We start from the raw sequence: 111,816 nt of genomic DNA on the forward strand, positions 1-111,816 counted from the left end.
AAGGAGAGTACTTGTTTTCTGGTGTTTCTTTAGTTGTTCCTATATAGGGAAATAGATTCTAGCCACATGCTGAGTAGATATTAAGGCAGTGAAAGAACTCTGGCAAAAGGATTGATATGTTATTATACTTCATATTCTATTACTACAGTTATTTCTGCTAAGTTAACAATTCTGTAGAAGTTAGGATTTTCTAATGACTGCAAACATTCTGCCTTAATGTCAATGTCTGTCTGTTCTCTTTAAAACTGAAGGTTTGTTTCAGTGCCTAAAAAGAAGCTAAATGTCTGAGGCATCCATCTCTAATAAAAGAAAAGTTACAGGTAACTCCAAATGCAGGTCACAAAGTCTGTGATAACTGAAATGGACCCAAACACTTGAAAAATTTACACTGTTCACATTCAGGAAAGCTTTAATTTGGGGAATCAAATGTTTTAGTACAAAGATGATATTTATGGGTCTTTACTAGTGCAGGTAAACCCAAGAGCTGTAATTAATTGCATGGGATTGCATTAGGAATAAGGTGTACTTGACGGTACAGATGTTGCACTGCCATTTACTGAGTACAGGGCAGCACTCTTCAGAGGTGGTCAGTCATCAGCAGTACTTCTGCACCAAACACAATATATACCTCAAAGTTTGAAATTATTATTTGTTCTGTTTGTGGGAGGGACAGAACCTTCACCACACTGATAATTTAAAATTACTCTTTTGATAAGAAAAAAACATACCTACAGTTCATTTATGCTTAGTTATCTTTTGGGAATGCAAAATAAGTATAAGGGTGTAGGGGGTTAAACTTTAATTCATAAGGAATTGACACGCTATTAGTTGCCATATGTATCCATCTGTTTGTCTTGTTATTTTTTAGCTCATCTTGCTAATTGGGTCCTTTGCCCTCCCCTAGATCTATTCCCTGGGCATGCACAGAGCAAGCAGTTAATTTTATGTGGCATTTCCATGAAAAGCATTTGAAAAAGTGATTTTAAGGTAGTTATATTTTTCATAGAGGAATATAAATAAGCATGTTAATTTTAATGTTTACTAAGCATGGAAGTGGGATTATAAATCTGCCTTTGTTTGTGACATTTATTTTCTTAATAAGCCATTTAAAAATTTATATAGGCCAAAATGTTTTCTGTTAATTATGTTGATTTTTTTAAGTATAAATGGGTGTATAGCACTAGTGCTATAAATAAGTATGAATTACATTGATGAATTTCCACATCATTCTCCTAGAGAAGCTGGTGGCTCATGGCTTGGATGGGCATACACTTCACAGAATCACAGAATCACAAGGTTGGAAAAGACCTTTGAAGATCATCAAGTCCAACCATTCCCGTCCTAAGCTAAACCATATCCCTAAGTACCTCAGGAGTAGTTTTCCTCTCAGTCCTCTCATTAGCTGGCTGGTCCCCTTGTAGTAGGGCTTCGTATCTATTGCTCAGAGGAACTTGGGGAGGAAGGACAGGCATGGAAGGCACTCTCCTACTACCCTTGCCACGTACCTGCTTCCATTAGTCCCTTGCATTTAGACTGTCCTGCCTGGGGGAGTATACAGGGTCACTCTGGTCCTGGACGCTATATGCTGGGTACTCACACTTCTGTGGCTGGGAGGACAGAACCTGGCTCCTCCGGTCTATCTCCATTTCAGCCTCCCTGATGCTCATGAGCCTGTCTAGTTTATCTTTGAGCACATCTACCTCTTCTTGTAGGTATGCTGCTCGGCTGAGGAGATCCCTTATCAGCTCACACAGCACACAGCCATGGTCAGAGCTATCTCCTGCTGCAAGCATGTTGTGACATTCCCTGCACCCCAAGACCAAGAGCATTGCTGGGGGTGCGGCCAAGAGCGCTTCCGAGTCCGAATGTAAAAGAGAGGATGGCATCGAGGGAGATGCTGTGCTCTCGGGTTACGAAAGTGCGGAAGACTGTGTGGCAGAGGAAGAGGATTACAGCGGGGAAGAAAGTGCCAATGTGGAACTGAAGCAGGATAGTAACGATTCCTGTGAGTCAGTGGCGAAAGCAGAGAAAGGGGATGAGCAACCTGACCCTATAGGTGCCATAACGGGTGAGAGGCAAAGCGGGGACGGGCTGGAGAGCACTGAACCTGTGGAGAATAAAGTTGGGAAAAAAGCTCCCAAGCACCTGGACGATGATGAGGATCGGCAGAACCTGGTTTACATCCCATGTGAGGGGCACTTCTTTGAGCACGACCTCCGCAGGCAGATGCAGGAGGAGGAGGTCAGGCCAAAGGGTTGTCAGCAGAAGCTGTGGAAGGACGAGGGCCGCCGGGAGCATGACACATTCCAGGAGGACGAGCAGGCCCCCAAGACCAGGCAGGAGCTGATCATGCTCTGTGGCTATGACATCAGGTCAGCTCACAACCCTGATGACATCAAGCCAAGGAGGATGCGCAGATCAAGATTTGGGAGTCCCCTTCAGCAAAACCCAAACCAGTCCAACGAAAGGCTCAGTAAGCCCCTGAGGCACCAAGCAGCACACACCACCACGACTCCTCTGCAAACCTTCACGAACAGGAACTCGATGGGTACGGGCAGGATGCCCCCACCCAAGGATGGGGGGCTACAAAGCAACCCGTCTGGGCTACCAAGCTTCAGAAGCAAATGCCCAGCAACTTCCTCGGAACAGCGAGCCAGCCAAACTGAAGAGCAGCTAGAGAGCAAAGCTCACTCCTGGAGTGATGAATTTTGGGAATCCTGGCTACCCCTCCCCCCAGGAGCTCTACTCCCTCCACCCCTTCCTCACCTCATCCTTTCCCTGTACTTGGTGCCGGTGAGGCTGCATCTGGAGTGCTGTGTTCAGTTTTGGGCCCCTCACTACAAGGACATCGAGATGCTTGAGCGTGTTCGGAGAAGGGCTAAAAATCTGGTGAAGGGTTTAGAAAATAAATGTTGTGAGGAGTGGCTGAGGGAGCTGGGATTGTTTAGTCTGGAGGAAAGGAGACTGAGTAGAGACATCATCGCTCTCTACAGCTACCTACAAGGTGAGGTGAGGGTCAGTCTCATTTCCCTAGCAGCTAGTGACAGGACAAGGAGAAATGGTCTGAAGTAGTGTCAGGGGAAGTTTAGGTTAGATAATTAGGAAAAATTTCTTTACTGAATGGGTTTTCAGATATTGGAACAGACTACCCAGGGAGGTGGTTGAATCACCATCCCTGGAGGTGTTTAAAAGAAGAGTAGACATTGTACTTGGTGACATGGTCTAGTGTTGAACCTAGTAGGGCTGGATAGATGGTTGGACTCAATGATCTTGAAGGTCTTTTCTAACCGAAACCATTCCGTGATTCTGTGATTTCCTCTATATTTTTTGGTAAACCATAAAATAATTACCTAGTGCAAATTATCTTTACTAGTATAAAAAGATTTAAAATGGTGCTGTTTGAGAATGTATATAACATATGCAAATCATTGTTCCAAATGTGTATGACTGCTTGACAAGAAAGCAAACTAAGTTATAGGCTTATTTTAAGAATATGCCATAAATAAAAATAATAATACAAAACAAACCTCCTTGATGTAATCCATTAAACCATGCTAATATATTTGGTGTATCTTTTTGAAATTTGTCTTGCCAGAAATGGACCAAACAGATCATTAAATGGATTGCAGTTACATGAAAATTTAAATTCATGCTTATGTTTGCCAATGCTCCCACTGCAGTCTAGGAAGTATAAAAACAGAGTCTCTCTGCAAGAATCTCCCTTCCCTTGGTTGGAAGGGAACAACAGCTTTTGTCACTGTGAGTAATTTGGAGTAACAGTTCAACAAATAAACTGTCTACTTAGTTTTGAAATTATTTAATGCATCTGTGAATGTTAAAACTGTTTAAATTTTAGCCACATGATCCAGGGTGTTTTGTCTGGCCTAGAGTGGAAAGTACCAATGGGCAATATGGATAGACTTGTGTTATTTAGAAAAGTCTATCATAATACTTGATATTTTAGAGGGCATTCACATAAATTAGAAGTTTTCTGTATTACATTCTTTTTATTGAAGTAAAGGGAACATAGCCTAACTAATCATAAATTGATTGTATATTTCTTTAAATTTCTTATCACAATGTATAATGCTTAGTATGGACCATTTCATATATATTTCTGTATCCCAATTCGTGCCTGTTTAAAATATATAGATGTAATATATAGAACCTTATTTGCTTTTTCTATTCTCAACCATAGTTTGAGAATTGACCAAGTATCTACCCAGGACTGCCTGCATACTTATATCAGATTATTTGAAATGAGTGAAGAAACACCATCACCTCCACCAATTTCATTAACAAAATACAGCAGCTGGCACTTGCCAGAGTGTCACTGAATGTCAATGAGAGGTATTTTATGTCTATTCTCTTTTAGTGAAAGACAAGGGAAGGATAGAAGATCCTTGCAATATATTAGGATATAAATTGCTATTTGAGCAAAGAGATAAAATTAAATGGAGAAGGAATCTCTTTTTATCTGTTGGCCTCCCCTGTGGAGGTTACTTTGTATGATTGAATGGATGTGCTAATTTCCTGTGCTGTCTTGGAGAATGTGTAACTAGAAAATTTTCCATGTGTATGTACAGATTTGTTGCTCACAGAGGTAGTCTTCCAAATCTTAAAGGCCCTTCTCCTTAACCTGTAACTTCCATTTTAAGCATCAAGAACAGAAGTGGTATCTGCCTATAGCAGAGTGGCTACCAGAGCAGCAGCTTCAGAGCGCTCCATTGTTCAGGGTTTGTCTCCTGTGGCAGTGAGTTTGCCTCTGTTAGCTGATCTCAAAATAAGGTCAAACTCGCCTACAGTACTTTAGCATTTACTCTGGTCTCTCAATGTATGGTTTTCACATGAAGTATCATTATAATCTACCTCAAGGATTGAACAACTTCCTCAGCAACTGTCCAAACACATTTTACTTGACTCCTTCCAAACAGTTTCTGAATATTTATCCTGAAGGTGAGTCATTGTCTTCACTTTTTCAGTCAGTTGGCTATCCATGTTACTCCAGGAAGACTATTCCTCTGTGCTGCTGGATGCTGAATATCACAAGCACAACAGCTTCTGACTTCCCAGACTTCTGCTAATGACATATTCAGGGACTCCATTGTGAAAATTGGTATGGCTGGAGGCAACTCCTCTTCTGGCCCCAGGTGTCAAAAGTGCCATTCTCTCCTTGATTCAGTCTTAAAATTTTAAGGAGAACACAAGTATCCAAAAATATTACTTCTCTTCCTGTACCATTCTCTGGACAAAATCTGAATATAATATTGGCCAGAACTTTTTTTCTTGAACTATTTCAGTAGTCTAAAAAAACACCATCTTTTTTCTTTGCTCTGTTCTGTGACAACTAGTAGAGACTTGTGGGGGAATATTCAGACATATCTATATATATTGTCACATGCACCCAGGTATGTATAGGGATATATGTCTGGGTTTAAATAAAGTTTCATTCATTTTTATTTTGTTCTTCTTTTGTGACTACTATATAGGAGGCAGAAAAGGAGTATTAAACTGTATAAGAAATAAGAACTGCTAGCTATTGATAGTTAACCAATATATCCTTAATTCTGCAAAAAGTTTAAAATCCAGGCACATCGAGTACAGTTCATCAGGAAACAGGAATACCTTAAGTGTCTACTAGAGTTTGAGAATATAAAATTTAAGTGGTCTGGCATTGATGTTTTTGCCAAGCCAAAAATCACATTTGGAGGATCGTATGAGGGAGGTAAAATCAGTTAATTATAAAGTCTAACAGCCATAATTCAAGAAAAGATCCCCAGAGATATGTGCACAATCTGAAGAGTTTGGCACTGACTACTCATGTTACTGGTTGTCCGTCAAGGCCTCTTCCTATCAGTATCAGGAGATGTCAAGGATGTCTCCTTAGAATCATAGAATCATAGACTGGCATGGGTTGGAAGGGACCCCAAGGATCATAGAGCTCCAACCCCCCTGCCACAGGCAGGGACACCAACCTCCAGGCTTGGATCTACCCAAGGTTGCCCAGGGCCCCATCCAACCTGGCCTTGAACACTTCCAGGGACGGGACATCCACCACCTCTCTGGGCAGCCTGTTCCAGCACCTCACCACTCTCTCTGTAAAAAAACTTCCCCCTAAGATCTAATCTAAACCTTCCTTCCTTTAGTTTTAATCCATTCCCCCTTGTCCTGCCATTGTCTACCCTGTTAAAAAGTTGATTGACCTCCTGTTTGTATGTTCCCTTCAGGTACTGGAAGGCTGCAATGAGGTCCCCCCGCAGCTTTCTCTTCTCCAGGCTGAACAAGCCCAGCTCCCCCAGCCTCTCTTTGTAGGGGAGGTGCTCTAGCCCTCTGATCATCTTTGTGGCTCCACTGAACCCTCTCCAACAGTTCTACATCTTTCTTGTATTGCAGGGACAATTCCCCTCCCTGTCCCTGCTGGCCACCCCTCTTCTGATGGAGCCCAGGATACCATTGGCCTTGCGAGCTACAAGAGCCACTGCTGGCTCATGTGAAGTTTCTCATCTACCAGAATCCCCAGGTTCTTCTCAGGAGGGCTACTCTCAAGGAGCTCCTCTCCCAGTCTGTATCTATATCTGGGGTTCTTCCGGCCCAAGTGCAACACCTTACACTTCCCTTAGAAAGGGAAGATGGTGAGGCACTGGCACAGGTTGCCCAGAGAAGCTGTGGTTGCGCCATCATGGGAAGTGTTCACATGGATGGGGCTTTGGCATTCTAGTCTAGTGAAGGGTGTCCCAGCCCATGGCAGGGGGTTGGAACTGGATGATTTTTGAGAACTCTTCCAACCCAAACCAGTCTGTGATTCTCAGAAACAATACAGGTATGCAAATAATTATACTGTGAATCTGTAGGGTTGACTTTGGACTGTTCAGAAAGCTGCTCGATAAGATTCCATGGGAGGTATGGTTGGACTTCATGATCTTCAGAGGTCTTTTCCAACCTTGTGATTCTGTGAATAAGAGGTTACATTCTGTTTCTTACAGTAGCTGATCAGGACAACACACTTCTATGCTGATTTTGGTGCTTTTCTCTCATGTATTAAAAACACCATAACAGAGTAAGTCAGAGGCTGTCAGACACCGTAGGAAATGGTCACTGAATTTCTGGAAATTGTTTCCTGATGAGGGGCTGATCTGTGACTTGGCCTAATGTTTGGTACTACAACTGTCAGGTGATGGACTGGGTGTTTGACTGCACAGCTAAAAATGAAGCAGTGTGCCTAGGTGGTGTAGTTATCCAGACAGTAAATGAGATGATCATATGAAGTAGGACGTAGGTCTTCTTGCTTCAGCTGATGCAAAGGCAGTTAAATGTGAGGAGTAAAGTAAATAACAGGGAAAAGGACTTTTAACCATAATTTCTGTTACTTTGCCTAGTAATTCTAAAACTGTACTGAATCACATGTTCACTAAAGGAGAAACTTAGGCATTTGTTGATGGTGGTTATTACTAAAATCAAACTAAGTTTCTCCTGTTCTGCACAAGAGCAGCTGAGTAGAGCCTACTTTGTTTTGTTGCCCATTTCTGTACTTGGCTTTTGTTTATATAGCCTGCCAGAATGGGATGCCCAGGTACAATAAACACTGCTCCAGTTAGCACTTCAGAATTTGTTAGGCATGCTTTCATCATTTTTTAAAAAGTTAATTCAGCTATTTATTTTCCAAGTATGATCTAACTTTCATAGAATCATAGAATTGTAGGGGTTGGAAGGGACCTCAAGAGATCATCGGGTCCAACCCCCCTGCCAAAGCAGGCTCCCTAGGACAAGCAGGCTCCCTAGGACAAGCAGGCTCCTTTGCTTAATAAGGTAGGGTTTCAGATTCTTAAATGCTGCCAAAATTATCAATATATATCTGTCAATTTTAAGCCAACAGTTTTGCTATGATTACTCTACTTGCTGTGGTTGGCCACAGCTCAGTCTTGTGGATAAACCTCCAAAATACTAGATAATTATACCATTCCCATACCTAATTTACACACTTCAATCAAACAGGAAATACCTTATGGTCTATTCCCTGGTTGATTTTAGCTGCATCTATATTAAAAGAGCTACACTTACAATTTACTTGCTTATGCCAGATGGCAAGTTGCTAATTAAATACACTTCTTATGTGCCTAATTTTTCTGTTTGCATTTTGGCAAAGCTAAAATCTCCGAAGTTCCAACAGATTATTGGGTTATATTATTAACATTAATAATTGTTATTTTTACAGTCTTAATAGTGAATTGTAGCTCAAAAAAAGATCCGAAGGATTAAGGGCTGTGACTTAACCTATGGTACTAAAGCTCTACAAGTATACAAGTTCAGATCTTCAAACCAGATTCTTAAAACTTGTTTGCTGTACTCTTCTACTCTTGCTCTTTAAAAGCTGCTTGACTTTGTTCCACAGAAGGTTGGAGCACAGATTGCTACTTTATTATGTTGGTGTTTGTCCTTTTTCAGCTACCTTTCCATTGGCCTTCTTTTGTCTTCCTAGAACATCATAAGGGGCAAAACCTCCTGAGGATCTCAGCTAAATGCTGACCTTCCATTGTCTGCCTGATGAAGAGAATCATCATGATCCAGAAAAGTGACTCTGGATTAAATACATTAGTCTGGCATTCTTAACTGTGGTCCATGTACAGAGTCTCCATGGAGTAATCTCAGTAAAGCATCAGTTAAATTATATTTTTAATGTAACTGCCTTTTGTTAACCAAAGACTGCCTAGGCCTTCAAGGTGATGAATTCTTCCTGTGAACTCTTTTGCTGGGTTGACTCTGTACCTGTATGCTATGCATCTAAACTCACCTTAGCACTTCAGGAGTAAGGGACTACGACACAGTTCCAAAGTGAAACATGGAAATGCTTCAAAGTACTGTATACTTCTGGTTTGCAAAATAATAGCTAATATATACATTGTTTCAGCTGCTTTACTTCATAGCACTAAAAATGCTTTTTATCGCAACTTTTGTCACCCACCCCCCTCCCCATTTTTCGTACTATAATGCCAAGGCTTGTTTTCCTGACATCGTTTTAGTGAGTCATAGACTGTAGTATGATTTTGAGTGCAAAATTAAGAGTAATCTTCTTCGGAACAGTTCTACAATGGCAACTTGTAAAATGGAAAATCATTATCCAGTGTTTTGTAGCATAGTTTTAAAGGAAAAGTAAAATGCTTTGGGAACGTGGCTTTATCTTGTCAACCAAAAAACCCACAAGAGATAATCAGTATTGGATAAAAGCTTTTCCTACACTGTCTGCAAGAAATCATTTCATTCATCAACAGTGGAAATATGTCTGATTTCAAAGAACACATGATTTAGTTAAGTGTGGTATGTTCTGTGTAACCCATTGAAGAAAAGTGAATTATTTTGTCCTTTAGCTAATTACCTAAATTGGGAGCTTTTTGTTCTTCTTATTTGCTGTGTTTCATTAGTAAGAATGATCGAATCAGGTAAGAACTCGTGAAGACAGAGGAAGTTGTTCATTACTTAAGAACATTGAAAAATACTTCAGAAAAGATTATTTGGGAAAGCACAAGTTTACCGAGGAGTAAAAAGGCTGAGACGAACACAGGAAAGGTCTAGGAGCCTGCAGCTCCAGAGGAAAGATCAAGAGGAGAAATTGTTTCAAAGGCCACAGAACTGCAAGGCATATTTCACAGGTGATGAAATGGAAACCTCCGTGATTCTGGAGGAAACTTCAGAGTTTTCTGCAACTCATAAAATTACAGGGGGGGCAGACATCAGGGATGAAAGCAAGGATTCTATTTGATCAAAGAGAAATGGGCAGGAAACTACTCGTTTAAAAGCTTTATTCTGTTTATATTCTGTCTTACCTGGCTGATTCCTGGTTCTCTATTTTAAAAAAAAATGAAAAAGAAAGAAAAAAAAAGTTACATTTTTGTAATGTAATTGAGGCTAAAAACTTCTGGTTTACTTTGAGGAGCTCACTGTAAGAAAAGTGAGTTTTAAGCAAATCCACTTCAGATGTCTGTTTTATGTATGTAAGTATAAAGACAAATTGTTTAGCAATAGATCATGTAAACCCATGTAACTTTTTTATACTGCTGAAGCCTTCATTATTCCTGTTTGTCTTTTATACTGAATATTCATCAGAACATGTGAACACAATCAATCATGTAAAATGAAAATATTTAAAACTTCTTTTTGTCTAGATTATTGCTAAATACAATTTAGGATAGAGATTCAATATATGCTTGTTTTGCTAATTGATTTATACCAAGATCCTCATTTCTTTTGGAGCAAGATGTAGTTCAGCAAATGACCATATTATACATATTACCTAAAACATATTTTGGGTTTACTCCTCCTTCAGTTTTATTAATTTTCTGGTTTGTTCTGTTATCTTTTAAATTTTTGTTCCTTTTTTTGATGTACGTAGGAGATTTTGAAAGCTGAATGTATGGAACAAAAAAAGTTAAAGAAGATGTCCTTAGGACTCATAGCACATTATTAAGAATGTATTAATTTAATTTATACTAGCTAAACAGCCAGTCTTACTCATCCTCTTTCTTTGAGCATAGTTGCTGGTCTCTGGTAAAACCATCTCACAATAACTTTTTCCAGTTTAACAGGGAAGAAGCAATGTATTAACATTGTCTTTTTTCTCTTAAGTATTTTACTGGTGTTCTATCTTTCTATCATTGTTATTAATGACTGCAGCTTTAAGAAATTAAATGAATGCAGGTTCCTTCTATGTAAATAAGTCAATAGTCAGTTGCTCCATGTATAAAATAGCAATCTACTACAATAATTTTCTGGGCATTGAATCTACCAGGGAATAAGCTCTAGGACTATGTTTCCTATTACAGTGGCAGGTCCAGAGCACTGTAATTATCATATTTCCACTTCTAAAACTTTTTGAAGAGGAAACATTTTTCTTCAGTGCATTGACTCTCTGTCTTCCTGTCTTTCTGTCTTTCCCTTATCATACTTCCTAACCTAACTGAAGAAGTAGTTACTGAATCACAGGATTTAAATAATTTAAATTTTTAGATGCTTTTATGTGCTTCAAATGCAGATAAAATACACCTGCTTTATTATGTCAGAATTAAATATACATTATGTTACTGAGAAATAACATTTATTCATAAAAGAAAATGGGGGGAGGTTTTTATATCTCTTGATCAGCTATGCTTGTAATATATCTGTGAGTAGGGAAGGATACAAGAAAAATGAAAGAAATAGGAGGAAAGCAACACAGAGAGGTAAACTCATCATATTCTTTAGGGGATGTATCTATACAAGCCTTTATTCAATATGATAACATGGGTACAGATGCAAAGCTTCCAAGACCTATCCTACTAGTTCTCTGTTTTGTACAGCCACCTATGCTAGGTGATAGCCATGTATTTCACTTGAATTCTTCTGAGTTCAAATATCCCAAGGCAGAAGACTCAACTATCCTGCTCTGGACATTTAGTGGAGTCGGGGGTTTTACTTCTGTTCTTAATAAAGGGCAAGGGATGTAAAAGGAAATGTTATGACCCAAAACATGAAACGTGGTTCTCTGTTGATTGTCAGCATTGTTGACATCTGTTGTAGAAGTAATTTGACATCCTGTACAGAATACAACTGTAAATAGACTATTCTGCCTGTGACAAAGTGCTTGCAGGTGGAGCTGTGAGTAGCTGCACCGTGAATCATACCCTAAAATAAAAATCTCAATGTACAAAATAAAGAACCTATTAAAAAATATTTTACTCAACTCTCCTGTCTAGTATATAGTAGAATTTCATATAAACCAAAGTACACATTTCTCGTTTTCTTCCTGAGAAAGAGTTAATAATTAACTTCCTCAAGCCAACAGCAGTCGAATTTCATACTTGAATGCTTGAATTGTACCAACTATGTAACAGGACAAAATAGTTGGAAATCTGCTTGAACATTTAACGTTTGGAGGGTTGTTGTCTCCATAGTATTAGCTTAGGCAACATCTTTGAGCTTTAAGATACTGCTATAGCAAGCTCTCTTCATTGTGTCTTCCAGTCTGCATGCAAGCCAGAGACTCCAGTTTAGTCATTGGGTCCTCAGCTAGACTCTTTGAAAAAGGTCTACAAACCAGAGCTTGCTTGATTTGTCCCATATTACATCTGTTCCAGTTCACGTCTGAGGCTCACCTTCGCACAGCGTAGAGCAGCGAGCACGAAGCACACATGCAGCTTTCATGGGTTGCCTCACTACTTAACCACTTTAAAGGTTCATATGGAATGAACCCCCCAGAAACGAAATAGTTTTTAATTCAACTGTGTGAAGTTGCAATCCAAGAACAAATTCCCATTTAATTCCCCCTCCACCCTCCCCAAAAAACAAACCAAAATCAACCAGCTCTCTGTAACAGATTGAATCTCTTTTATATGAAATCAATTTGTGTGTAAGTTACTTTGAAAAGAGGGAGTAGAGCGGGTGGACAGGAGGTGGAAAAGGTTCATGTTTCTGCGGGCATTGGCCATACTGGGGTGGAGTCCAGGTGAGAGAATGTGGCAGAAAAAAGGAATAGAGAAGGAGGAGTGTGACAGCAAATTGCTGGGAGGTAACAGCTGAAGCAGAGATTGCAATACTGCTGAGATGATCGGGCAATAGACCCTTAGCCAGCTGTTTGTGCTCACAAATGGAAAGAATTCCTAGAAACCAGACAAAAGGACCTCCTGTGCACTGACACTCTGGGCAGTTAGAAAAGTCCTTTTATTTTTACCTTATCTTGCGTAGTCATTTTCACATTTTTATGTTTTAATGTTTTCTTGTTCATATTCTAATAAAACAAAAATGTTCTGAGATTCAATGCTGGTTTGAACCTCCTTGTAAGTATCATTGTAATGAAAAGTCAAGGCAGCTTTCCCTTCAAACCTTGAACATTCAGGGGTCCTGCACTTATATTCCAAAAGATTCCTATTGGAGTATTTTCCAACTTGTTTAAGTAATTATTTAAAACAATTACATTTTTATAGCTCTGTTAGGCACAATAGTAACTTTCAAAATGTTCCTTTCTATTTATATGTGAAAGATTAATTCCTACTTTGGCTCCCTCTTTTGCTCAGGTTTAGAAGATGACATCCTTTTCTGAATAGTCATCATGGCCCTATTCTTAGGAAAGGGCAAGGTCTCAATCTGCCAATAAATGATTTGCTGTCCTATCCTTAAAAAAGCACATCAAAAATAGCCAACTTAAAATGCTTTGGAGGGAAACACTAAGAAGTTGTTTCCAACAGTTCTTTTTTCATTAGAGCCTCTAACAGCAGTTGGAAGTCAGAACTGGAAAAAATCCTTTTTGAAAAGGTGATTTTTCTGTTGCATCATTATTCAAGCTCACAGTTGACTAACATGCACAAGAATGAGAATTGAGAAGAAAGAAATTGAGAGGAAAGGAAGCCATCCAGAGGGATCTTGACAGGCTGGAAAGGCGGGCCCAGGTGAACCTAATGAGGTTCAACACTGCCAAGTGTCGGGTGTTACACTTGGGCCAGAAGAATCCCAGACATAGATACAGACTGGGGGAAGAACTCCTGGAGAGTAGCCATCCAAGAAGGACTTGGGGATTCTGGTGGATGAGAAACTTAACATGAGCCAGCAGTGAGCTCTTGCAGCTTGCAAGGCCAATGGTATCTTGGGCTCCATCAGCAGAAGGGTGGCCAGCAGGGACAGGGAGGGGATTGTCCCTCTCTACTCTGCCCTTGTGAGGCCCCATCTGGAGTCCTGTGTCCAGGAAGGATGTAGAGCTGTTGGAGAGGGTTCAGAGGAGCCACAAAGATGATCAGAGGGCTGGATCACCTCCCCTACGAAGAGAGGCTGGGGGAGCTGGGCTTATTCAGCATGGAGAAGAGAAGGCTGCGAGGGGAACTCATTGCAGCCTTCCAGTCCCTGAAAAGAGTGTATAAACAGGAGAGGATCAACTTTTTAACAGGGTAGACAGTGGCAGGGGGAATGGATTAAAACTAAGGGACGGATATTAGGGGGAAGTTCTTTACACAGAGAGTGGCAAGGTGCAGGAACAGGCTGCCCAGAGAGGTGGTGGATGTCCCGTCCCTGGAAGTGTTCAAGGTCAGGCTGGATGGGGCCCTGGGCAACCTTGTATAGATCCAGGCTGGAGGTTGGTGTCCCTGCCTGTGTCAGGGGGGGTTGGAACTCTATGGTCCTTGGGGTCCCTTCCAACCCATGCCATTCTATGATTCTATGACTTGGACATTTCCCCACAGATCTTGGAATTCCAATTTTTGTATTTTATGACCAATAACAAAATTATCCTCCACTTGAATTGCTTGAGAATTTGGTTTGGTTTTTGCATTCAGTATAAGAGAGAAATGCCCTATGTGATTTGGGGGGAATTTTGCATTTGGTAAATCTAATAGGTATCTATTTTTACATAAATTTTACTTTTTTCAAAGTGCTATTATATCATTAACGTAAATGGCTTTTGCTGTAATAGTTGACCTTTCTGAAACTTTATCAGGGTATCCTTTAATAACTCATAGGGCAAACATTCTGTTGCATACAGAGTTTCACATCCATAGAACCTAATTTTAGCTATATTTACTGTTTGCCACATAATTACAGTTGATCAGCTGTGGAAGACTTGTATTCTTAGTTAAGTTCTTTTGAAGTTAACTCCTACTCTCCTGCAATGAAATTTTGGGGATACAAGATATATTGGCGGGAGGGAGGGCATACAGGACTTCTTTCCTTTTTTTCTCTCTTTTTTTTTCCTTCTGTTTTTTTTTATAGGGGAGAGTCTGACTGACTAATCTTAGGCCACAAGGAAAAAGATACTGCAGATGAATTAAGAGCATGATTTCAGTACTAGTCAGATAGTCTTCTGACTGCACAGATGATCTATTTCCCGACTACAGTACATAAGACTCTATGGACATATTCCCATTTCTTCCAATAATCAAAAAATATGGAACATGGAGAATAAAATTTTACAATTTAATAATTGGTCATCTCTTCTCCCTGGGATCCAGTGACAGGACACATGGCAATGGTGCAAAGCTGCAGCACGGGAGGTTCAGACTGGACATTAGGAAGCATTTCTTTACTGAGAGGGTGGTCCAACACTGGAACAGGCTTCCCAGAGAGGTTGTTGATGCCGCGAGTGCGTCAGTGTTTAAGAGGCATTTGGACAATGCCCTTTAAAAGGTGCTTTAACTTTTAGTCAGCCCTGGTGTGGTCAGGCTGTTGGACTAGGTGATCACTGTAAGTGTCCTCCAACTAAAATAGTTTTATTCTATGTTATGCTATGCTTTGCTATCTGTGGCTTTACTATTATTGTTGTTGCTGTTGTTGGTTTTGTTATTGTTATTCTTATTTAGGACTTTACTTCTAAGGTGAACTTTGTTTTCCACAGAGGCTAGAATATTCTCCCTTTTCCCTACATGCCCTTCGATTAATAAATCCTTATCACACTCTTTAAACATGTCACTGACTTGAAAAATACTTAATTAAGTTGGAAAAGTTGATATAGATAGAACCAAATGGCTTCTATGTCTGTTTTAGTTAGATGAATTAGTTAAACTGATACATGATAATCATAGTCTTCTCCACCACTGTGTTGTCTTGTAGTTTAAGGGACAAGCAGGTGTTCTTGAAATCTTGTCAGTATACACAGAATGTTTTAAAAATTTTACTTTTTTGTTCTAAAAGAATGTGACATCTTTTAATGGCAGAATATTCAACCATGATTTGTCTATCATTTTTGGTTGCTTTTTCATGGCATAATTTTGCAAATACTCCTAGTTAGTCAACTTCCAGGACTAAGTTGTCAGTCATTGGCTTTCAAAGTCCAATTGTAAAGAAGGTTGGCAGTTTTTGATGAGGAACAGGACATCAGTGTTCTTGAACTATGAAGATAATTACTGGATTAAGAGAAAGAGTTTTTATACAAAGGCAGTAAAACCCCACAATAGAAGTTGTGGTTCATTGTACTCGTGTTCTAATGCTAAATAGAATTTTAACATTTCAACAGCAATCTTTTTAATTATTGTTCACATAGATTTTGGACTAATATTTATTTCTCATTTACTGTAGTCTGTGCTGTCATCAACATTAGTAGTCCAAACAGGCATTGGGTGTTGAATTTGTGTTCTACAATTTTAATCTCAGAGGATTTTGGTCCATCTCTTGTGAGCTTTTGTTAGTTAAAGTCATCAGGAAGGCAATTCTGGAATGTATCTTGTTCTTTCCCTGTTCTCATGAAAATTTTTCCTTTCTCTTTCCTTTCCATTTAAATAGGAAGACAGCTGCCTTCAGATGATACAGAATTCACTGACAGTTGCTCTTGCTTCAGTCCTACTTCATGAGAACTTCAAAAGATACTAACTGAGGTATATAGTTATTCGTTTCATTTTTAGAATTTCCAGTTTACAGATATGAGGTAGAAGATCAGACAAAAGACATCATGAATCTAGACCAATAAGAGTTGTATTATGTGAAAAATTATCTAAAAGTTCTGTCCATAAAGAGACCTACTGGGTGACACAATGTCATCTTTTTCTATGGTTGGGCACCATGTTAATCACCCTTTTTATAAATAGAGAAATCAAATAATTGCAAATATGCTAAAAGGAAACATTCAAATGCAATTAAAATGTTGCCTTGGTGGGTATTCTATTGTGTTTTATCCAATCCTCCAAGAATGGACAAATTAGTTTTCAGGAAATCCCTGGACATGAATACCCCATCACTTAAATAATAACTAAATAATGAACCCTCCAAAACTATCTGGTATTTATAAGTTTCTTCCCCTAATACTTACAGATAATTTCAATTAAAGAAAAGCTGTGGTGTTAACACAATACACAAATGTTTTCATCCCAGTTTTATCTTCTATAATTCCATGAGATTAAATACAAAAGCTGTTTTAAAGGTATTGATAAATATTCTGTTATGAAAAGTATTTGTCTTTTTTGTCAGTTACCAGTGAATTAATTCCTTTGTATAGAAATGAACTTCTCTATTTATATATGTAAACAGAATCTGATAAAGGATTAATGGCCACAGAATTCATAAAGGGGAAAAACTGTCTTGTAAGCCTGTGATCAGTTGGATTTATGTCACTCCTAAATTTATGATCTGCAGCTGTTAAATGTCTGCTAGGAGCTTCATCTTCTGAGGCATGATAACAGTGTGAGTACATGGCTAGAAACACTGGGCTTTGAGAAATGGAATTGTCCAGACATATGGATGATGATTGCAGTGCTTCACATAGCACAAAAATTTTATTCTGTAAATCTTACAAAGACATGCTTTAATGCTTTTTTAATTACAGACAGCTATGAGCACAGATTCTAAAATATCCTAAGTAGGTTGAACAGAAAGTCTATTGGACAGTGTTTTTATTGTCAGACTAATGTAAGCAGCACTGGGTTGGAATTCTTGTTCCTTTATTTGAGAACTCCAGGCTTAAAGGGCCTCAAGGCTTAAATGCCACTATATATAGTTTTTATAATATTGTCTTAAAAGACACAATATATACAACTTTTTATTTTGTATCTCTCGGTATCTATATGCATCTTCTTTCAATACCAAGAATGGCTTCACTTTTTTGAAAGGCTGGTAATTTTCAGTGTAGTTACTTTATAAAATTCATATGTGCTATTATAGGTATATTATATGTATTTCTGTTTCTTCAAAGAGACTTTATATACCAGCCAGTATAGATTATAGCTAGAATAATGTTAGCACTAAAATTTCAGAAAAACTGCCATTAAAATTCAGTTGGATGTTACATATATATTCAGAAAAGAAAGCAGAATATTCTTTGTGTTTCTGATTTTGCACTGAGTGCTCTCAGCAGCTATGTTGATAGTTTTTACATGCAGATTCTATGAAGTTCTGCATTTTCCCAGATTTTAATAAGGCAGTTGGTGTTATGTGTCAGGTTGGGCCATTTCAGTGTGCATTGTGGATTGATTATGTCTTATGGTGGGGCAGTGTCTGCCTCATTTCTGGAGTCAGTACACAACCATCTTAGCAGCAGAATTAGCCGCTTATGTCACAGATTAAAATTAGCTGTGTCTGTATGCCAAAGCAACAGGATGGAATGCAAAACACAGCCAAACATGTGAACGAATTTTCTTCCAGTGGTATTTGGCCAGGCCTAAAATATCTTCCACTCCAGATTTGAAAGTAGTGGAAAAGTTAGACAGTTCTCTCTTGGGAAGAGACTGATTGTAGTTTATTCAGAAGTCCACATTGTTTCGGATCTCAAAAGTAAGTAAAAAGTTTTGAAAATTTCTTTTTATTTTTGTATTTAAATATTAGCAAATTAGTAACTGAATTGTTTTTTTCTTTGTTCTCTACTTACTGCATGGATAAACTGAGCTCCTCCCCCATCTGATTTTCTGTGCAACATTTCAGGCTGATTCTATCCTTATGTAAGAATCATGTTGATTTTTATGTGATTTATTTTAGGACCTAAATGTAGGTGTTCATTTCTATATACAATTTTTATTTTAGATTCTGATATTTTAATTACACCTGGTTTTTACATTTTAATACAGTATTAAGTTGCATAGTTTAAGGTTGCACTTCCATAATATTAAGAAACTAACTTTTAGTACTTTAAAATCTTTTCAATATTGTATTACTGTACTTATATAAATATCTGCTTTGCAGTAGTAAACATCTGATATTTGTAGTTCTAATTTTTTCTGAGTTTATCTATCACGTACTGAAAGTTAGATTTAATCCAGAATGGATCTGTGCTTCTGCTAAACACTTCTCTTTGGTTTGACAGTGTGATGATAAACTTCCATCTGAAGAACTGTTACTAAAATCGGTTCTAACTTGTGTGAAGAGTGCTTGAATTAATATGTGTCCAGCTATGTTTATTCAGAAGTCCTTTTCCAAGTTTGTAATCGACTTTAAATATATTTTTTTTGGATAATCTTGTGAAAGAAAATGACTAACTAGGTATCAGTGGGTTACTGATTCATAATAAAATTATTTATTGGATGATGCTTGGACTCTGTTCTCCAACAGGTGCTCACACTGAATATTTAATCATGCATCAGAATGAGCACATAAATTACTGGAAAAGGATATTACCAAAGTGTAAGAATGTGATTTGACATATACACCAGTCAACTAGGCTTCCTATATGGTTGGTTTTATCATATCTGTCTTAAATCTCCTCTTACTTCAAGAGAAGATGAATCATATCCTAAAATCTCTAGATTGTCTGTGAGGGGGCCTAGGTAAGTATGACCAATGTCATCTGTGTTTGATGAGATAAATACAGGTCTGCATTGCTACAACCAAATGAGTAATCTATGAGTGAACTATAGTAACTATTATAACTTCATGCCATAGAGTTCTGAAAGTCTGCAGAGTTAAGATTTTGGAAGTTTTGGTTGTGATACAAAGTCACAACTAATGCCACTTTAGCTGAGATGAATATCTGTTTATCTTCTAAACAAATGTGATATTCATATATTAGATACAGACTTCCTTTCCATTCTGTAATGAAGAGTGAATTGTCCTAGAATATCACCAAAGGGTAAGAACTACTGCATGGAGTTAATTTAAAAACAAAAGAATTGAAATTAAGCCCAGCATTAGAGTGAAACATTTAAAATCTCTTCTCTCAACCTTTATACTTTTATAATAACATGCAACTTTTTCCTCATTGAAAAATCACTGGTTAAAAGCAGGTTGTATTTTAGGTTTTATTCATAATCATAAGGCTTTAGTAACAGTTTGAAGCTTTGTTTTTAGTGTAATAGTTTTGGCATTATACAGATATGTGTGGCTATACCTAGTGTTGAGAATATTCACACAGCTATGCATATTTTAAGCTAAGAGATAAAAAATTGGAGGAAAAGTTGAAAGAAATGGACATAGTGTATCATACAAACCCAAGCCTCAGTCAAAAGACACAGAAAAGTTGGGTGTATAAAGATCCTCTTGGTTGAATAGCTTTGTGAGATTTATTCCTTCCTGTGAAAAGTAATGCCTTTCACATGAGATACAAATCCCAAGTCCTGACCTCTTAGAGTTTTTAATTATTTTCATGACTCTGAATTAAGTAAGCTGGATTGCCTATGGACTTATTTCTCAAAGTTGGTTGTCTTAGATGTTTAATGAGCAGTGACTGAAGGGTTTCTGTAACAGAGACATTTATGAAGTCTTTCTCTCATACAAGTTTGTGATACCTAATAAGGTCACCTTGCCCATTGCAGTTTCTCAATGGAGACATAAATAGGGTTTGTTTTTCTCTCTTCTGTCTCATTTTTGGAAAGTTTGGAGGAATTAAGTATTTCAGAGATCTTTATTTGCCTGTTGAATTTCGTTGAATTTGGCCAAGTGCCTCAAAAGTTATTGTGGAGGGAGAGAAATGAATAGGAGACAGAGATGGTTTAGACAGTGACATAGGGTATGATTGCATTTTTATTTATTAAACCAGGCTAAAAGCATCGTGGCAGTTTGGATAACAGGTTAATTGAATATCCTGGTCAAATTTTCAGCTTGGGTAACAATATTCTCACTATTTAATTCATCTGTAACTTTGGCTACCTAGGCCAGTCTTCTCATTAAATTGTTCTGTGTATCTGCCAAAAGCTGTTAAACAGCTGCTGCTTTTCATGGCCTGATTGGTTATGTTTCTGTGGTTGATGAAGTACTACTTCTGTTAAGAATGTGAAAAGAAATATGGGCTGAAGTACCTCAGTATTTTTTAAAAATGGGGTATAGTGAAAGCTAAGTTTGTATATTGCTGGTACTAGCTATAAACCACCCCGTTTTCACTAAGACACGATATGTTTCTGTGTGTGCTTATCTATATCCTGAAGGTTTTCTCTAAGACTCATGTACATATGTATTTTCAATAATGAGATGTAGAGGTGGAATCATAGAATCATAGAATGGTTTGGGTTGAAAGGAACCTCAAAGATGATCTAGTTCCAGACCCCTGCCGTGGGCAGGGACACCCTCCACTAGACCAGGTTGCCCAAAGCCCCATCCAACCTGGCCTTGAACACTGCCAGGGAGGGAGGGGGCATCTACAACTTCTCTGGGCAACCTGTTCCAGTGCCTTGCCACACACAGTGAAAAATTCCTATTATCTACATTTCCTTTCTTTGAGTTTGAACCCATTACCTCTTGTCCTATTACTAGATGCCCTTGCAAAAAGTCCCTTCCCAGCTTTTCTGTAGGCCCCTTAGGAAGGCTGCTATAAGATCTGCCTGGAGCCTTCTCTTCTTCAGGCTGAACAATCCCAAATATCTCAGCTTGTCTTCACAGGAGAGGTGCTCCAGTCCTCTGAGTATATCTGTGGCCCTCTTCTGGACTTGCTCCAACATGTTGGGCACCCCAGCACTAGACACAGTCTTACCACAGTGTAGTAGTGGGGGAGAATCACCTCCCTTGACCTGCTAGTCATGCTGGTTCTGATGCAGCCCAGGACATGGTTGGCTTTCTGGGCCCAAGTATGCATTGCTGACTTATGTTGCGTTTCTTATCCACCAAAATCCCCAAGTCCTTCTCCTCAGGGAGAGCTGTTCTCAATATCTTGTCCTCCCAGCATGTAGTTGTGCCTGGGATTGCTCAGCCCCATGTGCAGGACCTTGCACTTGGCCTTGTTGAACTTCTTGTGGTTCACATAGCCCCACCTCTCAAGCCTGTCAAGGTCCCTCTGAATGGCATCACTTCCCTCAGGTATGTTGACCATACCACACAGCTTGATGTCATTGCTAAACTTGCATTGAGGGTATGCTCAATCTCACTGTTCATGTTGCTGATAAAGGTGTGCTGGTCCTAATACCACCCTCTAAGGACACCCATTGTCACTGGTCTACACTTGGATATCAAGCCATTGACTGCAAGTCTTCAAGTGCAACTATCTAGCTAATGGCTGCAGAGGTCTATTGCAGAGTAACTTTTCAATGGATTCTCAGTTTGTTCAGAAAAATTTTCCTGAGTATTCCCTTTATTATGTTTACCAGCTGGTCTTGGTTATACTCCCCTGGTTGTATGACTAGCTGATCCAGTCTGCAAAGTTTGAGATTTTATGTCTGCTTTCAACATGAGAAGTGCATCATGTTTACCAAACAGGCTATGTCATGGGAGATAGCAAGGTTTGACCTGAGTGCCAAAAAAGAGAGAGAGAACATGGTAAACATTCCCAAAGTCAGCATGGGTGAGGCAAACAAGGCTGCATCAGATTTGGTTCCCTTGAGGTTGCTGAAACAGTACCCTGATAAGCTTTATAACTTCGTATTACACCACCAGACTTGTAGCATATATTCTGGTTCTAACAAAAAGACACTTACATTTGAGGGCTAAAGAGGTGAAAGTTTACTCAGAGAGCACTCTGCCAAGTTTTATGTGGTATGGATGGATGTAGTATAGAGTTTTATGGAGATAGACCCAGACTTTCTGTAGGATGGGTGGCAAGACCAGGATAGGAAATGGTAGTCCTATGCTGCCCATGCCATTTTTCAGATTACTTTTCTAGTCTCAAGTGCTCACATAGACCTGATGCAGAAAAACCTTGTTTACTTTTTCAGTCCTACTCTTTATTTTACCCACAAATATATTCTTCCCTGTTACATTCTACTTTTAGCTTGGGTGTGCTGTAGTAGGTATTTTCCATTTAATGAAAGTACTGAAGAAGGCTTCTGAAAACTGTTATCTTGCTTAAACATAGAACTGCATTCTGAAATAGTATATTTCATTCTGCATGATTTCATGAGTCATTTAATAATTACATTCAGTGCATGTGTGAAGATAATGCTTTCAAGTAGAAATGCCGTTCTTATATTCATGAACTTGTATAAGACTTTATTAATGTATTGTCATAACAAAGAAGAAACAGTTTGTAAGCTATATTTGATGAAAATACTGTTTGTGTTTTTCTGAGTACACACATTATTTTTGAATTGTATATGTCATTGAAATTCTGTCAGTAATGATTTTCACCATCTGTGAAAAGGAGGTTTTTTACATTTAGATTCGTATATTGTATTAATTTTGCTTTTAGTTAAACATCTATTGAACTGACTGTTGTGATTCACACTTGGTAATTTATTTTAAATTATTTTAGTCATGTTTATGGAAGACAAAGCCATGGCTCCTTAGCCATATTGAAAGCATCTGAAATGCTATTTAAATTAAGAATATTAAAATGACCGTCTTCCCGTGTTAGAAATCCTCATGTATCTAGTAACATATGACTTGTAACACTGGAAAAAATTCAAAGCTAGTATTCAAAAAATAGGAATAATCTTCAATTTGGGGGGTTTTAGTAAGCGAAGCATATAAATGGATAGAATATAAAATAATGAAAACAAAGGCAGCAGAAAGTAAATTTATTCTCTCTTCCTTTGCTTTATTAGAAGATTCCATCTTTTGCTACCTTTACCTCCTCTTTGTTACTTTCTTCAGTTTTCCCTGGAGACTTTCTCCCCACATTTTACAATATCTCTCATGTTGTTTCTTGAGTGTACCCACTGCTAAACATTTTTCTCTTATCCCCAAGAGTCAACTCACAGTAGTTAATTTACTATACTTAAGTTACACTGTGGAGATTTCTTCTTTGTTACATGACTAACTTCCCATTTTGCTAACTCACAGCTAAAAAGAAAGTTTACAATCCATTATGCCTGTCCAGAAATAGATTTCAACATTGTGATAGATGATTTCATATTTCATCTGAATTTTATCCACCTTTTTCTTTCGGATTGAAATAATAGATTTTCAAAGCTACGAAGGCTTTTTACTTCTGTACAGAGTTCTCCTTATATGGAACTAAAGCCTTTCTGATGCAGGATTACCTTCCAGAAATGTGTGTAAGGTTGTTCTTTAACTGCCAATTAAGGAATCCAAATATGTCCTAGGCAGAGTTTAGTTGCCCAGACAGTAGAGAACAGTCCAAACCACCTGCAAACTTCCACTGAGTGAACCTGAAGAAGCTAAGCTTTAGAGTCATTTATCTTTCTTTTGCTATTAGAAACCTGCATTGACCTTCCTAGAATTTGAGTTTAGGAAAACCCAATTTGCAGCTCTCTCTTCCTGGAGAAATGCTTATATTACCACTGTCTGGGATCAGTGAAATGTTTGTTTATTGTTAGGGCAATTATCAGAGTTCTTCAATAAAAATGTAAATGCTTTTCTGCCTGCCTCTAACTGACCATGCAGCTTATCTTCCAAACATCAGATGAGGATGTTTTTAAACATACATGGGACCTGTTGTTCATGCTGTTGTGGAACTTCCTTTTCCAAGTAAAGGCTTTGTTAGATTGTAAAGAACATTTCAGGATTAGTGATCCCTACACAGTGAAATAAGTTTTTATCTTGAAACAGGGGTCTAATCCAGTCAACAGTGCAGACAGTAAAGTATCTGAGCACATGCAAAAGCTACAAATAATTTTTATTAACTACATTTCAGAACCAGTTACTTCATCATGAGCTGCAGTTTTCTTCAGACCTACAAGGAACAGTTTAGGGAGTTGGTCTTAGCACCTTTAATTTTTTTTTTTTCACAAACTATGGTTAAAATTTCGAAGCTCTGGAGCTAGTTTGTTGCTCATTATTTATGGTCAAAAAAGCAAATAATACTGCAGTGGATAGACAGGTAGCAAATAGTATACTGGTAATGTTATTAGACTTTCCTGTTAAAATATTCCTCTTTTGTTTTTAAATGATCTGGTTTGGTTCTTTGGTAAGATCTCAGGCTACAAAAACTGACTGACATGTCAGGCACTGTTGTCTATATTTGATGAGTAAACAAGTTCTAATTTGAGTTTAAAACAGCAAGTAATATATGAGCTCTATGAATGTCTTTTCTTGCATATGCCTAAAGAATGACTTTAGAAACTATAGACGTCGCTCCTGGAGAATGTAGTTTGCTTGTTATTTGATACAAATAAGATTTTTTTTTCCAGTTTCCCAAATTATGATCTTTAAAATGAAGAAATATGCCAAAAATAACTTTTACTTTTCAGATTACAGTATGTGATTTACATCAGTAAATCAACTTCAATTGAAAGGTAAGAATTCTAATAACTACTTATTACCATTTTGAATTAAATACATTCTTTGAAAAAATCTACTTTGAGATACACAGACTATATATATTAGGTTGAATGAGAGAATTTGCTATTAGTTTACTTTTAAATGCATACCTACTTAACATACTTGGGAGTTATGTTTGTGCTTCATTTGTTTTTGCAGCTAATTAAAGATAAGCTATGTGTTTCCTCGTGGTTTTAATCCAAGAAGTGGCATACAGATCAAAACCAGTATTTATACATCTTGGTAGGTTTTTTGTCTTCTTGCAGTGCATTATTGCTTCGTCACGGTTGCTGAAGAAGCTTAGAGTCGGTTGCTGTCTAAACAGTTGAAGTCAACATCACCAAAAAAGGATTCTGTAGTACAGTCTTGTGATGATTTCCTTATGCGTCTAATACACACTAAATAATCCGGTTCTCCCCTGCGTAAGTAAAAACGAGCAATAAAGCTGGTATGACCAGGACTGCAAGGCAACAGAAACACATCAGTTTGTGTTAATTGACATTTAAAATTCATCAGAAAAGGGCAGAAGTTTAAAATATATCGTGAGATGCTTCGTATACAGGGAAGCATTTTGCTTCCCTTGCTGCTGAAAAAGAAAGTGAATTTTGAATTTTTAGTTTCATTTCATGTGAGTTTTCAATAAAGGTGAAATTGTCACTTTCTAAATGCAAGGTCAAATTGTTGTACTTTCATATTTTTTGAAACATATATGTGATCAATGACTTGAATTAAGCAGAGAAAATATGAGGATTAATTTTCAGCTATAGCCTCTCTGTCTAGTTCTATTCCATGTTTCCTTGGTGTATTTTCACTTCATTGTTCAAAAAAAGCTTCACAGAATAGCAGTATAACTCCAATTACCATGTGAAATCTTTCAGCAAGGCTAAATAAACAGCTTTTCAAGGTCCTCAGCCAACTTAGGAAAGCACTGCAGAAAGGAGTTAAGTTATCTGTTTTGTAATTGTGCTGAAGTCTACTGTATGAACTGGAAGTTTGCCTCTGAAGAGATAACAGCATGCTACCTGAAAATAGCGCTTTCGTAAAAGCTGCAGCAATGCCAGGAAAAAGAGAAAAGGTTATGCCAATGCATACATCTTTATGTGTTTAAGTAGAGCTGTTTCTTTTTGCTGTCATAGAAAGTACCTCTTCCCAGTACTGAGGACATGAAACACTTTTCCCGAGAACAACACTGAGGATAATGTTAAAAGCTCTGTCCAAGTAGGATTTGCACTAGGAACAGTATTTCTACAAGATACATTTAGGCCTTGCTGGTAATCATCTTTGTTTGATATAATGGATCCGCTATCACAGACCCAGAAAATAAAAAAGATATGGGTTTTTTAAAAGTTTTTTCAAATAGAAAAATATTTAATGGCTTTTTTTAGAATTTTTTTTTTAAGTATCTAAAATTTTTCTCTGTCTGGTAGACATCTACACAAGATTATGACAGAGATTCTTTCATGATTTGTCTCCATCAGGATTGTTTTCATTTCCTTCACACTTATAAAGAACTCCAAGCCTTTCAGTGTGTTTCACAACCCCAGTGAAGATTATTACCCCTGAGTTAGCTTTGCAATTGTGGCACATATGTCACACTTCCCCTAAGTGTATACATAACCAGAAAAAACATGACAAATGACCCCCCAAAAATTAAAAGTTTATGCCTACCAGTATTTTGACACTCCTGGTGTCATCTCCAGTGAAGGGAAATTGAATGCCAGAAAACCAAATCTCAGATGCATTTAATGGTCCTTAAATTAAATTTTGTACACAGAAAACTAATCTTCAATGCAACTCAAAGTGACAAAACACCAGATCCTATCTGCAGAGTGTGACTTCATTATGTGTTTACTTCACCAAAGTAAACGTTTGTGGTTCCTGTTCTTAAGGTAGTGTACATTGATAATAAAGGAGGAATTTAAAGTAATTGAGAGCATCCGAGCAATAAAGTAATGGAGAGCAGCAATTTAAAAATCAATACAAACAGCATGGGATGCATCCATTTTGTCAACTACTCAAATAAACTTCTTCTCTTAATGTCTGCAATACCTAGAGACATAGAAATGACTCTAAAGTAGCCAGAACTCTGTTTATATCAGCCAGGGTAGGAGTATTACTGCTGACCTCCTGATATAATAAAAGTTTGAATGTGATCACTTAAGGGGAGTTCTTAGATGTTCTTTCCAAATAGGCAGTATGCTAAATAAATGCACTTGAAATAAATAAACTGTATACCTTGTAGGGTGAAAGTTGTGTATTTTGTGTATTTTCTTTGAACTATTCATCAAGATTTCTTATTACTTAAAATAGTGACATTGGTTTTATTAACCTTTTTATGAAGGAATATTATTTAAATTCAGGTTAGTGTGACTTTACCATGTTTATCTAGAGAAGACAGGACTTTTTTACTATCAGAAATACTTGGTGCAATGGTGCATACTACTAACAACTTAGCTCCTTCGAAGTACTTTAAATTGCAGTCAAAAAGACATAGCAAATTCTGGGGGTTTTCTACAAATGAGTAAACTGAAATTTTGTCAGCAAAGTTGGGGGGATTTTGTGCAATTAAACATAAACCAGATCACATGTTCTTCCTGAAAATATGTTCTTGCCATACAAAATTATCAATATTTTATATTAGCAAAGTAATCTAAGTTTCAACTTAGGTTCACCTTCTTTCCAACACAGAATAAGATAGTTCATTATGCATGTCAAATATATGAAAATTACTCAGTGTGTACATTTCAAGTTAAAAATCCACACCAGACTTCTGCTCAGCTTCAGAGTTAACTGTGTAAGGATGAAGGTGCTGAAAGTAAGCTGAAAACATCCCAGAAAACATTTATGAGTATTATATTGGAAGGACAGATTGGATATATGCTCTCTATAAAAAAAAGTTTCAGAGAGGACAAAAGTAACTCAGCATGGCAAATCAAAAGATTAAGAAAAAATAATTAGAAGCAATAAGTTTTACTTCCCAAATCTGAAGCTGTGTGCAAATGAATAAAATAGAAAAGGTCATGAATTCTGGCACCTTAAATCTACACATGATACTGCTGGGCAAAAACGTTTAAGGAACAATGAACATTATAAGTGATGATAAATCTTCCTTCAAACATGACAATGAGCAAAACCTGCCAGGTAGTTTGTATGGTAAATGGATGATCAGAGTCTTAAAACAGTGGTCAGAGAAGCAAAGGATATAAGAAGTATGCAAAATTAATTATTTGTGTTTCTGTCATTTGTGAAAGAAACTGGAGCCCTTTCAGGGGTAATTATTAAAGGATCTATTTCAGAATAAAAGGGGTATAGAAAAAGCTTATCCGCAGGGCAAATGTAGAGAAAATATATAGTAATATTCAAAATAAGGAGATATCCACTAAAGACCTTGGAAAGAACTCAAGAATAAAATAAGTGAACTATTAATGGTGATAAAAGGCCAGCTCTAAAGTCTACAGAATCCTAGATTAATTTAGATTGGAAGGAACCTCTGGAAATCATCCAGTCCATCCTCCAGCTGTACTTCATCTGGGAGTCTGTAGCAGATTCTTAGCAGAATGTAACTTGTCCATAGATCTGGACATATAAACAGGGAACATATAAGCAGGAGGGGAATCAACTTTTTCAAAGGGTAGATAATGGCAGGACAAGGGGGAATGGATTGAAGCTAAAGGAGGGAAGGTTTAGATTAGATTTTAGGGGGAAGTTTTTACAGAGAGAGTGGCAAGGGGCTGGAACAGGCTGCCCAGAGAGGTGGTGAATGCTTCATCCCTGGAGGTGTTCAAGGCCAGGTTGGATGGGGCCCTGGGCAACCTTGTGCAGATCCAGGCCTGAGGCTGGTGTCCCTGCCTGTGGCAGGGGAGGTTGGAGCTCTATGGTTCTTGGGGTCCCTTCCAACCCAGACTTTTATAAGGAAAGGCAAAGAGTCTTCTCCATCATGCTGTCCCCTGGATGCTTCTTAGCTGCCGCCCATGCATGCACTTCTATAAGGCTAGAGAAACCCTCTTGTGATGCACCTTCCTCACTAAGTTATCAAATTACCCAAATTGGTCAGGTGGGTCCCATCTCAGTAGTTCTTACTCCTTAAAAAAGCTCCTATGTAACATAAAAGATGTGATCATAAAAGTTGAACTGTCTGTTGGAATGCCATGTCTGGACTGCTTCACGATCAGAGGTAGCGAGGACCAGCCCTTCATGTCTTGTGACTATAACATCCAAGAATTCCTGTGTTGGATTACTCCAGGGTATCACCAGTTAGCTTTGGTAAGCATGAAGTTATTATTGGTTGATCAGGAGGCAGAAAGTCTGCTTTGCAGTACTTCCTAAATGATTTTAGATGTACCCAGCCATCCATACCTGAATCACTGTCTTGGCAGTGACTTTTTTTTTTCTTCAGAAATTTCAAAAAGAAAATCCAAAAGGAGTTAACAACAGTATTCCCCATTGAGGAGGTTGGGGAAATTTTTGTATGTGCCTCTTCTTTCTGGAGGATGACTCTGAAGAAATGTCCCAAATGAAAACGTCAGTAGAAGATATTTTGGGACAAATTAATAAAATTAATAATTATTCTGTCACCAGGACCAGATGGTATGCACTCATTTTCATAAGGAAAAAAGTTCTTTGTGTGCTTTTCTGGTAAAAGAAGCAAGATAGCATCAAACATGGCTTTACCTTAATTTTTTGCCCCATGAGCTAACAATATATTTAGGTATTGCTAACTGCATGATTCTAGTTTTGCTTCAACAGTGTATTCCCATCACCTATTCTTCCAACAGCTGGCGTATGGTGTACAACAGTGATGAGAAACACAAATAAATCTTCAAATATTATGCAATTGCTGTTAATTGTTCTATGAAAACAAAGGGAATTTTAGCATTTTCAGAGTAGGTAAAATACCCCCAGGCAGAATAGCTGTCTTGATATTTGAACAAATAAAACAGCAGTAGTGTCACTGTAAGCCAAAATGTGACCTTCATTCTGTTATATTCTATTATATAAATGGTTATAAAGGGATTTTAAAGGAACAGTCTTTTAAGAATAAGTAAAATGTAAAGTAAGCAGAGACCATCAGATGTTTGCAAGCAGACTTCTGAAGGTACTGTCGACATCTTCCTTGCCCATTGTAATGCAATATGAAACAGTTAAGGAATAAAGTCAATGTCTTAAAAATACATATTTCCTGTAGTTGTCTCAGAAGTGCTGTAATTTTTCTGGACTGGCCAATGATATTGTAAATCCAAATGAAAGAGCTTTTCCCTGGTGGATGTAGAAATTTTAATATGTACTTGAGGATACAAGACTGTAGAGCAGTCTGGAAATAAATAGCAGACTCACATGTCCTTATTTTTTGTCTGGCACTTTCTTCCAAGTCTGAATGTATTGCTTTTGCAGGTATAACAGTTTGTAGTGTAAAAACATGGTATCAAGAGTAAGAATTTTTATTTCATTAAATGTCTCAAATGTCAAATTGCTTGCCAGGTTTCCAACAAACCAAAAATGTATATTTCAAGAGCAAAAGTATGTTTTACCTTTGATAGAATTTTCAAATCATTTACAATTTGGTGTATTCCCTGTAGCAGGGAAGATGGAAAAATGAGAGCATATTCCAGAATTTTATCAGTTAGAATGAATCTTTTGTGTCCACATGCAAATTTAATTAAAAACATAAACTGTGGTTATATTCTATAGCCTGATGGAGCTACCACATGTTGCAAAACTGTTCGCCGCTTCTGGACTGTGACAAGTTTCTAACACTTTTCTATTTCCAATGAGGAATCATTCCCTTTTATAAAAGCAAGAAAATTTTTCTGAGAAGGAGGTTTGAAACTGCTCAGATGGCATTCTTATTCACCACACAGGGATTTTATAATCTTGGTAATCTCCTCAAAAGAAAGGTAGTGAAATGTCTATTACATTTAATCTATATAAGAATATTATTGTTGCTTGCTATTTTAGAACTCGTTATTACTCTGCTCAATATATTTAATTTAGACCATGTAAATGGTATCACAAGCTCTTATTAACATAAACTAATGGAGGAGAAATAGTTTGCTTAAGTGGGAAATGAGGATAATGGGGTAATGTTCATTTGAACAGAGCTGAATGGTTTGGGTATTTTTTTTTCTTTTTCCTTGCATCTGTATAACTCATTCTCATCCCCAGCCAAATGGAGTGTGCTTTTGGGACCCCTCCTCTATGCTCTCCCCAGGCCATGCCTGGCGGAGTGCTAGGTGTATAGGCCAAGTTGATACAGGATGCACACTGTCAGTCAAAGAGCACAAGTGTTCACAGCACAGGCCTTGACCCTGCGTAGTTTACTATTCTGTGTGAAATGTAGGAAATTTTTTAGCATAAAAAATGGCCTGGGTCAGCAAATTGAGGCCACTGTGTACCAGAAAAAGTATTCATTTGGTGACTCTCTAAAAATGTGTCCAAATGTAACTATTTTTTGAATCCTAAAAATCAGTTTGTCACCACTGAGAAATGTTTCAGCCAGTTTTAGAAGTTTCTGCTCATACTTAAGTTTCTGGTAACATTTCCCCAGACAAGGTTAATGTATCATGACTACTGAATGGCTCACAGAATCCCAGAACTTCAGCGGTTGGAAGGGGCCTCTGGACATCACAGAATCACAGAATTGTAGGCGTTAGGAAGGGACCTCAAGAGATCATCGGGTCCAACCCCCCTGCCAAAGCAGCTCCCCAGCTCATATTGCACAGACAGGTGTCCAGACGGGGCTGGAATATCTCCAGAGGTGACTCCACAACCCCCCTGGACAGCTTGTCCCAGGGCTCTGTCACCCTCACTATGAAAAAGTTCTTCCCCATGTTGGTGTGGAACTTCCTGTGCTCCAACTTGGAGACATTGCCCCTTGTCCTGACTCCACAGGCCATAGAAAGAGGAAATGGCCATTTCCCCCCATGTTCCACACTTGAGATATTTATAAACATTAATAAGATCCCCTCTCAGTCTTCTTTTCTCAAGGCTGAACAGCCCCGTTCATTCAGCCTTTCCTCATGGGGAGATGCTCCTTTAATCATCTTCATAGCCCTTTGCTGGACTCTTCCCAGGAGATCCCTGTCTTTTTTATACCAGGGAGCCCAGAACTGGATGCAATACTCCAAGTGGGGCCTGAGCAGGGCATAGTAGAGGGGGAGGATCACCTCCTTTCGACCTGCTGGTAACGCTCCTTTTGATGCACCCCAGGAACCCATTGGCCCTCTTAGCCAGATCGTCTAGTCCAACCCTCTGACAGAGCAGGATCACCTCGAGCAGGTTGGATCCAGGCAGGTTTTGAATGTTTCCAGAGAAGGGGACTCCACAACCTCTCTGGGCAGCCAGTCCCAGTGCTCAGTCACTCTCAAGTGAAGAAGTCTTTCCTCATATTCAGATGGACCTTCCTGTACTCCAGTTTGTGCCCATTGCCTAGTCTTGTTGCTGGGCACCACTGAAAAGAGTCTGTCTTCATGCTTATAAATAATAAGAGGATAAATATTTATTTTAAATCACTGATTTTTATATAACACTTCATCAGTTTACAAGAGTTTGTAATGATACAGCTGTATGTATTTCCCTTTTCATTACAAACATGTTCTAGTTCCTATTTCATGATGAAATCTTTTTTTCCTCTATTGCCATGAATGTTAAACAGTAAAAAAAAATTTTCATTGACCTTTAATCCCTATAATTAAACATTCAGAATACTTTCAAAGTGTTCATACGTACTGAAACTAAGCAACTTGTCATATCAAGTTGTACTGACAGCTACTCGTAAAATAATATGCATTTCAGTATACAGCATTATTTTTCTAAATCTTGGTTGTACTAAATATCTAATTTGATTTTCCTGATTAGCTTCTGATTTCAAGTGATCCTTGTCTGATTTAATTCTTTTTCTTCTTTTTAAATAATTTTAAATTGGCTATCTGGGATCATAGATCATAACATGATAATTTATGTACTGCAGATGGTAACTGTCAGTCTTGCTGGAGAACAAAACAGTTGTTTGATTTTACATATCCAAAGTTAGACAAAATTCTATAATCAGATGTTTTGTTCAGAATTTTGTTCATTATGTTACTTGCAAACTATCTTAAGAATTCAATGCCAGACTTTTCCAGCAAATGACTATAATAAGGACTGGATAGAAAGACCTTATCTGCATCCAATGTAATGTGCATGTCTGCTCTGAATAAGGGAATCATTTAGCTGTCACTGAATAAAAGAACTAAAATCCTAGTGAACAAAAACTACCTCTGGCAGATTACAGTAAAAGTTCTGTAAATTTGCCAGCCATCTTCTCTGCATTTCTTTCCTTGGAGTGTCAGATAATACCTAGATTGCATTGTAAAGCTATATTACTTGCAAAGAATGACAACCTGAAGGGAAACCTTCCCATTTCACCTGAAGAAAAGCCTTTTGATACCCAGAAGGATCAAATGATCAGAATAGGAGAAGATGCTCTATTCAGCTCTCAGAATCATTTGTAGAGACAATCATGTTATAATTTATAGATGAAAACTTATTAGATCCTAAAGTCATCCCTATATGTTTAATTTTGGTTTCTCCTTAGCGAGAAAGTCCATTACACAGTGGACTAAATGCACACTGGTGTTATTTTCCACAAAGACGGGATTTTGATTAAATTTTAAGGTGAGGAACGGTGTTTCTTCTAGCCTTTTTTTTAAGGACAGGGTAGCTCTCAGCATTCCTTGCCTAAAATTGTTCCTTTCTCCCACGTGTCTCAAGATGGGTGCTGCAGAGCTCGAGCTAGTAATTTAAAGACTTGTCAGTATGAACACAGCCAGTTAAATGGTTCCTCTTAACGTTGGGGTTGGGTTTAACTATGGTGTTAAGCATTCTTCCAGTCCATTTAGTTTTCTTTCATTGTTTTTGTTTTGTAACTTCCATGTCAAAATACATTGTTTACTGATCAAGAATTTATTATTGTGGAATTTTTTAAGAGCCTAGGGTGTATTATTTCTCATTCAGGAATACATTTGAAGTTTTAATTACATTAGTACTACCAAGAAAGATTTCTTTAAACAGTAGCATTTTCTGCATTCATATTTAATTCTGATTTACCCTCATTGTTATTTCCACTTGTACATAAAAAAAAAAAGAATGAAAAAGGAACAGATAATCATCCCCTTATGAATCATTCTTGGATTTGGAAGGCACTGCTAAGACACAATTCTATACAACTCTTATCAGTTATAATAATAAATATATCTGAATCGCTGTGGTTAACTTTCAGCCCTCTATTTGTAGAGCAGGTATTCCTGAGGTAGTGACTAAGGGAATGTCTTCACTGTGCTTCAGGCATCTCTTCTCAGCATGAGCAATGGAAGTTGCCTTTTTATCCTACAAGCTGTGTCACACCATCCTCACACCACCTTTCCTTCTTCTTCAGCAGAAAGCTTCATTCTTTACTTCTTGACTTGTTCATCATTATGAGTAGGGGAGGGAAGAAAATGCACCAAGTCAGGGAGAGAAGGAAAGTTACTGCAGTAGAATTACCAGTCTTTATGTGCTCATCATTATCAACATTTGCATAACTTCTGAACCTAGTGTATGTAACTATCTTAGACTAGAAGATCTGAAAGCAGTAACAAGGTTTGGAGTTCAATGGAATTCATATTTTTGGTTGAGCTATTGCTGGATCCTGAGCTAAGGAGCTTTTAAGGATCTGGGCATGACTATTACCCTGCATTTGACTCACGTTGTCTCAATAGACTACACTAGGATCCCTTTGGTTTCTCCCAAATATTTTAAGACAAGAATTCTTAATTTCAGTTTTCTAAAATTTGCTCCACTGGTGAAATCTAGATTGACCTTTTTTCAGGAAGGTGAACTATGAGCAGTATTTCCCTAAAATATTATTAAAAGGCATCATGGAATATCAGACCAGTTGCAAATATCAGACAAGTGGCAAAAGAGCATAAACCCCTGGAATCTGCACAAGTAGAGAATTCCACCCTGGGAGGCAGTGCCAGTGTGTAGCATGTTTTGTAGTTGGGGAGTGAGCAAGTGCAGATCCCTGGTTTTCTCCTCCTTCATCTATGAGGAAGTGAAAGTTGTACTAAGGAATACTGCAAGGCTTAACAGCTATTACAGGTACCAGAGCCCCACTGTACAGCTTCTGCATGCTTAAATGTTACTGAGCAGTGGAATGATTTAATCTCATCCCAGCTCAATTTGAAAGAAAATAGAAGAACCTTAAAATAGCCCCTTATTAGGAGTGGACAGAGAAAGATAAGGATGTCAGGGAAGTTCTTCATCTGTTATATTGGCTGATTAATTTTTTTTTTCTAGCTTCTACAAAGGCAACTACTAGTGGGAGTATTCAAAGAAACAAGTTGCATCTCCACAAAAAGGCAACTGTGGCAAGAATATAATGAACTATGATAGTTAAGTTAAGCAGCACCTTAGGATAGAGAACAAACTTCTGTAGTACAGTCTTGAAGTTGAGGGGTGGCCGGGAGGAAGGGGGGAAGGGAAGGAAAGAAAATTTTAGAAGAGTGAAGGTCACTTTGAAGAACATTTAAGTTGATGTACTAAACTGGAAATGACCGTTTTCTCATCTGTATATATATTGGTAACATTTAAATAGAATTGAACTGTCTGCAGGTCCAGGGCATGTAATGGATTTTTATGCTGGAAGCAGAAGTTCTCATTAAGCATGGAATCTTCGTCAAGTGAACAGGGATAAAATAACCTGCTATGACTGCAACAGAACCACATTTTAAACTCTGCTGCATACCTAGCTGCCTAATTAATCTTTTTATCTTCCTTTCTTACTAAATCCAGCTACTGCAGCTGGATTTCACATCTGCAACAGCCATGTATCTAGAGTGTAAACAATGATGGAAGAAAGCAGCACATTTCAGCACCAGTAACTCCAGCAATGTATCCAAGGCAGGGGAAGCTGTATCAGAAGTAGTTACACTTGCTGTTCAGCAAGTAACTTGAATTTAAGTTGACTCATATTAGTCATGATTTATACCTAGTATCGTTATTTAGGAAACTTTATTTGGATGATAGGTAAAGGAAGGCAACAACATTTTGTGGAACATTTTTAATTCAGTCAACTAGACCAAAGAGAGGGTGCAAAGCTTCAATGTTGGATTTGAGGGAACCACTAAAGCTATCGATTGTCTAGAAAACTAGCAAAGAGGTTCTGAAGGCAAATCTTAGGCTGAGGTAAGGGTAACTGAAGACCAGGACCATGTGGAAAGAGCACAAGTAAGGAAGGGGGCTCAAATTCATTCAAGCAGGGTGTATTTTTGATAGGAATGACATCTTCAACAGAAATAGAACCAGTCAGCTGACACTTTAAAAAATATTAGAGCCTTTTAAACTTAAGGTTGAGGGAAAGCTTATTAGCACAGAGGAGTACTTTTGGAACAAATGAAGAGGGGAGTCATAAAAAATACACATTCCCAGCTACAGGATAAAAAAGAATCTTGCAGTAGGATATGATGAATAAAGTCTCCTTTAAACTGGAGGTAGAGGATGAAAATAAGGAAAAGATATACACAGTTCTGTAGTCTCAAGATATCAAATTAAAATGCTTAGCCCTAAGGAAGCTAAGAAACTAAATTAACCTGGATAGTCATGTTTTTCACCATGATAACAGACGATAAACAGTCAGTGGATAAAACCAAGTTAAGAGCATACAGGAAAGACAGAATAGGACATGCAAGTGGTACCATTTGTTAAGAGAAGAGTATTGTAAAGACAAATTGATAAAGCAGTTATATCAACAACTCAGCAGTTTAGAGATACTAAAGTTACTGAAAGCTTTTTTCCAACAAGCAACAAATTCTGATGTCAAAGTTAACCCTCCTTTGAGCCGGGAAAAGGACTAGCAGATCTCTAGACATCCCTTCCAACTTTCATGCTTTGTGATTCTGTTCTGAGAAAGCTATTACATGATAGATCAAAGGCTACCTCTTATGACCTCATGAACAACTGAATGAAGTAACACAGATATACCATCATTCCATAACAAACTCCTGTCTTCTATTACACTGTAGAGGACAAAAAATCAGATTAAGCAGTCTCCTTCTACTTTGTCTATTTATATTAGTTGAAAGGCTTAGCTAAGAGTTGAAATGACTTAATTTCAGTAATTTAGTTCATACCTAACTTAATTATAAGTACTTTGTTAAACGTGCGATTAAAGAAAAAGAGGGATCTAGCAGAATGAATCTATTCTGGCTTCTACTTCATGTGTACAGGATTTTCAAGTCCAGAGAAAGAGAGAGAGAAACCTCACAGCCAGAAGGGGCTGAAATAATTTCTGTTCTGATATTGATTTTAATACATTTCTACTGTTCCTTTGGTGGACTTGCAGTTCTTTGTCTAAACACTTAAATGGCCTTGACACCATTATTTTTAGGTGAAAGCAAAGGCTGTACTTACTGCTCTTTTCTCTCTTCTGACAGACTTCTGAAATCTGTAACAGTAATGAGACCTCCATGAGCTCTAGCCAGTGACCTTGTGGACAACATACTCATCTAGACGTGGGTGTCTCACCCACATCACTATCCAATCACTTCTACATTACTTACTTCTTACAGACTTCTTGTCTGCCAAGACAGAGTAACATAGATGCTGGAAATCTCAGGAAAGTAAATAATTGTGAGATTTAAGTTTAGGGTTTTTCCACGTTACAATACTCAAGGTTGCTCAAGTAAACTTAGCTGTAATGGTGACTGAATTTCAGAGAAGGTTCCTTTTTTTTTTTTTTTTAAAGCATTTGCAGGCATTTTAAAAGAAATACGTGGGATTTCTCATACCAGAAACTAGCTACTTCTTAAAAGTAAGGTGTGCAAAGATTAAAAATAATTTATAAAAAAAGTCTGTCTAACATTTTTGCTTTGCCTTTTGATTCTAAGTATCATGAAAATCACTTTTTTTCTGCTCTGATTAATGTTTTGAGAATTTGTTAAAGGAGAAAACATAAATCAAGATGAAAGATTGAAAACAAAGTGATTACCTTTCATCTGCTACGGTGGTATTTAAAATCTGCAAAGATAATAATTTTGATTGTGTCATAGTTATTAAGTAAATTTACAGTGCAGAGTATTCAAACAGTTAACTAGGCCATATGAATTTCTTTGCCAGTTTCCACAAATTACACTGCAGGAATCCATCTCTTTCTAGTTGATGAAACTACTTTACAATACAAACTGTATCATACTATATAATACAAAATTTCAGCAAAGCAAGGTTGGACAAGATTAAATACAGTATGTTGGAACAACTGAGAGTTGAAAGGAATTAGATAGTTTTCATCTAATCATGGGAGGTTGTTTTCCCTGTCTTTCTGATTTTGTCTTCAAAGCTCTTCCATATGGATTCCAAAAGTTTCCCTTCTTTTCTAACTTTTTACTTTGAACAATGGGTTTGCCTCAACCGTTTTTTCCTCTGTCAAGAAAATCTTCCAGCTGCACCTATTTCCTGCTTCTGCCCTCCACAAAGACAAAAGTGTGCATGCCTGAATGCCACAAAAGTGTGAAGTCTTAATGAACTTCTGATGTTCATACTATATAATAATATCCATCTAGCTCAATACGTTATATAAGAACAACATTACTGAACGTAATGTTCCATGAAGATACTATATGCAGATCGTAACAGTAGTTCTCACTTGCCTGAGTTGGCAAGTTATTTTATTTCAGTTTACAGTTTGTTTATAATGGAACAATAATTCAGTTTAAATTATGAAAATGGTCTTTCTGCTGAATTGTTTTAGTTTAGTACCATCACATCTTTCATCCCCACGCATGCTGTGAATTTTCTTGCATGCAAATGAGTATATTTCATGCGAAGACAGGGGAGTAGAAGTGATGTAGAAGAGTAGTGAGGAGTAGACGTCTGGAATTCCCTTTCAAAAGAACATGTATAATATGAGCAGCAGTGGTGCAAGTTTCTTTATGAAACCTCACCAACTCACCTTAACTTGGACTTGAAAAGGTTCTGAGTACTAAGCTGTCTGTGTCTACTGAAAATGCCAGCACATTTGGCAACAGTTTAAAAATATAAAAAGCTAATAATTTTATAATTAATACTGGAATTATAGTTGGTTATTAGTATAAACCTACTAAGTATTTTTATACTTAAATCGTGCTTTCTAATAGTTTATCATTAGTTGCTTTATGACAACATGAAAAAGTACTTAATGCAGTTCTGAACTGTGCATTAAGCAGAATTTTATTTACACTCAAGAAAATAGCATAGCTATTTCTGAACAAAACAAGTTAAAACATATTTTTACAATTTAAATAAACTGAGATTTAATTGAAATAATATTCTATCTTCAGTAATTCCTACAGATAAATAATCCCTGAAAGTAATATGATTTACAAGCTTCTATTCAGGCTTGCTTTCCCAAGCAGGCTTACTGATCAACTTGTAAATTCCTTCTTCAAAACACAGCTGTCTTAACTGAATATTCCAGAGCTATCAGAATAGCTTTTTGAACTTAATCTAACCTACATCTAACAATAATGTTATTGTTGGACAGTTTTTTTAATATCTAGGTACCAATATAAAAATCCCCTGGACTTCTGAGTCATGTAAATCACAGAGGTCAGTCTCCAGGTCTTACATGGAAAAAGGTGAAATAGATCCAAAGAAGTGTTCTGTTGTGGTTTTGTATTTTTAGAGTCAGCTTTAGTAACACAATGTAAAGAGCACATAGCTCCACTTCTATGTATATTCCTGTAGGCATGAGTTTGATGCCTTGCATGCAACACTTGAAAGTAACCACTGAACACATGAGGAAAATCTCACATGGTCAGAGTATCTGCAGTATACAAGTAATCACAAAACTTTTGGCAGCTAATTAGCATTCGGTATCTGATTTACATCAGAAAATGGACAGGTTCCCAGTAGGACAGATGATGTCAACTGGAAAAATGCATTTAAATTGCAAACTACCATGATGAAGCTTGATCTTGTGAATTATGGCCAAGTTAAAAAAAAAAAAAACGTAAGGAATATGTCAGTAGTTGACCTTAATCCTATTGGACTTCTGCTTGTGCAGGACCTTGAGTAGGAGCAACAAGAAATTCCACTTCAAAATAAGCAGATTTTTTTTTTTAAGTATTATTGTACTGCTGACATGAAGAAAAATAATATGTGTTTTCATGGCCCACTTTAATGACGTCAGAATTTTAATTCTGAAACTAAATTGCCATTTTATCTGCACTATAGTTTGCCAGGACTGTTCTTAACTCTTTGTAGCCTGTCAGCATGTGCTGCCTCCTTGGAAAAGGATGTAAAGATAACAGTTCCTGAAGCCACTGTTTATTGTGCAAATCTTAATTCTTCTCTTGGTGTCTGTTTAGTACAGACTAATTTCAAATCATGGATGTATACATATAGCTTATTATATGGTAAATTGATTCTTCCAGTAGAAACAGTCCAACAGAAAATTTTCCTCAAGGATTTCCCTGTAATTACTTGCTGGTGGGCCACTAATGCAAGTTAAAAACATAAAATATTATATTAAGTATAAAAAAGTATCCTTTTCAAAGCAGGACGATGTCTAAACCAGCATTACCCACGCGCTGGGACCAAAGCAATTTTTAGGGCAGTATTAATAGTGCTCAAAAACAAGAAAACCATTTTCTGTCAGTAAATAATAATTTGTGCAGGGAACAATGCTGCACTGGGTGATGTTCCCTGTGGAATTTATGAAGGTCTGGAAACAATGACAAAATTCATAGCCTTTTTAGTGAAATGCATAATGGATTTTGACTTCGCCTCATTAAACATCAGTGTGTAATACATTATGTAGAAAACCCTCGACTCACACAATAAACATTTTACAACAGGTTAAAAGTGGAACAGAAGAGAACAGGAATCAAAGGAATCTTATTTTGTTAAATTTCACTCTTCTGGAAATCATTCTGGTTGGGGTTAATTTACCAAGTGCTTATGTCTAAAACATGTAGGTTTGTACATACAGAAAAGTCATCCCAGGATTTCTTTATTTCTTTTTTTTTTATGGAGGGAAGTTAAGCACATCTAAGGTGCAGCTCATTGCATTCAAATATACATCTGAAGTCAGATAATTCCCAGCAGTGGTAGGCTTACCTGTACTGATCATGAAGGGACTCCAGGTTGACTGACTTAGATAGAAGGCTAAATTGTTAATTTCTAACATTGTGAGATGAATCCCAACCTCAAAGACAACTGTGATGAGGCTGACATAAAAACACGAAGATCTGATAATTCATTTACTCTTTAGTTTCTACTGCAAAATTTACCTTGAAGATGTAGTGGACAGACACACAGACAAGGCTTAGATGCCACAACTAGAGAGTTGTTGTGAAATGCTCAGCTAACTGCATGAGACGGTGCAGTTTCTCAAGAAAGGTCCATTTTCCCACATCCTATTGAAATAACCTTATAAGTATTCCTGGAAGTGGATGTTATTTGTCTCCTAAAAAAAAAGGCAAGCTATCTTGTGAAGGGGTCTTCTGTTACAGAAATTTCTGTAGCTGTCATCTATCTTGTTTCTTATGTGTTATACCAGCACTTGAGAAATCTGTGTAATGAAGGAAGGAAAAATGGCAAAGATACTCTAAGTTAGGGCATTAGATAGTTCTACTGTACCTGAGCAGGAGCTGCACGGCTCATGTCCCGAATTATATCAGTTGGTGTCACCAGATACTGCATCTTACGTGGTAAGTTATTGTGTTCAGGAGAAATTTTTGTGGAAGCATGGGTAGAAGTTTTTCTAAGCATCTCATGAAGACATTTTATGTATGAATGTCCCAATTTGTTTTACTTGGCAGAGCATGGTGAAGCAGGTTCAAGATAAAGTTCTGTGTAAGTAATAAGGGTTGTTTTACAATGATGAACAGGAAAACAGCAAAAAATAGTAGCAACTCATATATAAACAGTATCTTGTATCCAGTACTGGGTGCTTGAGGAATTCAGAGAACTGAAAAATACAATCTGATATCTTTAAACAAACGCAGTTCATGTGGTGAATATTAAGTACCACTATATAAATCTACAATGATTTGCAGTAATGTGTAAGCTAACTTGTTCCAAAATCTATGATTCTTCACTAATAAATCATTATACTATATTCAGTGTTTTTGGCAGATGAAAAAAATTATATACGTAGTATCAGGAGCAACTGAGTCTGAGAGCAACAAATTAATTAGAATATTATCCCATAATAGCTGTAGCACAGTTTCATTATGAACTGCCAATGGTCAAGTGTCTTTTTTAATAAAAATAACAAATTCATTTTTTTAATAGAAGTGCAGAAGTAAGATGAATACTGCATATATGCAGAGAGCAAATGCATTAACTTCTGTTCAGTTGTAAACTTACATTCCAGTCTCTGTCTTCTGCTTCAGTAGGAAGCTAAAGGAAAAAAAGGTGACTTCTTACTAAAGACGAGGGTTATAGCAAGCCTGTAACAGCCATGGGATGGCTTGCAGGAGACTTGAAAAGAGCTCTTTTAACAGTTCAGGAGCTGGGCAAGGATGTAATTTAATCACATTTTGAAAGCTGTGTGTTCAGAGCCCGCACAACTGGTGATCTCTGTGCTGTAAAGGTGAAAGTTCATGAATATCCTCATGTGTTCTAGTGAGGTATCTTTAAGTTCAAAGAATGCCTGTTTAAGAACTATAATATAAAGTGAAGTTGTTTAAACCTAGAAAGTAATACTTTTATTGCTCATACATCTTTAAATATGAACATCTGATAAACTGAGGCATATTTGTTTAAATTTCATTATTAAGAACCATTTAATTTCTTTATATACAGATTCTGAAGTGTAATGTTTTGGCATTCCAGTGATATAAAGTTAAGTTTTGCAACACAAAGAATGCATTTAATGACTGGATTGAGGAAAGACACTGTAGAAGTGTTTTTTAAACCAGTGCTCACAAGGTACTGTTACCACTTGTAAATATTTTTACAGAAAATGTTGTCCTGTGGGCTACAAATTATGATATGGTACTATGAAATACTTTGTGATGGGAGAATTAGAATATTACAAAAAATGGGAGGAAAGTGTTGCCATTCTATATAGAATAAAATAAATATGTGCTTCCTGAAAATGGCAATTGATGCAGTTTATATATTAAACCATCATATTGTGTATACCAAAAAGGAAGATGTAAGTGCAATTTGAATGGGACATGATGGGAATTCTTTCCAGCTAAAACTTAAGAAGAGTTTCTAGCATGTATTAACTTCCTATTGCAATTTTATCTTTGTGTTTTTCTTGGTGGTTTAGATACCTATTTGTAATTTAATTCAAACATCTAAGCAGTCCTTTGTTTTTTCTTTACATAGCAGATGGTACGTGAACAATACACTACAACAACACCAGGCACTAGCCTAGAGAGGCCGAAGAATGAATATGTCTACAAAATTGGAATTTATGGCTGGAGAAAACGTTGCCTCTACCTGTTTGTCCTCCTCCTTCTTATCATCCTAGTTGTGAATTTTTCTTTGACAATTTGGATTCTTAAAGTGATGTGGTTTTCTCCAGTAAGTATCCTCTTTAATTTTACATTCCTTTCATAGTCTCTTCTCTGCCTTACTACTTATTTCATATGTATAGAAGCTTCTTTGTATATAATAGATTTGTTCTTTGTTCTTCCTACTCAGCTGCAATTTGTACTTCGATTGAAAGTATATAAGAAATACCTGTCTTTGAACTGACTTACTGATCTGTAATTTATGTATTGGTAATAATCTTTAATATACTGAGGCTATTGATACCTTACATTGAAGTGAATCCTAACCATTCCAAAAGAATGTATTTCACTGTTGTCTCGTGGTCTGTCTGTTTAGTTTATACTTTATAAATGTATTTGCCGTAATTTTACCTCATACAGAATTCCTCAGTGTTAAAATATTTCTGGCAGTTGGTTTTTCTTAGCTTCCTTCTGCTTTTAAGCATCTAAAATTTAATAATTTATTTGCCCAATTAATTACAGCTCAGAGGTAATTATTACTACTTCGTGCTTGAGGGTAAGCGGCTATGTTATTCAAGAATAAATTTAATAACCTTCCACTGTCATATATATTTTAATATTTATAATGTAGTTTGCATGTAGTAGATTAAAGGGTAACTTTCAGAAGTATGCAAGACGTAGCTTTAGTCAGAATGCAGTAAAATGCATCAGTGGGTATTGAAGCTAAGTTGTTCCTAACATGCAGTCGTGATACACGGGTGATTTGAATAGACTTGTTATGAGAAAAATAATAATCATAAATTCCTACAGCTCTGTCCCTGCTACTGAAGAAAGTGTTTTATTAAAGTTCCCATTATGCATTGTTATTCTGCCTCTGTCCCTAAATTAAGGGCATTTTACCTTCATAGAAGCACTTCTAATTTCTCTTGCTAAAAAGAAAGCAGGTTAATTTTATGTGCTACTTACTAATACAGTTACTACTGTTTGAATTCCCATCAAGATTCTTCCTCCACGTAAATTCTTTTCGGCACTTTTACTGTCAAACAGATTGCAATGCAGAACATCTTAGTTCACATATAATTTTTCTGTTATGCAGTTCACATGGAAGAGGTGCACTTAGTGCCTGCACATCATGAATCACAGAAAACATGAATTATTGTTAAAATAATTTTCTGTGTAGCTCAGGTTTATACCTTTTGAGGAGTTTGAAAAATTATTTTCTCCTGGTTTGGTTTCACTGTATGAAACTGGTTATTTCTTCTCCGGTATGAGTCAGGACTAAAAAAATAGCATCAGAAGCTCCACTTTCCTCCTACTAGTTACCTTTGGGGAAGGCACAGAATGCCTTGACCTGCTGAGGCACAGTGACCAGTGGCAACAAGACCAGTGGAGTAACAGCTCACGTAGTGTATGCAGGCTTAAAATCTGTCACAGGGTATATACACTTAAGTGCTGCACTTACTTATAAGGGTTTTCCTAATTCTCTGTTAAAAAAAATCCGTACTGCATACCTAGTTAAATAGTGAGTTAACTGTAATGCCTTCAGTCATTTGGGATAATTCTAGGGAAATACAGATATTTCAGCTAAATATCAGCTGTAGGAGCATTAGAGCAAAGTACATACGTATGTCACAATCCTCAGCAGAAGTGTGTGTGAGGTCATTAAGAATGGAGAACTTGTGTTGGTGGGTATTGATTTAATAGAGTATATCTGTCAAGAAAAGAAGTAACTGAAGAAACCAGAAACATCATTCAGAGAAGCACAGGAAGGTCTAAGAAAGAGCATAGGGGTTAACTGCATGTTCAAAGTCTGGAAGTGTAATTGAAACATCACTGCCCTTTCCTTTGTCTAAGGAAACACTGTTTGTAAAGAATGAGGGTAACAGTCAGAGAAACAACCAACACTATCATCAAACTCTTTTCCTGATTGAATTAAGCACGTAGGCTTGACGAGTATTTGCTTTTTAGGAAATCAGTTGATTCATAAATATCTTACTTATCCAATTAAATATTTCTGTTGTTGGGAAGAGTTCAAAAGTAATTGTGCAATGTTATCCTATTCAGTTATCAGTTATTTGGCAAATAATAGTCTTTCAGCTGTGATGACACTTTTTTATTTATTAATTATGTGTTCCAGGTGTATTCTGTAGAGGTTACACTACTTACTATGTTTAATATAATAGATATTGCATTTTTAGCTAATACTTTAAAAGTATTCAATCACTTGTTCTTAGGTAGAAGGACATCAATACCTCTTCACATGGCGACTCTTTACCTTGTAGACTTTATTTGTAAGGTGATGACTTAGGAAATTTTGATTTTGTTTGTGTCCAATGGTGATCAGATAATTTAACTGCGAGAATATGAGTATGCCTAGATCTGCTGGACAAGTGAGGAGGAACTTTGGCTATTTTGGAATTTGATTCTTAAAGTACTTAAGTGCCTCCCATACTAATTGCCCAACATAAAAATTCCATATTGACATGACTGTCAAAGGCTGCATGACTGCCAAACAATTCAGAAAAAGTTGGACAGTGTTCAGCTAATCTGTACTAAAATGTTTTATACAACACTGAGCATCTCGAAGCTTTATAGAGATTAGCTGCTCAGTAGGAGACATTAACAAGAGGCATTTGGCTTCTCAGTTTGTTACATAACTGATACGGTTTCACAACTATAATCCTTTGCTTGCATTGCTGCAGACTAATGATATCTGAGGGGTTTGGTGTGTTGAGTTTTTTTTTAATTTTTACTTTTTCATTATCTTTATATTCCTTAGAGAAATCTAAGTTCATGAGACTCATTTTACATTTTCTCCTGAATATAACAGATTTCAGCTGTCCTGTCCTGCTGTCACACAGATTATCAGTACTTCCATACTTACAACTTCACCCGTAATGCTGATACGATGTGTCTGCACTATAATGAGTGAAGACTTGGACCAAAATTTTAGGTCACTATTGAACTTCATAGATTTTCATGCACCTGATCAGATGATTACCATTTCTTATTATTGTAGTTTTGGGTGGGTTCTAGGGGTGGGGGGCACACTGCAGGGGGTGCTTCTGTAAGAAGCAGCTAGAAGCTTTCTGCAGGCCCCAGAGAGTAAACACCAGCTGACTCAAGGCTGGAATCATTGCTGACCAAGGCTGAGCCCATCAATGATGGTCATAGCACATCTGGGAATCATGTTTAAGAAAAAAAAAATATGTTAGTAGCCACTTTTTGCCACCAGAGAAGGAAGTGAGAAGATGTAAGAAACTGTAGATACAAAGGCCAGTGAAGAAGTCTGGGGAGGACTTGCCCTGGGTGCCAGAGAGAGATGCCCCTGTAGCCTGTGGAGGTCATGGTAGAGCAGGTGTCCCCCAGCAGCCCATGGAAAAGGATGAGACCCCATCTGAAGCCCATGGAGAGGCCCCATGCTGGAGCAGGTGGAGACATACAGAAGACGCTGTAACCCATGTGGGAGCAGGCCTCTGCCAGCACTTGAAGCCTGTAGAGATTGAGACACAGAGAGAGAAAGAGATATATGCCAGGGTAGGTTTGCTGGGCAGAGACTTGTGACCCCATGGAGGACCAGGCTGGAGCACTCTGGGCCTTGAGAGACTGAGTGACATTCTATGATTTATGACTGTGGCCCATAGCAGTGACCCATGCTGGGGCAGTTGGTGAAGAGCTGAAGCCCTGTGGGAAAGGACTCCTGTTGGAGAAGTTCGTGGAGGACTGTCTCCTGTGGGTGGGACCCCTCGCTGGAGCAGGGGAAGGGGGTGAGGAGTGTCCCCCGAGCAAAGAAGGAAAACAACTCATGAAGAACTGACCAAAATCCCCATTGTGCCATTCCCTGCCCCTCCCTGTGCCACAGTGGGGGAGAAGAAGGGAGCAAGATCATGACTAAAGTGAATTCTGCTAAGAAGGGAGGGGTGAGGAGAGGTGCTTTAAGATCTGGTCACACTTCTCACTACCTGACTCGGGAGTCACTTGACGTGCAGTGCAGTGTCATAAATCAGAGAGGTTTATTTTGTGTTGAGTCTGTTTTGCTGACTGTGGAATGATCTCTCCCTGTCCTTATCTCAACTGCTAAGCCTCTCAGTATCTATTTTCTCACCTGTCCAGATGAAAAGGGGAGTGACAGAGCGGCTTTGGTGGGTGTCTGGCCTCCAGCCAGGGCCAAACCACCACACTGATGCAATAGGTTACCTTGTTCAGATACCTGACATTAATTCAGTTGTGCTTTCATACAGGCTATGCTACATTGTCATAACACCAGGAACGATCATGTGTCAAAGATTATTCCTAACTTTTATTCAGTTTGTGATGGAGAAATCCATGTTTCCATAGGTTTTCATGGATGCCACGGCAGTCAGCCTCCTGGAATAAGAAAGGTCAAGGCAATTGTCCTGTTCCATGTTAATAAGGACAGACAGCAATGAAACATGAGTGTTTTCTGGGATAATTAGTTGCCTTTCTCCAGTCTGGAGTTTGTCATGAAGGCTTTTCTCTGACATAAAATTTTAAGCATGGCAAGAAGTCTTTATAGTTTTAGATGCAATGTCAGTCAAACATGATTCCAATCTGCACTCATTCCCATGTTCTCCCACCATCCATGTTAAATCTTACTTGGATTTGAGTCACTAAAAAGTGGGAAGTCAATCCTTGATACTAAACCCTAATGCTAAGCCTTAGAAGAACTCATGAATCACCTTAACATGACAGAAATAAACTTGGTGTATGGAGGGCCAAGCCCACAATGCACAGTCCATCACTGCATATTCTGGGGATGGTTCTTCCTAAAAACAGGACAAATGTGTCTGCTTATATACCTGCACTTCAGTTGGACATGCAGACATAGGCAGTGAGAACTGGGAAACTCTCTGCACATTTAGACTACAGTATGATCTTTGCTCCATTTTGTCTTTGCGCAGATATTTCTGGCACTGGAATAACATGGGGAATTGCTACAGTTGGACAAACAAATACAGGACTTTTCAAACACCTTTTTTGGCTTACTTGTAATTAGTGAGTGCTTCTACCCATATACTTGCTACCAGAAATTATTATCATGGACATCCCACTCTGCTAATCTTCTTGGGTTCTCCTGGGCAATTAATAACTAATATTAATATTAAAATGTTTTAAAATATTTTAAAAATTATTTTCCAACATTTTCTACAAGGCAATGACAATTCATTTATATTTCATTGAATAAGAAAATGTTGAAAAACTACTTACGTATAGAATCTTGCAACCAATGGCTAGATGCACATTAGCTGGCTGGTAATTATAGCAGTTAGATCTATAAATATTATATTTTATAATCAACTGCTTATGTAAACAACTATGTAAGCACTTGAAAAATTCAGTCATTGAAGATGGAAAAAATTACTTTAAGAAATACGCTAAATATGAAAATAGGAATGTTATTAATTAAGAAAGTAAGATTTTAACTGAAAATCAAGTCTCATTTTCTGACAGTGAGGTTTGCCAGACTGCGTAATAGCATGCCTGATTAAATTGGACATGCCAAATCATTTGGAACATTTAAAACCAGACTAGACAGCAATAAAAATGTATGGCAAAGAACACTCATTCACAGCAAGAGTTCTCCTTCACTGCAAAGACATACACTAATGAACTTGTACAGCCTTTCCATGCATTTTACCATTAACAGTCTGTACTCCATGGAATTAGTTGCCATTTTGAGAATGTTACATTTTTAAATACTCAAATGAAATAAAATAGCTATTTAATTATTAAAAAAACTCCACATAAATTTTACTAAAATATTTTAACGTCAAAACCAGTATTCCATAGTCTATAGTGTGAAAAAAACTGAAATATTTTGCTGTTTTTCCATTAAACTAAATATAATTTGCCTCCAACTTAGACCACAGTCATTGCCATTGTCTCTTGTCAGACAGTGAATATTTAAATATTTTATGCAAAACAAAATTACTAGTTGAAATGATACTAAGATACTTATTGCAAAAATTCTCTTATCAAAGAAAGTAATGCTTCTCAGTAGTGTGATATATCCTTGAATATAACGTATTTTCTTTAAGTACATGATTAATCTGAATTATATTATGAATGAAATCGTGTATGTAAAAGGGTGTGGAAGAACACTAGTTTAAATTAAAACAATCTAATTTTACTCTTGTTGAAATAATATATATTGATAAAGAGTTATAATAAATATTCTGCATACAATGAGATTATAGTGTACATGCAAGTTTGAGAACTGTGGAAAGATGACCTCATATGGGCTTGGCTGCAGCTCCAGACTCTGCTTTGCTAGTTTTAAGTTGGATGGGGAAACTTAAATGAAGCTACTCTTGGCAAACCCTCTGCCAAAGGAAAACCAGACGCTCTGACCTCTTGGTCTGATGTGCCACCATCTTTTCTAAGCCCAGACACAATCGGTACTGTTCATCTGGGGTTTTGGCATGTATTTTTGCTCCCAGCAGCAAGCAAAGCTGTTCTAATGTAGGAAACAGGAACGGTGACATTTAACAGTTGAGTAGATAGTGTGACCTGAAAAAGGCCTCTGTCCATAAAACTTTGTCTGTTTTTTTCAAGTGCTATCAGCTGAATTCATAAAAGATGTTAAAACTCCATAAAGACTTATTATATCCTTTTAGATCATCATTTACTCAACAATATTATTGCAGAGATTCACATACTCATTGAAAATTTACTGTAACATTTCTTAGAACAATGCTCTGCAAGTTGAGTGGAATGGTTGTGGTTGAGGACACTGATGAAAAAAAACAGTATTTCCAAAATGTGGGACCTGGGGACTTCCAAGTGTGCAATCTGATTGTGCCTTGCCTGCCTGTGAGCTCCACCCTGATTTGAGTGCTCACAGGAGTGATGCCTGCAGGCTCCATCCTGCACAAAAGCCTTTTTCCCAAAGAGTTCCTGACATGGATGATGGAGAGACACACTAAGGTGTGCACCTGCTCTGCAATTTGACCCAAACCCAGCCTAGAGAAATAAATGAACTTGAGTGTTTCTTGGAGATTATCTGGTTTTAATTGCAACATATGGCAGCGGTTGCCATTTAATATGATAATATAATGATAGCTGCAAGGTAAAACATAATAGGTAAATAATTTAATTTATTCCTTTCACACAATGCTGGAGACATCTTCAACAGTGCTGTGTGAGTGATGCAACACCTCTTTGTCCTTTTTGGATCTCACGTTTTTGTCATCTTGACTACTTAGATAGCAGGTTCCGCCAGGGTGGAGATTCTTGTCACTGTGTGCTTACACAAAGTGTAGAGCACTGAGACTGTAAGATGAATTGTCCTCTAGTACAAATGATAGGATTTACAATATTGAATCAATACCTAATCTCTGTAATCATATGTACCATGAAAATATCCCTGATTCCTCAGAGGAATTCAAGAAATAAACAGCATGCACTCTTGTTCTGAAGAAAATCCTTTTGACAACCTTTACAAATCAGAGGAAAAGATTTAATTCCATTCCTTTAGCTAAGTTGTATAATTACAAATGTTAATATAATAAAATTAATTAGCCAAATTACAAAAACCTAATTCCTGAATAAATATGTATAGCAGTGGGAGTAGCAGTCTGGTTTTCTAATGTTGAGCAAATCGGTCGCAGGAGATGTGATGCCAGATGTAATAGCATTTTGGTAGCCGAGTACTGTCCAGCTTTGAAATGTCTGTGCAGTACGGAACCAGAGACAGAATTTGATCCTTGACAGATGAGGAAACAAGCTGGAACTGAATCTGGTTTTAGAAGTTAGCTTTTCCTCTTGAGTAATACCTGTTACAATTAATAGGCTACTTAAGAAAGTCTGTTATTCTATATATCGGGACAATGGGGACCTAAAAATATCTTGAACTATGTATCTTAAATATTAATCCTGCTTTATGAAAGAAATCATATCAAAACTAAGTAAATATTGATGGCTTGATGAATTTGCATCGTTTATAACCATTTCCTTACAAAACTGTTGAGTTCAGATTGTCTCTCTACTTTTCTAGACCATGGAATATTACCCACCCACTTTCTAGACATACCTGATAAGAGTGTTTTAGTCTGTAAGCCAGGTGAGGCCAACTTCTGTATCAGGAGTGCTCACTGTTGCTGAGGTCTCTGATTTGACCAATGTCTTTACCAGAAAAGACTCCACTGTTACCTAAGAAGAGGAGTTGGATAACCTTCTCTGTCTGAGCCCAGGAAATAGAGTCCTTGCAACAGAAAATGAGATGAGGCATCAGTAATGTTATTATACCAAGCACGTACTTAGCTCCAAAATAGATATTGTAAGTCAAACAGAGAGTTTCATCAGATTCATTACCAACCCTGTTTTGCTGATTGCTCTTTAACAATCTCTACCCACAGCCCTATTATCTCAATGAAACAGTACGCTCTTGTTTGCAAAGCAAGTTCTCTAAATAGTAATTGCTGCAAGAAGTACTGCAGTGAAAGCTGGATCTATAAAGCCATTAACTGAACTAGCTTTGGGGCACAACAAATGACGTCTTGGTCTGAACTTGCCAAGGTCTTTCCCTGGGCTGGCCTAGAAGTGGGATGTGAGTATCCTACAAGTAAGAAAAGGTGTTGTCTGAATGAAAGTGCTGCATTCTCACTATTCTGAAGTTCATACCATTCTCAGTTCCAATCAGCAACTATAGCATGTGTGGACTATGAATATTTGGACAATCTGAATATTCAGGAGGCAGGTATTGCAAATCAAACAAGCTGTCAACTCCTGAGACAGGAGCTACTTGATCTGAAATGGGTGCATGTTAAAAGCTAATGTTTGAATCGACTTTGAGATTTAATTGTTGTAGCCATGCTACACATACATGGCTATGCCTGTCTGTGCAGTATCTGAGCTGTCCCAAAAAGACAAAAAAATATCTTTCTGTGCAGCTATTAGCAGATACATAGACCTGAAGTTTAATTTCTATTGTCTAGAGGAGTCTGAGGACTGCAATTAAGGACTGCAATTACCTAGAAGATACAGAAATAGAGATGATATATGATCATAGAATCACAGACTGTTTTGGCTTGGAAGGGACCTCAAAGATCACCCAGTTCCAACCCCCTGCCATGGGCAGGGACACCCTCCACTAGCCTAGATTGCCTAAAGCCTCATCCAACCTGGCCTTGAACACTGCCAGGGACGGGGCAGCCACAGGTTCTCTAGGCAGCTTGTGCCAGGGCCTCACCACCCTCACAGGGAAGAATTTCTTCCTAATACCTAATCTCCCCTCTTTCAGTTTGAAAACATTATCCCTTGTGCTATTACTACATGCCCTTGTAAACAGTCACATCATAATGATATGATATATTTAATATGATACAAGATGATACAGAATGTGGTTTACCCAGTATAATGAGTACCAATGTCTATCAGACATTTTGTTGTAGGAAAATGAGTTACAGTTATTGATTGAATTTAGGTGACTAGAAACACTCATCATAAACTGAACTATTATGCTTCATGCCTCATCTTTATTTCTAAGGGCCATGTGCCTACAGCAGCAGACCTCTGCATTATTGTATTGGCTTGGGAGATAAATCTCAAATATATCATCTGAAGTTCTTTAGACTCCTTAAATCACAGACAGGCTGAGGCTCAGCTACCTGAGAACAAGTCACTGTGAGTGTAAGAAAGAGCCTCGGAGCTACATCTGCTTGTTCCCATTCCTAATAGTTCAACAGCAATGTGCAATGTGCATCACTTTCCACACAACTTTCTTGGTCATGAGCCAGAGCAGCAGGTCCTACCGTAACAACAGGTGAAAAATTGGAAGTTCTAGCATCCTGTTTTAAGATAGACCTTTAGCACTGGCCATACCAATGCTGTCAAACTTGCTTTATCCAGGCATTTTTTCATTTTTCTAGATATTAATAGGATTTTCATATTTTCAGATATGCATAGCCAGAAGAAGGTGTCCATACCACCAGATCTATCAGTATGGCTTTTGGAAATTTTTGGTCCTACAGTCCTCTGAAATAAATGTAAGGGCCTTTCCATGGCTTGTGGACATGCTGTATTTCTCTACTGGTTCATGGAGAATGGAACTGCTTCCCTTTATTTTAGAGGGAAAATACATTACATTTACTGTGTCTAGAGTCTAAGAGAATCCCATCCAGATGCTGCATAGCACCACGATTCTAGTATTGGTGGGTATTCATTTCAGGTGGTTTAGAGAATCCCTGTGTAGGAAATTCGCTGAATAGCTGTCACATATCCTTTAAGACCACAACTTCTGAATCAAAAAGCCTTTCGTTTAGCCTTTTTGAGACCTGAACCCACTGAGAGCTTGAATTTTTGTAGGCCTTTTTCTATATGCATTTCCCTCCTCAAGAGCATTTTCCGATGACGAGAAATGCTTCTACTATGGTTGAAGCCACCCTGTTACTGCAATTAGAATATGCCTAGCAGTTTTGAAATGAAAACTGGTCACACCTTTGTGAACACTAATGCTAAATTGCAGCTTTGGTGCATAAGGATTTGGCAGCTGCCAGCAGTTCCCACGCCAGTCAACTCCTCGCAGCAATAGCAAAATCTGCTTAGTGTCTGCAGAGACACAGATTCATCCTCCTCTTCTATACAGCTCAGTCTCTGCCTTGCTGAGTGCTTTGAGTGATTAGAAAACATGAGTCTCAGTTATAAGCACAACAGTGTGTTACAGCTCAGAGCCAGCACACTCAAGCAGTGACAGTCACCAGTGTCAGGATAACAAGAATCCAAACTTGCCATACATTTGCTAAGTTTAATAAAGCACTTATCCCCATCCCCCAACCAATATTTTATTGTATAACTACATCAAAGCCTGTGCCTAACTGATATTTGGACCCTTTCCTCAAGTCAATAGAAATATTTTTATTCAATTATTTGAATAGGAATAGAAATAAATCCTTGAAACTGAAAGCATCAAGGTTGTTCATTACTGAGAAAGTCACAATACTCAATAAATAATAATTGTAATAAATAGTAATGTAAGAAGCAGAGTGGTTGTTGAGAGAACATTATGTGTAACTATCATACTCTTTCTTTTTATGGAACTTACCATTGTGTCTCAGTACATTAGGGTGATTGTTTATCTTAAATCCCTCTCTTTTATACTCCATGGAACTTCACTTTGACAATAGAAAATCCTGAGATGCTCAAATATCGTGGTACTAAAGAAATAATGTTTACAGTCACGATGGTAATAGAAGTGAGGATCGTTATATGAAATCTGTACTTTTTATTGTTCTCATGTATGCTACAGAGTTTGTCCATTAGTTGTCACAGATAGTCATTTATGCAGGTAACCTGTCTAAATTTCCATGGTTTTGAGCTTCCTGTGTGGTCATGAGAATGGATAATGAGGCTCTTACTCAACTATGTGAAAATGTGAGCTTTATGTCAATGCTTAAATGAAATATCTGATGAAGAAAATAGGACATGCTTGAGGATATACTTACACAGACTAATCCTGAGTGATATGACTGGATTACTGAAAAATAAGAACTTAGAGACAAGTTAAAGTGCCAAGTTTTGTCACATGGCATATTATTCTTGATGTCGAAGACATCCCTTTGTCTATATAGCTTTTTCAGAATAATCACCACTGAAAAATCTGAATCCATTAGAAACAGTGTGCTCAACAAATTGCATAATCTTCTTTTTCAACATCAATTATACTTTTTTTGTCTAAAAAAAAATTCTTCCTGACAAAGCCAAAGACAGGACAGAGATTGCCATCCTGGCATTTGTTAAATTTCCCCAGACTGCTTCAGAGCAACAATTAATTGCTGTTTCTCCCTCTGCCTTCTCAAATTTCAGATTTGTCAATGTCATTTTTATACCTACTCTGTAATATATTGCTTCTTTAGTTCTTTAAATTCCAGGAAAAATATGTTTAGACCTGATAGTTAATATAATCTACTTTCACCTGATGAGAAAAGGCATGAGATCATAAATTTAGTTAATTAAATGAGAGCCATTTGTTAGTAGTATTTCTTTTGAATATCCTGATATTACTTGTCATATTATTCAGAAGTGTTTGCCTTAAAAACTGTGTGGGTTTATGCTGTTGAAGTGATCTCTGGTTTTTGTTACAAGTTAGAACTGCCTCTAGTCTTCACTAGAAAAACATTTCTGAATCACTCAGTGCTGCGTAGAACCTGTGATTATGAAAGCCACAGGGAGCTAATCATAGGTATTATCTTAGTTTTGCCTCATGAGATGTATCAATATATAATAGGTACTTTTTTAAAGCTTTTCAATGCTCTAAAATTTAGAAATTGTATCTGGTTCCACTGAGAAAAGTCAGTACATTATCTATTTCAAAGCAGTAAAATATTTTACACTAACAGATTCCATGAAGAGCTATACCAAAAGCCTCTTTCCTGAAATAAATCCTCACTGAGGAGGATTTGCAGTTGTACTCTCCAGTGGCCTGAACTGCTGACATGAATATTTCTTACCTTACGGAAGCAAAGCTTGTTTAGCCTTGTCTCTCTTCAAACATGTTAAAAGAAAATAGCTACAGTTTTTCTTTGAAGTCAGGTTAGACATGCTATTTAGCATTATATATGGATATTTAATATTTAATATATTAAATACATTTAATATAATAATTTATACGATATACTATATATTATATATTATATTAAATATATAATATATTAATATAATATATAATATGATATAGCAAATATATTAATAATATAAATATTGAATATTATAAATATTAAATATATATATTCCCATTGGTGACAACATACCATATTTGAAAATAACTACAATCTCTTAAAATTACAACTTTTTGCAGTGGTTGGGAGATTTCATTAGACCAACAGGGTATCAATGGATCATCAGTGGCCTGTTGTGTATCTCTTATTCTCTGCATACAGAGACAACCACATGAAAATTATTTGTAGTCGAAATACTTTTGGGATGTATTGTTTATTATTTAGCCCTCATACCTTCTCCTTGTAGTTTGAGACAATTGACTTGGAATACTTCTATATGTAGTTGACTTGGAATACTTCTATATGTAGTTGACTTGGAATACTTCTATATGTAACCAGGCTGTAAGCCTGCCAAGTTTTTTGGTTTCTCTCACTTTTTGTGGCAGGGGAGGAGTGAATTCTTTACAAATTAGCTAAATACCTGGGAAGAACCTTGGTGCCGAAACCTCCAAGTCCTCAGACCTACTTATGGAAGTAAATCCTCACTCATTTTTCACATTATCAACTCTGTGATAATGAAAAGAGAAAGGAAAAAGAATGAAATAACATATGGACTGGCAAGCACAGCTGGGCTAAAATCAGGAGGGAGCAACTGGGAGAGAATAAGGAAGGTACAAAAGCTGACAAGCAGGGGACATGGAAAGCAAGATGAAAGATGGACACTTGACCTATAGCTAGAGGAAGAAAAATAAAATAAAAGAATGAAAAATTAATCAAAAAGAAAGAATTACTGAAAGACGAAGCAAATAAAAATCCTTCCTTGTCTCTTCAATAGGTTTAGAAGTATCATAGTCTTTGTAAAATACATTGCTGATAGAATAAACCTTGAGATGTTAACATAAGGTTTGGTTTATGTGAGCGCTCATGTAAAAGTTCATGACATTTTTAGAAGGCAAAGACAAAGGCTATTTCAGCACAGCCAATATACAGCCAATATAAATGCACTTAGTAAATGGCTGTAATATTGTATTTTTCCTTTAAAAAAATAATCCCAACTTTAATAACATTTTCTTGAAAGCTGCAATTTCTTAAGAAGAAATGAGGAATTGTCAAAATTTTAAATGCCTTAGTATGGGTAGCTTTATCAATAGACTGGAGGCAGGCAGCTTTGGAAATACTCAATTTATGAAAAGAACAAAAATGAATATGATAACTGTAATAAAATATGCATAATTCTTCCATCTTGTCCACAGACTGGAATGGGACACCTGCGTGTTACAAAAGAAGGCCTTCGTCTGGAAGGGGAATCAGAATTCTTATTCCCTCTTTATGCCAAAGAAATCCATTCTCGAGTGGTAAGGACATCATCTTTTAATAATGCTAAACTAAAATTAATGCACTTATAAACAGTTGATTTCAGGCATAGTCCAGCCATCTCTTGTGGAAATGCATATATACGTGTGTGTGTATATACACACTTATTTTTTGCATACTTTCAGGCACGATCATCAGGTCAGTTTCTGATGCTATGCCAAAACTACCATTTTTCTCAGGCATATGATAAGAAGTAACTCAAAAAGGAATTATAAAGGTCATTGTTTACACGTAATGCTAAAATTTTAATAGTATATAGAAAGTTTTTCATTTTTTTTACTGAAATTATGTTTTAATACAGGGGTCCCTGTGAAACTGCTTGGGTTTTTTATTCATCTGTTACAGAATAGCTTCAATGTCTCTAAATGTAGTAAATCCTATTGGAATTTCTCTATTAATTATTTTCTTGTTGCTTCTAGGACAACAGTATTAAATGTATGTTATCTTTATACATTTATGTATATAAAATCTACAAGACTAAATGGAAAGATTTTGCATTCTTGTTAACACAGACAGAAAATTGTTTTATTGTTACTATTGAGGAAAAAAAGGAATAACGTTCTTGGTCAAAGAAAATACTTATCAAGTAGATTAAATGTAAAATGACACCAGGAATTGGCATTTTCATTGAAGTACTGGGTTTAGAGGAAGGAAGAATCTAAATTGCTTTTTCATTATCCAGGTGAACTTTGAAACTTATTCCAGTGAATATTTTGTAGAGAAATATCTGGTTTGGGCCAACAAAATGAGCATTTTTCAGAACTACCCTCTGTAGTCCAAACTCTCACAAAATAAAGCCATGCCATCTTTTATGCGCACTGTTATCAACCAATGGGATATTTCATTGAATAAAGTACTAATCAATGAAAGTAAAAGCTGAATGTGGCTCCTCATTACGTCAAACATGTAAACATCCTCACCAAAAAAACAGCCAGCTATGAGACTTTTCTGAACCTAGGGAAATGGTTAGTGTTTCAGTCTCTATAGCAAGAGAAAATGTAGGTAAATTTATCAGAAAATATGACTGATCTAGGATTTACAATGAGGTTATTAAAATGCTAAATCCCAACATATTTTATGTCTAAGCCTTTTTTACTCTTTTTCTGCAACAAGTATTTCCAGCAGTGGGAACAACTTTTACTTAGATGGTGAAATTCCATTCTTAATCTATATTTCCATTTTGGTTTTTATGCTGTACTCTTTTCTGCTCACAGGCTGTGGGAAAGTTATTTATGTGCTTTAATGAATTTCCCTTGAGGTTGTTTGTGCAATAAGACATGTAATGCCCCAAAGAAATCATTATGCAATGTTAAGCTACCATTCCTGCACCTTTAATGTTCCTTCCGGCTCTTAATACATTTAGGACAATGTAGGAAGGAAGAGGTGTGGCAGCATCTAATATAAGCTTAGCTGTCTAATGACCCATCGTGATCATTAGTAGTATGCATTAATTAGAGCCTTCAGGCTACTGCATATCTCTGCCCCCTATGAACGGATAATTCATCAGAGTTTTTTGTTTATTTGCTAGCTTGCTTTTTAAAATATTTGAACTCTCCAGAGGCTTCATTGAGTGCAGCTTGATCTCCTGAATGCTATCTATATATTTATTCCCATAAAGTTGCTTATTTTTTATGATTTCTTTTTCTAAGTTTTTCTGTTAAAGAATTGGGCTACTCACAGGTTTCATAGCAGCTTTCTCCCTTGCCTTAATAGTGTTCTCCTTGCTGTCTCCTAACAGCTTTTCTCACCTAATGAGGTCTCCAAAGTGCTAAGAAAATATGTAGCGGAACCTACTTACTGTGCATCATCTCAGGAGCCTATTACAACTTTATGCTTTCATTATGCGTCCAACACAGAGTTGTGGGCAATACCATTGCACCTCAGATAATGCATATTCATGGGAACACAAAAGATGAGCATTTATAAATATGTTACTAGATTTTAATTAGTCAGCAACACATATGTGGAAGCTGCAAATCTAGAATACAGACTTTTCCACTGAAATTTGTTGTTACGAATTGCTAATTTATTTTATTTTGTGGGTCATTTAGCACATATATTTAAATATAAGTATATTTTCCTAACCTTTGTGGACCTTCCTTTACCACTTCATACTTATTTGTTACCATTAATGTTAACTTTAATGCACTTCTTACTTTTATTTCCTAAGACTTTTCACTATTTGTGTTCATTCTGTTAGCTTTCCCTTTTTTCTGATATAATTTACAAAATGATTCATTTATTGTGCTCACTGAGTGATGTTTCCTACATTTCTTCTTGTAAAGTAGCCTTTAAAGAAAAAAGAGTATAAGGACTAAAAAATGTCTATTGTTTCTTCCACTGTTATTAGGAAAGTTTTTGTAGTTAAATTCTTCACATAAAATGTGTTCAGATTCTTGGTTTATCTCATGCTCTAAGCATCAAATTACAATGGGAACATGATTTGTGTGTGATTTTTAGTGATTAGCCCTCCAAGGTGCTGCGTAGTCTCTCTTGAGCCCAGAAAAGTACCAGAAGCCATATATGTAAATGATATTAATGACATTCCAGTACTCAGAAACTCACTTATCTAGGAATGAGTATCCCCTTTGAGTTCACAAGCAAGCAACTTGAAAATACTCTCTTCATACCACGTACTCCCTGGTACTTTGGCAACTGAGATGTGCTTAGGCATTCTTACCAGTTACAAGGTTCATATCCTGTAGATGTAAAGGGTGCTGTAGTATGAAAGAACCTGTTCTGTAAATAATTTATTCCCCACTTTTTACGTCTGTCACTGTGGCTACAATTTGCTGATGGAAAGGAGCATGATCAGATGTTTTGTCCTCAGATAATTTTCTGTTACTTAAAATCAAGTAAAAACAATGGCCAATATGATGTCCCTGAAAATCACCTTCATTGGAATACAATTCAGGTGCCAAATCAAAGAAAAACATAAAGTCATGGAGTCATAGGATATCCTGAGTTGGAAGGAACCTATAAGGATCATCGAGTCCAACTCCAGGCTCCACACAGGGCCAGACAAGTCAGAGCATGGGACTGAGGGCTTTGTCCAGACACTTCTTGAACTCAGTCAAGCTCAGTGCTGTGACCACTTTCCTGGAGATCCTGTTCCAGTGCCTGACCACCCTCTCAGTAGAGAACATCTTCCTAATTAATATACAAGCTCAACCTCCATGCTTGTAGCTTCATACTGATTTCTCAGGTTCTTACCACTTGTCACCTGCCTCTTTGCTCCCGCTTGTCAGGAAGCCACAGACTGTGATGAGGTCTCCCCTCAAGCCTCCTTTTCTCCAGGCTGAACAAAGGGACTTCAGCATGACCTCATAAGACTTCTCTTCTAGACCCTTCACCATCCTTGTTGCCCTCCTCTGAGCATTCTTTAATACTTTTCTGTCCCTCTTGTACTGCAGTGCCCAAACCTGCACCCAGTACTAGCGGTGAGGCCGCACAAGCGCAGTGTAGAACCAACAGTGTTGGCTGTCCTGGCTGCCTGGGCACACCTCTGACTCATGTTTAACCCACTCAATTCTCTCCTTACAAAGTTTTAGGACACTTCCAAGTCATCCCTATCAGTTCTCTTACCATAAACGTGTTTCATTACTCTCTGTGTATCTAGTCTGATGGAGCAGCTAGGTCTTTCAAAACAGTTACTCATCTGATCTTCACAATAAGCAGTGGGTGAGGAGGCATCAATGAGCCTGAATTACAGAGAGTTTGAATGGAAGGTCTGGGAATAAATAATGGAAATGCTACAACACCTAGAAGGAGTTCAACAAGCACACCACCAAGCTGTGAGTTAACACAAGGGGATTTAAGAGGGTGTTTTGGCAAAGTAATTCCATGCTGGCTGAAGTCTAAGAATCACATGAAATTTTGAATTTCCTACTATAGCTAGCTTGGATTGTGGTAAGGTGTGGTAGGGATGAATGAAGTTACCAATAACACCTGCTCAGCATGCCCTGGTTTCCATAAGTGGCACAGAATGATAGGTAAGCTTGGGGCCTTGACTGCTCTGCAAATGTCTCACCTATGATGTAACCTGTGACAATACATTAATGCCTGATGTATTTGGCTACTTGCCCTGCCTCAGTAGAACATCTCATGGACTTGTCAGACTGATGCAAGATTGGATGCCTAGGCCAGTGGTACAGGAGGAAGGGTAGAACTGGAAAAGAGTTTGAGAAGTGAGATCTGAGAAGGATTGAGGGGGATTTAAATAAATGACACCGGGCAGGTGTCCTTTCAAGGGCAGTATGCTTTACTGCAGTCTCTCTTCTTGGATCCTTTCTTTGGGTGAGCTACATCTTTCCCCTTCAATGGGCCAAACCTTCACTTGCCTCCTGCTACTTCCAGACCTCCTCTCACTCACTGGAACCCTCCTGGGCCCTAGTAGAGAAATGATTGGAAGAGACTCAAAGTGTCCATGGTCAGCCTTTTATGTGGCTAAGTTTATTTTCAGGTCAATTCAGGCTTAGACGGGCTATAGAAGTTCTTACATGATCTGTTGGCTTTTCTACAGCAAACCTAGAATCAGCCTGTTGTAGCAGTGCCATGTGTCACCAGGAGTTTGGCAGTTGGCTCTCAGCTAACTACATACCTCATTTGTCTCAGTGCAGAATGGTCAAATCATCTTCCTGTTGGTCGTGTTCTCTTTTGTGCAAGTGTGTAGTTTTCCAGATTGATTTAGGTTTTAATGTAAAATTATATGCTTCCAAGGTCATATTGTACCCTACAACTTTCTATTTTTCCTTAGATATTTTTCAATCCACAACATTTTGGAACTGCATATGAACCCCAGGGAACCCCTTAAACTTTCATGAGAACATGTGTTCCTTTAATTGTTTACAATTCTAATTATTCTGCTGAAACTTTTTTTTCCCCTCTCCATACTTCAGGACTCATCACTGCTGCTTCAGTCCACTCACAATGTGACTGTGAATGCTCGTAATTCACATGGGGAAGTCACAGGAAGATTAAATGTGGGTAAGTCTAAGTTGATTTTTCCTTCTTCACTGTTTTGGAAACATTTTAAGGAATATTTGCAAGGAGCTTGGAGGGTATAATGCACTAAACACATTATTATTTTTTTACTGTTATGACCATATTTGAACAGTCCAGATGCCACTCAGTAAGTACCAACAGTATATTTTCAATTTGTCAGTTAATAATATTTGAAGTACTTTCTCACTGCAGAGTTATGCGGGAAAGGTCACTGTTGAAGCGACTCTTCTTCTTGTGTAAATATCTATTGGTATTTGCAAACCATTTTCTAAGAAAATGCAACCAGACAACATGGCTGGAGAGGTCTGTGTGTCTCTCTTCATTTCCTAATATTCCAGAGCCTGATAGATTTAAGCAGATGCCTTAAAAAACCTGCCACTTCACAACTCAAAAATGTATGTATTTTTCTATATTTGATGGCAGTAAGATACATTGGTTTACTGAGTAAAATCAATAGATCTTGATAGATGTGGTAGATCTTGGCAGTAAGAATAAGCAGACCTTACTCTTTATCTTTTTAAGGCATGAATGGTAACAATATGTTGTCAGATGAAACAGAATTTTTCTTATTATTTTCAACCTTTACTCGACTTTGAAGAAAAAATGTAACAATTTATTAACTCGCTTCTTCTAAGATACTTGTGCAGCAAAGCATAAATTCCTACTTATTTAACTATAAGAACAACCTGATATGCTCAAGTAATTTACTAGATTGAGACCCAGATGAGCATTGGTGAACAAGTCTTCCATGCTTAGTCTGTGTAACTTCTGTGACAATTCCTGTTTGAAGAATTATTGTATCAATTCATTGAACATTTGTCAAGTGTCGCTCTTTTCAAATAAAAAAAACTATAATTTATAAAACAGCCTGCTATTCCCCTTAAAATGTGTAATTATACAATTAATCACAATTTGGCCTTTAAATGTTTTCGGATCTCTTTTCTTTTTTAATTCAGGTTGATCATTCCTTTTAAAAAATGCCCCTAAATATATACAATAGTAGTATCCATTTATCATTTTGATAATAATTAAGGGTATGAAAGATACAGCACATCTAGTTTTATATTATTAATGCAGTTATTACACTGGTTTGCTGTAATTAACCATACAGTGGCCACATGACCAAAAATGTACGTCATCAGAATTTCTGTGACATGGCACTTTTTCTGTTGATTCTGTCTGCTCCATACTGTTTGACTTTGACTGACCAGGTGTGTACCTGCTCTGTGGTCATGTGCCTACCCTGCCTGACGTGAAGGAGTTCTCAGGGTGTCCTTTGGGAACTGCAAACCACAGAGCAGATCACTGACCACCATAATAATGTGTCCAGCCTGATCCCTGATGAATTCTGAGAAGCTTAAAGGTAAAATCCTGCCAGGCAAGAGCCCAAAGGCTCTATGAATTATTTGACAGGCTATGTCCCGCCTGTGTGGCCTGTTTTACTGAAAGGAAAGGTGCTTTAGTTTTGCCAGCCAATGTCTATAGATTTTACTGTAGGAAAATGAAGCCTGGCAAATATAACAATAAATCTCAGGCACTTCTCTTTTCCTTCCTTTCCCTCTTTTCCCAGTCACAACATGGTCTTCTGCGAGCATTAACAAAAAGCAATACAGAAAGTGAGATGGAATCCACTGTGTTCAATAAACAGAAAGTTGCAAATATCTGCTCTGTAGGGCTAAAAACATCTAGATTGAAGAAAACTTGTAAATTGAAGATGCTCTAGACAGAGAAAGGTCAGCACATATACATGTGATACAATATGGACTGTGGTGTTCTACTGGGTGGGAACTGTCAGTGGTGACTCATTTATAGCAAATACCATCCATATTTAGCTTTTTCCATTCTTACTGGTAGTTTAATTCTGTTCCTCCACTTTTCATCACCTGGCCTTTCTGGCTCTATTCCCAGGAATGTGCAATTCAATGTTATTTTACCTTATGATCCCAAGCCTCTTTAACCTTTTCCTAAGGAAAAGCCAAACACTTAGGGTTGTCCAGATAAAACATTGCCTGGCCCTGTGGAGAGGCTGTATCTAGCTTAGGCAGTATATGAGAAAACCAGTAGGAAGGAGCAGAATTTAGACTGGAAGACCTGCATCTCAAATCTTTTAAAAGCATTCAGGATATGAAGGGTATTCAAATTCAACACTGAAGAAGGAAATTTCTCACAGTACTCAGGCTCTCTCTACAAGAAATATCTAGGTAAAGGGGGTGAAATAATTATTTGAGCCTGGGAAAATCAAAACTACATCAAAAGGTAGTGCTAAAGTGCATTTCCATATTATTTTAAATATTTGATGTTTTGAGTAATCTCTTTTTGACTGGGAATTCTGTTTATTGAATTCATTAATACTTATCCCTATATATTGTCTGATGTAGTTGGTGCCATTGTAAATACCAACATGAAATATTACTAATAATAAATCATACTAATTTGCAACTGACAGAAAAGTGTTGAAAGAACAGTAAGATCTTAATACTATAATAATGTAATACTGTAATAACTAAAGATATGGTCAAACAATGGTAACTGGGGTGAGTGACAGTCTGTTCTATACATAGCTTGAGTAGACATTGGAACAGGCTGTCCAAGAAAGTGGTGGAGCCTCCATCCCTGGACGTATGATGTGGTTAGATGTGGTCCTGAGAGACATGGTTTATTAGCAGATAGCAGGTCAGGGTAATGGTTGGACTTGATGATCTAAAGGGTCCCTTCCAACCAAGAGACTTCTATGATTCTCATCCACCAAGACCCCTAAGTCTTTCTTCTCCATGCTTCTCTCATTCCATTCTCCACCCAGCTTGTAGTTGTGTTTGGGATTGCGTCAACTCATACATAGGACCTTGCACTTTATGCAGTTCACATGAGCCCACCCCTTAAGCTTCTCCAGGTGCTTCTGGACAGCATCACTTCCTTCCAGTGCAACTGTACTACAGAGGTTGGCATCATCAGCAAACTTGCTGAGGTTACACTCAGTCCCACTGTCCGTGTCACCAACAAAGATGACAAAGATGTAATTTAAAATTAATATTAATATATGAACAAGGACAGAGATACTTATAGGCAATGCTAGGATGTCCACAGAACAGATGGTAACTATTTTCTTTTAAATATCTCCTGTCTTTAAAATCCCAGATAAGATTCAGATGTCATTATCACAGCTTGCCCATCCAGATTCAAAACTGAAATATCTAGAATTTTATTTTATAATCCAATAAAGCATGTAAAGAAAGTTGCTAGCTACCAAGATTCCTGTTCTTACTACCACAAAGCCTTATTCAATCCTACAAAAACAAAGTAGACCCTATGATTTATACCCTGAGCCATAACAAAGCAATTTAGTGTAAAAAAGTATCAATTTTTTCAATAATAAATGATGAAAAATATGTAATATATATAAAAGAAACATGTAGACCACTTATGTTGCATGTGTAGACTATAGTCAAATATGAAATGCTTAAGAGCAAGACTAGTGACAAACAGGAAATCATGCCTCACCTAAGTAGATGTATGCATACATGTACAGCCTACCAGCAGATAAATGCAGAGGTGTTCCAGCACCAAATAGGAAGAAAGCAGATGGACAGCACAGTTTTCATTTATCTTAATTGAAAAGTACAGACAGGTTTTGGAAAGATCTATTTTTCAAGGAACATGGAAGGGATTTTCAACCTATAGTACACCCTAATTTCTGCTAATATAATGTCTTTTTCAGAAGAAAAATGCCATAGTGGAAGTAGCTTCCAAAGTCATGCAAGGTCTGTGAGAACAGATTCCAGTACAGTGGTCCTCCTCATAGATTGGTCATTAACACAAAGGATCTGTGTAACACCAGTAGCTTCTGGTCAGGCATTCAGTTTAAAGTTTCTAAAGCAGGAGGAATTTATTTAGATAGCTGTATCATGAAGCTGTACTGCACTTTGAAACATGAAATCAGCACCGCTCACAAAGCGTAGAAATACAGTAAAAGTCTAAATGGCTTAAGCAGTCTGAAATTCTGCCTGAAGACTATTTTCAAATCCATCGTGTTAATCTGAACAGCTGTTACAGGGAGAGCATTTGTGCTATCCCAACTCTTTTTTCAAACAGGAACAACTTCCTAAGGAACCAGATGTGTCAGTGCCTAGTATATTGCTTCATTAGCATTAATTGCCATCTATAAACTACTACTCTCCAATGTCAAATAATTTCTGTTGTTCTTATCAGCATTTTGATATCTCATTTTCAAGTGATGGCATTTTTTCATTGGAGGGAACATAGGAAGAAAGCAGTGTTAATGAAGCATGATGTATGTAAGAAGAGTTTGATGGTGTTTTTACAGGGAAAACCCTGAAGCCAGTTTCATAAACTTGACTTAATTAATGACATTGTATAATCATTTAGCTTTTCCTTCTTTATTTTTCCCAGAAGGCTTTCATTAAAAACTCCATTTTTGTCCAAATAAGTTCTTTCTTATCTTTAAGATAAAAGCCAGACCGTATTTCTTGAAGATCTTTGTACTGCAGGAAGATGATTATTTGCACAACTTTAATTGCTGTCCAGCTGGGTTATAGGGAGGAAAGATACAACATAGGAGTAATTAATAGAAAGATAAGTTGGAAAATTCATTGAAGTATTTTTGAGGTGATTAAATCTTCCTGTGATCAAGAATTTACAATATTTGTTCCACAGGGATTAAAGTAGAGGTTTTTACTTCCAGAAGTAAAAAAAATTTAGCTACCAATGAATCTGATCATATCAAGACATACATGCCAGTTTTATTTAAAAGTAAAATATACTTGACTCAAATCAGGCAAAATTTAGAGAGTGACAGGTGGTTGCTAAAACATCCAACAGACTTTTTAACCTCTTTCCTAACTTACTGTTTTAATCCATAACAGATGTGTCTTTCTTCTATATTAAATGCATATGTTATTAGTCTTTTGTGAGACCATTGTGTATTCACCTTGATATAATATTGAAAATAATTAAAGCATATAGGACAAAAAAGTAAGTAATCAATATGATTAAATTAAAGCTATCTAAGCACATCACCATATAAACTTAGTTATGATAAAAGGAATGCAGTCATTGCAGCTACAGTTTAATATTTAGACTCAAATGAAAGGTATCCTCATCTGCCAGAAAATAATTGATGTCTATGTACCATGTATAGTAAGGTGCTTACCATAGCAAGATTGACACACCCTGTCCCCAAATATGATAACCTTTGTGAAGAAATATGTGATAATATTCAGGGTCAGCAATGATGATTTAAGCCAGGCTGTAAACATCCTCTAGGAGTTAATCAGGTAGTTATGTGCATTGCCAACTTGCTTAAATATGCCAGCATCACTAAGGATCACATCATTAAGGGGAAATTTAACTTCGCCAAGGGGATTTGAATCCTATGCTGTCACTTCCAACTGTGTCTAAAAGAAGAGAAAGGCAATATACATATAAATCTACAGAGCATACCTCTGAAAAAAAGCTGATGATTGGGAAATCATTTTTTGTTTGGAAAAAGAACCAGATAGTAGATACGTGTCTCTCATCAGAGAGCATTTACTCATCGGAGTAGCCCCATTCTCTCTTTATTTCAGTGGGAGTGAGGAATTCAAAATAAGTGAATAAACTGGAATTGTTTTCAACTTTCACAGTCTTCAGTAACTTCGCCATCCCAAACATATTTTGGTTCATATGGTATAGTAATTGTTAACGTAATCATTGAATGGTAATTTAAAGTAAATAATTATTGCTAAAGGTGAGGACAGTTCTTGTATCTCCTTCCTTGAAAGTACTAAGACAGCTGGATTATTTGTGTTGGTTAATGCTAGGTCATTTTGCAAAGGTTAGCTTAAAATAGCTGAAATTTATTGTAAGTATAGTCTATAATTTTGATAATGAAGTACGTCTGAAATCCTAGGAATTTCTTCTTAAAGCTAACAAGACTCACAATGGCAGTTAGTGGCTAAAAAAGCAGGTAGATACCTGTCTTTTTGCATCAGTTCTGCAGATGATGATGTCACCCACCCCGACCTCCCGGTGGAATTAAACGTATCTGCAGTGTACCCTTGTGGCAGTGAGGTCTAATAGCATACTGGGCTGCATCATTCCACTCCTGGGGCACTCAGGCTAGAGAACTGCGTTAAGCTCTCTCCAGTATGACAGAGCTATGAGCAAACTAGGGAGGTTCACACAGGGAGCCATAAAGATGGTCAGGGAGTGGAAGCACATGAAATATGAAACTCTGAAGAAGCTGTGTTTGTTCAACCTGCAGAAAGGAAGGCTTAAAGGGTGCTTCTAACTTCTGTCTGCTACTAGGACTAGCGACAAGATGAAGGCAGACTCTTCTTGGAGGTGCACAGCAAAAGGGCAAGAGGCAACGGTCATAGGAGGCAAAATGCAACTGGATAGAAAGGGGTGGCAGAGGAATATATCTGCTAGAATGGTTAACCATGGGAAGAGGTGGCCCAGGGAGGCTGTTGAATCTCCTTCCTCTGAGGTATTAAAATTCCAAACCTAGCACTTTCATCTAGCTTCTAAGTGAGCTGACCTTGCTGTGAGTAGGAGGTAGGACTAGGTGACCCTGGACTTGCATTCTTCTGTGATTCTATCTTGCCCAGTCTTCAGCTGACACTCTGGAAGTGCTCAAGTTTCTTACAGATCCCATGTCAGACTTTCTAGTCCATTATAGAAATCTTAGGTACCCTAGGGCATCTAAAATAAGCTGAAATTGGGCAAAGAACACCAAAGTACATATATGGCACTAGGCAGCTATGTTGGCAACTGAGTCATGCCCCATCTGTTTAATTGGTCCTCTCACATTGTTCTCTGCCCAAATCAGTAGACAAGCAAAGATTACTCCTGAAACAGTGTTGGAGTTGACTTTATGAAAATACACTCATGGCTTTTCTTAAAAAAGATACATATAATTGCAGGAAGAATAATTATGTATTATACATAAGAGTGGCTAAAGTATTCACTCAGGGATGAGAGACTCAGATCAGCTCAGTCCTCTCTCTATACAGGGTTTCAAATTGTCATGCTACATCTCCTTTAGTACTTCATGTTTCACCTTACGTGTGTGAGGATTGTGTGCTTCACCTTTCCCTGTTGAAGTTACTCATCATGTAACAAATTCGGGATTCATCAGGCCTGAGAGAAAAGGTGACACCATAGCCTATTTGTCATTTCACATGTGAGAAACATGATCTCCTATTCCAGACATGGTTTCTACATGCAGTCATTAATTTTACAGCAAAATATTTAATACGTTTATCTTTTATATGTAAATAGACTATTTTATAAGGATAATGCCTAGATAGATAAAGATATTTTGTTAGCTAAATCACTCTGAGAGGGGAAGCTACCACCACCTGAATACCTCATGCTAGGCTTGTTTGTCAGTGTCTGCATGATCAGTGGCTGCAAAAATCATTCAGAACCAAATTTTTAAAGATCTATAGGCTTGTGCTCAACCATAGAGAACAACAAAGTATAAGAATTGCTGACAGAGAGGCATCCTTACTTTGATCTGAGAGAGCGTAATTGTTGCATCCATTGCATGAAAGGTCAACTGAGAGAAAAAGAGGAAGCAGGAGCAGCAAGTGTTCTATTAATGTATTAGAGATGTATTTTCAAGGTGATGAAAGGTCTATGGTATGGATATAAAAGGTATATATGCAACGTCCTACATACCTCTTTAATAATGCATTTCTTGTAATAAAAGACCAGCAAATACTTCCATACCATTTCATATGAATATATGACTAATTTTATGCTTCTGAAAGTAATGGCTTTACATTTACTGGTATTGTATTACTCATGGAACTAGAACTGAATCTGTAGGAGTATTACATTTTTAATACACTTTTAATGAGATCTTATTTTAAGTAAGGTGCTTTAATATAATAAAAATTAACTTAAAAAATAAAATTGCATAGCAATACCCCAAAGCACTCAGAATTTTGGCTTATATTCAACACTTCAATGATTCTGAGAGGCAGGAGAGGAGTAAAGCATACAGAGCAGGTGACAGCCAAAGGTTATCAGAAATTATGGATAACAGAAAAGAGTAAGAAAGGAATAGATCTGAAATTAAATAACTAACTTCAGTGCTGGAAAGCCTAAAGTACTTTGGCAGAACTAACTGGACTTGAAGAGTCTGCCTACATGTTAACCAACTTCCTTGACCTTAAGCATTTGTGGATATGTGTTTTATAGCAGGCTCTATACAGAAGATTATTTGATCTCTTGTCCTTCTGCATTTGTATTGGCCTGGGGTTCAAATGTTGGGTAGCAGTAAATGGAATTTAGTTAAATGTTTTTCAGTTGAAATGAACTCAATAAACAAAAAACAAATTCCCTGGAAAACTACCTACAGAAATCAAAAGTAAGGATTTAAAAATAATTTAAAAGAAGACTGTGTATCAGTAAGTTCCTTTACAGGAAATAGGTCAATTATTTTTTAAACCATTTTTCATAATTTAAAGTAGCCTCCTCAGTGTCAAGAGGTATGTGATGTGATGTGTTTAGAGCAATAGGCAGCAAACCATTCTTAAATAATGAAAAATTACTAAACATCTTAATTAGTCACTCACAGCGTGACAAGAAGTGTCTAAAGCAGAAAGATGTTTAGCAAGTAGGGACAGACTACATCGACATCAGCAACCAAACCAGAACAGGACCCACAGTCTTCCAGGGACAGATAGCATGGCATGGCACAGCTCTCAGCCAAAACAGGTTCCCTCCAGAACTGGAGAGCTTCATCCATCTTGGCTTCTAGGACTAGTCCCTGGTCAGGGGCATTGTCTGGGAGGTCGCTGTGTGACACAGGAAAAGACAGTGCCAAGGAGTGCACTACAAAGTTAGGAGAAATTGGCAGCACTCAGGTCTCCTCTGCCTTGTCTTTCTCTAATTTATTGGTATAGATGTATTCATTAGCTTGCTAAAGCTCATTGCTCAGCTAGGATGAGCACTCTTCTACAAAACCTGAACCTGACGGAATTGTATGAATCTGCAACAGGGGAGGTTTAGGTTGGATATTAGGAAGAGATTGTTTACTGAGGGGGTGGTTGGGCACTGGAACAGGCTCCCCAGGGCAGAAGTCACAGCACTGAGCTAGACTGAGCTCAAGAAGCGTCTGGACGATGCCCTCAGTCCCATGCACTGACTTGGCTGGCCCTGTGTAGAGCCAGGAGTTGTACTTGATCCTTCTGAGTCCCTTCCAACTCAGGATATCCTATGATTCTTCTATGCGTCTCGTTCCTCATCTATTGGAGGAGATTCTTCTCTGTTACTCCTCTATCTCATTATTTTAGGGTAGGACACCCTCAATTTCTCATGCTAATGGTGTTCCACCCTGCTTGGACTAACCAGATATTGAGTGGAAGAAAAGAGGAAAGCCCAGGAATGTGCTTATGTGGTCTAATGTTAAAAACATTTAGGTGGGAGTGGAAAGGTTGAATCCCATAACCTTGTTCCTGTTACTGTTGGAATGGAGTCAGTGCACACTGCTATGTATTGCATCTCCATTTGTATCACTATGAAGTTCTGTATGGGCACCATGCCTGAAAGGTGCATTAGAGATGACAGAGAAGAAAGTCAATCTGCACAACACGTGTTTATTACTTTAGTTAGGTCAAACAGAATTTGGTCAAAGGTATGTAAATGCTATTTAGTGGGTATATATTCATCCTAAATTCAAACAGTTAAAGCAGCTCCCATATCTTATAACTATTTTCTTTTGTCATGTCACATCTGTCAGTGAATTAATATACATTCCACAAAAATCCAATTAATAAAACCCCATCGATTTTCTGATTATATGCAGATGTACAAGTTATACTTATTGATTCGTATTGTTTGAGGTAATCCTTCCTGTTCTTACTATAAGAAACATGAAAAATCTTTTACAAGATTGCTTCTGAAATAGATTCAACAAATTAAGAAGATAAACGTACTCTTAAATAGATTAAGTCAGGATCTGGTGCAAATCATGTCACACTTTGATTCTGTCAAATCCCTCTTTTCCCAGTGCTTTATGATCAATGAAATCTCCTCTGTCTACCAAGATGCTGGGAAGGAAAGAGCAGAAGTGCCACTTTTCAGGCCCAGCTATTTATTTTGGAAGATGTTTGTACCAAGGGAATCAGTAGATAGCATTTTTCTAAATATACAGTGTCTTCATCACATTGAAGTATTTTTCTGTGATCGTGGATAAATAATTAGTAATCAACAATATATATTTCTGAGTCTTCTAGAGATTTTGCTGTGTACTGTTTTTAGGCTTGCACAATAGTTCAAATACACTTACAGCAGTTTCTAATTAGTATTTTAAAGATTACTTACCTTATAAAACACCACATGTTAGAACTGAAAACTTTACTTTAAAATATATATACCTAAAATGTAAGTCTCCAGAATCTTTGTTCAGTTATTAATTCTTTTAATCAATAAATATTTTATAGCTATATAAAAATATTTGCTTCCACCATACAAGAGCTACTAAAATATTGACAGCACTGAAAAGAAAAGTACTTTACCTTGTCACAGCCTAGAGTAAGTATTCCCATTTTTGTCTCATCTTCCAGGTCTAGCCCAGCAGATAATTTAATTGGATGCTTTTTAGAATGAGGTTTGAAAATAAGCAGAATCTAGAGAGGAAAAGGTGATAATACAACTTTTCTCCAGCAGTCGTACAGTCAACATGTTGACCCTGGAAGCCAGAGACTTGAGTTCCCTTCCCATGGGAGAAATTGTTGGGGAATGGCTCCAAATTGTACCTTAGAATCATAGAATGGTCTGGGTTGGAAGGGACCCCAAGGATCATAGAGCTCCAACCCCCCTGCCACAGGCAGGGACACCAACCTCCAGGCCTGGATCTACACAAGGCTGCCCAGGGCCCCATCCAACCTGGCCTTGAACACCTCCAGGGACAGGGAATCCACTACTTCTCTGGGCAGCCTGTTCCAGCACCTCACCACTCTTTCTGTAAAAAACTTCCCCCTAATATCTAATCTAAACCTTCCCTCCTTTAGCTTTAGTCCATTCCCCCTTGTCCTGCCATTATCTGCTCTTTTAAAAAGTCAAATCCCCTCCTGCCTATAAGCTCCCTTCAGGTACTGGAAGGCTGCAATGAGGTCCCCCCGCAGCCTTCTCTTCTCCAGGCTGAACAAGCCCAGTTCCCTCAGCCTCTCTTTGTAGGGCAGGTGCTCCAGCCCTCTAATCATCCTTGTGGCTCCTCTGAACCCTCTCCAACAGTTCCACATCCTTCTTATATTGTACCTTCCTTTTTTATACAGTGTAAAACATCTTAAACAACAGAGACTGACTGAATGATACGTAATAATACTGGATAGACTGATATAGATGTAGTTTAAGAGACAATTAATTAATTGATATAGATGTAGTTGATATAATTAATTGATATAGATGTAGTTTAAGAGACAATTAATTAATATAGCTTTAATGTAAGGAGAGTAGAAGGTATGTGCATGTTTTGGGTTTTAGTGGAGTATGGCTATAACCATTTGAGCTGTTTTGTCAGAGTTGCTACAAAATTTAACTGTAACAGTGGAACAGCCTTGAAGATAAAGTGAAGGTAGGGAAGTAATAAATAATGATGGAATCATAGCATGGTATGTGTTGGAAGGGACCTACATGCCCAACCCTACATGCCCAGCACTGCAATAAATAATACCTCCTTCATAGTCACCAAAGCTATTGAGTCTTGATTTCAGCTGTTCGAGGCTTCAATAGAAATAATCACTCCTAAATCCCTTCCAGCAAAAATGTGGTACCTCAGTGTGCCTGAACATCCAACCTCTATCATGTCAGACGGCAGAGGCTTTGATTTGCATTTCTCACACTCATGCTGAGCACTGTAATCATGGTGTTGGATGAATGGGAAGCACAAGGAACCAGCTGCTGCAGCACCAATAAAGTTGGTAACAGCCAGTTTACTTAGGCCTTTGGTTTGTTTGAATAAATAAGGATCTAACTACACTACAAAAATGAGCAGCTTTATTACTGCTGCTGGGCAAAAACAGGAACAATAAAACATCTTAACCAAGATTTTCTAGGAAAGCATTCCTAGGGATCTGTCTTGGCCTCATTTACCCAGAACTGCTTCTTCTGCTGTAAAAAACAAAAACAAACAAACAAAAAAAAGTCTAACATTTTTTTTTCACTAAATTAAGATATTTTCTGAGCTCACTTTTTGCAATGCACCACTCAGAAATACAGTCATGCTTCAGAGGAGCTTTAGAGATGAGCCAAACTGAGATCAGTCAGGCCATGCCTGGGCGCACATGCCCAACAGAGGGTAATGTACTGCCAAATTCAGCTCTCTCTCCTGACCATTTTCAAGTAGAATCAATATTGGGTTTTATGCCTTAAAATTCTTGCCTTGGTTTAGGACATTATGGCTTTTATAATCCTTTCAATTTTTTAATTAAAAGCAATTACTTTGCATCTGTAGAGTGTAGCAATAAGCAATTTGTATAGAACCTTATGGTTTGCATCTCTCACATCAACTACAATGCAGAGTTTAGCAAATACCTGAATGTATTTCTTAGCAGTACCAATTATCTGTCACCTAATGCCATTTTAACATAACATCTAACAAAACAAAACAAAAATCCTATTTCTTTCAATGATTACTGTCTGGAAGAATATTTTACATTTATAGGAGTAGGCATGGCAAGACAGGTTCTTACTGGGAAGGAAGAGTCTCAGTGCCTCTCAGTCCTATGGACAGTCTGTGAATTACCTTTATTAAAAATTGCTGAAAAGGAGTCTTAACTGCTTTGACCATTCTCTGTAATCTTATGATGACTTTATCAAATAGACATTCACACTGATGTGATGTGAATTTTTAATTGATCAGGTTGTTAGAAAAGGGACTACTGAGGGTTTGATTTATGTCCACTTACCAAGCCAATACTGTAGATCAAGATGTTTTACTGAGTAATATGGGAAGACTATCTTGCACATGATTATTTTAACTTTTGGAGTACCAGATTCAATAGCAAATACTCTCATAGCTTTTTGAAACTCCTCTAAGAACATGGTCGGTAACATTTGCAAGGTATGTGGAGTTAAATTGGGCTTTGTATGAGAAGCTGAAGGTTCTGTTCTTACATGGGATATTGGTCATTTTAAAACATTTGAGCCTCCCTAATCAAAAGGAATGGTGCCACAAAGACTTTGATAATTAGAGTCTAATAAATATGTATATATTTATAGAATCATATTGATCAAAAACTCTTAGCAGTTTCAATACCAAGAATGTGAGTGTTTGTACTGATCAATTTGTGAGGGATTTCCTAAATTCCCTGGAAAACCAACTTGAAACTATGACTGCAAGCACAGTTTTGAAAATATTTCATAATGTAAATAGAATTATGCATTTTCAGTCCTTACAGGGCCACTATCCTTAGAATTTCTATCTGTGTGCTTCGTGATCCTTAATGTACTTAAGGTACTAAATTGCTGCAGATGACAAATAAAATTATTAGCAATTTATACAGAAAATTGAAGAAAAATGATAATAATTATTGCATTATTGTGCTGTACTTTGCAGGTCCAAAAATGGTAGAATTCCACAGTCAGCAATTTCAGATCAACTCAAAGGACGGCAAGCCGCTTTTCACAGTGGATGAAAATGAGGTTGGAATTGGCACAGATAAACTTCGAGTCACAGGTTTGTAACTGTTTAAGTGATACCCAAATAATAGCCAGAAGAAAAGCACAATAAAAATGGCATTTTTAAATAGGTCATTATCTGTGAACATATATAAGTCAGTGTCCCTGTATTTTATTTTAAAGCCATAAGTGCATTTTTTTCTGAATTATTTAAGATTTCCAGTGCACTCTATTAACTGGGGCTGAAAAAATTCTCAATACTGAGTCACAGTGAGTTCTATTTGTGAAAACCTTTTAGTCTCTCTCTGATAATTTTACATAGTTTTATCTTTTAAAGTAACAGCAACTGTATTTCTGCTCTGTGTGTAGCACATATGTCACAGGATGGTATTTGTTGTATATGTAAAATGTCATCTGTCAAAAGACAAGTTTGTCTTAGGGTATTTCTGCAAATCACCAATGTACTCGTTTACAAAATAAGATGTCAAAGCTATCACATGAAAAGCTATTTCCTTTCCTATAACCCGGTGAAGTCAACGTTCATTTTCTAGATATAAGGTGCATTAAAACAGTTACATCGAGGTGTGATTTCTCTTTAAGTAGAAGAATCCATCAAGGGAAATACTAAAATTATCCTGTAACTTGTTTTCAATTGCATTTTTAATTTTTTTAACCTGATTGCAGGTATAATGTTTAACTTTTGCTAATTTTGCTTCTCTGAAATCTTGAGGTCTTAATTTGAATGGATATATTCATATTATTTCACTGTGCACAACTACAAATGTGGTAGTACTATACAATTAGTGTTTCAAAGACGAAGTTAAGTTATAATAAATGTGTTAATAAATTTTGTTTATGCCTGAGGGTTTTATCTTAAGTTTTTTACTTTTTTTAACCTAATTGAAATTACAACTTTGTTTAACCAAGAAACCATATCAAATAATTATTGTTTGCCCAAGGGATGCTAAACTTTAATAGAAAAGCATGTTTAACACAGATATGGAAAACTGCATAATTGTTAACTGATTTGGAAAAGGTCTATCCCTGCTCAAAGAAAGTGAAAATCATTCATACACGAGTTGAAATTGTTATGCTAAAACAGGTATTCTGCCTCGTCCATTACTAATCTTTACACTACAAGGATACTTTAGCAGATATTGTAGAAAAACACATTGCCTGGATTTTTTACGCTGTAGTACAATTGAAAAGTAAATCCATTAAAGTCAGTGAGGTTCTTTCAGTGTAAAATTAATATAAGTGAGGGGAGATTCATGCTTACTTGCCTTCAAACTAATTTCTTAAAATTGTGATTTAAATGACACTATTACCAGGGAGGATAAATTAGTAATACTTTGCATACTGAGATAATTTTTAAACATTTTAGATAGAGAACAAGATCAATGTGAAATAAATTTTGAAACAGATTACTTCAGGGTTAAAATACACAAAGAACAGTTTGCAGTTTGTTATGTACATAAATTGTGAACTATTTGATTTTACTTTTACTTATTTATGTGAATTATGAAAAGTTCAGTAATGATTTGTAAGAAAACCTGACAGATTTCAAATAAAATATCCTATAACAGGGGACAAATATCTGTGATTTATGGTATTTTAAGAAAAATGAAAAACCTAAGAATAACCTAATCCAACCCAATGCCTCAGGACTTGTGATTTTCTAACCAGTTGGTATGTTTGACCTTACTATTTCAGTCAGATGTTTTCTGGACCATGTGGTAGAATAAAATAGTGGCAGACTCTGTTTTCCTAAGAGCAAATACGTGGAAAAATCCATAATCAACAAAGTTGGATGGTTGGACTTGATCTGAAAGGTCTTTCCAAACTTGTAATTCTGTGTAATTGTGTGAAGTTACAAAGATGCCACACAGGGTCATAGACAAGTCTAGATACCCACAGTCAGACAACTGAATTGAATCGCCAGTCAAGACAAGTCAATGCAGCCTGGGGCGTGAAGGAGACACCTCGACCTGGCACGTGGAGAGCTATTCTGCTGACCAAATGCAATTGTCTACTGTAGGATGCTCACTCATCTCCCTTGAGTATAGTGTCTGAGTTCAGATGCTAAAACATAAGCATCCAGAAGTGTTTGAAACACCTTAGGGTATGTGAGACACCTCAGGTATCACTTTGTCTACTGGAGACACTTCCTTTGATCATGGCAGCTGGAGACCAGACAAAACCTACAGGGATATTTTAGATGACAGTGGGTACATATGATTAGGCAACTAATTTCTGCCTCTTGCACATCTGTAACACTTGCATTTAAGTGTATGAGACTGAAGTTTAACTTAACCCTTCATGACAGTTAATGCAACATGAAGGAGCACGTGCTCCAGTTCCATCATCTTTAATATTTCAGTGATGATCTGCATCTTGTGCAGATACAGAACATCAGCATTTTGTTTTGGTAGGGTTTTCTACATTCAGCTGGTGACACTGAAACCCACCTTGTAACAGTGTGTTGTCTGGCAAAGAGACAACTCCTTCATAACCGAAGATATTGTCATGGCAGGAGGACTGAAGTCACAGCACTGGCTGGAAGCAGAATTCTTCTGCACAGGTGGCTGCAGTCCATTGCTATAGGAGTCCTGTTTTTCAGTCCCTCACCCATCCTGCAAACTTGCCAACTAGAAGGCTGTCCATAGAAGGGAGATAAAAGGCTGAAGTAAATAAAATTACATACAAATGAAAAATAACTAACATTCAGCAGATATAAAATCGTCTCAACTACTGCACAAAATAATCTCTTTTGCATGACTGTAGTATTGGGTAATAGTTTGGTGATGAGGAGGTAGGAATTTAATAGTTGCGTTCCCTCCACTCCTCTTGAAGAAAAGCTGTCAGGGCAGAGGGGGTCAGTATCTTTTGGAGTAGCATATTATTATCACCCTTTCTCCAGTTTACTACTTGTCCTTCTGCTTGCTTGCCTTTCATAATCTCTTCAAGTATTTGCTGAGTACTGTCAGTGATTTTTTTAAGTGCACTGTTCAATGGAAGGGGTTTCAGTTTGAGTGGCTAACACTGAAGTGCAATGTGAAGATGTATATTTAATTTAAATGCTTCTGCTCAGAAAGTAAGCTAAGTAGGAGACAATTTGGGGGTATAAATAAAGATTCAGTTAGACTTTGAAGAGGCAGATAGTCCTTGCTACATAGGCTGAGGGTGTTACAAGAACCTTGCTGGCTTCAATCCTCTCATTAAGTAAATTAATATCTTGATCTTGTGTGCTTTAAGATTAAATTATGTTGTTTATATTCATAAACAATAGGCTATAAAATAACAAGTATGGTAATATTCATAGAATAATTAATGTTATTTCTTTACAGTTTGAAAAATAAAGAAGGTAATGAAGACAAGAAAGCAAATTAGGACTGTGTTTAAAAAAAAATTTGCCCTGAGGTTATATTTTTTTAGTGTCATACTGTTCAAACAATGCTCTTTGACAAAGATTTTTTTCTCACAGGATGGCAAATTTTTATTCTTGTTTAGAGGTGACAGCTCTAGAATATGCAAATAAGATTTTGCACTCCTCTTACACCACCACCCTAACCCTCTCTCTAGAGCATTTACACTGATGTTTCCTCTTAGCTTTCTTCCATTAGCCCCCATTCCCATGCAAGTGATACTGTCTCTGTTACCACTTACCTGTCTTTATAGAATCACAGAATCATTTATGTTGGAAAATACCTTTCAGATCATCAGGTCCAACCATTAACCTAGCACTGCCAAGTCCACTACTAAACCATGTCTGTAAGAACCATGTCTTCACAGCCTTTAAATACCTCCAGTGATGGTGACTCAACCACTTCCATGGGCAGCCTGTTCCAGTGCTTGACAACCCTTTCAGTAAAGAAATTATTCCTGATATCCAATCTAAACCTCCCCTGGCATCAGTTGAGGCTGTTTCCTCTTGTCCTATTGCTTGTTTCCTGGAAGAAGAAACTGGCACCCATCTCAGTTTCAGAGCAAGGTGTCGATTTTAAGGAGACCTGGACTGAATTCCCCCCTTGGCTCCTTCAATCCTGCAGTCCCACATACCAGTACAATGCTCCTTAATGCCATACAAAATTTTAGGTGCCCAGCAAGAGGGGAGAGCTTGGAGCAAGCACTTTTGATGTCTGTCAGCAAAGTGAAGCTCTGCCTCTGGCTACAAGCTGTCTTGTTTCATCCTCTTTCATGGTTCACCTTCAAAAAGAGATCCCCAGAGTTGTTCATTGCTGAGCGTGATCTCCAGTCTCCTCCGGTGAGGAGGGAATGCTGCAATGACACTGTGGTTTTATAAAGGCATTCAGAAAGATTCTTTTTAATTAAAATGCTGTAATTGCTGGGTTTTATTGCTGACTTCAGTGCTCTTGGTTTGCACAGGCTGAGAAGTAGCAATGCAGCTTGGCTCCTCTGGGGAGTTTGCTCTCTCTGCTCATGCTGCATTGGTCTTGAGCCACAGTGGTGCTTATACCAAGAGACCTGCCATCCTGTGCCTAGTGACAAGAGAAGATCCCTAAAGCAAGGATCTGCTTTATTTCACAAAAAGTTTCAGCAACTGTGATTGGACTCAGGCCTCACATCTCTCTTTGTATGGACGATTACTCCCCTCCTCCAATCAGTTTAGCCAGGCTGCTCTTTCTGACATCTGTCTCTGCATATCTGGTCATCTTTAATGCAACAAGTCCAAACCCTGATAAAAATGTAAAAGCTGGACTTTAAGAGGCATCTGATTTATCAGCTCACTTCCCTTTCATAGACAGACAGGTAGGTCATATAATTTCTTTTATCATCTTATCAAGCTACATCTCAAATTGCAAACAAACACTTTTCATTTTTTATATCACCTAATGTGAACTCCTGTCTAAATGGTGCTCTAGGAGAAATACAAAAGGGTGTATACAAACTGGTCCCAGAGTGGAAGTAGGAAAGCCTGTGAGACAGAAGAGTTCTCTTCGCAGATATGATTTTTCCTTTGCCTTGCAACTCCACACATCCCATAGTAAGACATCATGGGAGCATCCCACACATGCTGTGAGGTTCCCCCAGCAGCCTGTCAGCCCACTGTGAGTAGGCTGAAGATCTAATTTTGAGAGTGGCTTTAAAAGTGTCCTCAAGACTCAGTCAGACATACTAAACTTTAGTTAGAAGAAAACTTCTGAGTAATAAAGTTTAGAAATGTTGTCAAAGGGAAGCATTCATGATCAGAAGATATTACTAGACAAATTACTTTGAGTTTTAATAATTGACAAGGGAGCTCATGTATAGAGAGGTAAGCCTAAACCTGGATAACCTGATAAAGTCATATTTGCTAAATAATTGAGATATTCCTTTATTAATGATTTGTCCTTTTCATTTCAATCTCTTAATCAAAATGTGATGTGGCATCAAAGGAAATGCCTATGGAAGTTTATAAGATCCATACTATTATCTTTATCATCCAAGCTTGTAACCTTATTTACAATTGAAATATATAAATCTATTTAATAATGTCATACCCAGTAGTATACTGCCTACAAAAAAGTTACAAGTACAGAAGGTGGTGTTTAATTAGTCTGCTGGAGGACTTCAGTACACTGTGCTTGCCTTTCGTACTCTGGTACCTCAGTTTCTTGACTTTCACTTGGGTGTATATGAGAAAGACTGCAACTGAATTTTTTTTTTTCCCTGAAGCCAATGATACATATACTTACAACCTTTAATTCCACTTTTAATCTGTTTTGGAACTACAAATCGATAATGATGAGCTGTAGTGATTGCATGGATTCCTGAAGAGGAGAGAATTATATGAAAATCAGGCAGAACAAAGAATATAGCTTTTCAGAGTCTGCCCAAGCTGGTGATGTCTAATGCAGAGACAAAACGCAGCAGTTGAGTTTTAGAGATACATGTTTTCCTTTTGAAGTCATTTTTTATTATTTTGTCAGTGGTAGCCTGTGTTTGTGTAGTTAAACTACAAGGCTCAACTTGTCTTTTATTACTCTGATTATGTCTCTGATAGCTAGATATGCCATTGCATGATTCTGTGAATAGGCATTACTGTTACTTTTGCAAAATATTGAGATGATTTCTTTCCCCGATCTTTCTAATAATTCAAGTGATGCATTTTATACTAATTGGTTTTTACACGTGGGCATAGACAGGAAAATTCACAAAAATGCATACGTTAGACTAGATTTTAACAGCTGTAAAAGCATCATACCATTTGGCTCTATGGAGATGCTCCAGTATGCACTCTGTTTCAGAGCTTTCAATCTGAGGATTGTATCTACAGTTATGACTCACTATAGAATCCAAACAGTTAAGGCACTTTACAAATGTTATACTCAAAACACTTCTCTGGAACAGAGGCTCTTCAAAGCTGGATGAGCAAGGGGGAAGTTGCCCTTTATGCATGAGAGCTGCAGGGATGCATGGAGCTCAGCTTTGGGTTGGATGAGGAACCAGCTAAGAGCTTATGAGTCAAGATTCAAAGGCAGATCAAGGTGGGCATCACTGTGGTGGGCATGTACTGCAGACCTCTTGATCAAGAAGCAGATGAGGCCTTCTTCATACAACTGGAAGAAGCCATGTGATCCTGTGTCTTTCCCTCCAAAATAACAGACCTTAAAACAAGTTGGAAATGGATCTTGTGTCCAGAAACCACACCAAGATCCTCACTATGGAAGACTGTTATTTAGAAATCGAGAAATTGTCACCAGATCATATTCTACCACCATGGCCATTGTATGTAAGGATATGCAGCGGTGTAACAAGACACAGAATTTCAAACTACACAGTCTCATACACTGACATTATAAGAAGCTATGCAGCTCATCTAAGAATGAGAATTCCCTTGCATCATATCTTTATTATACTTTGTCCTGTGACACAGTACAGCTCTGCTGAAAGTTGCTGAAAAAATTTAACAAGTCTCTATGGAAAAGGAAATGGATTCCAACCCATAGCCAGGTAGAAGATCACATCATAAAATGTACGTTGTTATAAGATGCATGCACGAGTAAGAAGAAGGAAACAGAAAATAAAGGAAATTTAAAAATGGCTTCCAAGGTCATCAAGCCAAAATATGCATCCCCAGCAGCCCTTTGTTCAGTCAGGAATGCACTTTTGCTGCTGATCTGATGGTTCTGACAGTTCTCGCATCCCACTGGTTTATACCATGCAGGGAGCAAAGGCAGTGGATTCTTTTTGGATGAAACCAAAGTGAGAAATGGACTCCAAGAATGTATTTACTTCATCAACATTGCAAATATGTTTTAAGTCCACAGGATGAGACTAGAGTTGGTCCAAAGTAAAATCCCCTGAGTCTGTATAGTAGGAGCAGCAGATCTTTAGCACCAAGTGTATCACTGTAAATCCACTCTCTTCAGGTCACAGCACATCCTAACAGAGACTTCCCAGAACTACAATTGGAAGACATTAAGATCAGACTGTTTCTCCTGATAACTCATGTGCTTGGAGATTATTCAAAGTTACTAACAAAGGAAGTCTTTTGTTAGCATAGTTAGTATTGTGATAGTATATATTTAACTGAAATTACAACGCTTTCACTGTGATCCAAGATGAAAATCTGAGCAAGTTAAACAGTGAAATGTTGCTTTGCTAAGAATTGTCAAGAGGGACAAAGTGGAATGAAGGACAGTGAGATATGATACATTCTCAAAGGGCCACAGTGTCAGAAGAATCACATTTGAGGCAGTCTCTGCTTAAACAAAAACTTGAATTCATCCCCACCTCTAGCTGGCAAGTAAACCAAGTCAGAGGTTTTTACAAATCTCCTTGCAAAATATCCTGGCTGTACCAAATCAGCATTTTCTAACAAACTGACTCAATTCCTTGGGGTTTGTTTTTTTTCCATCCTCTTTAATGTGTAAGGTTTCCACTTTGTTATACCCAGTAGCACAAGTGGACAGGAGAATAAATGAGTATGTCCACACAGATCTTGGGTTTTTTCTTGAAAAAATAACCTTAGTGCTAATGAAGAAGGCTTAAAGTCCTGTCCAAATTAATAAATTTTTGTATTTTCCAATGTTCTATTCATGCCAGTTAACAGATTCCAGAAAGACTCATCTATTTGAATTCATGATGAGGATATCAACAGCTAATTAAAATTTAAATAGAAACTTAGAAATCCATGCTTCCTTGAAGTGGTGAATTGATATGGTAATTCTTACACTTTGTTCACTTCTCTTCCATCGAAGCTAAGGAGATTTCATTTTAATGAGTCATGATTTCAGTTAGAGCTCTTCTCAAAAAGCAGCATGTTTCATGCTTTCTTAGGACATCCTGAGAAAGTTCCCCCAGCCCTCATGAAGGGACAGTGCTTCTATCAGTTGTCCCAGCAATGTATTAATTTTTAATGGTATCTCTTAATTTCATTGTTTTTCCTTTTACCATGTTCTCTATGGTTACTCCCACTAATTTTTATTATCCTTTTCCCTTACACCAATCCAATACCATCTATTACATCTCTACCATCTACACCATACTTTCTAATCATCCATTTCCTCTTGTCTTTCCTTCCCTCTGCCTGATTCTACGTGCACTTTCACTTTTTCATCCTAATCTCATCAGGTCTTCCAGAGAGAACACACAAAAAAAGAATACAGTTTTCTTTTGTTTGCACACATATTTGCATCTTACATGTTAACTATAACCATGCACATGCTTGTGTGTGTATTCACCAGCCATAAGCTCAAGAGGGGTGTTAAAATTTTATTCCTCTTGATTGAATCCAAAGCCCTGACTTAGGGCTTTTTACATCCCAGAATTTTTTCCTGAAGGTAACTGATTTGTGTTTTAATTCAAAGAGAAGCCAGAAAAGCTGTGTTGTATAATATCTTACCTATTAAAATGTATTGCCTTGCTACATATTTACCTAAAAAGTGCCCAGATACATGAATCCTCTAGGCCAGGGAAGATCACTCAACCTGAGGGCTCCCCGGTTTTGGATAAGTACCTTCACAAAGACTATGAACAGATGGTGAGAGACTCCATGCTTGCTGCAGCTGCTGGTCTGTAGCTGTTGTTTTCAGGCATCTCTGTTGCTGAGGGGCCTTTGTACTACATCAGCTAGTTCCCTGATCCCAGTGAAGCTTAGGCAGGCAAGAATCACTGAGCTGGTGGTACTGCAGTAAAATCACGGAATGGTTTGAGTTGGAAGGGACCTTAAAGATCGCCTAGTTCCAGCCCCCCAGCCATTACACTAGTCCTCAGGAGAGCAGAAATAGAGGTGCTTGGAGAACTTCCAGGTCCAACATGGAGACTCCTGGTGAGGTTGGATGCCAGCCTATCGTGGAGACAGTTTGGAGCTTGCAGGTTTGGACAAGTTCTTTTAGTAAGGCATACCTTTAGTGCTGAAAATAGAAATCTGAAGAGTGGGGCACTTATGTGGGGACTGGCTGTGGAAGGATGAGGCCCCTCCGATGAAGCTACATGACAGAATTTGTGCTCTGTATAGAACAGTGTTAAATATATATGATTATTTCAGTCTGTAATATTTTGCAAAGATTTTATGGGATTTTATTTGTCTCTATCAACTGTAATGGAACTTATATTGTAAACAACTTATTTACTTACGTTGTTGTCCCAAGTGGTTTAAAAGTTGTCTTCAGAATTCTTAGGTTTTATTTACACCTGTACTTTTATATTACCTGTGTACTGTGCTGTTCCAATAAATACTGTAATAGTAGGACTGTATCTATATTTTAATTCTCATTAATTGTTAATTATGATTTCATATCTTAACTTCTGATATTTAAGTAGCCATACAAATCACTGTCACTATTAATTTTTTTTTTACATTTGAACTTTTACAATAAAGTATTTTTTCTGTCTTCTTTTTTTTTCCCCAGGGCCTGAAGGAGCACTTTTTGAACACTCTGTAGAAACACCACTTGTGAAGGCAGAAGCTTTTAAACAGCTTAGGTAAGAATTTATACACAAAAGCACGAATCCAATAAGTAATATTGCTTCCATAGACATGCAAAGTTTTCTGAAGAACGCATTTTCAACAGCATTTACAGAACTACTAATAACTTTTTTCCCAGTTTATATGAGAAATTATTGGTTTGAAGGAGAAATAACCATTGCTCTATGGTTTTGAAATATATCATGAATGATACATTGCTGATGGTGAATATTTAAACCTGCATGATATACTGTGGAAAGTTTTTCTGTAAATGTCCATTTTTCAATTTTGAAATGCTAAAGTATGATTTTTTTTCTACTATGTTGCAATAGAAGTTGCTTGTCTACAGCAGGTCATCAATCTATAATTAGCTGGGATCTTTAGAAGCCGATATCAATGTGATGAAACAGACTAACAAGAAAAAGTTGGAAATGTGCAAAGTTCCATGTAACTAAGCAGCCATGTGGGGTGAGAAAACCATTATAAAGTGCCTTCTATGTGTCTTGAGCCCCTTAACTCTGGGATAGCACTTATTTCTGCACTATTCTATGTAATTTTGAGTATTCCAAATTAGTTTATGATATAGTGGTTATGATGAAGTAATAAACTCAATTTAGGTTCAGTTCATAAACATCTGATGTTTCATTTTATCAGCCTGTTCAAAGAAAGATTTGAAATTAAAGAGGATCTCTAAAACTTATGCTTCTGTCTTTTCATACCTTGGCAGTTTGCTACTTTCTGTTACAATTCCTCTTCTTAGCCTTTCTTCTCCAATAGGGATAACTATTAAGAGAGTATTGGATGATTAAAGCTTTCAAGAGCACTGCCTGTATCTTGGTGACTGAATTTTCAAACTGAGAATAGCAAATGAGAGGGTAACTATTAAGATACTTCTTTTAAGTTTCTCCTTGATATTTAAGATTTACTTATACTAAGGTACCTTGTGCTTGCATTTAAAGACAGAATGAGCTCAAGACATGCTGATGTCCACTTTCAAAAATGCAGTCATTCTACCACGGTGGAATTTGGATGTGTCAGACTGAGCAATATGTAGGATTCTGCATTGCCTAGTTCTGAGCAAGTGGGTTGATTGTGGTTTTAATGTGCTGTTTCCTGTGATTATCTCAATTTTGCTAAAGTAGGAATCAAATTACAAAAGCAGCTGTCTGCAAATTTTATTTGGATATGTATTGATTATAATCTATAGTTGTTACTTTGCTTCAAATGCCTCATCAATTAATATTTTAATATGCTTAAAGCTAATAGTTTTATCCTACAGCCATTGTAGTAGGTTACATTTTAAGTTCTTCAAATAGTGGGAAGTACAAATTATTCCAGAATTTAGCAAAGTTCTGTTAGTAACTATTACAATGCCAGGGAAGTACCTACATGACCACATGAACACTGACACTCATGACTGACATTTAATATCTGACATAAATCTGGAGCTGCTAAACAGCTGTCTGTGCTAGAAACCAAGTCAGCTTAACCCTAAGAAAAATGCTGAATAACAGGACATGAAGCTGTGCAACTCATACAGCACCCGCTCATGTCCTGGCTGGCCCTGAAGACCTGAAGCTTACCCAGAGTGCTTAAAAATGCCTCGTTCCTTTAATATTTTTTTGGCTGTCCTTCCCACCCATAATCAGCATCAAGTCTGAAATCAGAACAGGCAATGAATCCACAGAGAGCTTCAGGGGAAGATTGAGAAGCAAATGCATTTGTCTGCAGTGCAGGTGCTAAGATGTAGACAGAGAAGAGCAATTTACAAGGCTCATGCTGGAAAAAGGTTATTTTCAAGGGTAACATTAAACGTCAGTGTTAACAAAATCCATGCATTCTGTTGTGAAGGGGCTCAGGCAAGTTTACCAATGCATGGCAATTTTGTAATGCTGTATAAATACTCTGGTTCATTCCACAGTGTTAACTATAGGAAGCTACCCTGATGAAAAACACATCAGTATGAAAATTTCCAATGCAATTTTAAGTATTGCTATTCAGTTTCAAATTTGAATGTGCTTCTTTTCCCAACTAAGGTAGTGAGTATCAAGTTATAGGTAAAGTAACCCATTTGCTCACCTAAAGCCTTATCTCTGCACTTTCTATTAATCGCCTGATACTTTTCCTTTGGTGGCTGTGCCATGTCAATGTGATACGCTGGGTGAATGTGATATGAAGTGCCATGGTATGCAGCATTCAATCTAGGGAATGCCCTTTCAAGAAAACCCATCCACTTCAAATGTAGTTGCACGGTTCAAGGAGCTGACTGGAAAGCTGTAAATGCTCCTAATTTTTCAGCCTGTGTTATATGAACGGGGGCCACATTCCTTCTCACTCATTCAGATTTAGGGCAGTATCACACACAAAGCTGGCACAAAAGGCCTTCTGAATTACACATTCTGCTGGCTTTCCTGTCCAAATGCCAAATTTCAAGATAGACCATTTTTCTGGAAACAAAGAGATAAGTGTGTTAGAACGTGTCTTTTTATAGCTAAGTAATGGAGACAGAGCAATGCAATTATACTGTGGTCACTCACTGTCTTTTCATCCTGTAATTTGAAGGAAATATACAGACTCCTTTTCAGTTTAATAGATTGAATTCCTGACTCACCCATAAAGAAAGAGATGTGCTTGCACTGACTCCCAGCTGGTAGGAAGAATTAAATAACATCTACACATCAAAATTTCTAACATTTAAATGCCATTTAAAATGCCATTTACGACTTTTGAATTCCTTTCCTGGAGTTCTTTTCATAGAGACATAGAATGGTTGGGTTTGGAAGGGACCTCAAAGGTCATGTCCAGCTTTCCAGTAGGCTCCCTTCAGGTTCCCCTAGCCTTCTCTTCTCCACACTAAGTCTAACTCTCTCAGCCTGTCCTCACAGGAAAGGTGCTTCAGCCCTCTGACCATATCTGTGGGTCTCCTCTGAGCTCACTCACTCCAACAGCTCTATGTTGATCTCATACTGGGGATCCAGAGCTGGATGCAGTTCTCCAGGTGAGGTCTCATCAGAGCAGAGTAGAGGCAGAAAATCTCTCAACCTGTTTTTGATACAGCCTGGGGTATGTTTGGCTTTCTGGGCTGCAAGCGCGTTGCCATCTTGTGTTGATTTTTTCATCCACCAACACCCCCAAGTCCTTTTCCTCAGAGCTGCTCTCAATCCATTCCCCATCAAGCCTGTAGCTGTGCTTGGAGTTGCGCCAATCCATGTGCAGGACCTTGCACTTGGTCTTGTTGAACTCCATGCAACTCATGCAGGCCCAACTCTCAAGCATGTCACGGTCCCTCTGGATAACAACTCTCCCCTCCAGTGTGTGAACCACACCACACAGCTTAGTGTTGTCAGCAGACTTTCTGAGGGTGCACTCAATCCCACTGGCCACGTTGCCGTCAAATACCTACATCCAAAACTGAGAAACATCAAAATGTGGATTTTCTAGCTTGTGACTTAGATGTTATAGAATGTTGATAGTTTGAGGGCATAATTCTAGGGATTTGGTAAGTTACTGTACTGATCTGTTTCTGGTAGACCTCACTATGTATATATTCAGAATAAATATATCCCCTTTAATTTTTGCAACTATTTTGTGGCATCTAATAGCTCTTTCTTTTCTTATGGCTTCTATTTCTTTCTGAGTCTTTATGAATGCTTACTTTTAACCTTTCCGTTCTCCATTCATAATATGATTTCCCTTTGCCCTCAAAGTACAGATTTTCTAGGGTAAACTGTATAAGATGACAGAGAAAAAGGCTGAAAACTGAAGTTGTGGGGTTTTATGGATGAATTAGGGAGGAAATCTAGAGAGAGATGTACAGAAGCCAAACAGGGTAAAAACATTTGCTAAATCATTGCTTAATCATGTTTGTAATACTAATGCTTACATGCTAATTGCCTAAAAATACCATCTGAGTAATTGAAGTACAGTTATTTTTATTTGCATTCATTATGCAAATCAAAAGCCCAGTAAGTCAGAAGATAATTAATTATGTAACGGAAAAGTATGTCTACAGTTAGGAGGCAGTATTTCTAATGCATCCTTGCTCCCTGAATAGTGAGATATTTCTACTGCAATGTAATTTTATGAGCTCTGGCATTAATTTGCTAGATATAAATTTGCGTTCCTATGCTTTACTGTATCCAGGTTAACTCAGAACACCATTAAATACTTATTTTGGAAGCTTAAATAATTTCTTTCCATTCATCCAATGGACTCAAATCCATATATATCATAAGATAATAATACTTTTTGCATCACTGTTGTGAGAGAGTAAAATTTTATAACACAATAAGTTGTTTTATAATATTAAAGACATGTGAAAAAGATAGCCATGCTGGAAACATCTGTGATGTGCCAGATTCAATCACATTCACTGAGGCTTTGGCCATTTTTAATTACCTGGAGAGTCAGCACATCATAAAATTGAGGTCATCACAGAGATCTCTTTTGAATTAGCTCTGCTTACCACTCTTTATCACAACTGTCAGTCTTCAGAGAAGCTTCTATTTTAATCATATCTCAGTTCTGATCTTTAGTCCTCATTCCTTCAACAGCTCTGCATTGAGTGACAGTGGACTAGCAGGCAAGACCACCTCAATATTTAAGATGGATGAAGAACTAGTGAACAAATAACTACACTGTAATAATCATATCTGTTATGTTTTTGAATAGGTTATAAATGTCGTTCTAAATTGCTTTTATAGTATTCTCAAAGTGCCATTAAAACTGGGCACTCTTGTATTCTCTTTTTAAGAGAATGGAAGTGCATTTGTCCTAGAACTTTGAACATTTCTTTTATATTGCTTACATAAAATAAATTCTGGTAAGCAAAACCTTGGGAACTGAAAACATCTGTTGTTCAAATCTGGCTTTGTAATCGTGCTTGTGCACAGAGATCACCCCTAAGCCATAAAACAGTGTTGGTGCCTGCTGTGCTTATGCTGAACAATTCCCTTGAATCCAGAATCTCATAAGTGAGCTTTACTGGAATCATCTGTTGCCACTGATTTCAGATTTAGAACATAAATGAATTTCAGATATAGAACATCAAGAAATAAAAATACTATAAGAAAATGTTTTATTCAAATTAAAGTGAAATATGCCGAAGAACATTCTAGCTGACATCTTCAAGAACAGCAAATACTCTCAACATTTAAGAATGCCACCCCAAAGCACTGGAATGCCTCACTAATCTGCCCTTATATTTGACCATTTTTAGCATAAAACAAGATAAGCTGAAAAAAACCACCCAAACCCAAACAAACCAATAGACTTATTTATTTGAAAATCAACCACACTTGCTATACATATAGAGTAGGGTAAAAACCCAAAAGCAAACAAAAAAACCCCTCTTCATCAATATGTGCCTAACACTATAGCTGATCCTAAATGATTTTTTCATTGTTCATGTGTGTGATTCATCTGATAATTCGACACCCATGTCAGGTTCTCATTCAGCTCTTACATATCCAGGCTGCATTAATACAACAGAGTTCAAACCTAGAGGACTTCTGTGTGTCCAGAATAAACAGATGCATCTCAGATGCTCATCCAGATTGAGAACTGCCCTCTCTCTGCAAGCAGAGACTCATTCACCGTTCATTCATTCATTCGTTTGTTCATTTGTTGAAGCAAGTGGAAGGGATCCTCCCACAAACCACCCACAAGGATGCATTTTCAGAGAGCCTAAGATACCTGAAGAATGGCCCCAAGGGTTTACAACTGCTCAGGAGGATATATCAGGTGGAATAGCTCTCAACACATTGGGAATATAGCTAGCTACATCAGAAGTCATCACCTCTTGGAGGAAAACAACACGTACAGTTAGGGCATGTTACATTTTATCCTTACAGAGATATCTAAAATAGGTCAGATTAATTATGCTCCAGCAGTGCTTATTTCTCTCTATTGATTTTGAAGGGAGAATGGGACATCACCTATACATCTTTACTGCAGGCAGCTACATTTTTTTTTAGAGGAATTGGGTACTTATCAACTTTGCCACGTTTGGTTAAGCTCTGAAGAAATGAAAATTCATCATGAGAGACAAGGCCACGCACTGTGCTGGGAAACATTCAAATCCCAGAGTAATGCTTTTCTACTTGTAACCCTATATTTCATAAATTCATTTAAATTGTTAATCATAGTTTATATAACCTTGTAACTAGGATTAGCAAATGCTGCCAATTACTGGCTCTTGTTTGATATCAGGCACAAGGTAATGAGTCCTTCCAAGCTAATAATTAGCTTGGAGGCCCTGGCCATCCTAGAACTTTATCTTTTCGTGGAAGTCATATCACCAGCATGTTTACCTAAAATAAGTGTCTTTGTTCTAAGTTGATTAAAATCCTTAATTGTCTTATACTCACTAAAGACTGAGAATTTCAAAATAGATTCCTAATGTTTTCAGTGCTAACAATTTTCTGAATCTCTTCTTTCTTCAAAATTCTCTGCATATCTTCTGCATCAAACTTATACTTCTTTTTTGTACTAATCCTAATAATTAGGATTAGTAATCAGTCTCTTGTGCTTGTATTTACATGTATATTTACTATCCTCTACATTGATTCTTGTTCTGAGGGTTGTTTGATTTTTTTTCTGCTCCTCAGCACCACTCATCTCCAATATCTTTCTGCAATTTACTTCTTTCTTAAAGCTTACGAATCTGGAAATTTGTATCAGGAAAGCAGCACAATCTCTTTTCTTCTAAACTTGGATTGTCAGATTGTGCACTGCCTGACGCACAAGAGAGGATGAAAACCTAAATTTGATTTTTCACAAACACTTTGTGCTTTTCTTTAATGTAGTTCTTAGTAAAGATTTCATTAGAGGAACAGTTTGGGTGCTTCACCTCTGATGTTGCAATACTGAAAATTTAGGCACCTTGGTTCATCAGTAGAGCAAGCAACGGGCTTGACTCCATGTCCAAGCTGTTTGAGTCACAAGATTGTAATAAGTCCATGGGTAAAATAATCTGAGTATAGAAATATGGATTTGATCCATATAGCCTGATTCATTATGATTTTATTGCTATCCGATGATTGTCTAATGTGAAAGACAGACAGTCTGAGAACCCATTACTGCAGCAGCTCAAGATTTTGTAAGGCCATTGTAAGATTGGTTTAGCTTTAGAAAATGCTTTAGCTATAGATGAGCTGTGCTTAGTTGAGCTGGTGAGTATTTGCAAACTGACATTTTGGTTTCTCCACTCCACCACCAAGTAGCTTTTCATGAGATACTGACTCCATTGGTATCAATGGGATCTCGTCACTTGACCATGGCTCCCCTTCATTCCAGCCAAGCACAATGAGCCCAGATGTGTCATGTATGATGACAGCTCCTTCCTGAGAATTGACAGAAAAGGAAATATGAAAGCAGTTTAGTGGTCTTTTTTTCCCTGCCAGAGTTGAAAGGGGAAGTTCCTAGCCCTTACCCAGCACAGGCATCTGGAGGGACTTTGTGCCCTCCAGAAAATATAGCTAAAAAGGTAATGGCAGCCTTTTTAAAGATATTTCCTTGATCATATAGAATATATCATGAGATTGTTTTTTAAGCTCAGTAACCATACATTATTAACACTTAATACCTTGTTGATATTGGACAAAAAAAAATTACCTTAATCTTATTTTTATTTTCCAAAAGGAATTCTTTTTTTTAACATAATGAATCCTGCAGCAATATTATATGTGCCATACAAAAAGTCCTGTACTGCTATTAGTTGCCCTCTTGTAACATCTGCTAATGCTTTGCACATTAGGACTGTCGGTGTGTGTATGTATATAAATGTCAAGAACGTTATTGTCCTAAGAAAGAAGGATCCCAGAAAAAGCAGAGCCTAAAACATCACTGTGTAATTATTTCAGAGTAGATCTGCTGCTATTGAAGTATTTGGGATATTTTGGTGCATCACAATGTGCATTTGTGTCTATTTTTTAGAGGGCAGAGATATTACAAACTGCCAGCAAAGCCCAGCCCATTTTGAGACTTTCCCAAGTGACTGAAAACAAAATGATAGACCTTCCAAAATGACATTTTCATTAATGCATTTAAGCAATAACCAGAAGATAATCAAGAAAAAAGTGACTTTTAAAACAAAATTACAACAAATTGCTTCATTTGGCACTGAAGATTTAAAAAAAGCTTCCAAATTACTTGAAGAATTAGGTGCTTTATGCTTTTCTTTAATGCAGTTCCTATATATGTGCATTTGCCTTTAAATACATACTCTCACAGTATGTTTCTCTGAATTCAGCTGTACCCTACATAGATTTTTTTTCTGATATTATCAGTCAGCTTTTCTGTGTTTTCACAAAGTCCTGATGATCTTTTTTATTATTGCCACAGTAACTTTATGTCATGGTTTAGCCCCAGCCAGCAGCTAAGCATCACGCAGCCGCTCGCTCGCTCACCCCGCCATGGGTTGGGAGAGAGAAGGGAAGAGCAAAGTGAGAAAACTGGTGGGTTGAGATAAAGCCAGTTTAATAGGTAAAGCAAAGCCATGCACACAAGCAAAGCCAGACAAGGAATTCATTCACCACTTCCCATGGACAGGCAGGTGTTCAGCCATCTCCAGGAAAGCAGGGCTTCATCATTTGTGATGGGTACTTGGGAAGGCAAATGCCATCACTCTGAACACTGCCACCCCCACTTCCTTCCTCTTCCCCCCACCCCTTATAGGCTGAGCATGACACCAAATGGTGTGGGATATCCTTGGCTCAGTTGGGGTCAGCTATCACAGCTGTGTCCCCTCCCAACTCCTTGTCCACCTCTAGCCATCCCACTGGTGGGGTGAGAAGCAGGCTCTCTTTAAGGCTCTCTTACAGAGAGACAAGGCTCTCTGTGAGCATTGCTGGACAAACACAAAAATAATCTGCATATTATCAACATTGTTTTCAGCACAAATCCAAACCCCAGCCCCACACCAGCTACTATGAAGAAATTTAGCTCTTTCCCAGCTGAAACCAGAACACTTTATTTTGGAGAGGCGTTAGCCTCAGCATACTTAAACTGAAGGTACAGTTCTAGTATTAAACTGTATCTTGTGCTACTGTATGTCTCCCTGTAAATTTCTCTGCAATGAAACAGCCAGATACACAAAAGGTACTTGCAGAAAAGTTCCTTTTTCATTTAAAATAATTTTTATTTAATTTTGATTCATTAAAAATGTACTGGTTTGCACGTTACACTTTATTGTGGCATAAATAATAGACCAACTTGGGGTTCAGAGTAAGGGAGCTGTAGATACTGACATTAGTCTTACTGAAACAGAGCATGTGTCCTAATGCAGGCAACTCCCAAGAGCAATAACCCTTGGAAAATGGTTTCTCTGAAGTAAACTACAAAAATTGGGATGATGTTATATAACCATTGACCAACTAATGGACTCAGTGGGAGAAAATGGATGTTGTTTTTCAGACATTTTTTTTTTCATTATAGTACATTTAGTTTAACTCAATGAAGCTCAGACTTAGAGTATCAAAGTGAATGGAAAAAGTAAGGAAGACAGCATCCTCCAGGTAGGAGGCAATTACTCCACCTTTAAATGAAGAAATTGAATATGTGTGATGCAAAATGCAACATTTTAGAAAGAAAAATCAGTCAGCATTTGAAAGATTTACAGTAGTTATGTCAAATTACAATTTGGTGCCAAGGCTTGACTAAGTAACTGCTATTTTTCCATTACAGTGCAGAAACTGATCAAGGAAGAAGATGTAATGAGTCATTAGTATTTTGTATTTTTTGACATTCAGTAAGAGCTATCAGAGTTTACTGTTGAATTCTAATACTTCCGTGTCCTTAAGATAGACACAGTTGTTGGAACATGCTGTGAAACTCATCTTTCCTGTTTGCAAGAAGATGTAATTATAGGAGCCATTCCAAAGAAAATAATTTTACAAAGCAAAACAGAACTGAAGCATATACCGAGCCTGAAACCTCAGTTCTGTTGGTTTGTCCTTCTTTGCCTTTGGGCCTGCTGGCAAACAACCAACAGCCACAAGGCAGAACACCAAGATCCATAGCTTTAGGTAAATCATACTCTTCGTGCTACATTCTGATCACCCTCCCCACATGCCTGACCTCAAAAGGGCAAGCTGCTGGGAGGTAAATGAACGCAGGTGGGAATTGGCAGCCAGCATCAGTGTGTACCTGCTGCTCACCATCCACCTCTACAACTCCAGCTTAGTTTTGCTCCCCTCATGTCAACAGGAATCCAGTTTCCTCATAAAGAGAGAATATGGTTTGAAATTCCATGTAATGGACCATAAATAAATGTTGAAAATCTCTTTTTCCTGTGCATGCACTAGCTATGGTTTGCTCCCTTCCAATGTCTGGCTGCATTGCCAGTGAATTAGGCTGCTTTCAGACTAATCAAAAAGCCAATATACTCCTATTGCCTTTTAAAGGTTAATATTCGTTCAAAGAGCAGAGCTGAAAGCCGACACCTACAGAGAACCAAGGCCAATTAAGCCCACAGAATCCACTCGGTTGCTTTTTGACTTTCAATATATTAGTTCCTTGACAGGTTAAAGATTGTCCTTTTCCCCCTTTTTTCCTGATTTTTTCCCTTCATTTCTTACCTTTTCTATTCTTCCTGTGCTCCATGACCTCAATCACTGCCTAATTTAATTTCTTTTCTCCTTTCACCTTTCTGAAGATACACTTGAATTCAAGGGCAGGTGTTCATGGCCAGACTCCTCTCTGCACACCAGAGACATATGAGGGTTCCTTCCTTGCTTAACAATGTGAAAAAGCTGGTTTGGTTATGTGCCAACAGCATCTGATGCTCTATGCCCCATTTTCACATCTGCATCTTTATAGACTATAATAAGACCTATAGCCATTGCTCTCCTAACTCTTCTTGTTTCTCTCAAGGAAATACAATAGGAATGAAAACTTATATGTATTCATAACCTCAGAAAAAGATGAACCTAATCTTGGAAGTTCAGATGCACAGGCAGAGTTGTACCATGCTTTCTTTCACATGAATGGAGGCTTTCAGGATCTGATATTCAGCACCGTAACAGGCAACCTTACTGAACTCACTGTAATGGCTTTGTTTTGCCTTGGAACACTTCAGTCAGAGGACATCTTTTTAATGTTTCTTAGCTTTGAGAAGTCATAGAGATCATTCAGTGAGAGATGGGTCAAACAGCTGTGTACTCAGAAGAGTGGGAGACATCCTTATCAAGTTTGATTTTAGCATCTTCACAGAAGTTCAAGGGATACAACATTCAAATAAATACCAATAGAGAAAGTAACATTATTCCAACTCCAATGCTTCTGAGTTATATTTTCTGTATCTCTACTTCTTTCTTCATATTCTTCAGTCTTTTCTGTAATACTGTGTTCCCCACGGATGCTCTCATATCAATGCCTAGGGACACATGTGAAGCAGCATCTTTGGTCTTTCTCATCTTCTACAAAGACTAAATGGCAGAAAGAAAGGGGTGTGGGGTCTTTCACTGTCTTCTGCCCCCTCATATGACTTTCTTCTTAAATCAAACTTTAATATAGAAATTTAGTTGGCCCTTCTGCATGGATCCTTTTATTTTAATTACACTAAACCACTATGGGAGGAAGGCTGAGCATGTTAGAGAAGTGGAAGTGATGGATTACTGTATTTTATGAACTCTCATAAAAATCAATACCAGAAAGCTTTGTGAAAAACTTTTAATGAAAAGGCATTATGTTCTGCCTGGACCCACCTCATGTTCTTTCAGTGTTTGAAAGGGCTTCACAAACAAAGTGTTCACCATATAGCTGAACACTAGACCAGTATCTTATTAATGATCTAAACAAACATAGTGCTGTGAAATAATCTGATATAAAGTAAAATAAATCGAATCAAATATGTTTGACATTTTATTTTCTTCTGTGTACAAGGGCCCTTCTTTTTAATTAAAGCTGAGCCTGGACTAAAATACATTGGTGTTTCTCTTTTATGGATACAAGAACATATTTAACTCAAATACTACTGTACACAGCTAAATTCTTTACCATACCTTAAACACTTTAGTGCCAGGTTTATGTCTCATAAAATCTTCTCTGTATGCTAAAATTGATCAGGCCATTTTAACTTAAAAGCAAGAGGAAAGAAAACAAAAAAAGAAACAAAACCAGAAACCTGTATGTATGTGTGTGGGGGCACAACAGTTGTTGGGTGCACCACAATTTTAGAGGCAATGTCCATCTACATGTGCAGTCTATTGACAGTAACCCTGGTCTTCCTCAGATAGCAACTGGGAGGAATACATACATTTGGGGAACTTTTGGATTAAGTTGTACTCAGGAATTCTGTACCCATTGAATTCAGGAGATGTTGACTCCTAAGATAGAAAGGACAAAAAGGTCAGAATTCACAACAGCAAGCTGGTTCCTCTGTCCTGCTCTAAGAGTCAAGCAATCCCACACTGTGGTAGGAAACTTGGGCTCCAGAAGATTGTGTTATTCATTCTGCAGGACTATAACTATCTTTCTAATGCACTGTGGAACTTACAAGATCAGTGAGGTATCCTGCTGTCTCCTGCCAGAACAGGATGAATTAAGAGAGATCAATGTTTCTGCAGCATGCACCGACTGAGAAGGGACATTCAAAGTCAGGGTTCAGCTCAGCTGCTTCTCTACCACAATCACAGCAGGTCATCACTCCTCTCACATTCTCCCTAAACACAGTGAACTGAGCAATTTCTGGTGATCTGGCGTCTACCTCTAAAAGTTAGCGACATGCGTATAAGAAAGGGTGGGAATCTCCAAGCCTGTAGGTTCATAGAATCATAGAATGGTCTGGGTTGGAAGGGACCCCAAGGATCATAGAGCTCCAACCCCCCTGCCACAGGCAGGGACACCAACCTCCAGGCCTGGATCTACACAAGGCTGCCCAGGGCCCCATCCAACCTGGCCTTGAACACCTCCAGGGACGGGGATGGTTGTTGGGATGGTTTCAGATCCGGAGCCTGGATGCTGTCCACATTCCCTCAGAAGACTTTGAAAGAGTACTTCATAAATTATTCTGCACACTTCAGCATCAAATTTCCTTAGCAGCCAGTCAAGACAGTCTAGTTGACTTCTGGAGCTATCTTTCCAACATGGAAGAAGACAGCAACAAAAATACTATCTTCCTTGTAATTGCTTGCTTTAGTTGCTATGGGACTGCTGGAGGACCAATATCATAGAATCATAGATCATAGAATCATAGAATGGTCTGGGTTGGAAGGGACCCCAAGCATCATAGAGCTCCAACCCCCCTGCCACAGGCAGGGACACCAACCTCCAGGCCTGGATCTACACAAGGCTGACCAGGGCCCCATCCAACCTGGCCTTGAACACTTCCAGGGACGGGACATCCACCACCTCTCTGGGCAGCCTGTTCCAGCACCTCACCACTCTTTCTGTAAAAAACGTCCCCCTAATATCTAATCTAAACCTTCCCTCCTTTAGCTTTAGTCCATTCCCCCTTGTCCTGCCATTATCTGCTCTTTTAAAAAGTCGAATCCCCTCCTGCCTATAAGCTCCCTTCAGGTACTGGAAGGCTGCAATGAGGTCCCCCCGCAGCCTTCTCTTCCCCAGGCTGAACAAGCCCAGTTCCCTCAGCCTCTCTTTGTAGGGCAGGTGCTCCAGCCCTCTAATCATCCTTGTAATATCCAGCAGATGACAGAGCTACCCAATACTAGCAAGGACCACTTACTCCCCCAACCTTCCCTGCCCTTCGTTAGCCAAGACAGCGCACTTTCACTGCACTTTGCCAACAAATCTTGAGGTGACCACATGGACCAGGATGAAGGAGAGGAAGGCAAAATACCTACTCTGCAAGTGGGCCTAGGCATGGTTCTGTGGATACCTACATGAGAGTTTTCATTTAAAATTAGGAATGTGCTCTTGAGGGAAATCTCCCAACTGCCTAAGCTCCCCAAATCTTGGTGTTCTCAGAGTGGTACTGTTTGGGGCACATGGACAGGATTCCGTTTGGATTGAATTAACCTGAAAGCTCCTGCTCTTCAGGGTCAGGAGTACTGCTCAGAACACATATATTGGGGGTGTCAGGCCCTTGGCAAATGTTGTGCTGTCCTGATCAATTCCTCTTGCACCACACCACTTGTTAATAGACCCCTGGCATAGCTACCGCAGAACCTAGAAACTACACTTAAGTACAGAATCCATCTTCCCAAATGAGATACAGCCTGTGACAGATGTCTCATTTAGGACAGCACATTACATAGATTAATTCCTCTAGATGATAAAGATCCTCACTCCATTCTGTTTAATGTAATTTATATGCCTGTAATTAAAAAAAAAAAAAAAGATAAAGTGACTGGTAGCAATATATTCCCTCATCATTCTACTGCCAGATTGAAACAAACACTAAAAAAGGACTGAAAACTCTAAGACAATCAACTTCTGTCCTCTAACTATCCATACACCCTCCAACATTTGCAAGTAAATTGAATTCTTGTTTTGCCAATACTTTTGAGGGATGCACATCACTTCTTTGCTCAGCCCAGCCTACTCTCTTCATCCTTTTATTGCCTAGGGAATTGATCTTGAAATATTATCTGCACACAGTCATGTATCTTTTTCATGACTGACCAACTCATTCACAGTGCAAAGGAACTTCCTCCCATCAGCTGTTCACTGATATAAAAAATCACTGATATAAAAAAGGGGACATTTTGCTGTATTAATGTCTTACTAAAGCACCAGCAGTGTTAATACCAGTGTTAATTGCAGTGTGCTATTCATATCTTTCTGAGACACCTTGAGTTCATGCAAGTATCTCCATTAGTCAGGTCTTTTCCTAAGGCAGTTCTGTGGTCTCCAGAGCCTTTAAGCATATGGGAGAAGTTCAAACCTGCCCACCAGTGTCAAACTAGAAGAGCCTAGACCAGGAAGGGCCATGACCACTGAAGAATTTTAGGTGACTTTCAGGGCAGTGTCTAAGGGGCTGGGGAAGTCACATGTCTTCAGGACCAAGTGGGAACAAAGAAGGGACATCCAAAGTCAAGGTTCAATTCAGTTATGTCATTCCTACATGAGGTGCCCGTTTCCCTTCTGCTGGGCTTGTGGCTCTGAACCTTTGAGTGGTTCATAGAACTCACATATTCACAGCATTGTAGGGATTAGAAGGGACCTCCAGAGATCATCGAATCCAACCCTTCTGCCAAAGCAGGTTCCCTAGGAAAAGGAAGAAGAATTTCTGCTATATGAAGAAATACATCATTAGTGTCACTGAATGCTGCCTTTTCTAAAACCTTATGCATAATAGTTCCAGAAGGCTTTAAAATCTCTGCGTAAGCTTCTCTGCAGTTTCTATTGCCAGGAAGCTTCAATGATTTAATTAGGTAAATCTACCCTTACTTAATCTAGAAATAGGACCTGTATAAACAGCAGAAATTTAGGACTGTGATTAATATAGCAAATGTAATTCTGCCATGTAATTTAAATTATATGTAAGTCATATCATAAATCTGTAAATCCTTCTGAAGTCTGTAGGCATCTTGCCAGCATTAATTTTGGTAGAAAGTGAGAAATATTTCTCCACTGTTTCATTGCTGTTCAAACTCCAGGTCTGATATGCTCTTCAAAACTCTGTCTCTGTCTGCCTTCTTGCAATATTCAATAGAGCTTAAAAATAAACATTTATGCTTATGCAGCGATTACTTACATAGATGAAATACTTTACAGAAAAATGTGCAGAATTTCAATGTTTATAGCTTTTTGCTAAACTAAGGCAACAGTTGTATTCAACTACCTTGACACTGGCTTATGAAAATATATTAAACTTTAAATATTAAAAATAGAAACTTGGATTATTTTTTTATTGTACAATGCATACAGATGTGCATTGGAAAATAGCCCTGTGAAGCAGACCTCCCATGTAAATCACTTGGGGAAAAACTATTTCCAGTTTCATAAAAGTGTAAATCTAAGGATCTAAACCAAAAAGTCACAGAAAAGTTGTTAAATCACAAACACTAATTAATAAAAAGTACTCATGCTATGTTAGATGGCTGATGCAGAACAGACTCGTTCTCGAGCCCTTGTACTCGGTGTGATTGTGACAGAAGTTTATGCACCATAAAGTCACAGGATAAGGCACAAATTAATGGACATGGTCCTCATATGTAACCATGATGCAATTATTCATTGCTAGGAATTCAAATTATCAATCTGGAGTTTAAATTAATTGAAGGTGACTAACCCAGGAGATACCAGGGAGAGGCAGATCACAAATATAGAGTAATAGCATGGTTCAGGTTGGAAGGAACCTTTGAAGATCAGAGAAGATAGGATCTCCTGTTACCTCTGGCCAGCCGTGATAAGCCAATATTGCCTGAGTTATTTTCAGATTTGGGGATAAAAAAAAGATGTTTCAGTGACTGTGTTTGACTGTGCTCATGTATCATGGGTTTAGTTTTTAAGATATCAGCTGGATTTAGCTTCTTCAAAACTCTAAGATACAGAAGTATCTCACCAGCACAAACTGCTTGTAAATTCCAGTTTTAATGAACTCACTGTAAAAAAAGGAAGAACTGAAGCAGTCTAAGTGAAGCCCATCAGAGAGCTACATCAGGGTTGTGTGTGAAATCGTTTCATTCCTTTAGCATGTGATTGACAGTCAGCGTCTAGACTCACTGGCTGACACATACCTAGTAAAGGACCTCCCAGGACATAGCCCTCCACTCATCCAGATCAGTGGCAGTTGAGCACACATGGAACCATGCAGCATCTGCTGGGAGCGTGTTTGCATATGTGTGCACCCACACCCCTCCCTCACATGCTCCAGCTACCTTTCCAGAAGACACAGAGGGTGAGCACGTGCAGAGTTGGGAACAGGGACATGTGTCCGAGTTCTGCGTTATGGGTGAAGTCCACACTACTTTATATGTGTCATGGGAATAGAGTGTAACATGAATGTAAATTGGGACCACCAGTTGATTCATTCTCTCCATTCACCTGTTTAAAGTGGGTTCATAGTGTAAAATTCAGGTTGGTGTCATCAGGAGGAGTGAACAAAAATTCAGGGACAAAACTCAGTAGGTATCAACTCTTACCCTGCAGCGTTCCCAGTGCCAGATGAAGCTGTTCTTGGTAACTGTCAAAAGAGGCAATGTAATCGCTAGCTTATTGCTGAGCTTGGGCTTTTTCTTGTCTTCTCATGATTTTTAATTAGCATTTCTATCCCCACTACTTATCACTGAAATTATACCAGAATTCTGAGGAGACAAAGCCTTATCTCTTTGGAAAATAAAAATCATGAATCCCGATGAAGTGATCACTCAGCTAACACAGTACCTTCCTGCCATCTGGTGGCACTGTAGGGTTTGAAACGTTCTGTTAAATGGCATAACTTATTTCACATGAAGTTACTGCTTTTTACCTTTCAGATGCCATCCAGTTAAACAATGCACTGAGTGAAATTTTGCTCTGACTGATTAGCAGTGTCAAAACTTTTGTTAACTGAAAAACCTCCAGACTCAACTAATTGTATTAATTTCTGTATCTTACTCTGCCAAAAAATGAAGGTAAATTCAAACTAAAGAATGTAAAAATGGGTTTGATTTTAAAGAATAAATTAACATGATACTGAAAAAAATCTGACGTTATCTCAAAAATCATACCTTGTATTTGTATTATGAATTCATCTATATTTTTCATTTGGGATACTTTGGTGTCTTTAAATAGCTGCCTCCTTTTTCAAGTCTGCCTGAAGAAAAAAGAAGTTGCATCTTTTATATGACTTCAGGCAAGATCCTTCAAGTACTTGTTGAAAGTTTACTTATTTTTCAAAAATAAAGGAACATATGAGAATGTGCTACTGTCAGATTTCCTGCTCCTGCTTTCAGGCTGGAATCACCAACTCGATCTTTGAGCATGGATGCACCACGAGGAATTAATATCAAAGCGCAAGCTGGGAATATTGAGGCTCTTTCCCAGATGGATATCAAACTCCAAAGCAGTGATGGTGTGGTGAGTACAAGCACTTCTGTTTTCAAAGCTATGGTTTTGTTGTCTGAATACAACTGGGAACTTCAAGTCTTTTTTCATGATTTGTTAATTTAATTTATTAGATTTTAGGTGACAGGATACTCAAATTAATTATGCCAATAATAAGACTTTTATTTATGGGTTAGATTAAATAATACTACCAATTGACATAATGTAACAGGTTAGAGAAATACTTTCTAAAGCACTCCTGATTTGCACAGTGGTCTCTAGGCACCTCAGCAGGGTTCTTGGCCCAACCAGAGTTGATAAACTAGGGAGTGAAGGTCTTCAAACATCATAAATAGCTGCCCCATCAGCAACAGCATCCAACATATTAATCCCCTCTGCAAGGCCATAGAGTCCCAGTTCTTCCACAGAGGAACTCCAGACCAAACGGTATATCCATCTTTAACCAACTGCATTAGAGATGTCAACACTCAGGCCAGGTCACAGCTGGATCCAGTGACAGCAGCAGCACCCATGTATTCAGTGTCCTAGTCAGTGTATGGGCAGGGCACCATATCTCTAGAATCAAAGAATCCCAGACTGGTTTGGGTTGGAAGGAACCTCAAAGACCATCCAGTTCCAGCCCCCTGCCATGGACAGGGACACCCTACACTAGCCCAGGTTGCCCAAAGCCCCCATCCAAGCTGGTCTTGATCACTGCCACTGCTTCTCTGGGCAACCTGTGCTAGGGCCTCACCACCCTCACAGGAAAGAATTCCTTCCCAATAGCTAATGTAAATCTCCCCTCTTTCAGTTTAAAACCATTTCCCCTTGTCCTGGCACTCCATGCCCTTGTCAACAGCCCCTCTCCAGCTTTCCTGTAGGCCCCTTCAGGTACTGGAAGGCTGCTCTAAGGTCTCTCTGGAGCCTTCTCTTCTCCAGGCTGAACAAGCCCAACTCTCTCAGGAGAAGTGTTCCTGCCCTCTGATCACCTCATGGCGCTCCTCTGGACTTGCTCCAACAGCTCCATGCCCTTCTTGTACTGGGGACCCCAGAGTTGGATGCAGCACTCCAGGTCAGGGAGAGCAGAGTAGAAGGGGGAGAATAATGTCCCTCAACGTTATGGACACACTGGTTTTAATGCAGCCCAGGACACAGTTGGCTTTCTGGGCTGCAAGTGCACATCTCATCCACCAACACCCCCAAGTCCTTCTCCTCAGAGCTATTCTCAATCTATGCTCCACCCAGCCTATAGTTGTGCTTGAAATTGCTCTGACCTTGCACTTGGCCTTGTTGAAATTAATGAGGCCTCTGCTAAGGAAAAGGCTGAGCACCAACCACTTTACCCCTTTCTCATGTTCCAGTGCCTGCCAAGAGCCTTAGAGCAGCTTTGTAGGTAACAAGTCTGGGTAGGTGGCAATTCTTACACCACTGCCTAACCAAAATCATTTTACAGAACACTACTGCGTTATTGTCTCTAATGAGCCTATTTGTCCTGCTTTCTCCCACACAGCTTTTGCTCGACGCTGAAACTGTGAGGCTGCCCAAATTGCCGGAGGGTACAAGGGGTTCATCCGGCGTTTCTCAGGGCCTCTACGAAATCTGCGTGTGTCCGGATGGAAAGCTCTACTTGTCAGTGGCTGGTGTGGGCTCTACTTGCCAAGAATACAGCCGTGTCTGCCAGTGAGGCACCAGAGAAGGCCGCACACCCCCTTGCTAGTCTGAGTTTTATATTTTGAAAGTTACCAAAAGGAGAATGTTCTGAGTTTTAAAAAACAAAGCACTTCAGTTTAGGAAACAAACCTGTTATCTACAGTTCTGGACCACAGGGTGAAAGGGGAAGAAGAGCACAAATGATATTTCAACTTCAGAATGACTTGAATCAAACTCTTATGTTCTGTCAGTAACACTTTGAAAACAGCCTCACAGAGAGCATAAAGAATAAAAGGAATATGTTTCCTTGCTGAACTATTATTCCATCAGATGATTATGTCATTGTTAATATTTTTGAGCTCTGTGGGGTTTTTTCTCTCACTACATGGAAACACTTACTGCATTAGTGGGTGAAATTAAATTGAGGGAATTACTTGAACTATTTGTTAAGACAAAGCATTATTTTGGGAATTCAGAAAGTGCCAGCAAATGGTCTATGCAATTTTGTTCTTGCAATAACACAAGATATGAAAAATGTGGTATTTGTATAAGTTCTGTGTACAAGGTGTTAATTTGCTAATAGCTTCCCATTTTAATTTGGCAACATATATGCTGATTTGCTTATTACTGAGATTCATATAAAAATAACTAAGCCACAAAGAGTCATTTACACCTCCCTGTGTCTCAAATCTGTTTACTATACAATAGAGAAATATGTCAGTATATTTTATAATAGCAATAGTTTGTCATACTGCCTGTAACATCACACTCATTTACACCCTTTTATATTTTAGGACATGCTAATTCAACATGGCAATTTGCTCTGACAGCTGGACTAGTAAAAAAGAAAAAAAATCCTTAATGTGGCTCCAGATTGTCTGGCAGAAGGAACTGTTTGGGCGGTGGGGAAAAAAAAATCCCTTTTTGCAGCCCACAGGACTCAATTAAGAGGACTATTTCATTTCCATCTGCAGCTATTGACTGAAATTTCTGATCTTGTCAGACTGGGACTTCATCACAAATGAAGAGAGTAAAACTGTTCTTTATTATTTTTTACATTAGGACGTTGGGTACGAAGTAAATGCTCACCAGAGTCAACAAACCGTGGATTGACATTGTAGAGAAACACAACTGGAGACCCATTCCCCTGTACAGTGTTGCACTGAACACAAATAAATTGTTTGCACACTTCTGGGTGGCAGGGTTTGAATTTGATAGTCTCTTGTTTAAACCTCATGGGTTTTTTTACTCCTTTGACACTGTTTTGTATATACTCGATGATTTTATTACCCAGGTTGGAGCTGCTATCACATAGTGCCTTCGTGTCTACCTAAAGAAAGATTTTTTACCCATGACCATTATTAAACCCCAGAATGTCCATCCATCAGAGAAAAGATTCATTATCCTTAAGGCAGGAGAATCAGAAGAAAAGAATGACTAAAACTATGCTGTTTTTACAAACTTGCTACATCAGCTCTGGTGGACAAGAAACCCTGGGTAGTCCCTGCCTCAAGGGCTGCCTTTGTAATTTATCCAACGAGTCTAAAGTACAATACTGAAATTTCCCTTCATTAACAGGGTGGAGCCCTCAGCAATTAATGCAGACTAGAAGAGCTTCAATAGGAAAAGTTGGAGACATGCTTAAGCCAAGCTTTTGGGTCCCTTCAGGCAAAGGAGGCAAGTGAATCAAGGTCTCTCATGTTACTTTGAGAGCGCTCTGATTACTAACATACTGCCTCAGGGAGAAGTAGGAAGCCACACAGCTTCCATTTCTGAAATTCCCTTTTCCCGGGCCTAGACATTTACTTTCAGGAGTGACTCCAGGGCTGTTGGCCCTAAAGAAATTAATATATCTCCTCATATCTCTCAATTGTATCTCTACAACTAAGCCCTCAGCCAAGACAGGCTTAAACAGAAACCTGTCTTCAGCATTCCATTAAAGGCAGTTTAGGTGGTTCCGGCTCCACGTGCAAGTTTTTTACAATCCAAATTATGAGCAGCCTTGGCTTATTCAATACATAGAAAGTCTGTGTATTAAAATAAAGGACAGATAATTCCATTCCAAGTGCCAGATACCTAACAACTGCTGCTACAAGCAAGCAGGAGGGCTGTAGTGGCTACACTTTGTACAGGGGTAGTGCAACAGCAAAAACAGTACTGCAATCCTTAGAGAATTCAGCTGCTACCTAGTTTGAAAGGCACTCCAACTGTCATCTTACCCATGTTTCTGACAGGAAGGCCCACACCCCTGTGGCACCAAACTACTCAATCACCTAAACTAATCCCTAGGTGCTAGCCAGACACTGTGAGTAAGTGCATTAGTTACAATCTGCCTATCATGCTGGCAGTGGAAATGGAACATGTTAAGTTAGGCATATCAAGCTTTTGTTTTGGAGGCACAGTTTCAAATGTGATTTGCCAGTTAACGCTGCACAAGGGATTGAATCCAGACTTTCCATGTATCACAAGAGTAACCTAACCCCTGAACTGCTGGGTATCTGGAAGCCACTTCTGTTACAACTTTTTGCACTGAAATTGCTCTTAGTTAACGCTTTTACAAAGCTATATAGGAAAACCAGGGTGCAGTTTCCAGGCTGGTAATGGCACCTCAGCTAAACATTGCAGTAACAACTGCCTTTCTTGTAGAGATAATCCTTTTGGAGTTCCCTCAGTTCATGAGCGAACACAGAGTAGTATGGAAAACTAAAGAGGTCTGCTGTATCCTCTGCTCTGCCAGAGTCCATACCCCCAGCTTGCTCCCCTTCATTGTTTAAAATTAATTCTTCTTTTCATTATGCTACAGACTCATGTTGAAAATATAGTTGCATTAGGTCAGTTGTGCAGGGTTTATAAAGCATGGATGGCAACTACTTGTCACTGAACAACACGTTTTGGGATTTTTTTCTTTTAGTTCTGGTCAGTGGAGAAACAAAGTGTATGTTACAGCTACCACAGTGTGATCAGCTGATGCTATGATCTGAATTGTTGCAAATCTCAGTACAGTTTCCACACCGCTAACTTATCATTCCTGGTACCTTCTTTCCATCTCTCTTCAACACTTAAAAGTTATTGTCTCCACTTGAATCAAACCTCAGTAACAGTTACAGATTAACAGAAAACTACGGCACGTAGTGAGAGCACACACTTCTCTAGTTTATTTTCAAAAGCATTATCCAAAAGGAGGGAAAAAAACTACCCCATGTAGGGAACTGTGGTGTTTGCTTTTTTTTTTCCCTCAAAAAGAATTATTTACAGCAGTTCTTGTAACTGGTTGGGATTGTTACACAGCAGAAAAGTAAAAACATCAAACTGGCAGTAAAACTTCATTTGCTGATCGCCCAAACACATCCCTCTGTGTTTCCATTTCACAGTCCTTTAGTATTTACATTTGTCTACCTTTATACAGCTTTATGCAAAAGGAAATTGCAAGAATTGACTGAAAAACTGAGTTCTTGAATAAACTTTATACCTTTTGAAAAGCCTGCTTCTCCTTTTATGTTCATATGAAACACAGCATAAATGAGTGCTTTCGGTTTTAAAACAAAATTATCTTCCCAGCTCTCTCAGAACGTGGAATGTGCAGTATTTTAAAATCTGAATTAAAATCTTGGCCCCAAGTGACAATTTACTTTCCAAAATTTAGAAAATGCTTTACAGGTAGGTTTCACTGGACATCTGGAACTCCTTTATCTTCATCTGTAGTGAGTGAAAGTTAAGCAAAACAATATGCCAGTGCTACTGCATTAGTCATCCAGAAAGGAAACCAAATAAAAGATAAACAGTTTTGATGAAAAACTCATTGACAAACACCTCCAAGTGACAAAATATACGTCGTCTTCAAATGAAAACAGCTACTTTGGGTGTCAAGGCTAATTACTTTCAAAGTATTACTTCTACCCATGTTCCACAATACCAATCCATCCATCCTCAAAGTGTTCAGATCCTGCAATGGGAAATCTCGAAGCTGGCATTGCACTCCTTAGGTGGAGCAATTACAATAGATTGTGCTTGTGCCTCATAGAAAGCAACCCAAGTACCAAGTGAATGGAATCCTCATACTAACAGTTCTTACCACCATAGTAACTCTATTTTGATGATGCCTGGAGTATTTATACTTTGCAATATTTATATTGCAAAGCTGCATTTGTTTATACAACAAACCATTTTGATTTCTTCTGGTACTTGGCTACGCAGAAATCTATTTCCTTAAAATAAAAAAAAAAAGTCTTTGTGTTGCCATTTAAGTGCTGAGGCTAATGACCAGTGCTTTTAAGAACATGTGCTATTGCCAGTGTCTTAGAAGAAAAGCTGTAAAGATCCCACACAAAGAGAAATAGTAACAGACTGGCCAAGGCTTATTACAAGTGATGCCTTGGATTTAAGCTACTGACCGTAGAGATAATTTAAGTCTCCTGTATCACTGGTCTTTGCTAAACCCCATAGCTATAATCCTGGGAGACAATATTGAAGCTGCTTTTCCCAGTTATGGTACTGGAAGATAACTAGGCTGAAAACACCTTTTTTATCATGTGAATGTGTGTAATGTGCAGAATTACTTATGCCTTTTTGTGCAAGCTACCGTTTAGTTCTACAGGCCCTTGCTAAGGAATCACATCATCCTAACTGTTCTGAGTTTCCATGACCAACTTAGGAACAAGTATGTTCTTCTGCATTTTCCAAGGCTCCCAGCTGAGCAAAAACAAAGCAGGAATTAAACTTTTTTTTAAATGTATTTCTTTTTAAACAGGGATTAAATGGCACTTACAAAATCACTATCACAATGCGGTTTTCTGGTCTCCCAAGGCCTCTTTATCCATGTTACCTCTTACAGAGTGTTAAGCAAATTAAATTTTAAAAAAGACATCAAATTGAGACAACTTTCTTGCCTGTCTCTCTGCATTTTATCGAAACTAATTGATTGTATCAACCCGACAATAAGATAATAAATGAATTTTTCTGTCACTCAAGTTTTCTTGCTCACATTGGCTCAATATTTAAAATTACTTCAGACCACTGGCTTCCTAAGAACTGGGATCATTTTCCTTCTCATGGTGTCAAGACTCGACCAATAAAAAAAATCATAAAAATCTAACAAAACAGTTTAATACTTCTGCACAGACATTTTAATGGTTCATAATAATATTGGGAAGGCAACCTAAGTCACTTACAAAACACTGTTACATGCTTCAAAAGTTTTTCTTCCTCAAGATCTCACCTAAACACAGGGAAGTATTCATGTTGCTCCTCTTTTTTGATGCTACTGTGCTACCTTGATTTAGCTCCATTTAAACTGAAACCCATACCACTCATCTGACTCAACACACAAACAGCCACAAAGGAATCTGTTGAAAAACACAGGGAATTAACTCAACTGTTTTATTCATGGCACCCTAGGATTTGTGTTTTACTCACATGGTATTTGTTGCAAAAACATCAGCAAAAATGGACGAATTGAGAAAACTGCAAACATTCATCACTGAAAGGGAAAAAAAAAGGCATTTTTCCTGATTAATAGAGTTTAAATATTTGTACAATTATTCAAAATTAAATGAAAATTTATTTTATAAAACCAAAACACATCAGACTGAAATCTATGTTTGCATTTTTCTTTATTAAAGTTATGGCACTTAATATTTACTAGCAGAAATAATAATAGGGCTTCACAAACAGAAGCAGTATCGTTTTCCAAATATCACATTTCTTCCCAGTACAATTTGCAAGACTCTTCAGAAGAGAACAAGCCCTTTATAATTTGCACAACACCAAAGAAACCTTCATTGTGATTTTTAATCTTTTTATTATAACATTATGGCAGCCGTATCCTGCAAGCTCACTGCTATTTTCCTTTCTGTTCTGCAAGTTACAGTTTCAGTGTGCTGTCACTAAACAATTGTAATAGTGTGCCACTTGAAAATTTTTTACATTTGTGTTAAATGTGGCTGATCCTGAAAAAAATCTTTCTATGTACTATTATCCTTGCATATTTTTTTAATTTTTAGGGGTTTTTTTACAAATAGCTAACATTGAACATATTGCATGACATTACCAAAAGTATTACAAACTATAAAATAAAGAGTGTGAACTAAAAATCAGACTTCTCTAGGCCTGTAGTGAACAACAAAATAAAAGGGCATTACCTTGCAGCACCTTTGAACATGTAACAAAAAAC

At 37.8% G+C, this 111,816-nt stretch overlaps 1 protein-coding gene across 1 annotated transcript; it reads left to right on the forward strand.

Annotated features, from left to right (window-relative positions):
- The first annotated feature begins 15,165 nt into the window (after window positions 1-15,165).
- SGCG (sarcoglycan gamma) lies at window positions 15,166-106,913 on the forward strand. The gene is made up of 9 exons (XM_084279155.1): window positions 15,166-15,192; window positions 16,228-16,319; window positions 43,345-43,542; window positions 57,400-57,501; window positions 62,419-62,506; window positions 76,092-76,211; window positions 86,011-86,083; window positions 103,907-104,030; window positions 105,508-106,913. Exons 3-9 carry the CDS (start codon window positions 43,348-43,350, stop codon window positions 105,679-105,681), a joined length of 876 nt encoding a protein of 291 aa, XP_084135281.1. The 5' UTR covers window positions 15,166-15,192; window positions 16,228-16,319; window positions 43,345-43,347; the 3' UTR covers window positions 105,682-106,913.
- The last annotated feature ends 4,903 nt before the right edge of the window (window positions 106,914-111,816 follow it).

The sequence above is a fragment of the Gallinula chloropus genome (assembly GCF_964237585.1).
Source record: "Gallinula chloropus genome assembly, chromosome: 1".
Taxonomy (NCBI): Eukaryota; Metazoa; Chordata; class Aves; order Gruiformes; family Rallidae; genus Gallinula; species Gallinula chloropus.

Excerpts from the sequence above, each read along its gene's own strand:
- SGCG (XM_084279155.1), top strand. The coding sequence starts at position 43,348 with ATGGTACGTGAACAATACACTACAACAACACCAGGCACTAGCCTAGAG. Across the intron at positions 86,084-103,906 it reads GAAGCTTTTAAACAGCTTAG|GCTGGAATCACCAACTCGAT; the intron begins GTAAGAATTTAT and ends TCCTGCTTTCAG. Across the intron at positions 104,031-105,507 it reads TCCAAAGCAGTGATGGTGTG|CTTTTGCTCGACGCTGAAAC; the intron begins GTGAGTACAAGC and ends TCTCCCACACAG.